The following is a 117200-nucleotide window of genomic DNA, read 5'->3' as shown; positions in this document are numbered from 1 at the left end:
AAGAGATCGAAGCCATTTCTTTTCGTTCGTATAAACGATTACTGATTAATTTTCTATTGATGTTAGAACATATCAATTACTATAAGAAATTTAATAAACTTTGTCAAATATTATGTGAAGAGTGTAGTGATTGTTAATGTCGTCGCCATAGTTGAGGCGGTCGCTTGATCCACGGAGTCAATGCTGTTGTTGTACGTAATTCTCAGGGTGTACAAACTGTATGAAATAGCTGTCACCGAAACAGTCGATCGTCAAAACTTTTTAACTTCATCATAATGTATATAATGTACACTTACATTCTTATTGATATTTCAATGAAGTCTCCATAAATTATCTTGTAAGTAGGCTTTTTGCTACCAATTAACCATAGTCTTGTTTTGATAGGTATTCGAGTCTGTTTTTTTGTTGAAATTGAATAGAAACTGACAAAATTTTAACCTGTGATATTATTTGAGTATACAAATTCAATGCTAAATATTGAGTATGTATGAAGTAAATAATAAACCTTTGTTTTTTTCTGTTGTTTACTAGGCTAATCTCTTGCAATGGCTCAATACTACCAAATAGTTGGACAAGGACATTCATTGACTCTTGAGGATTTGCAAAGATATTGCCCAAATTTAATATGTTCCGATGGCATAATAGTCAATCAAGATGATCAACAATATCCACAACAACAGGTTTGTTAAATGTCTTTGTTACAGAAATTAAGTAAAAATATTTATAGGTGTATAATAGTTTAAATGATTGGATATTGAATTATTTCAAACATTTTAAAGGTGGTAGTACAACAAGCAGAGCAACCGAATGATATAATTGTTAGTGACACTGTCCAACCCCAATTACTTGTTGGTGATGGATTACCATATCAGCAACAATATATCATTCGCCATGATCCACCATCCCAAGCCCAACGTGCTGACTTCCAACAACAACAACAACAGCAGCAGCAGCACCAACAACAGCAACAACAACAAGCTTTACATAGACATCAGGTACTGTTTTTAGATTTAGAATGTCAGTGATTAATTTTTTTATTCATTTCAGATAATATGCACATATAAATATTAGAATGAATATCATCATCACATTTGAAAATGATAAAAGTTTAAAAATCATTTTTATTGGTCATAATGTTAAACATCCAATACTGTGATGCATTACTTTTATAAACACTTTATTTATAGGTTTACTACACATCTGATTTACCTATGGATGCACAGGTTGTGTTGCAACAAGCTCAACAGATCATTGATGCATCACAGCGGCCCCAACATGTATGTCTGTAAATTAGATAAATGCTTAGCATTGGTATTAACTTCTAAAATCACATATGCATGTGAGCCTATAGTGTTTACTTTCTAATATTCAAAACTAGGCATGAAAGTATAATTCTTCTGTTAAGATTTTTTTCCTCTTGGTTTTTATTTATAATTTTTATAAATTTCGGAACATATTTATAACATTGTCTTATAAATTGAGTAAATGCTACTTATAGTTTGCAGATAAAGGAGTAATTTTAATTGATAGAATTTTCTTTAGTACTACACTTCTATCCTAAAATTAATATCACTTTTATTTTTCGATAACCTATTTTCATTAATCTGACACTCACCTTAATAATATTTAGTTTGCTTTGCATATTTATGTCATTTTTTAAGTTAATATTATTAATGACTTAATAAGTTCTTGCTTTTCCTGCTCCAATCGGACTCGGCAATTTTTAAGAATGTTGTATATATTTCTCTTAGTAGCATATACACTACCACTGTAATCAAACACCTAAGAAAATATATAAAACAGTCCTCTTGACTATGTATGTATATATATGTATATATTTTAAAACCTTAAATTTTTTTTTATTGATAATATTTTAATTAACAAATCAATGCATTTTGTTCTTTTAAGGTATCCAAAAGTATTGATTAGTAATTAATTTCATTTGTAAAATTAATTTCTAAAATACAATTCATTAAAATATATTTTAATATGTTGAATTATTCAGTTAAAATGTACTTGTTTGAGTTTTTAATACACAGTAAATAAAATTTATTACTCAGCATTTGACTCGTGTTTTTCAGAATAAAATCCTTCATTGTTTTTAATTAGCTTATAACACTTACAATCTCAATATTTTTAATTAAAAATTGGTTAACATGCAGTATAAAGAATGCTTACAGATGCAATAATTAGTTTACATATCAATAAGATAAATTATGTGGCAAATTTTTTAAATTGGTTAGTGTGTGTTTAAATTAAATCAAAAGGTGAATTAAGAGTATAAAGGAGACTAGAATGTATGAAAACTCGACAAAATTGTTTGTATTATTTTCTAGTTTCCATCGAACAGTGTGAGATCTTTTTTCCCATTTGTAAGAAGTGCATCTTCTATTGTTAACCGACTTCCAAAAAAGGAGGAGGTTCTCAATTCGACTGTATTTTTTTTTTTTTTTTTTTTATGTATGTTACATCAGAACTTTTGACTGGGTGGAGCGATTTCGACAAATTTTCTTTTAATCGAAAGGTGGTGTGTGCCAATTGGTCCCATTTAAATTTATTTGAGATCTAACAACTACTTTTCGAGCTATATCTAATAATGCGTTTTTACTTGACGCTTTTTTCGTCGACCTACGTTGTATTATACCGCATAACTTTCTACTAGATGTACCGATTTTGATAATTCTTTTTTGTTGGAAAGGAGATATCCCTAGCTTAGTAGTATGATAAGGAAACCAGGATCTGATGATGGAATCCTAGAGATATCGAGGGAAACTCTCTAAAATCCGCAATAACTTTTTACTGGGTGTACCGATTTTGATAATTTTTAATTTAATCGAAAGCTGATATTTATCATGTGGTCACATATAAATTTCATTGAGATCTGATAACTACTTTTTGAGTAATCTTTGATAACGCGCAGTTACTTGAGTATTTTTTCGTCGATCTACGTTGTACTACTCGTCGATGTAATTGAAGTCGGTTTTTTTTTCGTTTGCGAGCAAACACAATTATTATGATATATTATAATGTTTGAAGGTTACAAAAATCTAATTTTATTGTTTTATGTTATTTATATTCTTTATATCAAACTTAGTAAGATTTACAAACAGATAGTAATCCATGGACTTACTAAATTGGCAGGATTTTTATGATAGAATGAATTATGCTTTGTTTTTTTTTTTACAGTATTTTTCATTTAGAACGATCTAAATTACAGACCAGTGCAGATAGCTTTTGAAAACAAAAAACATACCGACTTTTTTATGTGCTATTTTTTATGGTGCTTTTTCGATATTGAGGTCAAAATAAGGTTTAAAAAAATGTTTTTAAAACAAAAAAAAAAAAAAATAGTGTATTTGGCACATAAAAAGTTAAGTTTTCTTCAAAATTCGTAAATTTTTTTTTATTCTTTTAAAAAAATTAAAAAACCAAAAACTGAATTTTTCACATGAATTTTGAAGTTATGTAAAAAGTGTTAATACAAAAGCTGTAGATCTTTTTAGTACCTACAACCTTGCCATTGAACTTTTTTTGATAGAACTTGTAGTTTAGCCGGAAATCGAGATGAACCGTTTTTTATTTGCTTTTATTCAGGAACTAGCCGACTCATGCCCACTTCGTTGGGCGTTAATTATTATTATATTAACCAAATAACATACTTTAAAGAACAAATTTTATAGCACTTAAATAAATAATATGAAGCTCCAACGCCATCTATCAAAAATCGAGAAATCGTCGTCGATAGACTAAAAAAAGACTAAATTAATAACGTCGACAGACTAATAAATCGTTTTCTAATAGCGATAGATGGCGCTAGTTTATTCACCATTTTGATATTATATTTTAAACTTTTTCTTATTTACTGAATTTTTTGTTCAATTACAATAAAATATAGCCTATGTCACTCCTGAATAGTGTAGCTTTCTTTTAGTGAAAGAATTTTCATGATCGGATCAGTATTTGCGAAGATTACCCCCTACATACAAACAAAGTTATAAACTTTACCTCTTTATAATATTAGTATAGATAACTTTTTAAGTTTTAATACATGTATAAGGAATCTATTTAAACTTTCCATCTTGTTAACTATTTCTCTTGTACAACCTTTTACTTCTTACCTAATATTATTATAATAAAAACCTGTCTTGGGATTTACCCTTGCTTTAGCGTGAAGAATAACATCTTGCATTTGGTTGCTGTGTAAACTAGTTGTTATCCATCAAAAATGGCTTTAAAAATCAATTGATTAAAAGCATTTTGAAATATTTGTATTATGTATAAAATATGTGCCTTGTAAGTGTGTGTTGAATTGTCATAAAATTCTTAGTTCTACAAAAATTGTTTTATTAACTTACATACTAACGAAACATACAAGTGTCATAACAGGCTTAAAACATATTGACATACGAGAACTTACCATAAACTGTACATATATGTTAAAAGTTTTTTTTTGTATATACTTTGTTAATAATTCTAAAATTAGTTATTTGTTTTAATAGTTGGTGAGTCCAGCGCATGTATTATCTCAGCCCACTGTCATTCACCCCGCGCAACAACCCCCGCCACAACCACCACCTCAGCCACCAGCTCAACATGGACCACAACAAACTGTTAGTTACTGCACTATCTTATAGCTACTTAAAATCATTTAGGCGCGCATTTTTATGCATGTGTCAATCTTGTATAACAAAGCAGGTTGGTGACAATCATTCCAGTTTTAAAATATTCTATTTAAGATGGTCAGTTTTATTTTCATTGACTATCCACATACCAACTATTATATAAACGTTCTAGGTTACAACACCTAGCCAGGATTGCCAGGGTTTTTCCTGACACACATTTGTTACTTCATTGGTATGGAGTTTTATAGTAAATGTGTGATATAACATGACAATTGTTATTCTTGATAGGGAAATTGTTTGCCCATCCATGATACAGGTGGTGTATTCTTACACCTTTTTATTCAATTATTGAGACTTATTATTATTTATAATAATAAATACTAGCTCTGGCCTGCGGTTAATGTAAAGAAAAAGGTACAAAATATTTTTGAAACATTACTGGGCAACTCAAGTGACTTACAATGGCGCGTAGCGCGACGCGGCGCGGCGGTTCCTATGATTTTACAATATTATTAAATGCTATAAAAAACAACATTTTCTTCATTAAATTGGCTGGCTAGTAAAAATGCAATGAAATCGCTTTTTCATTTTTTGAAAAATCAATTCGTGCAAATTTAATTTAAAACTATGATATCAACAAACACATTAATTGAAATCGAATGATTTCAAGGAAAATTTTGTTTAAAAAGAAAATTTATGATGAATAACGTATTGATTTGGATAAGGATTAATATCATGTGAATAAAACCACCATCGCAAATAATACATTATTTTAGAACAAACTTGATGACCATAAAAAAAAAACGTTCTAAGTGAACTTTAAAAGATAGATATATGCTGTCGCGGACTTTTTTAGAACTTTTAATAGCGATCAATTACAACTTATATAAATTTTGGGTAGCTGTAACTTCTTAATAATGCTCAGGTTCGTATTAATGCTCAGTTTCTATTAGTCGTATCGTAATGTGATATAACTTTAACCTTCTTCGGTAAATGGACTATACAACACCAAAATAATCGATTTGAATTCAAATTCAATTCGAACCAGTAATCTGAGATTAGTGCGTTTAAACAAACAAACACAAAAAAATCCCTTGTTCAACTTAACAATAGTAGTATATATTGTTTTCTGCTGTGTGGTTACAGCAGTAATGAATATAGAACCCTCCTCTCTTCTTGTGGTGTTGTAAGAGGCGACTAAGGGATAACACAGTTCTACTACCACCCTGGAACTTGAAAAACCGACCGATAGCTGATAACAATCTAACTGCTGGCTTTGATATACACAGGCCGAAGACTGACAGCGTCTTCTGTGCTGCTGCAATAGGCTGAAGTGATGATTGTTTTCTAATGTTTACGCGAATTACACTCATTATACTGAAATCACTTTTTTGGATTTTATAGGTAACCTAATAAACCGCGATAAAATCTGAAATTTTTTCTTTAAATTACATTTTCTTGTTGTCTGTCCATAGAATTTTGTACTGAATAGTCATTAGATAAAATATAAAAATTTACATTTTCTTTTGAATTAAAACTTTTTTTTATAGTTCAGAAATGCTAAAATGCTCATGAACAATTATAACTTTTGAATTTGATTATTTCCATTTTACCACGCATTTTAGATATGTAAATAATCATTGGAAGAAGCCAGACCTGATTTAAGGTTGGGGGCACACCCGAGCCATTATATAAAAATTCCAGCTGCCCTTTTTTTTAGGGCAGTAGTTCCATAATTTTGTTTAAAAAAATCGAGGACAATATCCGGAATCTATTTCCGCGGACCTTTTTTATTTTTTAGACCAGCCATTCCATAATTCAATAAAATAATCGAGTCAAGGCAAAATAATGGGTAAATGTTTCGACATAAGGTTGTGGGCATCCGCCCTTATTTTACATAATAAGAGTGTTTCCAAATTGTGTCATTTCATTCTCTAGTTGAAAACAAAGAGTAATCAAATACATATAATAAAAATGTTACTGATCGCTGTCTGTACATGAAAGATATATTGACCACCCAAAACAATGATTGTTACAATTTTTGTCTGTTTGTCTGTGCGTTTGTGCATGCTAAACTCAGAAACAGTTATCCGATTTAGACGTGGTTTTTACAAATGTTGTGGTAAGCTTCTCTTAACATTTAGTGTTTGTTTCATCTCAATCGGTTCATAAATAAAAAAAAAAATTGTCAATTCCAACTTCCATGCGGACGAAGTCGTGGGCAGCTAGTATGAAAATATATTCGAAGATAATTCTTTGATATTATGGTAATAAAATAATACCTTTAATAAGTCCGTTAATTTTGACATAAATTTTCAATAATTTGCAATTTTTATTTATTTTTAATCTAGCTGTCTGCTTTGGTTTCGTGTAGGTAGGATATAAATGTAGGTATCTTACAATTAGCGACAACTAAAGTTCGGCGCGGAGGTGGTCACATCAATCGGTGTGAGTTCCTTGGTTGAATATTACGCGCTCATTTTTTTTTTTTTTTCATTTCGCTATAACTCTTAAGATATTCATTTAAATTATATGGTGTAAATGATTCTCATCATGTGCATAAAATAGCTAAGGTAAGCTATTTAAGTTGATAATGATTAATACTGTATTCGTTTAAATAGCATTTTAATCAACGTATTGTACGTGGGCATTTTTTAAATACGTATACAATAATAAATTTTTAACACGCGTTGATCACGAAATTTATTATAATTTAAAGCTACGAGTACCAATGAAATGTTTAATAAGCTATGTAAGGAAAAAGATTTCGAATTTACATTACTGCCATTACCTATTTTCATTGCGAAAACATAAACTAATTCTGTCTGTTTTATGAATATAATTTATGTATACATTTTAAATTTATATATTAATAACTATTTTGTTTTTTGTTTTTTTTTTTTTTTTTGTAATTCGTTTACTCATTTCCCTAAGGTGATTTAAAATAGTGTGAAAAAATTGTCTGTTTTATCCCAACTTAGCACTTAAAGTTTTGCGTAATACTATGGACGTAATATATCACGAAATATGAATGAATTATTTTTTAAGATTATCAAGTTATTTATTGACAAATCTATACTAAGCTGAAAAGTTTGTTTGTTTGTTTGAACGCGCTATTCTCAGCAACTACTAGTTCGAATTGAATTATTTTTGAGCTAGATAGTTCATTTACCAAGGAAGACCTATATAATATTTTAGAACATTTTTTTTCCTCAAATTGACGCGGATGAAACCGCGGGGCACAGATAGTTATTTTATATGATTTTTTTAACGTTTCAGCCGCCACAACAACTCATGCAGCATTTACAACAACAGCACCAACAACAGATCCATTTACAACAGCTTCAACAACAGCAGCAACAGCAACAACAACTGCAGCATCAATTGCAACAACAACAACACCAGCAGCACTTGCAGTCTCAACAAATACAGCCTCAACCAATACAGCATCAGATTGTGATGCATGCAGCTTATGTCAATCAACCAGTAAGATATATAAATTATAAAAATATACTAAATATTTTTATATTCATTGTCATTATTTATATTTTATAGTCTATAGTAGTCTTATAGTCTTTAAATAACTATGTTTATACTATTTTATTATTTATTGTTTATAACACATAAACAAGTAAATCAAAATTATTGTTAATTTAATCCATATAAAAATAATTGATAAAAGAATCTAATATTATAACCCTAGATGTCTTGTGCTTACCAGATCTGCATCCGATAATGGATCTTTAACATTATTCTAAAGAGTTTAGAATACCCAGCAAAGAAATTAAAGAAAGCCCTGACAGTTTCATCCTCATTCTATATATGTTGTATAAACTCTCTGTAAAATTGTTGATAGTTACTAACAGCAATTAATTATTGCCTTTATTGTGGACGTGTATCAAAGAGAAATAAAAGTAAAGTGATGTTAGTGATGAAAGTGATGTTAGATTGTCGACTTAAGCTTTAATAAAAAAGCGTTAATACTCTCCACCTCTTGCAATTCTTTAAGCAACCTAAAAAGTTGCAAATTGTAATAAAATAAATCTTTTTTATCTTTCAGGGAACACCCACAAGACCAGCTCAACCCCGATTGCTCAATCAAGCTCTGAATACGCCGACGGGAGTGACATTAGTACGGACGGCGGGTCGTGCTGTGCGTCCTAGACGGCCAACAATGCGTTCACCTATGGTTACTCCACCTTTACAAGTACCGCCTCGACTACTTAATTCTCAACATCAGCAGGTACGTGTTTAATAAAAAAAAAGTATTTATTACTATGTACACAATGTCATTACAGCCTATACAGTCCACTGCTGGACATAGGCCTCCACAAGTTCACGCCAAAAACAACGTGAACTCATGTGTTTTGCCCATAGTCACCACGCTGGGCAGGCGGGTTGGTGAGCGGTGAGCGGCAGGGCTGGCTTTGTCGCACCGAAGACGCTGCTGCCCGTCTTCGGCCTATGTATTTCAAAGCCAGCAGTTGGATGGTTATCCCGCCACCGGTCGACTTTTTAAGTTCCAAGGTGGTAGCGGAACTGTGTTATCCCTTAGTCGCCTCTTACGACACCCACGGGAAGAGAGGGGGTGGCTATATTCTTTAGTACCGTAGCCACACAGTACACAATGTAACAACTATATAATATCAATTTGATATTAATCTTCCCATCGATATATTTTCCATTTATATTATTAATTTTTACCTAAATATTTTTGGTTTTTAGATAGGACATCATATATGGGCAAACTAATAAGTTACATTAAAAAAGCGGTTCTGCGATATAAACGTCTATACATCTTTTCATTTGTTATTGACATTTACACATACAAATTACAAACATATATATGACTCAGTTGCTATATTCAGGAAGTTCGTTTAATTTATGAACCATAACAATACAAAATTTTATATAGTATGTTGGCTTCCTATATAAATATATAAATTGCAGCCGACGCTAAACGCGGGTCCGGGCGCCGGGCGGGGGCTGGGCGCGGGCGCGGCGCCGGTGCGAGGCGCGCGGCCGGCGCGGCCCGGCTCGCCGCGCGTGCTGAACCCGCACGCGCAGCACGCGCAGCACCGCCCCGCGCGCCCGCGCACGCCGCTGCTGCAGGTGAGCCTCGATGTACGCCGTGAGAACTACTTTCATAAATAAATAATAAATAAACAAGAAAAAAACGACTGCAATTTACTTTGACAAGTATATTACTAATTGGCAATACACAATATTGCATTGTGTTGAGTAACTCAAAACGCTTTTGTCAAATCTAGTTCAAATTTAAATGAGACTACACGACAAGCGCCAGCTTTCGAATAAAAGAAGAATCACAAAATCGGTATATCGGCAACATATTTATTGCTTCTTAAATGTGTACAAACATCCCAAAATTTAACAAATTTAAAGTTATGGGATCTGTGGAAAAAGAATAAAACACTGCTATATTGTATACATTTTGCCCATACGAAAATAAGAAAAATCTGAGGGTGTGGTATGTAGGACAATTATGTATAACGAAGTCAGAATTAGATGATTGTCTCTTTCCAAATATCAATGTGCAATATTTATCGCCGAGCTATACTTTGGCGCTCTGTTATTCGTTAGATCATTTTTTTATATCATATACCAATGTTTTTAACCGACTTCCAAAAAAGGAGGAGGTTCTCAATTCGACTGTTTTTTTTATGAATGTTACTTCAGAACTTTTGACTGGGTGGAGCGATTTCGACAAATTTTCTTTTAATCGAAAGGTGGTTTGAGATCTAAGAATAACTTTTCGAGTTATATCTAATAATGCGTTTTTTACTTGACGCTTTTTTCGTCGATCTTCGTTGTATTATACCGCATAAGTTTCTACTGGATGCACCGATTTTGATAATTCTTTTTTTGTTGGAAAGCGGATATCCCTAGTTTGGTAGCATGATAAGGAAACCAGGATCTGATGATGGGATCCCAGAGAAATCGTGGGAAACTCGAAAATCCGCAATAACTTTTTACTGGGTGTACCGATTTTGATAATTTTTTATTTAAGCTAAAGTTGATGTTTATCATGTGGTCACATATAAATTTTATCGAGATCTGATAACTACTTTTTGAGTAATCTTTGATAAAGCGTAGTTACTTGACTATTTTTTTGTCGATCTACGTTGTTACTCGTCGATGTAATTAATAGAAGTCGTTTTTTTTTTTCGTTTGCAAGCAAACACAATTATTAAAGGTCAAATCAAAGTTATCTTTTTGGGTACCATCGAATGTTAAACATTTATTAATAATCAACTCAAACTCAATAATAAATAAGAAAATGGATAGAGTATGACCAATGTTTCGTTTATATTCGTAAAATTCGATTAAATGGCAATCGTGGCAGTTACAGCATGTACTATTGTACTGGAGTGTTCAAACTGTAAGCATGGCTAGGATTGTAGGTGTTGTAGCCATATCTGCGTCGTGGTCTGGGCGTTTATAATAGTATTGTGTTTCTTGACCCACATAGACACAGAAGTAAATCTAGGTACATGAAATTCTCAGAGGATTTCATCATCATCATACATAAATGCATGATAGTTTCAGACCTTATATTCAGTATATAAAAAAATATATATATTATAATACTTATGACATTACTCATTTGAGTTATATTAGTATTAAGTTATATTGTCTATTTATTTATTCATTTTAAATTTTATGTAATGGCTAGCAATCACAACAGCAGCAGCAGCAACAACAGCAACACCAACAACATCAGCTCGCCCAACATATCATCAACCATCCTCAGCAAGTTCAGCAACTTAATCAACTGAAACTCACGACCCAACAGGTTTATATATATTTTTAATTAATTTTATATTTTTAGAGAATGCAATCTCAATAATTTTTTACTCTTTCTTTTATTTTCATTTTAAATTACATGATGTTACAGTTTTTAGTGATTATGTAAATATAAAAAATATAGGAAATATTTAAAGTAATGTATTGAAAGATATAGTTCGCGTCATGTAAAAAGAACGCTGGCCTTGAAGCTGTGCAGAAGCGATTTATCGGTCTATTTGGTGGTATGGGGTAGGGGACGGGAGTGTTTATCACGTGTCGCATGCTTGCCGGTGTGCTATTGGTGGGACAATTCGACGTCGACTCAAAATACTATTGCGCACAAAAGTTTTAAATTACGAAATAGTTTTACATAGAGAAGTGACAAAAATTATTTATAATATATAATTCGCGCCATTTAAAAAGAACGCTGGTTGTCAAAATGCTCAAAGGCGATTTGCAGTGTTGCCAACGCTGGAAAAAACTTTTTCGTACTGTCCATTTTTTGGAACAGTCTTATTTGGTAAACAAACCACTGTCAATCGTAATTCACGTTTTTCCGCATTTATCACTCACTTTCACAACACATTAGCATACGGACACTTGTAAAACTCCATTTACTATTTATTTCACTAAAAAACAAATATCAATTTATCATTTTAAACACATAAAAACTATTAAGATACGAATATCGAGAGTACAGATAATTAATATTTTTGAATACGACATTTCAATAACTAAAAAATTTGTTATTGCTTTTGTTTAAAAAAAAAAATGTAATTTTGTAAAGTGATAATTATTGTACTTATTTAGTCCGAATTATTCGCACTTGTATTTCTAGTATTTTTTAATGTACCTACCAATAACCATTATACGGAGCCGCGAGTGAAAGCCTAATTAAAAAATAAAACAGTAGTACTTTTGTGCGCGAGTATACCCATGCGCAAACGCACCCCCTCCAGTTTCTTTCAGCGTTCTTTTTACATGACGTGAACTATACCCAATACACACAATAACAACCGCTCTGGTGTAGTGCTGCATGTGCCATATAAACGTTAAAATACCCGCGTTTTGCGGATTCGATTCTTGTTTTCTTTTTTTGTGAGTTCTTGTGGGTCTCACCACTGTGTCTCGAAGAGCATGTTAAGCCATCGGTTCCAATTGATATCATAAATACCTGATAGCGATTGTTACTCAGTTAGTAAGGAATATATGGGTTAAGCTCCTATCCTTAGCCTACATGAAGAAAAAGGCCTATGCCAAACAGTGGGACAGGCTGAATCGTCAAAAGATAATTCAAATGTAATTTATCGATACAAAAATGATAATTGTTATTCTTTATACCCTCAAACTGAATTTGTGTCATATCAGTCATAAATTAAAGTATTAAATAATAAGATTCCTGTAGTAATTAGTAGTTCTGTTTTAAAAACAGAAATTAGTTACATATTTTTATGTACATAATTATAACTTACAATATTAATTAATCTTTAAAATTACAAATTTTATTTAACATGATTGAGGTTGCAATCACTTTAATACTGTAATTTTTTGCTAAAAGCCAATTTAGATTGTTTTAAAATACTATTTGTATTTTTTCAGCAACAGATTTTACTAACACAACAAAATCAATCGCACGTTCAACAAGCCGCACGTGTAATAACTCCCCAAGGTACCATAGTGACACAAACACCACAAACTACGATGTCTCAACATCACACCGTACAGACAAACCTCAACAATGGACCTCTAACTCTACCTCAACAAAACAATTTAAATACGACGCCACATCGCGCTTCACCGCATCCGCAGCAAGTTCAACAAGTTAAAAAGGTCGCCGTTCAACCAAACAACGCTAGTGATATGGATGATCTCGAGGAAAGTATAACAGCAGCGATAGTTCAGAAGAATCCAGTAACAGAAAATCTCAATCCACCACAACAGTTTCAGTCTCCATCTCCCCTAAGACAGGTTCATTCTGGAGGTCTTACTCCAGGCCCCCACGCTGCTGGGGTTTCCCAACAACATCAAGTTAACTTTAGTCCCCAACATAGTTTTCAACAACAGCAGACAACCTTTGAAAATTCACATATACAACAGCAACCACCACAAACAATAAGTCAATTGTTAATGGAACCAGATAACCCTGAAGAGGAGCGGCAGTTTATAACTTTGACAAATGGTCAAAGAATGTCAGTAGCAGAATATAGACGAATGCATTCATCACGTGTCTTATCACAACAACAGCAGCAACAACAACAACAGCAGCAGCAGCAAACAAGGTAAGTCTTATCTATACATATAATAAAATGGTAGGAAAGTCAAAACTGTACATTGAATATTTTTTTAAAAGAATACTTGGGGTGTGATCTACAATCGATACCGAAGCCAAAAATATAGTTTTTAGAATTTTTTTCCTTTTTGTCTGTTTGTATGTCTGGGATAAACTCGAAAAGTACTGCATGGATTTACTTCAAAGTCGGGTATTACTAAGAAGTCGGGTCATCATGTAGACTACATATTATCATGCTATCACCTACCGGGAACGTGCAGTGAACCTTTATTTCCTCAACGCATTCTGTAACAACGTGTAATCTAACGACGCATATTTGAATATTGTTGTTATTATGTTAATAACTATGCTATATAAGCTAGCTTCACACTATAAAAAATCACGCAATATAAGTAACTAAACCGATAAATATAATTAAATGAATATAAGTATATTCTATTTTTTTTTTTTTTTGGAATAGTCTTAAATAGTAAACAAATATGGCGTACTTCCGACCACAGACAATAGAGTAATATTGTAAGTATAGTAAAGTGACACAAAGAGCAAATGAATGAACAATATTAATAAGCCATAGACAAATATAAAATTCATTTTATGTTCAAATATTTAAGATACCATATTGCTAAAATGATTTCAAAACCTGATAATATACTGAAAATTTTTGCTAAGAATTAGTAGAGGTACAGAATTACGAAAAAAAAAAATGAATCGAGTATCTTTATAAAAGACAACACAATAGGGCGGCCTGTGTCCAGAATAAAATAAGTCGACCCTATTAGTATTATTGTCACATTATTTGTATTTACTATGTATAAAAAACCTTGCGCCGGCGACACACTCTAACATCTTGTTGTTGTATTGTTTCCCAAATAAATAAATAAAAAAAACTAAACAAAAGGACTAATAACATTGTTCTCCACGAAGCTCTCATTGAGTAATCCTAAGTCTTCTAAAGTCTCAAAATATTTTCCAGTGAACTACAGTAAACTTTTATGCCATTGCTATATGGTATACTTTAATATTATATGGGAGTGTTAAAAATGTTCAGGGTGAAATTGATATTCAGAAATATTCATAATATAAAATAAAACCTTTACAATGAACACTTTACTATAAAAGATTGACATTTGCAATATTTTGTAAGGATTTTTTTTTGCGCTCAACATAAAAAAAGAAAAAAAAAACAGTAACAAAAAACAAATTAATAACAAATCGCTTAATGGTAACATTATTTAACAAATTATAATTCGTGAAAATTTAATATATAGGTTAAGAAAATGGCCTATTTTATCGCTCATGTTGTTCATTCGCTTATACTCATTCCCCTCTAAAAATATTATGACCACATCCCTATTTGCGTCATAAAAAAAGATATTGAAATGTCATATTCAAAAATTTTAGTTATCTGTACTCTCGGACTTTGTATTTTAGTAGTTTTTATGTGTTTAAAATGATAAATTGATATTTGTTTTTAGTAAAATAAATAGTAAATGGAGTTTTACAAATGTCTGTAAGCTAATGTGTTGTGAAAGTGAGTGATAAATGCGGAAAAAACGTGAATTACGATTGACAGGGGTTTGTTTACCAAATAAGACTCTTCCAAAAAAACGGAATATAGACAAGACAATTTTAAAGCAGCGCCATCTATGAGATTTTTCTGTAGATATGAAATGTAAAGAAGAAACGGGTAAATGAATGCTATTTTAAAAGGTATAATCGTAGGTATTTTTGGTGCTGTATAGCGTTCACGCAGACGACGTCGCGGGCAGCAGCTAGTCTTATATATAGAATTCTTGTGTCAAAATGTTAGTTGCATTACTCCTTCTAAACGGTGGAACTGATTTTTATGAAATTTTGTGTGCATATCGGGTAGGTCTGAGAATCCGCCAACATCTAATTTTCATACCCAAGTATAAGGGGGTTAAGCTATAGGGGGGGGGGGGTGTTAAGTGGGTAGGTAATTAAGTCTTCCAATAGTGAAGCAATTATTGAAATTTGTAAAATACATTTCAATGTTACAAATACAATTGATAGATCAATAAACTTGCTGACACATCTTCCCTATTTTTATTCCATATTAGAAAGACATAGGATTATTTTTCTAATTATTGTATTTGTTATAGGGATAGTGGACGTCAAACTTTAGTAAGAAGTAAAGAACAACAAAGACCAGTGCAAAGAGTGCCTCCAATGCAAACACAGCAACAACAAAACCATCTCACAGGTAAATGTTTTTGTATTTTGAAGGATTTTAAACATTTTTGTTGCACTTAGCCAATACAATTACCAATTTAAAGTAAAATTAACATGAACTTATTAAACTGAACTGAAACAGTCTGTAACCGTCCAGTAATTCAACAAAGACTTTATCTTTATAAAGAAGGTTAGTTATATTTAGGTAGGGCACAATTGGAAATAACCTGCTCAAAATCTGGAGCAGCATGTCTGATAAAGTACCTCAAACTTACAGAAGATCATAGCTGAATAACATTGCTCTCAAGCAGCGTTGTGGTGAGTAAGGTAGCCTAGTAGAGCTGCTAGAGAAGGTCGGTGGGTATGGTTGACCGCGCTTTCGATGCTTCTGGTGTTGCAGGTGGTGGTTTGGGTTGGCAGATAATTTCCTTACTCTAACTAACAATTATTATCTTTGATAACAACCTGGACCGACAGTTTTTTGTACTTTCCAATGTAATATATATACACAGTGTACTGAACATTTACAGTATGGAAATTTCCCTTGAATGAGTACCATAGATATAAAGTAGTCAATAAACTCAATATTATTTAAATTACAGAAAGCAGCGAGTCAGGAAGTGGACCGTCAGAACAAACGTTTGAAACTCAATCGGCGAAAATGTTAATATTCTTACAAAATGGGGAGCAAAGACTTATCACCTTCACATTACCTAAAGAAAGTTGTACTCTTCAAGAAGTTTTAGAACAGGTAAGATAATTATAAAATTTTCGAATTTTTGTGCATATTTATTTTAAAAAAAAATTGCAGTCTTTTTTTTTTTGTTTCAGGTCAATGTACCTTTTACTGAAGATACGAATATACAATGTATGCAAAATACTAGTAGTGAAATAGATTACTTCGTATCTGTAGGTTCAACAACGAGGATTGAAGAAATGTTAGAAAATCACCCAGTATGTATACTTTAATAATACTTCTATTAAATATTTTGAATATTTGTATTAATACTTCTTATTACATACATTAATAATTTTCGTTGTAGATGTTAGTTGGAGACATTAGTAGTAGAAGTTCACCAACTGCTCTATCACAACCTCACAGTAGTGAAATGTCTACGCCTGAAAAAGGACCGTGTCCTGAAAATGGTAAGCTAAATAAAGATATACTCTTTTAATCTCATAATATGATGTAGTAAAACTGTTAATAGCATATTTTTAGGGAAAAAGTAAACATTCTACAGGTCTTTAATATATATATTTCACCATAATATTTTAATCAATTTGCAATACAACAATTGCAAACTGTAGATGCCTTTGTTAGTTTTCGAATTTTTGTAACATTCTATTCATGTGTATTGTTGGATTTTGCTTAAAAGTTCTAAGGATATTTTTTCTAAACTTGATGGGAACTATATTGATCATCTAAATTTTTTATAATAAATGTTTTTCAACCGTGTTTGTAAATATCTTACATATTCTTAATGCAAATGAGTAACATTTAGAATATACCACATAGAAATTTCAACATTAACTAACTCACGCTGGTAATACTAATATGAGGTTTTTGACAGAAAGACACAGTGCAGTTTTGTCATTGCAATTAAATAGGAAAATATAATTAAAAACAAATTCAAAATTTAATGTTTATGAACTTTAGTTCTGACCTCTCATATAAGCAATGTTTTAAAAATATGAATATTATATCATTATACCAAACTACATCATGATTGAATTAGTCCTTTCCTGTTCATACTAACAAAAGGATATAACAAATGTCATATTAAATGCCTAGTCAAGATATTGCCACAATAATAATTTATTTAATTTTTTTAAATTCTTTACAGTAAATAATAGTCCTGAATCTCCAGAACAACGGTCCCCCCCACCGCGCTATGTTGATGGAATGTTAGCACTGTGTAAATCTTGTGGTTACACAGGATTTGATTTTAGTCGATGTCAGAGGTTTGTAAACATTATATTACGCTTGTAAAAACTTTTCTGTCATGCTTAAAGATACACTTTTATTACCTATAAGTGTATTTTATTTTTTTATCTACATTTTTGTATAATCAGAAAGTAAAGCAATTGGTCCAATAATGTATTCATTTCTACATATTATTAAATACTAAAACCATTAATAAATTAAATATAATTACAATGAAAATAAGACTTTAATAATAGCAACAAATTGTTTGTCTTTGTTGTAGATGTAAAAGAGTATTTACAGGAGAACCTAAAAGTGTACCAATAGCAAGCAAGAAAGTGGAGCAAAAGAAAAAAGAACCTGAAAAGTCATTATTAGATAAACAAATGTAAGTAAAAGTCCTATATCCTTAAGTTATTACTAATTATTTATATATTAAATAAATCAAAATCGTATTTTAAAGTATTCTGGAGTGTGTGGATTGTGTGGTTGATTTACATAATTTACAAATATTTATATTTAATGTACAAATTAGCAATTTTAATTGCTACTTTCTATGAACATATTATTTTTTGAGATTACGAAACAAATTTATTACATTTAGAAAACAAAAAAAAATTTAAGATACCTTTTTTTACAGTGCTTCAGGAGAAGGTATCAAATTGAATTTATTGAAGGCAACAGTTACTAAAACAATAAACAATAAAACTGTAAGTATATAAAATACATTAATAACTGTAAAATTATTTTTCTTAATATAGTTTACTTAATAATTTCATTAATAAAGGTGCAAGAGAAAAAACCAGCAAGGGTACGGAAACCGAGAGGCAAACAACCTGACCCTGAACTAGTAATATTAACACTAAGTTCAGATGAAGATGAGATAAATAGTTCTGTGGCAAATAACCAGGTAAGATAATAATTAATGTAGGAACATTTCTGTGTCTCCTGTGACAATTGTGATACAAGTCGAAAATCATCATTTTACACGAGAGCAAAAACAAGACTAAAAAATTCTTCTTCATGAACGAAGTTGGTTTGGTTCAACTAGACTAGATATCTTTTTTTGTATATTAAAACATTCTCTTTCAATAAACATTATAGTTTTGGGGAAATTTTTCATTTTGAAGGCAATTTACAAAAAAAATTGAGATACCTTTTTTCACATTTGCTATGTGCTAAAATTGTGATAAATGATACTTAAAGTTTAATTACTATTACTTATATTTATAACCTATAACTTGTCTATAAAAAATGAAGACTCACTTCAGCCTAATACAGTTCACTGCTGGACATAGGCCTCCACAATTTCGTGCCAAAAATGGCCTGAACTCATGTGTGCTTCCCATAGTCACCACACTGGGCAGGTGGGTTGGTGACCGCAGGGCTGGCAAGTCCCAAGGTGGTAGTGGAACTGTGTTATCCCTTAGTCGCCTCTTACGGCACCCACGGGAAACGGGGTGGCTATATTCTTACTGCCGTAACCACACAGCTAAAGTGAAGAATATAGAATAAATGATCCTAGCACACGTTTTTTAAACAAAAGAAAAAGATAACCCTTTAGATTTATTATTTTTTGTTATCAACTTGTCTATTTACATAATTTACCTGCATTTTACTAGTTTACGAACGTAGTATTCACGAAAAAAGTATTCAATATAATATATCATTCTTGATATAGGTCTACCAGGATCTGATGGCAAAAAGGGGAAAAAAATTGACGCTAGCAATACTGGGGAAATTGGAATAAAACGTTTTGATACTTTTTTTTTCCTTATTTATAATTTATTGATAAGGATAATTTTTTGAAATCTTACTGTGGCGAATGTGGGGTACTAAATTTAGATGAAAACTCCAATTACTCTGTTTATGAGTTTATTAATTAATTATTACATTTTATTTTATTTTTATTGGGAACAAACAAAATCAATAGTACATTCATACACAACATACCACTAACACATTTTTCAAACAAGTTTTCATAAATAATTATAACAATAATACCTACATATTGTTTTCTAATGTTTACGCGAATTTTACTCATTTAATGAAACAACTTTTTTCGGATTTTATCGCGGTTTATTATTATCTTTTGATGCCCGACGTTTCGGATACTTTACAGCAACCATGGTCACGGGGGGACTAAGGTGTCAGACGTCCCAACGTTACAAAGTTATTCGAAACTACCCGACATACATCAATATCTTATACAGTCCTATCTACGCAGAATGTGCTAATTGAGTCTTTAATCTGTGGTGAATTATGCTTGGTTTTTGATTTAATTATATTAATAATGGGGTCCCAAGCAGGTGGTAATTGCCAGCCATCTTCTCTATTGAAATTTGGATGTTTTTTAATTTCAATAGCCTCACGGATCATCCTTGGTTGGAATCGGTGTTCTTTTGCGAGGATCTGTGGTTTATCGAATCTAATATAATGGCTAGCTGTGTCTAGACTGTGTTCACAGATTGCGGACTTAGTATAGCGACGATGTTTTAAGTCAGCTATATGTTCTTTAACGCGAGTTTTAATCGATCGTTTTGTTTGTCCTATATAAGAGAGACCACAGTCACAATCAAGCTTGTATACTCCTGCATCTTGTAAGGGTATATGACACTTGACAGATGGTAAAAATTGACTTATCGTTTTTGGCGGCTTGAAAAAAGTTTTTATAGAAGCTCGCTTTAAGATGAAGCCAATCTTGTCAGTGACCCCTTTCATAAAAGGTAGCACAGCAGGTACTCGTTCGACGGTGGCTGGTTTCACACGTTCACTGCGATGAGGACGCGGTACCCGAAGCTTGTTGTCTCGCAGTACTTGCTTGACATGTTGAAGTTCGGTCTCCAGGTGTCGCTCATCGCAGATCCCTCGTGCTCTCTGAAACAAAGATTTACCCACGGTAGCTAACTGTGTTGGATGATGGTGTGATTCACCGTTTAAGTACCTATCCGTATGGTATCGTATCAAAAGATAATAATAAACCGCGATAAAATCCGAAAAAAGTTGTTTCATTAAATGAATAATACCTACATTTAGCAAAATAATTTTGAGAGAAATAACAAAATTTTTAAGGTATTTTAAAAATATAAAAGAATCAAAACAAATACACTATAATATTAATAATTTCGATTAGCCAATTCAAAATTTACAAAAAAAGGCTAGCATGTATATAAAAAAAAAACAGAAAAAAATTATAATATTTCCATCAGCTGCTGTCGTACACTCCTCTTATAAATACTTATTGAGCAGCCAAAAGGGTCAATGTTTTGTAAGTGTTGATTATACAAGTTGCATGAACTATGTATGAAGGTGTGTTTTTTGTAAGAGGAGTATAAAACAAGTTTCTGTGGCGCGAATGTACTCGGGGGCAGCTAAAATTAATGTGACGAAGTAAAAATGGGCTGTCTATTTGGCCGTTAAGAATCTTATATAGAAATATTAATATGTACGATTTTTATTTTTGTGTTACCCACAATTAGGAATTCTAAACATTTCACTATAGACGGCGCCACGGTTCGCTTAAACCGAAAGTAAAAATCATCATATCAAAAGTTTCGCTCTAGCGAGTATATCGTTCCATAGCTTAATTGGCTAGAGCGTCGACACGGTATGTCGAAGACGCGGGTTCGAATCCCGCTGGAGCGGTCAATTTTTGATATGATATTCAAAAATGTTTAGAAATATTAATATTATATAAAATTCCTAACGGCCAAATAGACAACCCATTTCTACTTGGTCACATTAATCAATCAAACAATATCCCTTACGACGATAATTGGCGTACATGTAGAAACAGTGAAAAATTATAAGTCAAAAATTGTTATTTCAATGGAGGAAGAGAATCAATGATAATGTGGGAGCCTCAAGACTTCGTGGCCGTGTGATTTTAAAATTTCATCTATCTGATATTTAGGTTCAGACATAATTTTTCACTGCTTCCAGTAATTTACATTTACGCCAATTATCGTCGTAAGGGATATTGTTTGATTGGAGCCATTCTTTTATAACAGCAATACGGTCGGCTTGTGTAGGTGGTTTGTTTAGTTGTACAGAATGGTACTTGGCGTTGTCCATGACAATTAGAGAAGGTTTTGTAAGATTAGGAATCAACTTCTCCGTAACCCATTTTGTAAAATTATCTTTATTCATATCATGGTGATAATCAGCAGATGTACTCTTCGATCTATACACCAAACAACAGTTTGGCACAAAACCATTTTCTCCTCCAGCATGTACAATGATCCATCTAGGCCCTGCCGAAATACTTTTAGATGGGCCTGCAACATCTTTATTTTGCCAGCATTTGTTCATTTAACATGAACCGTGTATGTAGGTTTCATCTAAATAAACCACATCTAGCTTATCGTCGGCTTCTCGATTCTTTTGCATACGCTCCAAATACTTGAATCTGTGTATCTTTATGTCATGTCGCTCCATTAAAATAGTCCTTTTTGTGTCTTTCAATGTCTTTCAGTCAATGTCATAAGTCTGAAGACAAAATAAAATTGTTTTTTTAGATTACTATGTTTTTGGATTATATTCAAACTCAGAGAAAATGAAGTTCATTTTTGTTACCTTAATGATTCTCTTCCTCCATTGAAATCGATTTCCTCCCGAAGAATTTGTAGCAATTTCATGACAGTGGGTATTTCTTTTCGTACAAGTGTAAAACTCATTTATCTTGTTTCTAATCAATTCTAAATCAAAACTATCCAAGTTTATTTTTTTTTGCCACCTTTCCTCTTTTTACCGGGCGTACTAAATACGCCTTTGTTAGATCTGCCTTCAGCAACAATTCGTCTTATGGTAGTATTAGAAACCCCTGAAATAAACCAAAGTTTAGTATACATATATAATACACACGAAAAATGCAATAAACCAAAGTATCGAGAGTGTCATTCCTACTAACCAGTCAACGCTTGCACACGGCTCAATATCGATGATTGTGTTTGTTCTGCACCTTGTTCATCAAGTATTCTTTGATAAACATTGAAAACTTCTTCATTGAATTCTTGCTTGCGATCGAAGGGGTTTTTTCGACATTTTCACCACTTTTTAAAGGAAATTTGAGGCCAAACGAAAAATAATTCCTCGAAATTTCAGTTGACAGATGACATTTTGTTTGTTGCCATATGAAAATCGCAATATTTTTTTTTTAATTTTCCATCAGATCCTGGTAGACCTATAGATATCAGTATTGACGAATTTTTAACAAAAAGTTATATCACTGTACAAAAATTATATCCGTAACTATAGCAGATAGAATAAAAGTAAGTTTGGCCAAAAAATCATTTATTTTCTGATAATAACCATAATCATATCACCAAAACAATATGGACTCGGCTTAATCCACTTATCATAGGGGGCACAGATTTAATATTGTGTGAAGTATCAAAATAATATAATTCTAAAGTTTATGTTGAAGTAATAACCCTACTGATGTATAAATTTAAAAAATGAAATATTTCAATAATTAAAATGTTTATATTTTAATCAACAAATCTGTTGCTCAAATTATTATTAATTATTTGAATTGTGGATAATCTTTTTGAATTTGTAGTATAATATATAATCGCTCGCTTCAGCTGTAATATCCCACTGCTGGGCATAGGCTTTTTTCCCCATGTAAGGCAGGATCAGAGCTTAATCCACCACGCTGCTCCAACCCGTATGGCAGATATATTCCCTACTATGAGTAACAATCACTATCAGGTGTATATGATAACAACCGTGACCGACGGCTTAACGAGCTCTCCGAGGCACAGTGGGGTGATCCACAAGGACTGCACAAACACCCAGACCACAGCAAACATCTGGCCAATACAAATGTTTGTCATGTGCGAGGATCGAATCTGCAACCGCCAACGCAATAGCAACAAACGTTGCGCCAACGCGTCGTAATATATAAAGCAGAAGAACAATTAAATACTGACTTACTACTTTTTTCAATAGCATGAACAGTCAATAAATACGAAAGAACCCTCATTGAGTGAGATTGAAGGTGGCACCCCTGACAGTGGAATCAGTGATTACATGGAAGGTAAGTGCTAATATTAATTCAACCCCGGGGTTATTGGTTTAATCCCTGCCCCAAGTCTGGGTATAATATAATTATTTGTTTAGATACATGTTTATCAGAATAAAATTAGGAACTATATCAGAAGGCTGTTACTTTTAACACAAGCATTGCTGATCTTGGAAACAGACAACTATTTTTTATTTAGTTATTAATACTTTATTGCACAATACATTAAAGAATTGTACAAAAAGCGGGCTAATGCTAAAAGTATTTTCTACCAGCCAACCTTAGGACGTACAAGAGCAGATGTTTGTAATGAAATGAAATGAAAACATTTATTTCGTCATAAGTTGATGTACACACTTAACGAAAGTCAAAATAATGTCATTTATAGAAAAAAATAATACAAATAAATTAAAAAAAAAAACGACAATAATAAAAGAAAGTTAAGGCAGCAAAAAAATCAGACAAAATAAAAATTTATATCCTAATATTGGGTACATTACAAACTTACGTGTAACCCAGTGTTATGTGCAACCTTAACTTAGTCGAAATAATCAAAATAGTAAGTTAATTTAAATTTCTAATGTCTCGGTAGACATTACCTTCCTATTATGTCCTCGGCTTTATTAAATATTACAATAAATAAGATAAACTAATGTCCCTAGTGTAGGGCGAGAGAAAAAAACCCGGAGGAAAAAACTCTCGGTACTCTTTTAAAAATTTAAAGTCATGTACAAGACAAAAAGTAACAGTATGACCATAAAATGATCAGGACAAACACGAGACAGCCAATCGTGTGCGTCGAAACCACCACATGTCACCTGCTCACAAAATTTTAACTATATCTATTTACAGATTGAGATCAAAGACATAGCCTGGTCAAGCTTTATTCAATCCCATGCCTTTAATACATAAATATATAATAGGCTTTACTACATAAAGTTCGCTTAGTAATTTTTTTAAACTTCAGTAAAGGCAGAGATTGAAGCGCAGCCGGAATCTTATTGATAAGATAGACATTCCTTTAAAGGAACTACTTTTTTTCCTGAGGCGGCATTTAGGAAATATTAATTTGTGGTCGTTCCTGAGTGTTACATCATATGAGGCATGTTGATCACTACGACTAACAAATAAATGCCTATTTTTCCGTATGTACATTATATTTTCATAAATATACTGCGATTGCAAAGATCACGATGTTGATCTCTTTCAGAGATTCTTTACGTCCCATTTTGTAAATATAACGGATAGCCCTTTTCTGCAGAATAAAAATAACATTAATATCAGCCGCATTTCCCCATAGGAAATGCCATAGGTCATTATACTATGGAAGTAGCTGAAGTAAACTAATCTAGCTGTATCGACATCTGTTAATAACCTTATCCTTTTAACCGCGTACGCTGCAGTACTCAGTCTATCTGTCAATTGACAGATATGGGGTCCCCACTGCAACTTAGAATCAATGGTGATTCCTTGAAAAACGGTTGAGTTAACTAAGTTAAATTTATCACCATTGAGTTTTGGATGCGTATCAATTTGTTTTACATTTGGACCAGAAAATTTGATACAATTAGTTTTTTTACTATTGAGAAGTAAATTATTCACGCTAAACCAGTGCACCAGTTCAGAGAGAGCATTCTTTACATCGTCATAGTTGGTTTCTTGTCAACGTAATTTAAATATTAATGAAGTATCATCAGCAAACAATACAATCTCATGCTCTACTAAATACGGTAGGTCGTTTATGTATATTAAGAACAAAAATAGACCAAAAATTGAGCCTTGTGGGACCCCCATCTGTATTTGAGACCCAGACGACTTCGTACCATTTACCTCAACCCTCGGAGTTCTATCACTAAGATAAGAACTCAGAAGTTTGAGTGCGGTATTTTTAATGCCATAGTGACTGAGTTTCCTGATTAATATGTAATGATGAACACAGTCAAATGCCATAGATAAATCACAAAATACACATTGACTATGAGCATTGACTATCGAAGTAAAAAGCTCGACACCAGCATCAGTTGTTGAGCGTTCTTTAGTGAAACCGAACTGCTTGTTATGTAAAAGATTATTTGTTGTGAAATGGTTTAAAAGCTGACCAAGAATCACTTTTTCAAATATTTTACTACAGGCAGGTAGATTAGAAATGGGCCTGTAATTTGTTGGATCTGTATGACAACCGGACTTGAACAAAGGTATAACTTTACTATGCTTTATAAGATCAGGAAACTCGCCACTTATAATACATTCATTAAATATAATCACTAAGTGGGGTGCTATGATATCAACAATTGTACCAAGTCCCATCTGTAAAAATGTTATCAATGCATGTGGCTGTAGAGTTAGTTATTCAAGTAGGTTCCAGGAAGAGGTTGGTAAGATCACAACATTTGAACAACGATAAAAATCTTTTACTGAGTAAAGTATCAACCAATAAATTGATATTAAGTCACCACACACTATAATATCTTTGTTACGTTTAACAGTTAGCTTTGTTAACAATTATTCTAATACTGCTTCAAATTGTTCGTAACATGCACTGGGTGGTCTATAGATACTGACTATTATACATTGCGCTAGCTCGATACAGGCTATCTCTATAGTTTGTTCAATGGAAAGGCTTACAATATCTCTACGTACCTTAAATTTTAGGTTTTTATTTACTGTGATTAATAAGCCACCATATATGGCTGTCTTCCTACAGAACGAACTGGCAACTTGGTGCTTATCAAAGTTAAAAAGAACCTGGTATTCTTTAAGCCAGTCTTCAGGAATACAAATTATATTAATATTATATTTATTTAAGAAAAGTTCTAATTCAAGTTCCTTATCCAAAAGGCCCTGTATGTTTTGATGCACCAAATTTAAACAATACTTGTTACATAAATATTGATCGCTTAGTATATGACTATTTACATTCAATTGATAGCAAGAGATTTTTGCCTCTGTTGTCTGCTTATTTAATTTAAATTATTATTACTAAAAAAAGTACTAAACGTACTACTAGAATATGTCAATGTGTTTGACTGCTCAATAGAAGCAGCTGGTTAATTAATATTAATGTCACAAAGTAAATGATATGATAGCAAACATGCTATCTGTTTATAAAAATAATTAGAGTAAATCTATCCTGTTTCATCCAAAAGGAGTCATTTTTGAATACTGAATTAATGTGAATTAATTTAAAATTCTTTTGAATATTACTATTCAATGTCACATTATGATTTCCAATATTATTATATAACAAAAGATTTAATTTATGTCTGATTTTATTTTCAATGCAGTTACCCTTAATATAGGGGAATGTAAAAAAAATAATCTTTGTTACGTTAAGTCTATATAATTTATCTAAGTAAAAGGATAACTGCTGTTGTTTTAAGTTCCCTCTTCTACCGAATAGTAATATTAAGGTAGTGGAGGGTTCAAACGTACAGTTTAGTACCTTATCCATTATTTCACCTGCTGTGGCACCTGGCATACAAAAAGTGCTAATTGCACTTACTATTTACATGGTTCAACCTTCAACCTTATACCCATATTTTTACCTAGTTCATTGCTATACATCAATACTTTAGGGTACAGGCGTAGTAACTACGGAGCTGACATCATTTCCTTTTCTTATTTCACACGAAGGCTCTGTATGAACTGTGTTTGAGCATTGATATTCATGCTTTACTAGAGAATTGAAGCGATCTTCATTATATTTAGATAGTTGTATGAGTTCATCCAAAGCCGATTCATGTTCACTAATCTCCCTTCTAGCAGAGATGTATTTTTCAGTCATTTCGCTATGGTTCTTCTTCTTCTTCTTTTATTTTTGGCATACGATCGCCATTAGCGACATTCTGCCAGTGTCAAGTTTAAATTATTATAAAAATAAAAAACGCACTTGAAATTTTAATTTTGAATTATTTTGTTATCCGGAAAATACATAAGGCGGGAAAACATATAAAAAATGCACATATTTGTGGTGTTAGAACAACTAAGGAGTATAATAATATACATAAACTTCTAATTCACGAAGACATTATATATGATTTAAATTGCTAATTTTTAAATTTAATGCATTGATGTCAGATTCATAGGTTTGCCTAGATTTTTCACATTCATTAATAAATAATTTATGTTTTTTACTTAAGTGTAAATGAGTTTTTACAATATTGTGGTTTTTTACTAATTTTTTGGTCTATGAATCTAATTATCTAATGAATTTATTCAACTATAGATATTTTTTAATTTTATTCTTGCTACCGAGGTTGACTCTCGACGGCGTACCACATACTGTTGATTCATCACCTGTTAAGTCAATGGTGACGGGCTGAGATGACGCAGAAAGAGTACCGGATACATTTAGTAACTAGGAGAAAAAATTTGCGTACATTGCGATCTGGCCTGAAAGGCCTCTTGTTCTAAATGTTCTACACGCTCCAGGGCACTCGCGAGTTGTGAACGGAGCAGGGCTATAGTTTTTAAATTATTGCCGTACTCATCATAGCACTTGTCGAATTCCCTGGATTACCGTTTAAGGCGGTCACGTTCCTCACGAATCTCCCGGAGCTGCGCTACATTCTACCGTTTCATTTTTGATAGAACTGTTTTTCTTGACTATTTCTATAATTTCTAATTCACTATCCTCTCTCTCTCTTTCACCAATTGCTCACACTGCTTTTTGTACACGTTCAGCTGTTGGAGTGCGACCTGGAGTTGGCTTTCAAGCTGGCGGGCCATTGTGTTGCATTTTTAAAATTTACTAAGTTGTTAATGAACAAAGATTACCAAAATTCAAAATCAGAGAGGCAACGGTGTAACTATTGAAATAATGGATAAGGGTCAAATCTTAAAGAAAGAACAAAAGACTAAAGTAAAGAAAAAAAATTTTTTTAATGTTTAATTCGTTCCCCTATCAATCCACTTATGTTTCTTTTACTTTATTACTATTAAATAAATACGTAATTTCCTTACAAAAGCCTAAAACTTAAAATAATCTCAGTATTAATAGTTTTATAAATAAAAAAAAATAGTAATAAAATTTTTAATAGAACCAAGAATAAATGTCAAAAAAATAAAAATAAAAAAAAAAAACAAAAAGAAAAGAAAAATATAAATAAAATATACAAAAAGAAAACAAAATTATAATCAAAAACAAAGATATATTCAACGGAGGTTAGAACCTCCTACACTATACACTCAAATATAATAGGTAATTTCACCCTGTCAATCCGCTACACCGTTCGATCTATTAGAACGTCTGCGCAAAACCCTATATTATGTTCAACTTCAAACTATAGTACGGACGCGGAGCACGAAGAATTGCATACAATGACCTTTTTGCCTACTGCCAGTGGCTCTCAACATTTTTATATAAAGAAACCAATAAACACATTCGCATTTAATATATTTTTTTTTTTATTTAACACCAACAAGATAGTACTGACAATAGACAGTTATAATCATAAACAAAAGATCTTAATGGCTAAGCGTTATCTTAATTATAGGTGTTACATTCATTCTATTAATTTATTATATTTCCGTGAATATCTAAAAACCTATAAGCCCTATTGACGTGAACTTTTTGTAAAATAGTTTTGAGTCAAGACCTTTCTTTTAAGACTAATTTCAAAATAATATCCCTATAAACAAAAATTTACATTTTCAAGTTACGTAATTATTTACAAGAATTTTACAATGTTTTTGTGTCTCTCACTCGTTTGCAAAATGTAAGAGAGTAAACTTATTAAAGCGGCTAATCACTTTCCTTACATTACTTGAATTGTCCTGACATGTCCTTTACTCGTTCAGACATGCATCGACTAGACTCGGGATCTCGTCTCCGACAAAAACTAAACACGAGCGCATCCCAACAGTTCAATTTGGATGACAATGCATGTAACTATGTCTAACCCATGTCACTTTATGACGTCATTCTAAATCCAACATAGATTTTGACTATTAAAATTTTTGAACTAAGGTAATACGAGTACTCAAATCGCGCCACAAGTTTTTATATCACATAAATTATGTAATGATTTTATAAGTAGGTAATAAAAGTTTTAAAGTAAAAATTATTTTTTTCCTTTTATTGCATTCAAATTAAACCTTTTTTAAATTTACTTTTTACTTTTAACTTGTGATGTCTATGAACAAAAGATTGACAATCTGTGAGCACGGCGGTCACTGCACCTGTGTGAGCGCAACGGCATGTGCTTATACGCGAGCGACAAAGACAAAAGATGAGGGGTCGGTGTATGAAATTCTTCGTATTCAGCGGCCGGACTACAACCAATTCAATTTTTAAGCAATAGATTAACGAAGAAGAGGAAGTTACCAAATATCTAAAGACTTGATACTTCCCAGGTCACGATCTCATAAGTTTTGTACTCTGTCGTCGTCGACCGTATATGTTGGTTGAGAAATATACTATAAATTTCATGTGTGGTTTTTCCTATTATGTATTGTGATTATTCTCTATACTTTAAGTGTATTAGATCACTATAGCTAAATAATACTTTTCAAGCAGTGTTATGTTCCTGTAGTGAGTAAGGTGACAAGAGCTCGTAGGGATAGGAGTTATATTAACTGAATTCAAAGGAATTGATTTTCAGTTGACCAAAAAAAGGTCGTTGCTCCAAATTCATAATTTGTAGAGAAATCGTTGCGTTTTAGTATTTCGGTAGGACAGACAGAATTATCGTACAAATCGCGTACGATCCTAGGGTACGGACCGTACATCGTACGTAGGCTTGAACTATCGTACATGTACAATAATTATCATACGTTTGGGATCACTGCACTATATATATTACTAGCTATGATACCCGGCTTCGCTCGGGAGTTGATATGAGATTACGTGGTAGTTGAAAGAAAAAAATAAACTATGACGTAAAAAGTAGAAATAAAAATATTGAAAACATTTTCTCATTATTTACACTACTTGTTTATAAACACCATTTATCATTTTATTGTCCGGGGTATAAAAATTTATATATATATATATTTATATATAAATTTTTCAAATTTGGAATTTTAAATTTCGCGCCATTACTACACATACTGCAATTGCTCGCAGTGCCTTTCAAAATGCAACCCAAATAATCGTTGTTCTGTATGAAGTTCAAATACTCGACAACAGATAGCGCCACTACACTGAATTTCCAAGTTAAAGGGTTGGAAAAGCCCTTATGTCTTTAAAAACACCTTTTAGGTTAAGACGGGAACTTTCTTGTTCGAGGGGGGATAAAGGGCTATAACACTATATAAGTCCCTTTATCGTGCCGGGACTCCTTTTTAAGTTTTATCGGCACGCACATTTTATCAATTTAGTTGTTAATAATGATAATGATAATATTTATTTGTATTCGATATACGAGTATCCTATTATTATAAGTAAAATTTTTAAACAAATAAATTTAAGATTTTAAAGTATTATTTAAACTATAAACTAAAATAGAGTTGCTTTGAAGTGAAATTAAAAATTGAATGATGAAAAGTTATCACTCGAATAAAAATCGATACGACTCACTACTTGAATTGTATACATCACTATCCGCCATTTGTAGTCGCCATTCTCGGTAGCTGTCATGGTCAAATTTAATGTACGGTGCGCTTCGTAATTGTTTTGTAATAAATGTTTAAAAATGTCTCTAAACAATAGTATTTCGACTATAAAAGGTAAAAGTATTGTTTTTACAACTATAATTAGATGTCGTGTGGCTTCTTTTAACGTTGTTTAAGTGATAAGTGCTTCTACCAATTTCAAAGCTCAATCAATAAACACTATGACGACTTAAGTTGGCTAAAAATTTCTCCACAAAATAATACATTCTGAAATTTATATATCGAGGCAAATGGTATAATAATAATTATAAAATTAATAAGGTTATCTTAGTTACTTTATAGTTTATTTTCGTTATTCTATTATACTTTAATATTTTCAATTCCAAAGAAACCAGGACAATTTTTATGAGAAACTTTAACATACTGTTTAATTTAATCAACAATATTTAGGATTAAATAAATAGATTACTTAATTATGAATATATGTACTTTTACCATAACCTCACTTCCTACTTATTACATCCTATTTCTTAGCGTTTTACTCAAATTTCTCAGGATCTTCCTTTATTAATATATCACCAGCATGGACAAATATAAAACAACTTATTAGTTTTTAATAGTTCTAGTGTTCTTTGCAAAATTCATACAAATAATGTAGTGTAAACTTTATGTTTAAAATCTAGAAGTTATAGCTGTTTTGATAAAAAGAGGCCAATTAATGTGATTTAGTATTTTGTTCATGTTTTGAGTGTTTGCTTAATATTGTTTTCTATCTTAAATTTTATATTTTGATTTCTATACATAATGATGATGATATAATTATAGTGGTTTCTTTATAAATATATTTAATTGAGATTTGTCTTTTAGATGAAAGCAGAGAAGAATTTTTACAGAGCTTAGGTGTTGAGGCCTTGCTTAATTGTCGAACAATTAGGATAGGTTCCTATAGATACACCCCTAAAGAAAAGGTATGTTAAGTAGTAAAACAACAATAATGTCTTGATATTTAAGCTATTCAGAATACTTAATTTCGTTTTTATATTTAAGGTTCACATATCAGCAAAAGGTATTAAAATTGTTGCTCCTTCATTAAAATATGAGTCAAGAGATGTTGCGCTGCAGATACCATTGAAAGAAGTTGTAAGAATTTTAGTACACTTTGGAAAGGGGCTTCCTGTTATTTTTTTATATACAATGCAAAAGACTGGCATGTTTATAAGCAGAGCATTGGATATGGAAGAAGCATCAGGTACTTTTTGTACAAGATTAATTTTAATGGCTTATTGTCTAAGTTCCTATATAAATTAACGGTCTTACTTTAAACGTTTCTTAATATTTAATCAATTGCTTAACAATGGATTAGCAAAAACCTCACTTATAAACACTATTTAGCGTTAAAAAGTTGTCACTGCCAAGACATAGTTTAACTCTCGCTAAGCGGCAAGATGGCGGATTTCACATACATCAGCTGTTCTATTGTGACGTCTGATCTACTTAATTGCGTTTGTTTGTTAGAAAAAAATATTATATTTGTGCTTAAATCATGGATGGATTGGAAGATCTTCGTAATTTCCAAAATGACGTAGCTGATTTAAGCAAGATAGATAGTAGCTGATTTTGAGGAGAAGAAAATTATAAAAAATGTTATTTTGGTATATGTACCGTGTATGCATACATATGAATAAAAAAGCGGTTATTTTAATATTACAAACAGCCACACCAATTTTATTTAGTTGTATAGATGACAATTTAATTAGAATACAATAATCACAATAAAACTCTGTTCGTTTCTTAAATAAGTAACAGTTAATCAACGTTTATAAGTAAACAAAAGTTAAACATGGATTAATAGTTTAAGAGCGGTTTAACTAAGCAGTGGCTAAGTATTGCTTAGCGAGATTTTTATAAGTAAGACCGTAAGTGTTTAATGTAATTAGAGATGTGCTGATTATGACTTTAGCTGTCTAGCTAATTACTTACTTGTAAAGAGTAGTGGGCAATGCCAATCATGATTTTGGTTTTGTTTATTAAAATTCTAATTTTGTTTCATAAATGTCATAGATATATTTTCTTCATCAGTAGGTAATTTTAAAATTTTATTACCAAAGGAAAGCTGCTTTGCAAACAATTAAGGTTCTTACTTAATTTAATTTCCCCTATATGCATGTTATTGAATAGCATGTACAAAGTAAGAAGCTGGATAGTTCAAGCTCTGGCAAATAGTCGTCAACTAGTGTTAACTGAAATGTATTATTATGTTAAAGAAAATATAATTGCTAGGCCTAAGTGCCTGTAAGAACAAGTTCTTTAAGTATTTGTAAATTTCCAGGGGTTTACTACAACCCAATGGCTAAAGATGATCCATATAAAAGAATAACACTATTACCTGAAGGAATATCAGATGATGCAAAAAATGCTTTAAAAGCCCTATTTGGTAAAGTTATTGATGAGTTAAGCTTAAGAGAAGCCAATGACATTTTAGTGAGAACGTGTCCTACAGAAACTAAAAATGTTCCAAAATCAACTACTAGATCAATAAGCGCTTCCATTTCTTCAGGAACTAAAAGGTAAAAAAGAATATTGTGTATTTTAACTATAAAAAATTTGTGTGATACATATTACAATAAACATTTTCTTCTTTTTTTTTAGTTCTAATCCAACAGAAATACGCCAAATTCTAATTTATCCGCCCGGTAAAGGTGGAATTCCAATAAACACTGAAGATTATATGTGCCTAGCTCAAGATCAATTCCTAAACGACGTCATCATAGATTTTTATTTGAAGTACCTAGTTCATGATATTCTAACCCATAGTCAGAGAGAAAAGACTCATATTTTTAGTACATTTTTTTATAAAAGGCTTACAACTAAGCCTAGTAAAGTAAATAAGAGTTCAAATCCTCACGAATGGGATACCAGTTTGACACCAGCCCAAAAACGTCATGCAAGGGTGAAAACATGGACAAAGAATGTTAACATATTTGAGAAAGACTTTATTGTAGTTCCTATTAATGAAAATTGCCATTGGTTTGTGGCTATTATTTGTTTTCCAAGTTTAGATGGTTGCAGAAGTATGCTTGACAATAGAACTGTTACTCCACAGGAGATTAAAAGAAAAGGTAATATAACATTTCTATACATATTAATGAAGTATCCGTTAAAATTTTGTGCAGATAAACAATGATGTATATTTCAGAACGCAGATCGTCAATGCAGATTGGCAGCACAACAATCACACCACTAACAAAGCAGGAACAACTGACATTAAACTGTGATTCTGACAATCTTAGTGAACGTGATGAAGCAGAAGCAGAGGTATTTTCTTTTAATTTTTTTATGCCCTTTTCTATCTGCAATCAGCGGATCATTTTTTTTTTTTTATTAACCTTCGGTCAGTCGCGCATTTTTTGTTTACGCGGTTAGTCGCGTGGGGTCTCTGAAGACCAGCCTAAAAAACAACTATCCAATTAAATTTTCTTAACTATATTAGCAAATTATTGGTAATTAACTTAATTACAATATAACTACAACAAGTTACGTAAAAATATTCTTTTATTTCTGCCTTCAACTTACAATCTAAAAGTAGGAACCTAAATTTCTCTTCTTGAGATCACAATCACAAAAAAAAAATGTTTTAATGTAACTAAATGCAGAAACTTCTCCTTTTAATAAATCTATATACAATAACACTAAAATAATAAAGACAGTTACGTAAAATTTGGAAAACACCAACAAAAAAAAAAACAAACTTTTACCAATTGAAGTTAGTCATTTTTTTACCGATCATCTTTTTGGAGAATCGGTGTATACCGTTTTAATACGTGTTGCGCATATGTTACCCTTACAATAATGGCAAACAGATTTGAATTTCCGATCTGTTGATCTTGGATAATGAATGCAAAGGTGTCTTCCTCAATTTGCAAGCTATTTTTAACCGACTTCCAAAAAAGGAGGAGGTTCTCAATTCGACTGTATTTTTTTTTTTTTTTATGTATGTTACATCAGAACTTTTGACCGGGTAGACCGATTTCGACAAATTTTGTTTTAATCGAAAGGTGGTGTGTGCCAATTGGTCCCATTTAAATTTATTTGAGATCTAACAACTAATTTTCGAGTTATATCTAATAATGCGTTTTTACTTGACGCTTTCTTCGTCGACCTACGTTGTATTATACCGCATAACTTTCTACTGGATGTACCGATTTTGATAATTCTTTTTTTGTTGGAAAGGGGATATCCCTAGTTTGGTACCGTGACAAGGAAACCAGGATATGATGATGGGATCTCAGAGAAATCGAGGACAACTCTCGAAAATCCGTAATAACTTTTTACTGGGTGTACCGATTTTGATAATTTTTAATTTAATCGAAAGCTGATATTTGTAATGTGGTCACATATAAATTTTACCGAGATCTTATTACTACTTTTTGAGTAATCTTTGATAACGCGTAGTTGCTTGACTATTTTTTCGTCGATCTACGTTGTATTACTTGTCGATGTAATTGAAGTCGGTTTTTTTTTTCGTTTGCGAGCAAACACAATTATGTAAGTCCCATTTCTCTCCCTCTTTTTGACGATGAAAAAGTTTTGTGACAATATATTTATCAATGGCTCTTCATCATCATCTCTATAAGACTTTTCAAATCTATGTGTTGTTTATTCGATTCCAAAACCACATGCTGTTCGTCCTACGATTCCAGAACCTGATGATGCTCACGCAATTCACCAAATTCTCAAGCAGGTAGTCCCGATATACCTCATGTTATTCTATAGATTCATCTTCACATTTCTGCTCGGAATCAGTGTTATGCTTACTCCTTTTATCCGGATATATACCGCCTTCACCATCTTCATCATTACTACCACCGTAAACATCGTTATTTTCATCATCTAACCAGCTTGATATACGACGTTGTTGTTCTTCGTCCATTTTACCAGTTAATAAAATTTAAAATAACAAAAAAAAAAAACATAAAAATATGTTACAAATGGAATCTAAACTAAAAAAATTAATTAAATTTTACTTACGCGGTTAGTCGCGTGGGGTCTTTCAAAGCCCGTACGCACAAAACACGTTTGTATCTCACGGCACTTATGCGCGAACTGAAGGTAATGGGTATACGCAGCAAGTATAATCCAAATTAGGAGGGTACCCAAAATATTGATCGCTGAGATGGTTTTAAATGTTAACATTTTACATTTCTGTAACACCTGGGCTTTCAAAGATCCCACGCGACCAACGGAGGGTAAATGTTAGGAAAAAAAAATCAATCTTTTCTGACCTTGAACCTTAAAATAACTGTACAAATTATTATAATTGTTTGCTGACAAACGAAAAAAAAAAATGTCGAATAACATCTACAAGTAATACAACCTAGGTAAACAAAAAATAGTCAAGTAAATACGCATTATCAAAGATTACTCCAAAAGTTGTAATCAGATCTCGATGAAATTTAAATGTAACCAACCACACGATAAACATCGGCTTTTGATTAACTTAAAAATCATTAAAATCGGTACACCCAGTAAAAAGTTATTAAGGATTTTCGAGGCTTTCCATCGATTTCTCTAGGATCCCATCATCAGATCCTGGTTTCTTTATCCTGGTTTCTTTACCACTTATGATATCTCTTTTTCCAACAAAAAAAAAATATATCAAAATCGGTTCGTAAACGTCGAAGTTATCCATAAAAAAATATATATATATATATATAATAAAAAATATATATTTTCGTCGGAGCTCGATGGCACTCGTATATTAGCCCTGATGTCATAATGTCGCTCTGCAGGGCTTGCAGAACCGATCTACTATCGGACAGTATACGGATTGGAAAACCCTGTACCTCTGGAGTTGATCGCTGTTGTTGCCATTATGATTCCCATGCATTCCGCCTGGAAGACAGTATTATGGATTCCCGATGGCGATGAGATGTGGATATTCAGGTCTTCTGAGTAAACCCCAGAACAACCTGTTGATGTTTTCGATTCATCTGTGAAGATTCTTAACTCTGAGGTTGAGGCCTTCCCCTGGGTCTTTATGTAATTGTATTCTGTATTTTTTATCGAATACGTACTGTTTGGGTATCCTGTCGGTGACCGCTTCGATGAACGGTTCCCTGTTTGCCAGTTTGCCAAGTATTCCTGTGTACGTTCCGCCATAGGTTTAGCTTCCTGAGTCTTACCGCAGCCGCTCCCGCCTCCTGTTGGATAAACAGATGCAGCGGCGGCAAGTTCAGTAGGGCTTCTAGGGCCGCAGTTGGAGTGGTCCGCATGCAGCCCGTAGTCGCCATGCAAGCCAGCCTTTGAAGTCGTTGCAACTTTGCTTCACCGGTGATTAGTTTGGTTCTCGGCCACCAAACCACTGCACAATAGCTGATAATGGTCCCGATGATGGACTGGTACAGCCACAGTGATTTTTGGGGATAGACCACATCTTTTACCTATCATTCTGCGGCACTGCCAGAAGGCTATTGTAGCCTTGTCAATCTTGCTGTTGAGACGGTTACTCCAGTTCAGTTTGCTATCCAGAATGATTCCTAGATACTTTACCTCCGAGCATAACTGTAGTTCCGTACCAAACAGTCTAGGGGGGGGGGGTGTAGTTCCCCAGTAGTCGTTTGTTAGTGAACATTACCTATTCCGTCTTTCTAGGATTGATGGTCAATTCGTTCTTCTATGTGTGTGTTCTGTGTTCGTCTATGCACCATCTCTCCACAATTTGTAGCGCCTGCTGCGTGACATTGCACACGGTACTGCTGACTCTGCCGCTAATTAAAATGGCGATATCATCAGCATACCCGATCGTGAAGTAGTTGTGCTAGTTCAGTCTGGTGATGAGGTCATTTACCACTATATTCCACAGTAGTGGGGACAGCACCCCTCTTTTGTGGGCATCCTATGGCTACCAGTGCATATTGTGTCTCATGATGTGAGTTTGATGACTCTTTTACTGAGCATGTTACCTATCCAGTCAATCGTTTTCGGATGCACTCCGTGCTTAACCAAGGCCGACGAGATGCTAGTGAAGTTGGTCTTGTCAAACGCTCCTTCTATGTCAATGAAGGTGCCAAGACACATTGCCTTGTTTTCAATGGCCTCTTCTATTTTGCTGACCACTGCATGTAGAGCTGCCTCTGTTGATTTACCTTGGCTATGTTATTGTTTCTATAAATTTAATAAAAAAAGGAAATAAAAATAGTATCTATGACTCCAAGATTGATTATTTGCCACAATTTAAGTCGAAATCTTGAAATTTAATAATATTATAATGCGTGGTTAATAGTGTAAATCAAATTTATATCAAAAGTTATATACTTGGATAAATCACATACCTACATCATCATCATCTTCCTGCCCTTATCCCACTTATGTAGGATCGGTACAACATGTTTTCCTCTTCCATTCCTCTCTATTATTCGTCGCTTTTGCGCTTACTCCTCCTTACATACACACACTCACTCACTTAATTCATCCATCTATCCATCGCTTTTTTGGTCTTTTCGTCCTTCGACATTCATCTCTAACATTCTTTTACCAACATAGCGTTCATCCCTCCTCATTACATGCCCATACCACGCTAACCTATTGCTCCTCATTTTCTCCGTCACGGGTGCTACTTCCAAACTTCCCCTTATATACTAATTTCTAATCCGATCTTTCCTCGTCACTCCACACATCCATCTTAGCATTCTCATCTTGGCTGCGTGCACTCTTCTTTCATTCGTCACTTTCGTTGCCCAACATTCTGATCCATACATTACGACATCTTATACGGTCATCTACGGTCTTATGATCGTTTTATAGATTTTCCCCTTAAGTTTCACATACCTACCTACTTATTTATCTAACAAACTGGCTACAAATGAAACAAGTAAAATTATGAAATAAAGTAACAAAATAACTAAAAAACAAATCTATACTTCTATACTAATATTATAAAGAGGTAAAGTTTATAACTTTGTTTATATGTGGGGATAATCTTCGCAAATACTGATCCGATCTGATGAAAATTCTTTCACTAACAGAAAGCTAAACTATTTAGGAGTGACATAGGCTATATTTTATTGTAATTGAACAAAAAATTCAGTAAATAAGAAAAAGATTAAAATATAATATCAAAATGGTAAATAAACTAGCGCCATCTATCGCCACTTAGAAAACAATTTATTAGTATTTCGACGTTATTAATTTAATCTTATTTTAGTTTATCAACGACGTTTTCTCGATTTTTGATAGATGGCGTTGCAGCAACATATTATTTATTTAAGTGCTATAAAAATTGTTCTTTAAAGTATGTTATTTCGTTCTGTAATTTAAAATAATAAATACACGGGAGCAACATATTATTTATTTAAGCGCTATAAAATTTGTTCTTTAAAATATGTTATTTGGTTAATATAATAATATTAACGCCCAACGAAGTGGGCACGGGTCGGCTAGTAATTAATATTTTTAAACTAAAAACATTTCATTAAAGCAATTTAAAATTTTTCTTAAATAAAATCGATTATTATTTCAGATCGAATTGATAATGTGTGAGGGAGTCACTAATTTCAAATTTTCTTGAATTGTCAAAAAGAAAATAAACGAATCGACAAAGTATAGTTATGTCATAAATCTTAATTTACAGGAAAGTGATTTAGACATGCAGTGCGATTCAGATGAGGAAGAGGTAGAAAAAGTTGAAAAGAAGCCTGAAGTACCAGTTATTAGAAAAAATGATCCAATTAAGCAGTAAGTTATTATAACTGAGTCCACATTAATTGTAATTCTGCCTTATATTTTTAGTCAAAGACCATTTTCAGTTGCTTTTTATTATTATTTTCATATAATCCATTTATAAAAATCCATCCATATTCATGTGTCATACCTATATTATTAAAATTATATAAATTTATATTTCTAAGTCTACAAATTAATCTATACCATTAAAAGCTTTATATTTAAATGTGGATAGTAATTAATGTTTTAATGTTTGATTAATGTAATGTATTAAGCATTCTTTATTTATTTCAGACCCTGTATTCTCATATTTGACTCATTAGCTGGTGCTTCTCGATCGAGGGTTGTAGCAACGTTGCGTGATTACTTGACTTGTGAATATCAGGCAAAGGTAAAAAATTAAATTACATGATACTGCGTATACATAATATGTATATTTATGCATAAATTGTCCATAAATACTGTTACAATAAAAAAATATTACATTTTTCTGCAAACGTTTTTTTTTGCCATATATGTTATTAATCCCCCCCTTATTACTTAGGGGTATGAAAAATAGATGTTGGGCGATTCTCAGACCTACCCGGTATGCACATAAAATTTCATAAAAATCAGTCCAGCCGTTTCACAGGGGTATTGTAACTAACATTGTGACACAAGAATTTTATTTATGTGGAATGTATATATGTAACAATGTTTTGTTTTAATTTTGAATACCCACTAGAAAATCAGTTGAAATACATACCTACTTTAAAAAATTCCAGTTTTTTTTAATAATGTAGTTTTAGCTAAAATAAATATTTATTATACACTTGGTAATATTAAATTATGTGTATTAATATTTTGTTTTACAGATCTCAAAAAATAAAGTTTTTAATAAGGATAATATAAAGGGAAGCTGTCCAAAAATACCACAACAAAATAACTTTACCGACTGTGGCCTGTATTTGTTACAATATGTTGAACAATTTTTTAAGGTTCTTATTTATACATTGTATTTCGTTTGTTCTTTGTATTATACTGTTTTTTGGTAGTAGTTAACTTTGTTTTTTATTTATAGGATCCTGTCCTGGATTACACACTGCCAATTAAACAATTAGCTAACTGGTTTGATGAAATTACAGTAACACGGAAAAGAGAGGATATTTCGAATTTATTAAAAAACTTAATGCACAAATATAATCCAGATTCGCATTTAACTTTGCCAGACATTACATTCCCTACATTAAATGGTATGTCTAAAACATATGTTAAATGAGTTTGTTTGTTGAGTTTGTTGAGTTTATTAAATATAATTTATTTCTAGGTAAATTAATTGAAACAGAAGAGCCACAAGATGAAAGTACTGATGGTGAAAAAGGGACATCCAACCTAAAAGTTCAAAAATGTGAAATGAAAGAATCTGAAGGCCCTACGATAACATTTCTAAAACAAACCTCAACCGGTGAAATATTAGTAAAGCGAAATTTTGTTGACACATCAGACACAATACACGTGCGAAAGACTATACGACTCTCTAGTGATAATGAAAATAGATCTGTGATGCAAATAAAACCAGAATTGGTAAAGAAGAGTGACAATGAAAATCAAATTCTTATACCTATTAAATTGCACACTAGTGATTTGGTTAAAGACATTCAAAACACTTTAATTGTAAATAAAAGTAAGAACTTTAGTGATAAAAAATATGGTGTACATAATCAAAATGTATCCAGTGTGAACTGTATTCGACAAAACGTTAGTGAAAGTGATGGTAATTCATTTCTCAAAATGAGAAGATTAAATAAAATGGAAGACGTGGTGACTGAGTCAAACAAAAAGTTTAAAAGAAATGAATGTTAACAATGTTGCCTGTCCATTTATCCAATATATTAAATTATTATTAATATAATAAAAATGTATAGTTGTTTCATCGATTTGTAAATATTAGTTTATACTATTACTACATGTATTTAATACTGTATCTGTTTTATAAAGATGATGTAAAGTTTTAAATTTAATGTAATATAGCTTCCATAAATACAAAACGATAGTAAGTTAATAGCTATGTGATTTTTTTTGTCACTATTAAAATTTTCTATTTAGATATAAGATCCTACATAAATAAAATAAAATCAATAATTACCTGTCATTTTTAAATATCCCATAATCATGTAAAAGCTTACCTTACATTTAGGGAATGCAATCCAGCACCTAAAAGACAATCTTGCCAATCCGCAAGATTTGCAGCATTGTACAATATTAAAATATTGTGAATTATCTGTCCACAAAATTATTTTCTAAGTCAGTAAATGAAACAATAGAATTTTACTTAGAAGAAACAAATAGTATATTTTGATCGGAAATAATGCCTAAAATCTACATTATTTGAATTTAAGTGTGAAAAAAATATTAGATTCGGACACTTGCTTCTGAAATTGGTTTCATAGTATACCTACATAAATTATTTAAGGTTATCTATCTTTTACATTTAATCGTATTTTGCTGCACATGTCAGACAGACAGCTGTAAATGGTAGTGGCTCGTAGCTGGAAGTTGCGGTAATCGAAAATGTATTGATTTGTATAATAAATAACAACCAGGGATATTCCGGTATGGGTTATTTACCTTTATAAAACGGTACTTATCGAATCAAAATAACGGTAAGAGAATCATTCGGTAACCGAATCATATCGGTAATACAGTATCGAAATAAACCGGTAGTAGGCATAACATTCGCGTCGTAAGTTTAAGCGGGCAATTCCCGTTCTTGTAGCTGCGCTGCGCTAGCTCGGATTGCGGTCCGAACGTACATCATATCTCTATCTCATTCGCTCCCGTGTGTTGCGTGATTTTACTTAAAACTTATTTATTCGTGATAGACGACAGGCCCCAGGCGTGGCGCGAGCAAGTTTTCATCTCTTTTTCGTTAATGTTTACATTGCATATAACGAATAATTCAAAACAAAAAACTTAATTACTTTCATAGTTAAAGAAGCCAGTCTTATGAAAAACCAAGCATTATCAATAAAAGCAAAGGAACATTGCAGATTCTTCATTTCAAACGATGGCTCACAGATTTTGTCACCCTCTGTTACTTCTTCGAATCATTTAAAACCGAAATACATAACGTTATATTTCGGTATTACAGTTTAATCGGTAACCGTTTTATTACGGTTTTGGAACCGAAATAAAACGGTAACCTTTTCAATCGGTAACCGATTCATACGGTAACCGTTTCAAACGGTTACCTTTATGAATCGGTTTGGCGAACCCTGATAACAACTGACGGCGTAGTATCCTTGCTTTACGATACTACATATTATACTACAAGTCATGAAATAATGGTACAAATAGTATAATTATACTACGAAATCCAACACTGTTCGTGCTGTACATATTGTTATGCGAATTCAGGCTGGAAAATTGCGGAACCGCGGGATTGCATTCTCTACTTAGGTACATTACAATAACATTCTTTACAGAAAAGTTTATAATAAAATCCATTACACAGAATTTATAGTTATACTAGCTGACCCCGCAAACGTTTTTTACTATATATTTTATTAACCTTGTAAATCCCCCCCCCCCTACTTATAACTTGAGAAATGAAAAATAGATGTTGACTGATTTTCAAACCTACCCGATACGCACACAAAATTTCATAATATTCTATTAACCCTCTTAACCCCCCCTTATAACTTAGGGGTATGAAAAATAGATGTTCGATTCTCACACCTACCCGATATGCACACAAAATTTCATAAGAATTGGTAAAGCCGTTTCGGAGGAGTTTAACTACAAACACCGCGACACGAGAATTTTATATATTAGATTACTAGCTGCCCGTAACTTCGTCTGCGTGGAATTTAACAGAAAGTTAGTTCAATTCGCAGAGTTATAAAATAAATTTATTTCTAAAATAAAAATGGCCTAAGTTACTCCTTACTACATCAGCTACCTGCCAGTGAAAGTCCAGTCAAAATCGGTCCAACCCTCAGAGATTAGCCGGAACAAACAGACAGACACACAAATTGTAAAAAATGTTATTGTGCATATGCATTTAATAAAAAACGGTTATTTTAATATTACGAACAGACACTAATTTTATTGGCTGTGTGGTTACGGCAATGAAGAATATAACCACAGAAGATAACACAGTTCCACTACCACCTTGGAACTTGTAAAGCCGGCCGAAGGCGGGATAGCCATCCAACTGCTGGCTTTGAAATACACAGGCCGAAGACGGGCAGCAGCGTCTTCGGTGCGACAAAGCCAGCCCTGCGGTCACCGACCCGTAGGGATGCCAACTTTTTTTGACAAAAAAAAAAACGTATAAAATGGTTTGGATAGGAAAAAAAAATATTTGGATGAAAAAAAACTATTTTTCAAATTTTATGTTTTTATTGCTTTAAAAACGTATTTTTGTGTGCCATAAGCACATGCTAACATTTTTTGTTATGTTTACATGTTTCAAACTCGTTTAACAATCAACATTTAAATTTATATAAATAAACAATTCGTTTCTAGTTAAATTTATTGACGCTCTATTTCTCTCTTCTCGCCACTAGATTCATTACTTAAAAAAACCCTTTCAGTGAAAGCTGAAGTGGTGGGAACAGAGAGTAACTAAGAAATATTTTTTTTATGTATTTGGTAAGCTTTTTTAAGTAAATATTGCCATTTTCAACTGTACTTTTCACTGAAAATTCTTTATCATCATTAGTGATTTTTTTTTGGATCTCTAAGTTTTATACATTTGGTAAGTATATATATCGTGCATCTTAATATTTGATCTGTCTAGTAATTTAGTTTTTATAATTATCATTTCAAAATGTTCAAATTTAACCACATTTTTTAAGGACACGTTAGGAAGTATTAAAAGCCAGTTATCTTCGCTAAGGTCAAAGCATTTTTCCAACCATTGATTCCATAACTACGTTTAAACAAAGCCAACGGTCAATTTTTCTACAATATCGTTGATATGTTGTTTTAAAATTTATCCCCAATAGGGAAAGGCAAAGGACTATAATCCATACAGCCTACAATCATAAATCAATTAAAAAGAATAGATAACGCACTTAGAACAAAAAAGTGAAGCCACTTTTTTAAATATGTGTGAGTGAGTGAAGTGTTGACACTTTTTAAAAAAAGTCCCTGAAAATTTTATTAAATGGGATTAAACACAATTAATTTAATATAGGTAAAATGAGTATGCGAAAATAAAAATCTGTTTATAGTTTTAAATATATTTACTCCTTTTTTGCTTCAAATTGTTAAATAAATCTATTGCAGCCATGTTTTGATTTAATGAATTATATAAATCTGTGTCTGTGTAGAGGGGGTTTGAGCAATAGACTGATGAGCCAGTTTATCATAACCAGGAGAGGGAGAAGAAATAGGATTAAGAAGATTTAAAGACTGTTTTTTTGTAGGATACAGTGGAAGATGGAGGCACTTTTTGACGGGAATTAGAGTGACGGGTGAGTAGATATTGTAGCATTCATAAATGATCTACGGACCTTAGGGAATCTGGCTGAAGCTTCTAGGTAGGAGATATTCTCCTGAGACATAACAATTTTTATTTCTTTCTGTCTAGCAGCTTCAGGGCACTAAGGATCATTCGCTGGATTGGACCCGGAACAATGGAGACAGGTGGGACTCTGGGAAACACAAGAATCACCTTCATGTGATTGAGAGCATTTGAAGCATCTTGGAGATGATCTACAAACAGTCTTGATGTGGCAAAACCTACAGCATCTGTTACATTGAATTGTGGGGAGGATGTACGTTACAACCGGAAGAGAAGTGTAGAAAGCGTATACATAAGGAGGGAGTTTTTGACCAGAAAAAGTTATGTCTATGGTTTATGTAGGGATCCACACAGTCATTTTGGATTCAGAGACTGATTTACGGTTCAATCTACGAGCGCGAACAACCTCACCAAAACCCATTGGAACTTTTAAATTCTGAACTAATTCCTCCAGTGACCATTCCACTGGAACATTCCTAACTAAGCCCATGCGAGATACGCTGTAAGACGGCATGCGGAGAATCCTGCCTTTAAGAGGACAGAAGAGTCAATGAAAGAATTAGCATCAGCTGCTGTCTTAAACTCTACTGACACTTGGTTACGGCCAATCTTTTTTACGCCATCCATTGACACATTTTCAACACATTTTTGACAAATTATTTTTAAAGAGAAAGCGACCAAACTCTGTTGGATGGAGAGTGGTGCCAGACCGAGGTTCCGGTTCAGGTTTTGAGACGTGTACAATATAAGGGGCTCGAGCATCAGTGTTGTATTTAAGTTTTTTATTTTCAAATTCTGGTCTTAAGTTATTTAGTTGTGCGGAAGAAGCCGGGTTATGTAAGCTATTTGTTTTTTTAGCAGTATTAAATGAATCAGGACATACCGTATTTGGGCTTTTAAGACGATTATTTGAGTTCTCATTTACACTTAAGGTCAAATGTGGAGGAGTAACATAACCTCCGCTGGGGTCCGGCGGATCAGTATCCATTTTAAAAACAAAGACTACATACAGTTACAATATGACGTGCACAATATATAATATAAAACAAACAACTAAGGTAAAGGTAACTATACAAAAGACAAGACAACACTACACTACAACACAACACAAAAGACACTAAGGTAACTATACAAAACACAACAACAATAACGAAAACACTTAGTTATTACAAGGTTACTATCAAATCCTTGCAACTAGCACTCAGCCTTAAGCGGAAGTCCGACAAGTTACTTACAGCCGTGGTCGTAACAACTATCAATACGCATTATCGATAAATTCAAGTTATTAGGTTAGGGAAATTAGGTTTTTAAATAAAGTTGGACTTTATTTATTATGTACTCCAATAACAAATTACTGTGTCAAAAATAAACTAAATGTTTATATCATTTTAAAAACTAGGACGCCGCGTTGGCGCAACGGTTACAGCCATGGATTGTGCCTGTTGCGTTGGCGATTGCGGGTTCGATCCCCGCTCATGACAAACATTTGTATTGGCCATACAGGTGTTTGCCGTGGTCTTGGTGTTTGTGCAGTCCTTGTGGGTCTCCCCACCGTGCCTCGGAGGGCACGTTAAGCCGTCGGTCCCGGTTGTTATCACGTACACCTGATAGCGATCGTTACTCATAGTAGGGAATATATGCGCCAACCCGCATTGGAGCAGCGTGGTGGATTAAGCTCTAATCCTTCTCCTATATATGGAAAGAGGCCTATGCCCAGTAGTGGGATAATACAGGCTGAAGCGTAAAAACTAGTGACAGTTGTTTCTATTACTGGTTTTTAAAATTGATTAGTTTTCTATAAATATTTCAAATACATTTTTGTGGGTTTTCTTTTTTCATTAAGAAAGAAATGCACTATTGCACTTTTTGTAGTGGGCATCCAGGTTAGTCTGTTATTACAAAAAAAAAATCCATGTACGCCTCTTACTTTCGGATCTTTAGGAAACCTGCAAAAATTAATATGAACATTATGGTCGAAATTCACACTAAGTAATTCTAGTAAAATATGTTAATACTCGTAAGTATTGTATTATATTAAATTTAATGCAATTTTATTGTAAAACTGTATATTTTAAATTAAGCTCGCAATATTATATTATAAATAAATCAGAATCTCACATGTCTGTCTCTTCCTCTTTGCCTTTGCCGTTTTTATCGATAACTATTTATAAACAAACTGATAACAACACTATTGCTCGACGACAGCAACTTCTCGGAAATAGACTCGGATCAGTCGCTCCACCGATCTGCATATTGTATGAGGGCGAGAGGCCTGTGTTGGTAAACCAATCCGCAACTAGATTTAGTCTAGTGATCAGTGCGGCTGCAACTAGTTATAATGTACGCGTAGGACCAATTGGACTTACACCTTGACAGAGGGTAACGCCTGTGCATGGCTACTCCCCTCTGTGTTACTCTATGGACGTACTTCAAGAAAAATCCAATATTTATATTCTAATTCTATCACAAAAAAAAATCTATGAATCAACAAAAAAATTCGTATCTTGATAATACCTAGATTATTAAACACAAAAAAAAATCTGTAATGAGAACAAAATAATTGTCGTTTATAATAAAAATTGACTATAATATAATATTAGACTTCAGTCCAAAGAGTAAAATACTTCAGTCGGTGTCAGAATCACAGAATGAAATGTCTAAATAGCGGTGTGAACTTGTGAAGTTTGTTTATATAATCACAAAGTTTATTGTATGAAACATCAGACATGTATTAATGGACTAATGTGATTGTAATTGCTAAACAATGGCTGATGAAGAACGACTTCAACGAATAAAAGTTATGTGATGCTTATTTTGGTCAAATTTTTAACCTTTGCATTTGTACATTTACTTACTACAGCCTTTGTTAGATTTGGCTTAAATTAACTTTTATAATATTTTAGAAAATATTTCTTGTTTGGGGGTGCAGACCATGGTGTGAGGAAAAGGGAGAATCCTCTGGCCAGACGGAAGCTGTGTCTGGTGGGCTACTGCCCCGACGGTTGTTGTCGGGTTCTTGTCTTGGTAAAGCTTTAGATTAGGTAAAACCGAATTTCGGGACCGTGGGGGGAAGGGGGGGGGGGAACGCTACCTCTGGTACCACTGTCACACCTCAGAACCCCATGGTCATGGAGATATCCATGGTTAAAGTTTTGAGGTTAGAAGAAGAATATCGAAAGTTAGAGGAACGCTTGGCTCCGGCGCTGCGGGAAGTGCAGCCCTTCCGCCTTTGCGTGCGAAAGCACGCTCACTCATGCTCCGTTCCGCAGCCGCTCCTCTACGCATTCGTTCGCGCGCTTTCGCACGGCGGGCGAGGGCTGCCCTCCCTCCGCGCCTCCGCGGCACAAAAAAAACACTAGGGGTAGGACAGACCAAGACCACGTGGACAGTGGGGTGCTCCGATTCGGTTTTGGGTATTTTTCGAATTTCTAAACCTATATTCTAGCACGCAATGTTACTAATTTTATTAGAATATTATGTCTGACGCGTTATTTTGTTTAAAAGTGTCGATTTGTCACACAATGCAAACAGTACGAGCTCAAAGGTATTATAATAGCTTTAAATTCTTCTTCTAACCTCAAAACTTTAACCATGGATATCTCCATAACCATGGGATTTTGAGATGTGACAGTGTTACCTTGTATAGATTCCCCTACACCCTCCACCCTGGGACCCAAAAACCCCATAATTCGGTTTTTTCTAATTCGGTTTTACCTAGTCTAGATCTTAGCCCTTGTCTTGACTCAATCACTTTGATAACTTTTATAGCGCGATGTAGGATACGTCAGTTTTTGTCTAGTTTCCATGTCGCGCGATAGATGTCACACAACACCCGTCTGGTCGGAGGACTGGCCCGGCGGTTTTTGTCGGGTTCTTGTATATATACTCAATCACTTTGATAACTTTTATAGCGTGATGTAGGATACGTCAGTTTTTCTCTAGTTTGCATGTCGCGCTATAGATGTCGCTACACTTGTTTTAATTATATTCTTAGTAATTAAAAATATATATTTATTTACATAATAATTAAATTATTGTAAGAATGATTTAATAATGTTATTGTATTACATTGCAGCGGGTACATTTCTAGCTACTATTGCAGGAATATCAGCTTTTGTTGGCTTTAGTGCAACCTTATCAGCAGCCAAGAAAACAGACCCTAAATATTTTAATAAAGGTATTCGAGCATTTTAGTATGTTTAATTTAAACAGTACAATACACAGCATAATTAATATTACTTTATTTTAAAACAAAGTATTTTTACGTTTAAGGTTTACATGGAAGTGTTGAGTTAGCAGATGCAGGTGCCATGCTTGCTCTGAGAGCTCTTGGATGGGGTACATTATATGCCATTGGTGGTACAACTTGTTTATGTTACGGTATATGGAAATTATCAGGTGCTAAAGATGTATGTTACTTTGTAATTATATATTTTAGATTTTTTTTTAAGAATATTTATTTGATACTCCATGGTACTATAAAAGATCACTATTTTTTTTTTCTCAATATTTTAAATGCAGTCTTAACAACATGTAAAATTCAAAAAAGGAGTAGGTTACTCAATTCTACCATATATATTTTTTTTATGTATGTTCAGGGATAACTTTGTCGTTTATGAACCGATTTTAATAATTATTTTTTTGTTGGAAAGGAGATATCCTAAGTGTGGTACCATGATAAGGAAACCAGGATCTGAGATCCCAGAGAAATCGAGGGAAACCCTCGAAAATTCGCATAACTTTTGGATGGATTGGATGTACCAATTTTGATGATTTTTAATTTAATCGAAAGCCAATTTTTATCATGTGGTCACATTTAAATTTCATCGAGATCTGATTACAACCTTTGGAGTAATCTTTGATAATGTGTGTTTACTTAACTATTATTTCATCTACCTACGTTGTATTACTTGTTAATGTGATTGAAGTTAGTTTTATTTCCTTTGTCAGCAAACACAATTTTTATAATTTTTTTCAGCTCAAAGATTTTAGAATAAAAATGGGTAACATTTTACCTATTCTACCAAAAAATAATCCACCACAATCAAGGACAGAATTTAGCGGATTAAACGATTTATTGTTATATATATCGGAAGATTATGGGAAGAAGAAAAAACAAGATGATAGTGGTAGTTAAATATGAATAACAGTTTATTAAATTGTTCATTTTGTTAAATCTTGTTTTATTAAATACTCTTCTTTATATGCAGGTCCAGTGTCACAGCTTGCTTTACATGTGTATACTGCTAGCACACCCCAATCAATACTATTGACTTCTATACCAACATTGAGGTAGTTTAATAATTGTGGCATAACCTAAAAGATAATAACTTTTTTATTATATTAGACTAAGAATGACAAAGTATTAAAGTTGGATATTTTCTATTTTAGTAAGTCTTTTAAATAAGGTGTATATATAAAAGTGAACAACTTTATGTATTACTTTTACTGTGGTAATATTATTGTAACTAGCAGGAGCAAAACACTTTTAACCAACTTCAAAAAAGGAGGTTCTCAATTTGACCAGTTTTTTTACATAAAAATACAGTCAGTATATGTCTCATAACTTTTTACTGTAACAACTTTGATGATACTTTTTTAATTGAAAGTGGTGCTTGTCATGTGTCATTCAAATTTGTATGAGATCTGAGAAGTAATTTATATGTTATTTATTATAATTCATATTTACTTCAACTATTTTTACATAGACATTGTATAACTTGTAGATGGAATTGTTTTTTTTTTTTTTTTTTTCAGAGGAAACAATTATAGTGATCTATCTACAATGAAACGTGCATGAGACTTACTTGAAATTCAAATTGTCTCTCTCCATCACAGTACTGGCAGTTAGGTACATAACTGATACTATTTTCTGTGTGTCCAGTAATCCACAGAGGCATCCCTCCTCTATCATACCTTAGAACCTGGTCTGGATGCCTAGCTACTCTTTTAGTAAATTTGTTAAAAACTTTATCTTCTGGTAATGTGCCTGCATATTGTTCTAGTTCAGTATCACTTACATTGCTCATAGTACCAGCTTTTTTCTCTTGAATTAATTTTTTAAATTTTTCCATTTCTTTATTTGGATCTACATGTTCAGCTTCTTCCTAAAACATTATCTATATATCATATTATATTCTTTATTAAGTATTAATTTATTTTAAAAGTGAATTTCTTTTATATATAAATATAGACCCCTTTCGGTGGTTACGTAATACTTGAATGATATACGTAATACTTCCACTAAACCAGACCCTAGAAAATTGACAATATACCTACATAGTGTACGGAGAACACACTATTTGACTAGCCCCTTGGCGAAGTTTGTAGTGACCCTGCTTTCTGCTGCGGGGGTTGTGGGTTCGATTCCCACGCAGAGACTAGGTGTAATATATTTATATATATATGTATTATTTATGTGTTTATCAAAAAAAAAAAAATAGCTATACCAGTTGGCTGTTATCTATAAAACAAGCATTGCTTACTTTACAGCTTACTTTTTTTGCAGTTGCTTACTTTAGGAACAGATGACTGTGTGTGTATATTGTAAATATTTATTATAATTATTATTACAATACCTCATCTTCTTCATCTACAATTAGCTCCCATTCTTTAAACAATATTGATTTTCCTGCCTCTGTGACAATGAAATGATCTGAACAGATTCTGAATTCATTAGTCTGAAAATATAGAAAACTTAATAGTTGATATTTTAAAACCATAGATAAACTGTATTAAATTTATTATTGTGTTTTTGGTTAACTCTAATCAAATATATAAAATTATATTAGAAAATACTTTTTGTAAATCACTGCAAGCTTCTTTATGTCCTTTTTGCCAGTCTATAATTTGGTGTTTACGACTGCAATAAAATACTTTTTTACATTTTGAACAATGAGATGGTCCTTTAAGACCACAGAGAGAACACAATTTTGGCCATTTGTTCATTGGAAAATTCTGAAAAAGAATAGATATGTTTAAAGAGTTTTAATAATTAAATCAACTTCTTACATAAATATATATTATTTTATTTACTAGAAAAAAAAATATAAATACGATTGGGGAGAAAAATCCACACTCCCTCTCCACAACCCCATAAATTTCTTGCCGGCGATGTACATAATTACAAAATATTCATAAGATTTAAGAAAATACAAAATATTTTAAGGAATTTTGTGGCAATCCTAGTGTTTCAACTAATAAATTCATTTCAAATAAATTGGTATGTTAACTTCTTTAAAATAAAAACAATATTTTTTCAGGATTGGCATTTAACGTAACATACCTCTTGTTCGTTTTCTTCGTACGGTTCAAATGAGTAGTAATCATTTTTACGGGGAAGCTGACAACGTAATATTATGAAGTTATCAGAAGAATTTACTTGACAACATGAGCCATTTCTACAAATAAATATAAATATTGTGCGATGAAAACAACTGTCGCTCTCTTCGAAGGGTGCATAAACCTGAAAGGTGTTTTTTAAATACAAATAGAATTTCCAAAACCTTATTTTTAAAACTATAAAATACATACTTGACATAAAAATATTAGCGGATCACTGCATTTTTTACAAGTTAATTGTGAAGGATTTGGAATATTTTTTAAATCTAACCAAGCTGGTTTTCCTCCTACTTTACTGGGAAAAAATCTTGAATGCAAAAGCCAGTTTGATTTTTCCTCCAAAAATCCTATGTCTATACATCGAGTGCTCATTTTAATAATATTACTTTTTTTTAACGAAAAATGTCGAGACAGAAAGTTTAGATAAGGTTTATTTGAAGAATTTATAACCTCAAACCAGTGTTGCCGTTAGGACAATCTAGATTGTGGCTACATCAAAGAAAAAAGTTGCCAGTTTTGTAAATAAATCAATTTCGAAATTCGGCTAGAATCTAGAAATGGCTAAAGTGTGCGTTTTACAATTACAGAGCATAATATGACTCAGTGGAGCACAACGTTAAATTGTGCTGATGCTTAATTGGAACTTGAATTATTTTTCAAATACACCTAAAATAACTACGACGACTTTACTTGACTTTGAATTACTAACTTTAATATACTAGCTGTGCCCCGCGGTTTCACGCTTAGTTAAAAAAAAATGCGTATTGCGTACGCGTAAACAATAACAACATTGCGCTCCGTTTGACATTTTGACACGAGTAGTATTGACGTTATGCAAAACAAACTAGGCTCAACAGCAATAGCAATACGGTCCATTTTCATTTGATCTAACCTAAATTACGTTAAAGATAAACATTCATTCGGGAATCCCCCTGCCATAATGCGGACATTATTGGTGCTGCCTAAAATTAATTATGTATTTTAGTTTGGTAGTATTGGTACCGTATGGTGGTATGTATTAGTCGGTAGACTTTTTATAGTAATAAAAATATGTATGTATTAACAATCTAAAAAGCAGCTAGAAGTAGCTAGATTTATTTTGGTGGCTAAAATGGATTGTTTTTTGGCTAAAACCATTGAAAATCCGCTAGATCTAGCCACAAAATGGCTAAAACGGCAACACTGCCTCAAACCAAATTAGTTTACTCTTTGCTAGTAGTGGGTAGGACCAAAGAGTATATAAGTAGGTAGGACTGTTGATAAAATATCGATATATCCAAATATCGATATTATTATTTCGAAATATTGATATTTATTACTAATACTTTTTGAAACGATATATCGATAGTTCGATATTGATATTTAAATATCGACACTCGATATTTTAACCTTCCTATACTCGCGCATTGGTCTGTGAGACCGACGAAACACATATTCGTAATTATTTTTATGCACAAATGTCCTAAGAAGTCGAGTTCCTTGCTAGCTGCCGGATTTGTTTCTAGCTTTATTTTAGTGCACGCCACGCGTTCGTGCGAAGGTCACATGTTGTAGCATTTGGCGCCAATTGGTCCGAGAGACCGACGCGAGTATAGATGCAATTTTTTGTGTAAGTATTAATGTAATATATTTAGTGCATTTATATATTTTTTTACAAACTTTGAATACTTCATGACGTATATATACTAAAATATATGTATGTTTGTTGCTTTGTATTATAATTCGACCATTTTTTATTCTTTTTAGATTATAATTTATATCAAAATGGACGATGATCGAATCAAATTGCTACTGGATGAATTGAGTTCTGATTAAAACCAAACTTCACAAGAGAGATACTGTACCGATAGAGACAACATTGAAATGGAAGCTTTTTTAGACATTTTAGTTACTGTTTGCTGGAGTCAAAAAAAAAACAGTCGTCTAAATGCTAAAGTTTTTTTTAAAACAGATGTGTCGTATAGATGGCCAATGGTGGTATTTTATAGTTTAATGAATGTAGCGGGTATAAGTACGTTTACAATATACCTAAATAACAACCCTACCAAGAAAATTAGCCGTAAGATCTTTCTTGACGGCTTAGCATACGATCTGATCAATCCGAAACTTAGACGTCGAGCTCTCACTGCATCCTTGCCGTGAACCATAAGGCCCAGGCTCGCCGTAATATGTAAATTAGGTGGAACTGAGTCTTCAGCAACATCTAACAATAATAAAATTGGTAGTTGTGGATACTGCTCATCCAAAACAAAACGCAAGACACGATAAAACTACGCCACTTGCAAAAAATACTTTTGTTTGGAACATGCTCTAACTGTATGCCAAGATTGTTATGGTGAGGGTCAAAACTAAGTCAAACATAAATATATATGTCCTCTGATATGTTGTTTACTACTATTTAGATGTTTATTTTTTTTTTTTAAAAGAAGTACAGATTTTATTTTTGTTTTCCTAGTACTTAAGAAAAATATCTCAAATTCGAAGACTGATTAAGATAAACTGAAAGTCAGTAAAATAATGAATAAATTAAGTATTATTTATACTATTTTGTTTCATTATATCCTAAACTTTGAAATATGAATAGTACTTTTTTAGCTCCATAATAAAAAAAAAATATGTTGTAGCGTAGAACTATCGGTCTGTGACACCGTGCGCGAGTATAGGTGTTACAAAAATTGGCGCGAGTATAGGAAGGTTAAAGTAAAACTTCTTTACGCGCGCTTGTCTGGGGAGTAAGCTGGTGAATAAATATGAGAGTGTTAAAAAAAGTGTGATCGGGCGAGGCGAACGAAAGTTGACACATAAGTTAGTAAAAGTAGAAAGAGAGAGAGACTTATGTTTCGTAACGCTTCAGTCATGTAGTGTAAAGCTTACTCGTTTTTTTAAGTAACTTTGTTTTTTTTATTTTTCTCGTTAATTATTTGAACTAGAACATCATACTCACACTTAATCTACTGAACTTTATTTACGCTACATCGTTTTTTCCTCTTTTTAGTTTATTTAATTACATACTAGATTTTACCCGCGGCTTCGCTCGCACTGAAGCCATTAAATAAGTAGAGATTTTATCTTTTGTAAAATATATATTTTCTTAATAAAAAGTATCCTATGTTACTTCTAATACCTCCAAGAATATATGTACAAAGTTTCATGATGATCAGTTAAGTAGTTAGTGTTAGAAATATCAATATATATTTGTTCGATATATCGCAAAGTATATACAGACTGCGACAGTAGGATAACCTCACCAAATGTTTGTATATTTATGCAATAAAATAAAGTAAATCAATAATGACTGTTAAGCAGAATTATTCATATTAAACAAAAAAAAAAAAAAAAAAACAAACGCTCCAATAGATTAATTTTGTTTATTACATAATTATTATATGGGATATACATTAATACTGTTTTGTGAGTATGACAATAGGATAACCTCACGTACAAAATTACCAAGAAAAGCAATAAAGTAGAACATATTTATTCAACAGTCTTATAATTAATATTTAGTGTAACCACCCTTTTTCAGTATTATGTTAAATATTCTTTCTGGCATTGATTTATAAAGATTTGAAATTAAACTTAAGGGATTTTTTTTCCAACAGGTTAAAATGGCATTTTTAAGTTCAGTCCTATTTTGAAATTGTCTCCCGTTAGCATACACTTCTCTAGCAAGATAACACCACAAGTTTTCTATGATATTTAAATCCGGGGAAACAGCCGGCCACTGCAAAACTTGGATGTTATGAGCTTGAAACCACGACATTACGAGTCTCGCTGTATGAACTGGTGAATTATCTTGCTGAAAAATCCAGTTGGTCCCTTTCATTACTTGTTGTATCACAAGTATTTGTTTATTTAAAACATTTATATACTTTTCGGCATTTAGTTTTCCTTCCAAAAATACAATATCTACAACTCCTTTGCTAGTCATTGCTCCCCAAATCATAACACTTCCGACGGAAGTCTGTCTTCGTGACAAAATCATCTCATTTTTTCTTAAATCGTGAAAATAATATTGATAGCCGTCGGGACCATCCAAATTAAAATTTTTTTCGTCAGTGAAAACAACATTTTTAACCGACTTCCAAAAAAGGAGGAGGCTCTCAATTCGACTGTTTTTTTTTTTTATGTATGTTACATCAGAACTTTTGACTGGGTGGAGGGATTTCGACAAATTTTCTTTTAATCGAAGGGTGGTGTGTGCCAATTAGTCCCATTTAAATTTATTTGAGATCTAACAACTACTTTTCGAGCTATATCTAATAATGCGTTTTTACTTGACGCTTTTTTCGTCGACCTACGTTGTATACCACATAACTTTCTACTGGATGTACCGATTTTGATAATTATTTTTTGTTGGAAAGGAGATATCCCTAGTTTAGTACCATGATAAGGAAACCAGGATCTGATGATGGGATCCCAGAGAAATCGAGGGAAACTCTTGAAAATCCGCAATAACTTTTTACGGGGTGTACCGATTTTGATAATTCTTTTTTTGTTGGAAAGGGGATATCCCTAGTTTAGTACCATAATAAGGAAACCAAAGCTGATGTTTGTCATGTGGTCACATATAAATTTTATTGAGATCTGATAACTACTTTTTGAGTAATCTTTGATAACGCGCAGTTACTTGAGTATTTTTTCGTCGATCTACGTTGTACTACTCGTCGATGTAATTGAAGTCGGTTTTTTTTCGTTTGCGAGCAAACACAATTAGTTATAAACTAAGATCACGAATTGCTCCGCTTTCGCCACTCACAGAAGCAGTTCATGAATAAATTTAAAATATTTTTACAAAGCGTTGTCAAGTATCGTGTGTACAGTACAGTATCGAATATTTTTCTCATTTATAACGATAAAAAATATACCAATACTACTCAAATCTGCGTGTTTTAACTGAGTTCGTACAATTTACTAAAATAAAAAGTAGAAATTAGTGTATAAAAAGTTTTTACCAAAAGTTAGTTACGGCTTGGTGTTGTTAACCGCCTTCCAAAAAAGGAGGAGGCTCTCAATTCGACTGTTTTTTTAAATGTATGTTACTTCTGAACTTTTCACTGGATGGATCGATTTCGACAAAAAAAATTTAATCCAAAAGTGGTGTGAGTTATTTGGTCCCACTTAAATTTATTTAAGATCTAACAACTACTTTTCGACTTATATCGAATAATGCATTTTCACTTGATTACTTTTTCGTCGACCAACGTTGTATTTATTATACCGCATAACTTTTTACTGGGTGTACCGATTTTAATGATTGTGAATTTAATCGAAAGCTGATGTTTACCATGTGGTCATACTTATATTTCATCGAGATTTGATAACAACTTTTTGAGTAATCTTTGATAACGCGTATTGTTGTTTACTTGACTATTTTTTTATCTACCTACATTGTATTGTGTGTCGATGTAACTGAAGTCGGTTTTTTTTTCGTTTGCGAGCAAATACAATTATCCCAATCATTTGTCCATCCCATATGAGCATGTGCAAACGCAAGTCGCGCATCACGATGATTTAAGCCAAGAACAGGTTTTCTTTTCAGTTTCTTGCGTTGAATATGGTGTGAAGATTTTATAACTCGTTGGACAGTGCGAATACTTGCCGAAACTCCCACACTTGCTTTAATGTCTTGCTGTACCTACTCGCTGAATTTGAAGCTTCTCTCAATATAGCACGTCTCTCTCTCTCTGTTGTTGCCGTCCGACCTTTTTGATTTTTTCCATAATTTTCCGGATCTTTGAAATAATTGTTGATCACCCTAGGGCTTCGTTTTAGTTTTATTGCAATTTGACGGTTGGAATAATTTTCTTTTTTTAACACAATAATTTGGGCTATTTCTTCACTACTTAGTACTTTTCCACGGAGCATTTCGCTGCAATCAAATAAACGGCAACGTACAATGTCTTCCTAAATTGCGTACAATGGATTTTATAAAAAAAACAGACGTCCGCTTCCCTTCCAAGTCGAAATGAAACTAGTGAGGCTATCCTAGAGACGCAGTTGTATGCACTATTCGCGCGTAAAAACAACTACGCAAATACTTACAGTTTATCAGATTTGATACTTATAAACCTCTCTCTGATTAAAGTATTCCTACATATCAGTGATAGTATTTTTGGTTAAAAAACATATATAACACGCGAAAATCAGGTAAGGTTATCCTACTGTCGCAGTCTGTATATAACACAACGATATATTATATCGAAAAAAATATCGATATTTCTTTACATGAATATCCCTACTCTTTGCCTCAAGTCCTCAATAATTTTGATATTGATATCTAAGCCAGTGTGACCAGATTTCATTTAACGAATCTACTGCGTATGGAAGTTAAAAACTAATTCTACGGAAAGAGAACGAGAAAATACTAAAAATCAAATAAATAAAATAATTACATTTAACTAGTGTATACTAGGGTAACTAGTGTATACTGGGGTAGTACCTTGACCTTACAGAAGATCACAGCAAAATAATACTGTTTTCAAGCAGTATTGTGTTCCTGTTGGTGAGTAAGGTGACCAGAGCTCCTGGGGGGATTGGGGATTGGGTCGGTAACGCGCTTGCGATGCTTCTGGTGTTGCAGGCGTCTATAAGCTACGGTAATCGCTTACCATCAGGTGAGCCGTACGCTTGTTTGCCGACCTAGTGACATAAAAAAAAAAATTAAACAATAATACTATAAACTACTACTAACAATAATAATAATTACATTTTTTCGCTTTTTATTGAAATTTTGTGTTTCACTCGGAATCGTTAACTGTGGGAAGTTACATTCCAAGGATAATATATAAATATAAATATGCTATCGTTAGCACCTATGAAATACAGCTTAGACTGTATATCGATTATATAGTTTAAAAATATCCATATATACTGAATAAAAAAATTCGATATTTCGATATCTCAATATTTTTGTGCAAATTGCAATAACCTGAAAGAATTGTTAAAATATTTGAACGGGAAAAAATTAATACATATTTGGCAAGTATATTAATTTTATTACATATTATTACAATGAAGACTTAAGTATTATGATAACAATGAAGAATATATATATATTATTGTATATATGAATTACATATTATTACTAGCTGCTGTGCCCGCGACTTCGTCCGCGTGGAATTTAACAAAAAAGTTATTGTTCAGTTCGTAGTTATAAAAAAAAATCTGAAATAAAAGTAGCCTAAGTTACACCTTATTACCCCAGCTATCTGCTAGTGAAAGTCCCGTCAAAATCGGTCCAGCTTAATGAACATTTACGCACAAGACGCTCAATACAGTCAAACCCAATGCTATTTTTTGGTGTTTGAATAATGTAGGAGCCATTTATAAAAACTGACGAATTTAGGCAAGGACAAAGAGAACACAAGTGAACACGACAACGTATGCCGCGTAAATGATTTGCAGTGCTTTGTGGAGCAACATCCTCTGCGGCAGTAACTGCAAGCAGGCCCTGCAGGTAGTGCTTTGAGTAGGCACCTTAAGGCCCCTTTGAGTACTTGCCGCGTTGGTGCAACGGTTACAGCCATGGATTGTACCTGTTGCGTTGGCGATTGCAGGTTCGATCCCCGCTCGTGACAAACATTTGTATTGGCCATACAGGTGTTTGCCGTGGTCTTGGTGTTTGTGCAGTCCTTGTGGGTCTCCCCACCGTGCCTCGGAGGTCACATTAAGCCGTCGGTCCCGGTTGTTATCACGTACACCTGATAGCGATCGTTACTCATAGTAGGGAATATATCCGCCAACCCGCATTGGAGCAGAGAGGTGGATTAAGCTCTGATCCTTCTCCTACATGGGGAAAGAGGCCTATGCCCAGTAGTGGGATATTAAAGGCTGAAGCGTAAGAACTATTGACAGTTGTATCTATTACTGGTTTTTAAAATGGATTACTTTTCTATAAATATTTCAAATACATTTTTGTGGGTTTTCTTTTTTCATTAAGAAAGAAATGCACTATTGCACTTTTTGTAGTGGGCATCCAGGTTAGTCTGTTATTACAAAAAAAAAAATCCATGTACGCCTCTTACTTTCGGATCTTTAGGAAACCTGCAAAAATTAATATGAACATTATGGTCGAAATTCACACTAAGTAATTCTAGTAAAATATGTTAATACTCGCAAGTATTGTATTATATTAAATTTAATGCAATTTTATTGTAAAACTGTATATTTTAAGTTAAGCTCGCAATATTTATTTATTTTATTTATTATAAATATATTATATTATAAATAAACCAGAATCTCACATGTCTGTCTCCTCCTCTTTGCCTTTGCCGTTTTTATCGATAACTATTTATAAACAAACCGGTAACAACACTATTGCTCGACGACAGCAACTTCTCGGAAATAGACTCGGATCAGTCGCTCAACCGATCTGCATATTGTATGAGGGCGAGAGGCCTGTGTTGGTAAACCAATCTGCAACTAGATTTAGTCTAGTGATCAGTGCGGTTGCAACTAGTTTTATTGTACGCGTAGGACCACTTGGACTTACACCTTGACAGAGGGTAACGCCTGTGCATGGCTACTCCCCTCCGTGTTACTCTATGGACGTACTTCAAGAAAAATCCAATATTTATATTCTAATTCTATCACAAAAAAAAATCGATGAATCAACAAAAAAAAAATTCGTATCTTGATAATACCTAGATTATTAAAAACAAAAAAAATCTGTAATGAGAACAAAATAATTGTCGTTTATAATAAAAATTGACTATAATATAATATTAGACTTCAGTCCAAAGAGTAAAATAACTTCCTTGCTTCAGTCAGTGTCAGAATCACAGAATCAAAGAGTAAAATAACTTGCTTATACAACACAGAATATGGATGGGCAAATGAAAAAAATATATCGATATATATCGTATCGATATTTTTAAAAAGTATTGATATATACTGAATAAAAAATATCGATATTTCGATATATCGATATTTTTACTACAAATTGAAAAATTTGGCAGGTATATTAATTTTATTACATATTATTACAATGAAGACTTAAGTATTATGATAACAATGAAGAATATATATATTATTGTATATATGAATTACATATTATTACTAGCTGCTGTGCCCGCGACTTCGTCCGCGTGGAATTTAACAAAAAAGTTATTGTTCAGTTCGCAGTTATAAATAAAAAAATGTAAAATAAAAGTAGCCTAAGTTACACCTTATTACACCAGCTATCTGCTAGTGAAAGTCCCGTCAAAATCAGTCCAGCTTAAAGAACATGTACGCACACGTTACACCATAGATTAGCATTAGATTCACACTTTGGTATTTGATCACACTTAAATTAAGTCTAAAGAAACTACCCATAGACATGTTTTTTGGTTGCGTTCACAAACTACAGAGGGATTTAGACAGCACTAATACTAAAACTCGCGCGCTCTGTTTTATATTCATTTACAGATAAAACGGACCATATGTTGCAATAAAAGTAGAATACATAATTCATTTAAAATATAATATAGTTTAAAAAAAATATCGACTTCGATATTCAAAAATAAATATCGATTATCGATATTTTGAAATTTATTTATTATATTAATTAAAAATATCGCCGATATTTATCGATATTTTTTTGAAAAAATATCGATATTTCGATATATCGATATTTGATGCCCTTCCCTATAACAACACTCACGTGGATCTATCATTTAAGTTGTTTTCCTGAAAGCTTTTGAAAATTTTATACTTTTATGTAATTATTATAAAACTATTCATACTTTCAATTATAAATTGTGAACGTTAAGGTTGCTCACTGTATAATTTTTTTTATGTCATATACATATATAATAGATAGTTTGAATATTTACTTATAAAACGTTAAGAATAATTTATGTAATACAATGAAAATAAAAACAAATATAAATGAATTATTTGAAAACGCAAAGCGTAACAGTACTTACGTTAAAGTGTGTGCTCCTATGGTCAGATACAGTAAAGTACAATTTAGAACTTTAGTGAAAAAGTAAGTCGTATTACAATTTTATTTTCAGTTTTGCCAGTATACTTAAATTACCAATATATTTTAATGTACATAATTTATTTTCAATTCTTACAGTTTCGGTGTCGATTTATGTTTCACTCCTATGATCTTAGCGGACTCTTTTTGTCAGAATGAAAAAGCAAGGTCAAATGAATTTATGACAACTATGAATGATTCTCCTTTGATTGTCCAGTTTGCGGCCAATAATGCTGAAGATTTTTTAGACGCGTCTAAATTAATATACTCTTATGCTGATGGAGTTGATTTAAACTGTGGATGTCCTCAGAGATGGGCAATGAAAGATGGATATGGATGCGCTTTATTATCTCAACCAGAACTTATTCATGATTTGCTTAGAACTATAAAAAATAATTTTCCATCAAACTTTAGTGTATCAGTTAAAATAAGAATTTTACAAGAGATAAAGAAGACTATAACTTTGTGTCAGCAACTAGAAAAATGTGGAATAGATTTTATAACAGTTCATGGACGGACACCGACACAAAAAAGTGGGGATGATATCAATATAGATAGCTTAAAAGAAGTATGTGAGATAGTAAGAATACCAGTGATTGGAAACGGTGGTATTAAGACCTTAGATGATGCAGATATGCTATATAAAAAAATAAATTGTAGGGGAGTAATGGTTGCCAATGGAATATTAAGTAATCCTGCTCTCTTCAGTGGAACTAATAAGACTCCACTCAGTTGCGTAAGATTATGGATGGATATAAAAAATGAGAGTAAAGATAAAATAACATTCCAATGCTATCATCATCACTTAGTCTTTATGCTTGATAAGATCTTGTCCAAAAAGCAGAAGCAAGAATTTAATATTCTTAGCACCTTTCAGAGTGTAGATTCATATTTAAAAACCAATGTATTAAATGGTTATGATTATGATATTTCACATAATATTAAATGTAAAATTGATGATTTCTTAACATGTTATTTTGATGATGAGATTACAATAAAACATTCAAGTAAATGCAGAGGTTGTAGTAAAAGTGTTTGTTACTGTATTTGTAATAAATACGATGCTAATTCCGGTAATGGAAAATATTTTTCGTCTTTTGTAATAGATAATGATGGTATTGATTATATGGAAAGTAATATGTTTGATGAATCTATATGATTATGAATAAATGAATTTCACCCATTAAGTCTTTGTATATGTATATAATTTTTTTAGGACAACAATTGCTTAATAAAAGGTTCAATAGTATTTTTATAACTAAAATGAAAACTTGCACTAATATAAACGTAATGCTATGAGTTTTCAAGATAAGTTTTTGGTTAAAAAACATGTTTTATAATATTAAGGAAAGCCACCGACTATTCATTTGTTAAAAATATATAACATATTTTAATGTTTTAACATGTAGATATATTTATTGTTATCTAATCTTTTCTATGGTATACATCATATACAATTCTACGTTATATTAGCTCCTAGCAAAATTTGAAAGTAATTATTGTCAAATACACTCGCGTGAAATTGTATCGACTCAAACCTTATATAGGCATAAAAGATTGATTTTTCGGAAAATGGCTTATCCGATTTTCTTGTTTTTTTTTGTTTGAAACCCATATTTTTTCTCTAAAACATGACACCTTAATGACAAAAAGCGGTGGAGTATTTATTGATAAAATTTAAGGCTATGATGTATATCACAGGTAGATTAATTACCAATTAGTACCTTAATTCCGGTGCTGCGGGAAGTGTACTCATGCTCCGTTTACGCGATTATCACGCGTTATTTTCGAACAAATTTACGTAAAAACGATCTTTACTGCAAGATCAAAATACTATACGAACTGACCTTTAACGACTGACAAATAGACACTTTTAAACCAAATAACGCGTCAGACATAATATTCTAATAAAATTAAAATTGTTAACATTAGTAACATTGTGCTAGAATATAGGTATAGAAATTCGAAAAATACCCAAAACCGAATCGGAGTACCTACTGCCCACGTGGTCTTGGTCTGCCATACCCCTACAGTGTTTTTTTAAGCCGGAGGCGCGGAGGGAGGGCAGCCCTCGCCCGCCGTGCGAAAGCGCGCGAACGAATGCGTAGAGAAGCGGCTGAGGAGCCCCTGCGGAACGGAGCATGAGTGAGTGTGCTTTCGCACGCAAGAGCGGAAGGGTTGCACTTCCCGCAGCGCCCGAGCCAAGCGTTGTTCTAACCTCAAAGGGGGTAGGTTAATTTTTTTCGATTAACTCCTGTAAGATTTCGAGCACCTTTGATGAGAAAACTGCCGACATATATTATTAATGTATTTAATTATGTTCACGATTCAGGCTATAACATCTTAAAGCTGGGTATAGGCCTCTTTCTCCATGGCTGCTTTGGTGAATACTTGTGTCGGACGGCCCAAAGGGAGCCGACGACTGAATGTCACGATTGTGGCGCGGCGGTGGACTCTGCCCAGCACACCCTCGAGGTGTGCCCGAGATGGGCGGCGCTACGTCGCGATCTGACGACAGTCCTCGGAGGGGACTTGTCACTGCCGAGCGTTATCACCGCGATGCTCGGCGACGACGAGTCCTGGAAGGCGATGGTCTCCTTCTGCGAGACAGTAATGTCCCAGAAGGAGAACGACGAGCGGATGAGAGAGGGGGCCGCCGACGAGGCCTCCGTCCGCAGGCGACGAACGGGGGTGCGTAGGAGGCGCTACTTAATGCGTTTCCAGTAACGCCCCTGTGCCCATGTCGGGCCGGGATGGGAACCCGGTCCTGCTAGACATGGCGTCGTCGGGATTGTTCAGAGGTGAGCCGGACAGTCCCATGGAGGAGAAGTCTGGTCTTTTCGCCGAGGCCAGCCTGTCGCTGGAGGGATCCTGTTGCCTGCAGATCCGGGACCCTCCAATTAAAGCGGCTGAAGGCTCCCGCAGGGGTTTTGGTCGGTAGTGCACCCCCAAGTGCTAAGCCGACATACGGTCTAGGAATGCCTACCCGGGTATCCTGGATATCACCCGTAAATGGGTTACCCTGCGATATCAAAAAAAAAAAAAAAAAATAGGCCTCTTTCTCCATATAGGAGAAAGATCGGGCCTTAATCCATCATTTTGGTTCACTGCGGGTTGACGGATAAAGGATGTTTTCCCTAATATAACTAACGACCACTATAAGATGTTGTGATAATAACCGGGAACGACAGCTCAACGTGCTCTCTGAAGCATGGTGGGGAAGCCCAAAAGGACTGCATTCAAACTAGAAATAAATATTTGTACAACTACAACTATGGATCCCGAGGAAATCAAGCCAAACTTAGGCGCTTTCACGGCAAAAGCACCACTACCCCAGTACTGACAGTTGCTGATTGTTATATAATTACTTCGTTACGTTTGAATTAAGTGAATTAATTTGTTAAATAAATTGATGTAAAAGTTTATCAGATATGACAGGTTTTTTTAGACAAATTATTTTCTTCGACATTTACAGTTAGGTTTGTAAACAGGTGAGTGCTAGGCGCATCGTCAAACACCACGGTTCGGCGCTGTAGCCTTAATAATGTACGGCATCTCACCACGGTATCTTACCGAATATTCTGAAATATACCGAATATTGCCGGCAGTTTAGGTGATGATTTGACGAAAGCAATTAAGTTTGTGGATATCTAATATTGTGAACGTTGCTTGTCTTTTTTGCTACGAAAAAGCAGCACAGCAAGGACAAGTTGGGCTACATCAACCATCACCTGGGTTCCTTATGTCGTAGATTTCTTAATTTTAAAATTGTCACAGTAAAAACTAAACTTGCGATAACAATCCAGTATTAAGTATTTAAAAAAGGTAATTAAAAATATTATAAAATTTAAGGAAAGACAACCATCAAATATATTAGAAAAGAAAATTAGACTAAAAGTTGAATACTAAAAAAAATAGAAATGTAAAAATATATTACAGATTTGTAATATATATAGTAATAACAAACCAGAAAAAAAAACAAATTTTAGCAGATACTGTACCGTTAAAACTTGGTTTCATTCGTTAATTCATGGTTCCCAATGGATAAAATCTCATATTTTATGATGTTATGAATATTATTTAATTACATTTTTATTTTTAAGAATCTGTATATTGTCTACTGCACTCTCTTATCCTACTATATAACATTAGTTCTCACTATCACAGGTTGGCTGGAGAAGATCTCTTCTAGAGATAAGTCCACCGATGCTAACTAAATGAGATAACTCCTTATCTTATTGTCTCCACTCGTGACAAGAGGGCTGGTGCATTTTTTGCCCAGAGAATCGGCATAGCGATTCAACGGGGAAATGCTGCCAGCATTCTTGGCACAATTCCACGTAGACATGATTTATACCAAAACTATCTGTAAATATTTAGTTCTTAAGTTATGAATTGTAAATATGTATAATGATTAATAAACTATTGTTGACACTTTTCACTAAATTTGTATATGAATAACTGTACAAAATTTTTAAGTGCCATAAAGAATATATAATTATAGGGCTTTGAACAATCCAACCAATTTTCAGCGTGAGCATGAGTGAACTTATGTAACCCCCCTTATTTTTTGGTCTAATTTGTTTGGACTATAGTCTTCCACAAAGACGAATAAAAAAGAGAAACACAGACAGTTACAGAATACATACCATGGCATATTTTAGCATAAGACGATTCCCTGCACTAAGTCAAATCTTGAAGTTGATGATTATCCTTATAATTAAACAGTGGCGTAGCGTAGTGGGGGCGGGGGGGGGGCGGCCCGCCCCGGGCGGCACTTTATTAGTAAATACTAGCGGCCCGGTACGTGCTTCGCTACGTATAAAGTGAAATAATAAAAAAAAAATTACATCAAATTCATTTATTAATAAAAAAAAAAAAAATTGCTAGGCTATTTTTTAGGCTATTAGTATTTTTTGTTTTTCCATTTTGAGAAGCAATAGTCGAAGACTTTTTCGTAGTCCACAAATGCCATACACAGCGGCTGATTATATTCTTCTGTCTTTTGTATAATCTATTGAACAGTATGAATGTGGTCTACAGTGCTGTAGTCATTTCGAAACCTCGCTGCTCCGGTAGTTGGAATTCGTCGAGTCTTCTGGCGAGACGATTCGTAACAACAATCGAAAACAGCTTATAGATATGGCTCAGAAGTGAGATCAATGTGTAATTCTTTGACAGAGACTTGTCGCCTCTCTTAAAGAACAGCACCAAACACACTACTGGACCACACCTCCGGCGTGGTACCTCGGTGGGTGACGGCGTGAAAGAGTCTCACCAAGACTTTTAGGGTAGGTCACCCTGCGGCTTTAAGTAGCTCAGTCGTAACTAAGTCATCCCTATTCTGCTCAATCAGAGTAGCAATCTCTCTCGTATTTGAGCAGTGGAGGTCTCGGCGTACAAGTTTTCGTATCTTCTTGGAAAGAGCCCTCTGTTCTGGCGAAGCTGCTTGAGCAGTGAGCAACTCGCGCCTCCACCACACTAGATCCAAGGCTTCGGAAGAGAGTTGGACTGCTTTGTTGACTTCGTCAGCTAAAGTGCCTACGATCTAGTGTACACACCGTCTTCACCACGTTGTCGGTCATCTCTTCCACGTTGCCAGTAGTTTCCAGCGAATCGAATCGGTTTTGGCGTTCCCATTGAAACTGCTCGGAGCCACATAGTAATTGGGGCAGCGTACGTCGGAGAGTAGATTTCACTAAGCGGGCCCGCTCTTTTCGGAGGTATATATTTAAAGTGCTCCGCAATAACCGGTGGTTACTGCCAGTGTTAAACCAATTAACCAAGGAGACATCTCTGAATATATGCCTTTTATCCGCTATGATGAATCTATCTCGTTCCTCGTCATAGTGTTGGGGCTTTGCCATGTACACCGCCTTTGGGGCTTCTTCTTAAAAAAAAGAATTCATCAAGAAGAGCCCCTCTGACTCGTAGTAGTTGACGAGCATCTGCCCCCTGCGATTCCTGCGCCCCTACCCGCGTGGTCCGATCCTTGATTCGTCGCGGTCTTGTGTTCCCACTTTAGCGTTGAAGGCTCCCATAACAACGTTGTAGAAGGCCGAAGTAGTCCCATGCATGGCCCTAGTAATATCGTCATACAAGGCTTCGACTTCATTGTCAGATTGTGCTGAGGTCGGCGCATAGAGCTGTATCACTTCTAGGGAGTACCTGTCAGTGAGTTTAAGTACAAGGTACGCTACCCGGGTCGACACACTGCTGACTTCCACAACGTTGTTAGTGAGAGTCTTGTGGACCAGAAAATCGACGCCACCTTGGGAAAGCCCATCACCTTCACGGAAGCAGAACAAGTGCCCGGAGTCCAGGATCATCGTGTCTTCGCCCTCTCTTCAAACTTCAGACAACCCCAGTATGCTTCACTTAAGTTTAAGTTTAAGATTCGGTTTTACTTCCAGTTCGGTAAGGTTGTGGTCCAGCCGTAACATGCCTCCATTATACGTAACCGGTACGTAATACCTGTAGTTTTGAGTGGCAGCCTCCCGTATCCCGGTGATCCTCAGCACCCTCCACCCCACCGTTACCGCGGCCGCTGCTGTAGCCGGGAATAGTGGGGCTACCGAGAACTGAGGGCCTAAAATTCTACCGCGAACTCATGAGGGTTTTTGCCCATAGTTACTACGCTGGGTAGGCGGGTTGGTGACCGCAGGGCTAGCTTTGTTGCACCGAAGACGCTGCTGCTCGTCTTCGGTTGTGTATTTAACAAGCTAGCTGTAGGATGGCTATACCGCCATCGGTCGGCTTCACTAGTTTCACAGTGGTATTGGAACTTTGCTATTTCATATTAATAACTAGCTGACCCGGCAAACGTTGTTTTGCCAATAAACTATCTACTATAATATAAGTGTGCGGGGATTTACTTATAAACAAAAGCGTTGTAGACAATGAAAGTATGCTTTATTTAGTGCATAGAAAAATTAAAATAATACGTATAACAGTTACTGCTACGATCGGTACACAAATAAAACCAAAAAAAAACAATGGCCGAAAACAGTATAGTGAGTAAGACAGGAGACCGGCTTTATTCTCATCCCTACTCCGTGATGTTTGCTGGATGAGAGGTGACAACGTAATGTAGACATCTAGCGGGGATAACTGATCGATTGATAGTTATCGACCGGCGAAGGCAGGAGATCAAATTGAATTGAGAAAAAAAATCACAATTAAAGGAAATTATTAAAAATAATAAAAAATAAAAATTGCGATGGAAAAATAGGGCTTGATCGTAGAAAGGTTGAAAATTAAGAGTAATATATTTTTTTTTAATTCTAAGTCATGACAAAATAAAAATAAAAATCCTGCCAAAAAAATTAAAGTTTATAATTAACAAATAAAATATAGGGGTTGATCGTAGAAGATTGAAAATTTAGGGTTGTATGAATTTTTTAATGTTGTATCATAAAAAAATAAAAATATAAATAATTTATCTAAAAATAAAAAAAAATAGGGGTGGACTACCCTTAACATTTAGGGGGATGAAAAATAGATGTTGTTCGATTCTCAGACCTACCCAATATGCACACAAAATTTCATGAGAATCGGTCTAGCCGTTTCGGAAGAGTTTAACTACAAACACCGCGACACGAGAATTTTATATATTAGATTAATTTATTTATTTTACATTAAATAGTATGTCTTAATAATTATCAATAATCTAATAAAATCTAATAAGTACTATTAATTATTTTGTATTGTTATTTAATTGATTGAAATTTTGATTTGGGCAAATGGATATAAGGATTGATGAATTTTGCATGGATTTAAATAAAGCTTTATCATTATTATTATTATTATTATTGGAACTTTTCTATCCCTTAGTCGCCTCTTACGACACCCACGGGATGAAACGGGGTGGCTAAATTCTATATGTCGTAGCCACTCAGCTAAGTAAGTTTTAGTATACCTAGTTTAAATTGAAATACCTAAACCTACCTACGGGGGCGGCAAAATTTTCTTCCGCCCCGGGCGGCCGACAACCACGCTACGCCACTGTAATTAAAGAATAACAATTATAGTTAAGACATCTTTATTTAATCTGAATCATATATTTAATGCTATCGCTATGTCCGCGACTTCGTGGAATTAAAAAAAAATATTCTTCAGTTCGCAAAGTTACAATGTAAATAATTTTCTAAAATAAAAGTATCCTAAGTTACTTCCTATTACTCCAACTATCTGTCAGTGAAAGTCGCGTTTAAATCGGTCCAGCCGTTTCAAAGATTAGCCGGAAAACAGACAGACAGACAGACAAACAAACAAAAATTGTAAAAAAAGTTATTTTGGGATATGTACCGTGTATACATTCATATTTATTTAGTAAAAAGCGGTTATTTTAATATTACAAACAGACACACTAATTTTATTTATTTGTATGTAGATGTGTAGATGTATAGATATCCATCATTAATAGCAAGCATAAAATTATGTTTTCATTTAGAGTTTTATTAATTTAATTTATTCTAATTGGAGCTATCAGGCAAACTTTTTGGAGTTTACTCTTTAAGAAACAGTTGGTATATGAAGGGTGAAAGCGTGTGAAACAACTTACACTGACGCTTAGTGACGCTTTTTTTCGTAAATGCATAAATATTATATACTGGTATATATATACATACTAGCAGTGCCCGCGGCTTCGCCCGCGTTGATATCAGTGTGTCACAAAGTTTTCCCGGCAATCTTCCAGTGAAACCCTAATTAAAATCGGCATAGCCGTTCCGTAAACCTTCCTCTTGAACCGCATGAAAATCCGTTTAGTAGATTTTGAGGGAATCGATCACATACACTTTTGGGGACTTTGTTTTATAATACACTAACCGTTGCCCGCGGCTACATCCGCGTGGTTATGAAGATATGGATTACTATTAAGATGTTTAACGCATTTTTTTATTTCAGTCACTTGAAATGTTTATTACACGGAGTAACTTTTTAAAAGGCACAATTTAGTATAATTTAATAGTTGTTTTCATAAAACCTCTCACACACCACATTCTTAGTTTTATTTTCAGGCTGCAGTATAAATAACCTATCGACAAACTTATAGCTGCTGTATATGTTTCATACAAACTCTCAACCCCAATTAAACCCCCTTAGCGGTGGAATATTGCAAAATCTCTACTCTACTACTATAATCTACTAACTATAATCTACCTCCCTGCCAAATTTCATCTTTATCACTATTAATTACCTAAAAGAGATTTAATATGTTACTCCCAGCATCACTGCACAGTGTTATTTCACAAGATTTCAGATGCACCTCAAATTGTTTTTTAAGGAGTTAATCCCACAAAGAAATATAGCTTAGCATACCTTAGCTTTACATGCATGTCTAACACTATTCCTTAATGATCTTGTTTTTTATGTCAAGTCAAATTTTCTCATAAACACACGTTATTCGTAATGGTAATTTAAAATTATATAAGTATACCTGATATTAAACACCTTTTTGAACTTTCCAGAAATCTTTAGGATTATCTACCGCTTAAATCTTTAGATAAGCGGTTAAATAATAACAAAAATAAACACTTAAATGTGTAATTTGGCGTATAATAAAGGTGTAATTAAAGGGTTAGATTTTCGAGCTGCAATGTAAATGGTTGACCGTTAGTGTGGTACCGTAGTGAGTAGGAGTTATAATGGTACGTTGTTTGTACGAAGGCATACAGACATATAATATGTTATTGCTTTGAGCACACGCGACTCGCTCAGAACTAAACGATTTTATTTGAGAAACTACGACATGGTATTCGTGTAAAGCTAGAGAATAATTTCTAACAGACAGTAAGTACATTTTACAAGTAATATTTATCTTTTTAAAAGCGTATACAGTGTTTTGAATGTTGTGTTGAATAAATTATTAAAAATACAAAAATTAAAATTTAAGTTGAAATTTAACTTAAATTGTAATTTTATGTAATTCGTTAAATCTCAAGTATGTTAAAAAACTCGAGTACGTTTTGTAACTATCTGTTGTAAATTTTTATATATGACATTTATTGTAAAAAATTAAGAATAATTTTTATTTTAATATTTTCCAGTTGTTAACAAATCCTGGATGTAAAAATACTAAGATTTGACGAAGGACACTTTAATATAAATATACTAGCTGTCGACTTCGTGGTATTAAAAAAAAATAGTTATTGTTTAATTCTCAGAGCTATAAAAAAAAAACTAAAATAAAAGTAGCCTAAGTTACTCCTTATTACATCAGTTATCAGCAAGTGAAAGTCCCATCAAAATCAGAAAGACAGACAAAAAACGACAGACAGACAGACAAAATTGTGACAAAATGTTATTTAGATTTATGTACCGTGTATACATCCATATACATTTAGTAATAAGAGCTTATTTTAATATAACAAACAGACACTCCAATTTTATTTATTGGTATAGATAAACATTTTGTCTTTTTCGTACTCAATTTATGTTTAGTATGAATACATAAAGCAGCCCGACTGGGGTAGTATTTTTTTTTACGTGGGGAAAATCCTTCATGGATACTCTCCAGCGCGGGGGCGCCAGAGGGTTATGTCAGACTCCTAAGAACTAAAGACTAAAGACTGACTACAAAACCACCACGTGTGAGCAGTCGTCCGCCTGGGTAGGGCGAGATGGGGTCGCGCTAGCATTCGCCACCTCGCCCCGGGACTGTGGTAGTACCTCGACCTTACAGAAGATCACAGCAAAATAATATTGTTTTCAAGCAGTATTGTGTTCCTGTTGGTGAGTAAGGTGACCAGAGCTCCTGGGGGGATCGGGGATTGAGTCGGCAACGCGCTTGCGATGCTTCTGGTGTTGCAGGTGTCTATAAGCTACGGTAATCGCTTACCATCAGGTGAGTCGTACGCTTGTTTGCCGACCTAGTGACATAAAAAAAATGTGTTTTTATTACTTTTGTTTGATTACATTTTTATTATATTATATTGTATTTATATTTAATACACATAATATACTTAATATAAAACAAAGAAGAAGAACTTTAAGAATAATTTAGTTTTGTCGAAAGTATTATTGACGGCAACAACATAAAATATTGGGCATTTATGTCAACTCAGTTTTTCGTCTATTTGCTCTTACTTATTTGCCTCTTGGCTTTCACGAGCGCTAATTAAAAACGGTGTAAAGATATATGTACATATTTTTAAAAGGTGTAGGTAATTTGGACTTCTTTTTATTTGTGTCAGCACGCGAATCTACCAGGCCAGTACACACAGATATAGTAACTATACCATTAAAAAAAATCGTATTTATGTGACAAGTTTTTTTAACTTTAATTGGTTTTTTAATCGGGATAAAGACGATGTTTATAGCAGTTTAAGTTAATACCTTATTGTACAAAAGGTTGAAAATAAATTTGGAAGTAAATCAATATAGGAAGAGAAATAAAAGTTAACGTAGGAGTTACAGGTGGGACGTCTCGGTCATAATAAGTGGACAAAAACGAGTGATTTGCTCTTTATTATCGTTTGAAATATGTTTAAACCGTAAAAATATATAAACAAAAAACAGATAGCTGATGTAATAAGGAGTAACTTAGGCTATTTTTAATTTAGAAATTTATTTATTTGATGACTCTGCAAACTAAACAATACGTCGCGAGCACAGCTGGTTACTAATAAAATTATTAATGTTTACACATTACGTGATTGAAATAAAAGCGAGTGTCAAAAATTAAAAAAAAATTATTAGTTCAGATATTAATTACTAAATAAGTTAAAAAAATCACAGATATGCAGGAAAAAGATAAAACATTGTGTTCGACTATATCAATTAATGAGAAGGAATTCAAAAGTAACACTAAAAAATCTCACATTAGAGTTAAAATACTTAATGAGGTGTTGCAAAGTCCTTGGAAGCCAATATTAACTCACACTTTTAAGCCCCTACCAAGAAAAGATGAGATGGCTAGGCGACCGTCACAGGCTGTTACCATGGTAAGTGTCGTAGCTGTATTTAGTTTGTGACTGTAATTCTAACATCCTATTCTAACAGCCTCTTATCATCTACGAAGCATTGAAGCTTAGTTTTTAAAAACATCCAAAATATGCACCTTTTCTTTGAACATTTTTTTGCATTGGCGTGCACGTGCTACAATCAAATAAACGACTTGAAAGCTCAGCGGTACAAGCAAAGCTACGTACATATGTATCATGTACGCGACCAGCGTGTCAGTTGCGTCTTTTATGAACTTCAGAAAAAGGCGTAGGTTCATAAATTGTATTTTTTACTAACCAAGTTGTAGTTATTTGAACATTAAAAGACCTCTAAAAACAGTAACGAGTTCAAAATTAATATGATGTAAAGGTAAAATACAAGATATGAAGAACGCAAATTAAATAGTTTTCACCACTTGATTGATTGATTCAACCTCCAACCTTCCATGGCTAATAAGATAAAAAGACGAAGTAAAAAATAAGGAGAAATGCGTACGAAAAATTTAACATTAATTTGTTGTGAAAAATTATTCATGAAAATCTTTATTAATAAGTTACAATTCCTAAAAATGATCGAAAATTGTTACTAGATTAAAAACTCTCGGGAGCCCTTGTAAAACTGCGCTTTTTGCTAGTACTTAAAATTACACCAGTTTTCGTTTAATAATTATAAATTATGTAATTAACAAGGTTTAATATTTCCAGTTATCTTGTGTTGGTGTATTATACTAGCAACTTTAACGATTTTTTTAATCAATATCTTTTGATTAATAGGTGCTCAGAAATAAAGACGAATGTAGTACACATGCACGAAGACATTTGTATACTTGTGAGGAATGTCACAAGTCATTTTCTCAATTACGTAACTTTAAATATCACGTGTCTATTCATCGTGGTACTAAGGAGTTTGCTGCAACATGCCCTGTCTGCGGGAAACATTTCAATGACAGAGGATATTTGAGTAGTCACATGAAAATACACAGGTATGCAGCTAAGATATTTTGAAAGTAATTTAAAGATATGTTTGCTTCTAATGTGCAATATTCTATCTTGAACATACTTAACGTGAAGTAACAATCCGTAACAATTAGGGATTGCAATCCCGCAGCTCTTTTAATTGCGGGATCTGCGGGATTTCGCTTCTACAAAACGCGGATCCACAGATCCCGCAGGTTTAAAAATTGTTGGTACATCTTTTGACTAATACGCAAAGAGATTAAAAAATATATATTATGGTAACAGCCACTGTAGTTGGAGACAACTATGTGTATAAAACGTTTATGATAATACACTTTTAGCTGGAACATTTGCAACTGATATAGATACTGCTATCACGTTAAATAAAGAATGATAACAAGAAAAATAAATTAAAAAAAGTCTTAACTCCCAAACAACCGACAGGACTATTTGAAAATTATTAAAAAGTTTTGCAATAACCCCATAGTAATTATCCTTTAAATGGGTAAAGACCTCTATCTAATTAAGTATAAGAGCTTAATCAGCGGTCCTGATACATTATTAGTAGATGCAGATTTCTTCACAATATTTTCCATGAAATGAATTTGAAAGAAATTAAGCATATAAAAACTCAGTTCTAACCTGTATTGAAGTCGTGACTATTCGTTGCAATTTAATCTATCCGTTAGCTCTTTTCGACTTTCTTCTTAAATTTGTTTCACAATTTTAATGCAAAATCCTGTATAATATTTATATAGTCAAAGACCATGTTTCTATTTGTAGTAATTATAAATATTAATTGTAAACTTTTAGGAATCGTAAAGAATATAAATGCTCCATATGTCCCAAATCATTCAATCAACGAGTTGCATTTAACATGCATGTACGTATTCACACTGGTAAGTAAAAAAAAATTATTCATTTGAAATAAATATGTAGCTATTAAAACTTACAAACTATACATACATAATTATTATTATGTAACAATTGTACTTCGATCTATGATCGTGCCTTGTCATAAAAATTTATATGTTTTATATAGAAAACTAGTGGTCGCCCAGAGGTCGAAATTCGACCATAACTAAAAATTTAAATTAAAGAAAACTAAAAAATTATGAAAATAAAAAACTTTTTTTGGAACGAAGTTCCTTACGGCAGGCTTGACATTTGGCTGGGCGAGCAAACTGAAAAAAATGTGATACTAAAACCGTAAGAAAAATATATAACGGAAGTGTCGTAATATCAGTCACACGACTGTATAATATGATGTTTGTAAAACTAAAATATTACTAGTAAACTTATTTTAAAATTATTTATATAATTTTATACTGTCGACAAAAATAAGTAATGCCATACGTTTTTTTATTTCACTGAATAGTTTGAATTATTATTATTATTTTTTTGATTTATTTTATTTTACGATATTTGTTATTTTCTAAAGTACTAAATTTCCTAAATACTTTTATGTTCTTAATTAAAAACCAATCAACAAAATTAAAAAAAATCAAGAACTAGAAAATATATATAAAATTCAATTTTTTTTTAAATTGTGTTGCTTCTATACTATCCAAAGTAACTTCGTTTCTACCTGGTGTCCCATGACAATCAACAATAGAGTATAATATGCGTGTGTGTGTCAAACACAGTCATGGTAGTGTGTGTAATGTTTTTTTTATTTAATATATTTTTATGCATAATTTTAAAAAAATATTAGTATTCTGCACTCCTTCTATAGATAAACTATAAGTGTGCGAAATTTTATACACCTCAGTCCATGCAATTTTCGTAAAAAGGAGTACAAATTTTTTGCTTTACGTATTAATATATAGATTAAACAGTTATTTTTAACAAATTATGCACACCGAAAATCGTTATTAGGAAGATTTGCATGTCTATATGGCTATTAACAATAATAAGGCGTGCAATAGTTAAACTCTGTAGGAACCTGTTGTCTTAAATGGTCAATAAAAACATTACATTGTTAATATTTCTGCTTCTTTTTTCAATTATAAAACGTTTAGTTTATAATATTTAAAAATAACATTATTATATAATTTGAAATATTCTTATAACACATTGACACTTTTTTAATGTTGTGATTGTGTTTGGTTGCAATCGAAAAAATACTGACTTCAATTACATCGACAAATAATACAACGTACGGTAAACGAAAACATAGCAAAGTTAATTGTATTATCAGAGATAACTCAATTGTGTGATTCCATTATATTTGATCAATATATCAAATATAATGGAATCACACAATGTGCTGTGTGGCTACGGCACTAAAGAATTTAGCCACCCCCTCTCTTCCCGTGGGTGTCGTAAGAGGCGACAAAGGGATAACAAGGTTCCACAACCACCTTGGAACTTAGAAGCCGACCGATGGCGGGATAACCATCCAACTGCTGGGTTTGAAAGACACAGGCCGAAGACGGGCAGCAGCGTCTTCGGTGCGACAAAGCCAGTACTGCGGTCACCAACCCGCCTGCCCAGCGTGGTGACTATGGGCAAAACACATGAGTTCACGTTATTTTTGGCGTAAACTTGTGGAGGCCTATGTTCAGCAGTGGACTGTATAGGCTGTAATGATTGAATGGAATCACATGACAAACATCAGTTTTCGATAGAAAAATGATCATCAAAATCGGTAAAGCCAGTCAAAATTGTGAAGTAACGCAAATTAAAAAAAAAATAGTTGGATTGAGAATCTCCTCCTTTTTTAAGTCAGTTGAAAAGGATTACAAAGCATAAAAAGGTTGTGAGTGTAATTTTGTTAAGTTATAATTTTCAAGTAAAATTTTAAGTGTTATTTCATTTAATTATTCATACTAATTTTATTATATTAAGGTGTTAAGCCGCACGTGTGTGATGATTGTGGAAAAGCTTTTTCTCGTAAAATGTTGTTAAATCAACATAAACGCACACACAGCGGGGAACGCCCCCACGTCTGCACGTATTGTGACAAGAGGTTCGCGGACCGATCCAACATGACTTTACATTTGAAACTTCACACAGGTATATTTATATATTAACTAGCTGACCCGGCGAACTTCGTATCGCCTAACATAAACTTTATCGTATGGTATTAAAGTTCAAATCGACTTTTAAGTATTATCACAAATCTTTTGTATGGGAGTATAGAAACATGTTGTTTTTAGACTTTTTCGGGAAATTTAAATTTTTTTTTGAATTTTTCTCTCCGTAAGAACCATCCTCGTACTTCAAGGAATATTTAAAAAAAAGAATTAGCGAAATCGGTCCAACCGTTCTCGAGTTTTGCGCTTAGCAACACATTCAGCGATTCATTTTTATATATATATTAATACAATATAATAATAAGTTAAATTAATAAGAATAATAAAAGAATATAGAAAAAGATTACATCTTGAGTTAGGTGTATTTGATGAGACTATAGTGGTCGAATTCTATCAAAGCACATGATAATAGTATAATTATATATAAACCATACAGATGGTTGTTATAGTCTGGGCGCTTGTATTCGTTTTGTGCATTTTTCTGGACCTCCGAAACCGGATTCTTATCTAACTTGGATAACAAACCAATTGAATCTATTATTTTGAGAGCCATTGAGTATTAAGTTGATTATTCATTGTTTAACACATATGCAAGTTTTAAGTAAGCCTCTCTTTTCAGGAATAAAGCCATTCAATTGTTATTTATGCTCCAAGGCGTTTACAAAGAAACATCACCTTAAGTCACATCTCAACTTTCACAATGGAGACAAGCCGTATTCATGTCCGCGATGCAAACTTTCTTTTACACAGTCCTCTAATATGAGGACTCACTATAAAAAGTGTAATGTAGAGCCAGGGAACAAAGACGTTTAATAATATACTTTGAAACAATTTATTTTGTGTTCTTCAGTTTAAATGAGATTGTTATTTTAAAAGAAAAAAAAATCTACTTTGTTTTTCTTTTGAAAACATGCAATCGCAATGTTAATTACCATGGTCCTTCGAAACGGCTGGACTGATTTTTATGAAATATTGTGTGCATATCGGGTAGGTCTGAGAATTGGCCAACATCTATTTTTCATACCATTAAGTCAAAAAGGAGTTTTAAGTGTGGACGGGGTTTAAAACATATATGGCAAAACAACGTTTGCGGGGTCAGCTAGTTTTTATATATAATAAAGGTGTCAAAAAAGCGTGCGGTCCAAATGATGGTAAGCGGATACCATAGCCTAGGGACGCTTGCAAAACTTGAAGCATTGCAAGCATGTTGCTGACCCTAGCTCTTACCTTCACAGAGAATACTACTTGAAAGCAGTAGTTATTTAGCTGTTACATATGAGGTTGAGTTATTTCTCCTGTCGGGCTGCTCCAAATTTAGAGTTAGATAGATCCTGCTATGCCTTACAATAGATATCAATATGATATTGTCTTGTTTTACGAAATCTAAATATGATAAAACTACTTATATCTATGTTACGATGTAAGTTTTATTTTTTAAATTATGATTTACTGACAGTTTTTATAAATTATTGTTTAATTAAAATAAATTTAATTTCATGAGATTGACTTTTATTTTCATCCAAGGCATCGAGGTTTTTTACCCTGAAAATATAAATGTTTTATATGTATATTTTAAAACCAGTCCAGCCCTTGCAAATCCACAGATGAATTATAATTAACTACATCGACAATGTATGTATAGCTTTATTATTAAATGTGCAATATAATATATAGGAGGTTAGATGTCGAAATTTTTTGTAATAATAACTCCAAAATTTTTTTCATATGAAATAGTTATTTTTTTCTTTATTTAAAAAATATCATAAAACAAGCAAGGAAATGACAATAAAACCACATTCACATTTTAACTCCTGTTTTAATTTGTTTGGTGTTTTAAAATAACTGTTCTTCGAGGTGTATAAAATTACAGGCATTTACATTGAGTATTGATTTTTCTGGCAGTTAAATTATTACATCATTGTTGCAAGACGTACAAGTCTTTTGTTTTATAAATACAGTAGCTGAAATTATCGAATATAACGATATTAGGTATTTACGCTTACTTTGTAATACCATATGTTGGGTATTGTACTTATATAATGTAAGAATGATCTATTTTTTCTTAGGTTTTAGATATAGTTTTTATACAAAGTTTTGTAATTATTTTTTGTTACAATAACTGATTAATTAGAATAAAAATTCTATGTAACTGATTGTTGAAAAAAATTAGAGTTTTTTTTTAAATATTTACACCAATTTAAACTGAAGGCATCTAGTACGTTTAGATTAATCGATTTTATTTAGTTTGTTTTATTGCTTATCATTTTAACAGAAGGATAGTTATAAAAGCAATTTTTTTTCATGTTTGTTGACATACAAAATATTTGTGCGATTAAGCTTTTATACAAATATCCTTCTGTTGACATAGAAATATATTTTTTACAATTTTATTACTTAAACTGAAATACAAAGTACAAAAATACATAAGTTTCTATAAAATCCAAGAAAACACGAACAATATGAGGAATGGTGTGAAGTTAACAAGATTATGCAATAGCAAATATTTTAGTTAATAATATTTAAAGTGTTACATTTTACCTTTTAATGAACTCGTATCTATAGGAAGTGCCGTACTTTACTCTAGATGATTTCGACGTTAATGAATCATAAAATAGATTTACTTAAGATGAGATGTTTTCTTTAAAGTATAAACAATTATTTAACAGCGAAAGCTAATTATATATATATAAAAAAACATCGTAACGAACGTAATGAACACAAACTTTATTAATTTTAATTTGATTTAATATTGAAAGACACTGAAAAAGTAATAGTCAACTGTTCATATTTACAAAATGACACAGGCAACAATATTTAATATTTTAACACAAGTAACACTTTGAGAATTTGTTTAACGTCGAAATCATTATAATTTCATTTTAATGAATAATAATTGTCTACAATCTTAATAATTTGACAAATTATTCCTAAACGGCATGCGTTACAAAATTTTTAGCTCTGTAGGTAAATGCTTGGTATAAAATATACAGATAATTTTATGATTTCGTGTAAAAATCTTAAGGTACGACAATAGAAATATACAAAAAGCTATCGCTCGGTTTTACATCACGTTTAAGTTAATCCATATTAAATTATTGTGATACGACGGATAGGTACTTACACATAATGTAAACCAGAATTATAATTACATTCGCCAATCGTCATATTACACATTTATCTCAGCCTTTTCGAATAGGAGAATCATAATTATTGAAATTTGGAATATAAAATAGTTACTAGTAAACTCGGTGATTAATAATTACATGTAGTAAATCTCGGTCAGCTCATAGGCGATTGACTCGAGCGACTACTACTCTACGATGTGAAGCACCATTTGTTCTAGCGTAGGGATAATGTACAAAGTTCATCCATTCTATTCTAAATAACGTTAGAATTAAGTTGATTCATAAACGAGCGTACTTTTCAATAATTCATTAGGAACAACGTTTTGAAAATACTATAAGAATAGTTTACAATGTTAACTTAAAATTTATTGAATTATAATACATAATCGCGGTTTTGGCACTTACCACTAATTTGAGATAAAATTTATAAAAAAGACGGATTGTGAATAAAATCCGTTTCAAAATCTAATAAATAATTGCAAAATTATTTGTGTATCTTATAGTTTCATCGGTGTCATATCAAATCGATGAAGATAAACTCAATGTTTATAAACAGCTGTTAAGACCTTCTTTGGTGAATTTTTAGCAATTCCCGTTACTCACGATGTATTGCATTTAGAAGTTAAAAGTGTCGCATAATTATAAAGTTTCTGCTTTCATAATACCGTGTCATACTGATATATTGCCATAATTACGTATATATGTACAAGATATTTACACAATAAAATCATAATTTATTTAAAATCGATGTATGAACATCGTATTTATAATAGAGTTGATCAAAAACAAATTGAGCATTAACGTAAAAAAAGAGGTTGTAGACCTTAACAAAATTACAACAGTATCTACTTACGAAAATACATTTATTAGCTAAACTGGATGTATGCTATGTAAGTACTTAGTACTCATTAATACAAATCACTAAGATTAATTATTTATATATGTTTACAACTTAACGTTCGTATCGTAATCTCATAGCCACTGAATAAGACCATTTTAAGTGTCTCAAACACACGTGTCTTAACACATTTAACAAATACTTTCATTTGATCACAAAACTGGAATCACATAATGCGGCGGGGAAACACGCGTCCGATAAGAGTATACGACATTGTTGGCGGTTGATTTTACAGGGCTCAGGTGCACTCTATGATGAGCGGCTGGCTTGATTCTATGACACTCGGCCGTGTTTCACTAGCCGAAGAACTATAATGTTGTTGTTCATGATCTGATACTGTAGGTAATAATGTCCGATACTGCTGCCCACCCGGGCCGGGTGAAAGTTGTCCATTTCCTATGGCTAGATGAGGCGTGGTGGAGTGTGCTTGCCCCCCCATGAGACCTTCACCATGCGACATAGCCAGACGCGCCCCACCGGTAGCCATCAGCCCTCCCTGCGATGCTGAGTGTACTTCATATGTCTCGTGCCCCTCTCTTTCGTGACAGTCTTTGTCGACAGTACCTGCAAAGTGCACGCGAAAATGAAATCGGTCGCGTTCAGCGAGAGCGCAAGTGAAAGTCGCGGTTCACCTACTAAGAGAAAGTGCATCGCGTTCAGTCGCTTTCGCGGATACGGACAGTGATATACAGTTTTTGGTAATAAATTATAGCAAAAACTTATTACTTATTATTTATAGAAATAGAAACAAAAAATAAATAAGTAATGAAAAGCTTTTTGTTGTCTAACATTTAAAATGTGTGTAGTGGAACTAAAATAAAATGAAAAGTGATCTTACCTATACATTCAGTGTTCGCAGCATTTGTGATTGCTAAAACTTCTTCTATATTATTTGGTTTGCAACTAGTGGTTTTCCAGTGAGTGCGTAGACCTGAAGCGCTGATGTATTTTTTATCACATCCTTGGCAAACATATGGCCGATCATTCGTATGTAGTCGTTTATGTAGTTTTAAATGTACAAATTGAGTAAACTTCTGCATACATAGGTCACATGCGTAAGGTTTTTGGCCCGAGTGAAGACGTAAATGAGTTTTCAAGTTTGATGTGGATGAAAATCTTTTCTTGCAAATATCACATTGGTGAGGTTTTTCTCCCGTGTGTACAAGGTGATGTTTTTGTAGATGCGCAAGTTGTGTAAACGATTTATTGCAAACGTTACATTTAAACGGTCGCTCTCCTGAATGGGTTCTTAAATGAACTTTTAGATTAGATAATTGACCAAACGTTTTACAACATACGTTGCATTCATAGTGCATTTTCCCGTCTTTCTTTTTTAATGGGTAAGGTAAACTTCTGTAGCCACGAGAAGATTGAGAGTTTGGACTCATTGGTGCAACCATTAGGCTGCACGTACCATCTGGGCTCATACTACTATGTTGTGGTATCAATTGAGCGTTAACATTAGAATTTTGAATCAAGCTTAATTGGGAACAATTTTTAAGTGTTATAACACTAGTTGAAGAAGGAAAATGACTTTGATTATTTTGTGCTCTGTCGTATGTGTGGGTAGAGGAAACTGGTGAGTAAGTGCTCGGAGGAGAACCAAGCTGCGTTATTATTGTAGAGTTAGGTGGAGAATATAAACTGTATGAATAATTGGGATAGTGACTTTCATATCTCGTTTCTCTGATTTCTCTTATCTCTCTTATTTCACGTATTTCCGTGGTATGAGGAATCGTATGAGGAGGTGATGAAGAATAAACTGATACTGAATTTGGCGGTGGTAATTGTTGCGGTAACGGCAGTAAAGATGGCAAGGGAGTTAAATTTGAACTAGAATCTGGACTGCAGGCATTGCCATACCTTTGGCTTTTTTTGTATGAATATGCCATTTCAGTTGGTGATGAAGGTGGTGGAGTAGCATTTGGTTGTCTTCTATTAGGGTCATTATTATTTGTATCAATTCTGTTTCCTGTGAGAATAGTTTCAAGAATACGTGTATCAGGTGGAGTGTATCTCATATAAGCAGGTTGAGATGACGGTGATACAGCACCATCTTCGTAATATGGTTTATTTATTGGTACCACAGTATTTTGAGATGATTCTAAAACAATAACAGTTGACGTTGCTGGATCGCGTCGAGGTGGTGATAAATTTTGCGTCGAAGTATTCATAACTTCTTCCGCAATAATTAGTTCTTTCTCACTTTCACAGTCCGTATCCTTATGGTTTTGATATTGATATGCTCTTGGCATCTTAATTTTGACCTTTCTGTATTCATTCCGATGCATATCTTGATCTATTTTTTGAACAATTACCGTTTCCTTAGGCTCGTTTGTTTTATTAGAACAATCTAGGACATAATTTTCTGTATCAGAATCACTTGAATCTTCAGGTGGAGTAAATTCGTCATGATAACCATTGCTATAGTAGCCTTCGTCCGATCTTACTGAACCGTCATTAGGTGTAAGTTGATGTTCATATTGTGTTGGTGCACAGTGGGTAAAATTAGGAGACTTACTACCAATTTTTTCTTGATTACTTTGTGCCATAGGTGAAGCCCCACGCAATTCTCGCATTGATACATTTTGAGCCGGTGACCTGTTACCATAAAGTCTTGGATTTTCGAGTTGGTGTATAACAAGATGCGACGTGCTCTCCTTATGTTGATGAATAATTAGTGTTTGGTTATCTCTGTGGTGAATTTTAACTGGAGAAGGAGGTTGCATCAGACCGTTAGGTGATAATGATGAGGGTTCGTTCACAACCGATTCATTTTTATGAGGAATGTTCGTTGATGCGTCATTTCTTACAAGACATCTCTCATGTTTTATCATATTCCTAGAATCATCTCGCTGTTGTATATTTGAATTTTCAAGTATAGTTTTGTCACTTGCTTCTCTTTTTCTACGCTTATTGGGAATTTCAGCTTCTAAAAGTTCTTTTGCATTAGTTAATCCAAGAACGTATTTCATATGATTAAAAGCTATTTCAGGATGTACTGGTGCAGGTGGTAAGCCATAAGCTTTTTTTATAGTTTCTTCTTTACCTGCAATAAGAAAAAAAATATTTGTGTTCAAACAATTGTTTACATTTATAATTTAACAACGTGTATAATACTATATATTAACTTACAAATAGAATATGTAGCTCTTTCTGGATCGATGTCATAGCCCAGTCTTGTAGCAAAATCTTTACAGTACCATACCATAAGTTCTTCGTTTGGCATAATATCTCTGCAATAAAAATGTTTAAAATAATAATTAACATTAAAAAATCTCATCCACTTTTATTTAATTTAGTGGCATATAATAAATTTAACAATACCTGATAGTGTAAAAGTATATGTGTTCTTGGTGTTGACACGCAACGAGGTTCATTACGGACAAAGAATAAGCTGAAGCCACATATCGCATCCAGTTTGCAACACTTGTATCAGAGCCATCAAGGTAATAATAATCACTCTCTTTGAATATCTGTAATTATAAGTATGAAACAGTTAACACCATTAATTTTTGTCTTCAATGAGAAATGTAACTGGGACTATTGTTTAAGTCTTTATACCTACTCGTGTAATACAGAGCATATGGCACGTGTTTAATATTTACATTACGCGTGCAGCTGATAGCAACATGCTTACAATTATTATGAAGGGAAGTCAAGGACGAAATATGATATCATTGTTATATAGAACTTTATAGATAATATGTTAGAAGTTTCGTTATCTTTTCTAGTTTCACAATTAAAAAATTAAGAATATTAATTGAACTAAAGCTTTTAGTAAAGACCAACACCATAATAAAAGTTATAAGCCCAATCTCACCTTTATATTTCCATAAGTATGGTGTCTGACAGTTTCTTGTACCTGGCTCAAAATAGAGAGGAATAGGTTAGTTAGAAATTGAGAAGGGTATGCTTTGAACAAAATAGCTGTATATGCTTAAAACTATTTACAAAGGTTGGAAATCAGTGCCAGATATTAATAGGCAGTGTAAGGCTGTTTTAGCTTTTGGAAAGGAAATATATATTAAGCCGCAACCACAGTATCGACGCTAGATTTTCTCTTTAAATAAAAAAGCAAAGTTAGATATTTATATTTAAGTATCTACAATGTTTGCGTACTCACCCTCCAGTAATATCTCCAAGACACTTTGTCGTTTGGTTTATTTGGTGTACGCGTCCCTTCAAATGGTCCAAATCGCGTACCACGAGGAATAACTCCAATACTCCATACGCCCTCCGTCTAAAATATTGGATAAAATGTGTTATTATTGAATCTTAATACGTAAAAAAATATTAGGTAAATATTTTACTTTATAAATGTTTGAATTTTAATTACCGGTGTGTTGGGTGTTGATAATACTGCTGATGGCCTGAGGGCTAAACTGCGAGGAAGCGTTCTCTCAGCTCTGTTAGGAACACCGCGCTCACACGGAACATCTGGCACTATGTACACCGTAAGCCTCTCGAACTCTTCTTCTCGCATGCGAGTCACATCATACGCATCTGATCCACCCACTGCATTTACAGCGCTCGCGACGGGGCTCGCAGTGCGACCGACTGTCGTCGAAGGGATTTCTTCACTTGTTGACTAAAACCAATAAATTATAAATTAAGCATTTGTGCAAAACTTCTTAAATTAAAGCGGGGACGTTTAAAATGGAAATGAAGAAGATGAATTATTGAAGAATATGATTAGTTGAATAGTTTTTGATCTAGCCGACATAAGTTTCAAATAAAAAAAAGACTAATAAATATTTTCATAAAGTATAATTAGCACGTTTGCAAATTCTGTACTATCAGTCATTTGCAAAAATGCAAACGAAATGCATTCCACCCTTTTCACCCGGCTGCTCATCCAGACAAGCCAACTTATTTTCAATCTTATCGTGCGAGTTTAAAGTTTATTTTAGACAAGTGAGGAGTCGACGACAACGGCGCTGTTCAATAAAGGGGCGGTGCAACTACTGACCCAGTTTTATTACAAGTGCGCACTTTTCACTGCGCACTGACACTTCCTATTTGCTTATTTATATTTTCCACAAATTTAATTTATCTTACACTTATAGAAAATATGGATTGTTATCTAACTACAAAATTGACTATTTTAAACAAAGTATATAAATAAATTAATCAATTTTTACCAGTCTCATTTTGATGATTAGATTTGTTGTCTATATCTTCACAAATTGTGTACCTGAAACAATAAAAATTATATAAAATATGCATAAATTATACTAATAATATAAAAATACTCAAAAAAAGTAGATTGATAAATATCTATCATTTCACATGCTAAACAGTTTCGAAAATTTTACATGCGTTAGAAAACGTAACTACAGTCGGTATACATATGTGTACATAGTATAAATGATCTATATTAACTGCTAAATATATATGGTGATTCGTAGAAAATAAATGATAATTATAACAAAATCCATAAAATTGCTAATAAATTACGCAAACTTGATGTTAATATATTAATAATAAAGTTATGGTATTACTGAAGTTAATCGATTTTTCCGCGTGCATCATATATAAATGGTATTCTTTTTTAGATGAAACATGGTTAACACTTTCATGGACAGTACGTCTATTTGCGTAATTTAGTGAATAGGTACATGATTCGACTTAACGCCTATTAACGTGCATTTCTTTATCGATTCTTTGCCACCACGTAGATAGGCGCCTTTTTTCCTATGCAGGTATATTACAATATGTTCCTACTGCCACATAAGCCATTGCCAAATAAACGACGTTACGATTTATTTGTGTGGCTATATTGTGGCACGTACATAGACGTACTGTTACCCATGTAAATCGAATTTGTCGCTATGTTGCACGAAGTCTATACGTGGTGATAAATTGTATGAACAATTTTAGTGCAAAATTGGGAATTCTAATCAGTACTGTGTCCGTGAAAGTGTTAAAAGAATACAAGTTAATATTTATAAATCTATAAAGCGGAAGAGTTTGTTTGTTTGTTTGAACGCGCTAATTTCAGGAACTATTGGTCCAATTTGAAAAATTCTTTCAGTGTTAGATAGCCCATTTATCAAGGAAGGCTATAGGTTATTTTTTTCAAATTAACGCGTGTGAAACCGAGACGCACAGCTAGTAATTAAATACGTGTAAGAAAGCTGTTACATCTCATCTCAAAGTGCAACTAGAGGAAACGACGATATTAATAGACAAAAAAAGGATTTAGTTATATCAGCCGGCTGTTACCGATAACACAAGCAATAAGTTGCTTACCATAGGAACAGACCGTGTGTATGTTATATATATATCGTATATAGCATATACGATATATATATAACATACACACGGTCATATCTTATATACACGGTGTATATCTTATATATATCGTACATAACATATACGATAATATATAAGATAATAGACACATGTATTACAAAAAACATGTATTATAAGTGTTTTAAATGCATAACGTGCAATTTATTCCAAATTATTTGAATATTGTTATTTAAATAATAATTTCCTTTATTTTAAGATAATTTAAAAATATATTTAACTCCTAATAAAAATCTCTATACGAGCAAGAGGGTACACGTGACAGAGCACGGGTCCCACCAAGCTTTTACACAAAGTCAAATTGCACGCGACTCACTCATATGCTTCTTATCTTTGTTCTTGACACTATCGTCTCAGAAATAATAATATAAAACGGTTTTATTATGTACTATACCAAATACATCAATACTTAGAACAGAAAGACTAGACAGTAGGTCAATAGCTAGAACTGGTTTTTTTTTAATTTTAATAACCATTAAAGAAGTTCATAAAACATTCATTCAACCATGTTCATAGAACGCTATTGTAATCATAGAAGTAAGTAGTAATGTATTATTTACTAAGATAATTGTAATACTAAAAAATTAATTGCCATATCCAATAACAGTATTTATTTTTTTGTTTCGTTGAAATCTGTTTCGTATAACTTTGTAATTTAATTAATTGAAAATAAAGTTAGATTAAAATACGAGTCATATTTATACTAGCTTTTAACGATAAATAGTTATGATTGATCATATTTATGTTATATTTTTTAGAATAAATCACAGAACTAAATTACATTTTTAATTTAATTGTTATTAAATATCCAACACTACTGTTATTAACAGAAATAAGTTTACAAAAATACTCATGATCTTAGGAATGATTGAAGTATTAACTTTGTCATGATTTTATTTTATTTTATTTCTAGTCATAAATAACCTATATAAATGAATTTTATTTGTCAGTACAGTTGCGAGTACTATACACGTATTTTATCAAATGCATTGCATAACAACATGCACATAACAGCTGTGAGTAAAGAATAGAACGCGTTTCGCGGTGCATCGGCGCTCGCGCAGTAGGAAGCAACCTTGGCGCATCGCACTTGAACTTGCCCTTTAGTGCTGCTCACAGTGTGTATGCTCCGTATTATCTCTAACTACTATAATTAAATGATAATTACCCTATATCCCAATGTAAGTAATAAATGAACGACTTATTTTAAATTACTTAATATTAAATTTGACATTAAGTTTAATCTATCAAAAAAAAAACATTGTTTAAATTAAGATAGCAGGAATTTTTAAGGAAATTTTTCTTCTAATGAATAATTTCATTAAATTTGAGGATATAAATATGGCCGTGATATTGTAAACATATTATTACGTATGCGAATGCAACCTTGCAGTCTAATAATAGTTTTATACGTAGACACATCTACTGCAAATATAAGTATACATACGCAATTTGATTTTAAATAATTATCACTGGTTTCGTATTTACACTTGATTCGTATTGAATTTGAACATATATGTTTTTTAATTATTGATGCTATAATTATAAATTATCTAACAACTAATTATACTCAACTATCGAATCGCGAATAATTTGAAATTTGAAATTTATAGTTAAAATATTTAAAATATATTAAAAATTGTATTTAAAATTCTCGTGACACAATGTTACTTACAATACTCCTCTGAAAGAGCTGGACCGATTTTTATGAAATTTTGTGTGCATATCGGGTAGGTCTGAGAATCGACCAACATCTATTTTTCATACGTTATGTATATAAGGGGGGGGAGGGATTATGGGGATTAATAACATCGGCAAAACAACGTTTGCGGGGTTAGCTAGTATATTAAAATATCTAAAATAATATAACCAGTTTTACGACGTCTCTTGTTGCGTTGGTGGTCATAAATAAAAAAAGTTATCGTAAATCTCATTTCACATTAGTTAATTTGAGTAAATCATATGTATAGAATATAGACAGTTTAGTCCATAGACATGATCTATCAATATCAATGGAACTGAAGTTTACGTATTGTTCTGTCTGTCAATACGGAAGTGATCTTTAAAAATTATCAAATCACTCAACAACATGGTGATTTTTTATTAGGTAAATAAGTAGCAGTACTACTAGCATATTATATATATATACTCATATCATCACTCTCTTATAGACACAACAAACACTTTCATTTTTGATTTTTTTTTAGCAAACACTAGTTTTCCTTAAAAATGCAGCTTTAAAGTAAGTTTAAGTTTCTTTTACAAAAAGTTAAAAATAAAATTAATCAAGTTTTTAGTGTAAGTAAATTAAAATAAAAAAAGCGAATTAACAATATAAATACGACTGTTAATACTTACAATAACCATCGTTCAGTGTTTTCTTCTATCAACTACTCATATAACTCATTATTGTTATGAATATTCCGTGAATAAATCAAAGTTAACTAACTGTCTTTGGCGAAAATGACTAAGTATAAATAGACCTATTGGTCTAGGATGCGGGGGTGATATCGAGTGACTTGAGATACTCCAGCAGTATGCGGAGCGTCAGCAAGGGAACAAGAGGAGGGAGCCAGCGCACCGCTCTCATGTCGGCTCGCGCTCTCCGCGAGGGCCTGTTGACGGCGTTCGGATGCTGCGGCAGCTATGCGCGAGCGGCCCCTCGCGGGCGGCGTGCTCGTTGGCAACGCTCCGAGCGCATTATGCAACGCAGCACTCCGACCTGCCCCACGTCTAGCAGCGGAGCGCGTCGCACTAAGCCGACGCCGCGCTATGCCGACCGACCTAAATGCACTTTTACAACGTTGAGAATGCAATCGACACACATATTCGCGTCTCGTTCCGATAAACGCATCGACGACGAAAGCGGCCCGTGATGGAGAATGCGGACGAATTTGACAGCCAGTGCAGTGAGTACGTCACGTTCACGCCTAGCGTTCTCCAATTAGACGAGAGAGGGACGGCGCGGTGCAGTGCGATCGAGCGCTGCATTCAAGTTCATTACTTCCGTAGTGTGGCGACTGGTAGCCGCTGCGCGCCCTGACCGTGCTCCCGATCCTCGCTTGCACTTTATTGATGATGCCATGCAAATCTCGAAACTAATAACATTCCTTCATTACACAAATCACATAAGTGTTCATTTTTTCAGAAAAAAAGATAGGCACCTTTTTTAACGTTAAACGTATTTATTTATTATTGAAAACAAGCGTAAATTAAAGTAAAGCTTCATTCGAGTAGTTTGCATATAATGCATAAGTTTATAATTTTTTTTTGTAATATAGGCTTTTAAAAAAGCAACATTTAAAATATTAGGTTGAGAACGGTAGCGAAAGCCACGGTAGGGCGGGCGGGCGCGCTCGCCTTCTCCTCCCCGGAAAAAGCTTTCACTCTCGCGGGTCGATGACACAGACTTTATAGGCCCTTACCTTAGATTCTCGAATTTGTCCTTATAACTCGAAAGTTTCCTCCTTCTCTAAAACTATATATGTGGAAAGAGACAGTATCATCCATTTAATTCGTTGTCGAACTTTCACGTTTAGTAGGGGTGATCCGCTTATTTCCTCTGTCGGCATCACCACACTGCACTCGGCTACCTTCCGCTATCCAATATTGATTTCACTATTTATGGCCTTTACTCCTTAACAACCTTAAACTCAATTTTTCTGAGTATAAATAACTAAACGTAGTGGAAAATGACTATTAGTAGATTTAAAATACATAAATAATTAAAACTACATAAAAAAATGATAAAGCAATGTTTTATTGTATGAAAAAAGGTGGATCTGTAATCTATTATGTTTATTAAAGCTACCAATAATAAAATCAAGTATTTTGTTTTCTAATGTTTACTCGAATTTCACTCATTATAATGAAATAACTTTTTTGGATTTTATCGCGGTTTATTAAGTTTTTTAAATGCCCGACGTTTCGGATATATTTACAGCGACCATGGTCACGGGAAGACTATATTACATATGTAGTATTTTAGTCGCGTACTTAAAAATTATTATCGGCCTTTTAAAAGTAATTATAATTTCAATTTAAATATTTAAAGGTATAACAATATTGTATTAATTATAAAAAAATTATGGAATAATAAATAATTTAAGCCATCCCTTGTTATTTAATCAGGAACCCATTTTATTCCCATTATAGCGATCATGACCTATCCCTACGTCGGACTCCTTGCAGACACGTCTGAAACCCTGTTGCCGTCACCCATTATCGATTTTACCAGTTTTTAACAAAGTACTAGTAACTTAAATCATAAGATAGACCAATTTTTACGTAACAAATATCATAAAGGCATGGAATGTATTAGTGTAATTAGGATGATGGCAGTATTTATTTTTATTGTTGTGCTCTTGTTATCTGATGAACAACGTAGAATACATCAGATAAAAAGAAAAGGTAGATTATTATAAATTAATGAGTAATTTATGTTATTTTTATCGATAATGCGTTTTAATTTTATTAAATTAATACAATAACATTACAAACGTTAATTTATAATTTTCTATAGCATACACATGTGCTGCTACTGAAATTGACTGTTACGTTACAGTTTTATAAAAATATGGTATTAATTAAGGCTTACATTGCTTAAGAGCTTCGATTTTATTAGCGATTCTTGGTTACAAAAACAATGTTTAAAAAAGTATACGTACTATATCTATAAATGCAAAGTACAGAATCGTGTAATAGACAGTCAATTAGAGCGTGAAAAGTGAAGCGCATTAAAGAAAATGCAGTTTTCATCGCTAGCGGAGGCTTGAGCGGTATCAAAACACTGAATCTTCCGGGGTGAACGGCCTGAGCTGCGTCGTCCCACTGCGCTAACCCCGTCTCCCGACCGACGCCGCGCGGCGTCTCGCTCGTCCGTTTGCACGCGGCCGCTCGACACGCGAATAAATCGCACGACGCTCGTATGTGCAGCAAAATGCGTTTACTGTATGAGTATTGGGAACAGCGGTCGTTGACATCACACAAATTTTATTTAGGCTTATAGTTTGATGTTTTGAAGGCTACTTTTCTTTTTTTATATGTTTGTAATAAGTATTTTCTTACAGCTATTGTGTTATCTTTTCTACAAAATAATATAGATATTTGTTTAAATAATTACAGACCAAATTGCTCTAAAGCATTTAATTTTATAGTTTAGCTAATTGCATAAATTAAATAAAGTGAAATAAATTAAGCTAAATACTCTTAAGGAGTTTTTAATTCCTCGTGAACACAATTAGAATCTTTTTCAATAAAAAGTGCAGAGTGCGTGCATTATGGTCAATGAAGGAAAGGTTTTATTGATCTTCTAGTGCTGTATAGTGTACGTATTGTCTATAACTGTAGATGTCCTCAGCCCACAGTGCAAACTCGATTTCCCCCTTCTTGGGGTAGGCTTCAATACTCATTCATGCCTTTTTCCTGCTCTAGCCAAGTGCAGGCGCATAGTTCGCTCCCTCTCGTAACGCTTCTGTGTTGACGACAGTATATACGCGCATGCACTAGACCTAGCCCAATGCAGTGAATTTTGCGTAGGGTCGATGTCCTCGCCTGCCTATATCCGCACCAAACTTAAGTACTAGTTATTATGAGATCGTCCACGAAACTAGCAAAAGGAAATCAACAGAAAAAAATTTTTTTTGGTGGCTTTCAGAGTTTTATTATTATTGAACTTCGTAATAAAACACGCAGATTTCACTGTTCATTGTAAAAAGATACAAAAGCTTAAGACAAAGTCTTAATTTGTTTATAGCTAATGCTAAAAAACGAATAACACCGCTTGTGCAAATTACATAATATACATACTGTATAAATAATAATAGTTCTTCACAATGACGTAACAAAAAAAAAACGTCTTTAAAAAGTGGACAATGTGTTCTTAAAAAGTTTCTGACAAAAAGATCATTGTTTTTTGGCAAGCTCTAAAAAAAATTGCGCAAGGTTTTTTTAAACTGGGAATGCAATAAATTAATCGCTGTTATATTGAGGGCTTTTAATCTTTTTTGCAAGGGTAGCTTATTTGGGAAAAAAATCTTTTTATCTAAAAAAAAAACAAATACAATGAAGTAATGAAAATAACCGTAACTATAATGGTTTTTACCGAGTATCAGATTTGAAAATACTCTAAAAAATTAGGTATATTACTACAGTATTCAGTACTTAGGTGATAAATCGAGTGTACAGAGGTGCGAAAACCTAGTCTAGAATGTAGTTAGGGTCAAAAGCCGCGCAGTATGTCAGCGCTTAGTATTCCGTGAGCCCGGGCCCGGCCGGCTAACGGGACCCGTCTACACCGGCCTTTACTTTCATCGATCCAACAGACCACGGTTTACTTTCCTTTGTTATTTGCCTCTAAGTAGACTTTGATTTATTTATTACTTTATTCACAAAAACGAATCGTTATTGAAAATTGTAAGAATAAATGTGAAATTTCTAAAAATGTATGAAAAATTTGTTACTTTAAATAATTCAAAGTAAATTGACTACATGCATTGTTAGTTTAATAGACATTCTTGAAATAGTCAACTTAAATTTTACTTTAAATGTGACATAGTAGATTTCTATCAATATCAAGCAAAAATATGTGAAAAAATATTTAAGGCAAGTGTTTGTTGAGAGCGCAGGTAGAGGATTAAAGGCGGAAAATATGAACGACGCTTTTGTTAAGAATGTACCGTTACCATCATTTGAGAAGATTCGACTCAACAAAGAAATATGATCAGCTGTATTTAATAATACGTACGGTATTTCATATTTTATTTTTGAAGTTTTAGATATTACGGATTGTATGAGTTAGACTATTAAAATGTATGCAGTATTCATTAAAATAATATATAATACAAGAAACATATGTAAAAGTACATATTACTTGTAAGAAAGTTATATGAACTAACTGTATACTTTATAGCCTTCCCTGAACGTTGAGTAATACATCCGTTCAATTAGGTTTATAGTCTAAGACAGGCATGATTGTAATACGTAATTATATTGTAATATACTATATAAACTATGACTGTTTTTATCACTTTACATTATCTGTACCTCATACATGAAATCGCAATATTTAGGCTTGTGTTGACAAAATATTTACTTTTTTACAAAATGTCATTGGTAAATCTAGTATTCTAACAACGCGTAAACAGGAATGCGTTTATTTTAATATTAGTAGGTATTAATTACCCTTTGACTTTATGTCTATGGACATTAAACCGATAAATTTTAAGCGGGAATCTACTCAAAAATGTTTAATACGGTACCCATAAGACCGGACTACCGTTAGGCCGAGTCGATAAAAAATAAAATAAGAGGGTGAAATTAAAACTCAGCGTGCATCAACTTCGGTAGAGTATTAATATATATACGTCTACGAATTCAGACGTGATTGTGAACAAAAATTAAAAACGAAGAACTCCAAAATGTGTATATATAGCACGGTCGTACTTAATAGGGCGGTAAAACCTTAAAATAAAGTTTGACACGTATAGTCATTCATCGATTTAATGTCAACCCAAGTCAACGAACGGGCATGACACGGTTCGAACGAAGGCTTCGCGTGTAGGAGACCTCTTAAGTATTTCCCTATTGCATAACGTGTTAATAATCTGTATGATATTCAATAGAGTCGGGTGACAATTGAATCAACGGTACTTTATGCGTGGATTCTATGGTGCGGTAACCGCTAGTACTGCCGCCGGAAACCACGTTCCATGCAAGTTTTGTATGAGTTTTAAGTATGTGGGTCGGTTTATTATAATATGAAACACTTTCTGTTGTGTTTAACTATACGATATTTCATTAATAAAATTTTAATTATCGAGTTCATATTATCTACACTGAATCATCATCTCACTACCATGATTTTGACACACACGCATATATACTTTCTTGTTTATTATTTATAGAAGTATAGTCTTTGACAAAAGAACCTTAATACTTTTCAAACTTATTGTTTAAATTAATTATGTCAATGACTACTCATTATATATTCTTTATCATATATCAGAAAAAAATAAGAGAAATTACAAAACAAGAAAAAAACATAAGGCATCTTATCGCATTAAGCAATTTTTAGAATTTTTCATCTTTTGTAAATGAAAATGAAACTTGTTATTTATTTATTATAAAATAAAAGATAAAAGACGAAACTTATTGGATAGTAAAAAGTTAGTTAAAAAGGTTTGTTATATAATAGGTGCGTGCGCTGAGGGCATACCGTAGGTACCGTTGCTCGAACAGGTTCTACGCACTTCCCGCGCGTCCCTTCTTCCCGCGATGTTTACCAAGCATTTACTTTCTACCCATCAAGGACCTTCGTGGCACTCCCACGTAAGCGTAAGTGAACTCGCTGGGTGACTAGATTTTTAGATTTTATACGTAGGCCCCTCGACATATTTTAAGCATATGGGCGTTAAGTTTTGATTATATAACAGGCTAGTAGTGACGCAATGACGTATTATATATTTTTATAGTATAAAAACACAATCTACGTCATTCGATTTTAGTTTAAAAGTAGCCAACTAATATATCTATACTAATATTATAAAGCTGAAAAGGTTGTTTGTTTATACGTTTGTTTGCTTGAACGCGCTAATCTCAGGAACTACTTGTCCGATTTTAAAAATTATTTCAGTGTTACCTAACACATACATAGGTATCCTATTTATTGAGGAAGGCTATGACTATATATCATCACGCAAAGACCAATAGGAATGGAAAACCAATGAAGAATTTTTCAAAATCAGGGGTTTTTTGTACTTTTGAGAGCTTGCTCCGCTAGCCCAATGTAACTATTCCACGCGGACGAAGTCGCGGGCCGAAGCTAGTAATGAAATAATTTCAGTTTATTTTAGGGAATTGAAGAGTAGGGATACAGTGGAGTCTCGATTATCCGGCTCTTAGTTATAAGGGTTCATGATTATCTACCAAATATTTTAAACAAATTAAATTAGTATACATACATTTATATATTATTTCATGATTGAAGGCACATTTTAATGAGTTTTTAAACGACGTAGATTTTTGTTAATTTGTTTAATTTATTTTGTTATATTTAATACTTATGCTATTATTATATGTTCAAAACTACTTTAGAGCTTAAAATCACTAAAAAGCTTTACCTGTTAATGACGATACTTTTGCATGGAAACAAATCACAAAGGTCAGTCAACTTCATGGTAGTACGCTTATTGATATCTGATACCTAATCAACAAATTTTTATACTTATTTTAAGTAAAAAGTTATATATTTAGTAATTATTGCTGACGTTATAAATCAATATTGTACGTACTACTGTACTTAAAAAAGTTTGTATGTGTTGTATTGCTAAGCATTATTATGAGGTATATCTATCATTAAATTTCGAATAGTCCGGTGGCGCAGTTTGTAGTGGGCCCGCTTTCTGTTCCGCAGATTGCAGGTTCGATTCTCGCCTGAGTCTGGGTGTAATATTTGTATTTACATGTCTATTATTTCCATGTATATTTATTTAAAAAAATAGTTATGACAATCAACTACGTGTAACACAAGCATTAATTTACTTACCATGGGAAGAGACGACCGTGTGTATAATGTCAAAAGATATTTATTTATTCACTAGCTGACTCGGCGAACTTCGTATCGCCTAACACAAACTTTATCGTATGGTATTAAAGTTCAAATTGACTTTTAAGTATTATCACAAATCTTTTGTATGGGAGTATAGAAAAGTGTTGTTTTTAGACTTTTTCAGGAAATTTTAATTTTTTTTTTTTTAGAATTTTTCTCTCCGTAAGAACCATCCTCGTACTTCAAGGAACATTTTAAAAAAAGAATTAGCGAAATCGGTCCAACCGTTCTCGAGTTTTGCGCTTAGCAACACATTTTGCGATTCATTTTTATATATAAAGAGAAGATGTAGTGAGATTTTAGGGATACGACAAAAAAATATTTTACCCTACTTTTTCAGAATCAATTTATTTATGGTAAACTATATCATAATTCTGATATCTTTCTTGACGTAACTGAAAAAAAATTGTAACCCTAAAAATATATTACAGCTTGCTCTAACACTCCTAACAGAAGGGTGTGTGAATGTGTGGTTGTTTTAAGTTGGTTGTCTTGTTGGTGACTGAAAGCATTGGTTTTTAATGGCGTTTGTAATAAATAAGTTAAATATTTGTTTTTTTTGAGAAATAAATAAAAAATAATCGGCCAAGTATAAGTCGGACTAACGCACGAAGGGTTTCGTACCATTGACTAAACTAAATATAAATAAATGTTCTGTAACATCTTTTTATTGGTAAATAGAACTAAATATTTTGTGAACAAACGTTTGCCTAGTGCTGATTTTAATATCGGGCTAAAGCGGCAAAAAATCAGTTTTGTTGTATTTTAATATTTTTTTATTATAATTTTATTATTTATTAGTGGACCCGGCAGACGTTGTCCTGCCCGGAAAACAGCTACCAAATTTGATAGCTTACATACCGATAGCAGCGCCACCTACCGGGTCCAATTGAGATAAAAACTGTCATATCTTCCAAGTTAGACCAAATTACAGATGCTTACAAAACTTGATAAAAATTGGTTTAGTAGTTTCGGAGTTACATACCGATAGCAGCGCCACCTATCGGATCCAATTGAGGTAAAAACTACCATATCTTCCAAGTTAGACCACATTACAGATGCTTACAAAACTTGATAAAAATTGGTTCAGTAGTTTCGGAGTTACATACCGATAGCAGCGCCACCTACCAGGTCCGATCTAGATAAAAAATAACCCTATCTCCCAAGTTGGACCAAATTATAGATGCGTACAAAATTTGATAAAAATTGGTTCAGTAGTTTCGGAGTTACGTACCAATAGCAGCACCACCTATCGGCTCAAATTGAGATAAAAACTATCACATCTTCCAAGCTAAACCAAATTACAGATGCTTAAAAAAATTGATAAAAATTGGTTCAGTAGTTACATACATTTAAAATTTTCATTGTTAACGCCCACCCCCTTAATCCTTATTGGGGATGAATTATCCTAAAATCCGCTCATTGATAATTTCTATGTCACATATATAGGAGATTCGTACCAAATTTGGAGTCGATAGGAGCTATAGTTTAAAAACGGGAATTTTCCATTGTTAACGCCTCCGCAAGAATTTAATAAGTAATGTGAAATAGCTAGTTAATACCATTTTTACTGTATGTAAATTAAATTAAAATGCGGTCTACTATTAAGATCAATTTAATCATTAAAAACTTACGTAAAATGCGCCCTAATATATTATTTAACACGAATTTTATTGAATAGCAATAAAGTTCAAATTGACTCTACATTTTAGTTAGAAAACGTTTGTATGGGAAAAAGAAAAGGGCTGTTTTTAGGGTTTTCCCGGAAATTATTCGAATTTTTCTCACCTTTTGAACCTTCCCTAGACCTCCACGAACATTTCAAGACTAAGATAAGATAAATTCGTTCAGCCGTTCTCGAGTTTTAGCGAGACTAACGAACATATACGAGTATAGATTATTATTACATTTGTGAATATTTCAAGTGCTTACCTGGTGCCATTTATTGATATCGAGCATAAATAGGCAAAAAATCACATTTGTTGTATGGGAGCCCCCATTAATTTTTAATTTTATTTTATTTGTATTATTTGTTGTTATAACAGCAACAGAAATACATAATTTGTGAAAATTTCAACTGTCTAGCTATCGCGGTTCTTGAGGTACGACCTGGTGATAGACAGACAGACGGACGGACGGACGGACAGCGAAGTCTTAAGCAGTGAAGTAACAGGGTCCCGTTTTTACCCTTTGGGTACGGAAGCCTAAAAAGATTGGAAATTAGATTACGTAGTATTAATTTTATCAATATGTATTTGGAACAGCCTAAACATGTAAATATAAACATAATGTTTTTGTCATTTATTAAATAAAGAATAGAAAGGTGATACATAATTTTATATTTGACTTTGCTATTCTTTTGTTTTAGTTATTATTATATCTATACACACACATACATATACAAGGGGTATTTCTGAATATTACTATGACTCATGATGATGAATATGGTATATCATGAACTTTTTTCTTTTTTGTTTTATATTTAAATGTAGAGTTACGAGTAATATAATGAACATTAAGCTGTCTTAATATAAGGAGATGAAGTAATATGGAAAGCCAACTTTATGGTTAGCGATGTAAACACAAAATCGCGCAAGCGAAAGCAGTCGAGCTGGACGCGGCAGCCGGCAGCTCGCGGTTCAATGACCGAGTTTTCACGGGTTTGTCAGCCTGCTGTTATATCATCGGCCGAAGTCAGTGTCATTGCCAAATCTGCGCGCAGCATGTATTCAAAATTATATCCTTTCTCTTTCGTCATTAAGTTTACATTTGCTTAAAAATATAGACGTTTTTTGGCTATATCGGCTATATTCGCGCACCATCTATGTATTATTCTCGTAACTTTTGTATATACGCCACGAAGATGGTTGTGTCATGCATATAAATTTACAACATCACGTTAATGTCGTAACTTCGTCAATTATTTTTACATAATAGATGTAAATGTTAGTTACATTTCTAACTTTTTTTTTGTATTTCCATACCATATAAATGTATATTTAAAATATAATGTAATGTAACTTATTAACGTAATTATTATTTATTTACAAAAATCAATTTCTTATATTTCTAACTTTTGATACTTGATATAGTTTTGATACTACGTTTGTAGAATACAAAGAAAAATACAAAATCAAGACAAAATACAAAAAAAAAAAATACGTACCGAGCGTAGGATATTTTTCACAAAATACATAAAACGATATGTTACAAACACACACAGACACACACAAAGTAAATAAAGTGTAATTGTGGTTTGTTTACAGTCGCACGCACATGTTATTAAGCGCGAGTGGGGTGAGTTACGTAAGCTCTCCTCACGTGCGAAATCGCCTTGAAATTGAACTCGCGAAGTTCAAGGCTCATTTTTTTGCAACTGACAACATTGTGTGTGCTTGTGAGCCATAGGTGCTTATGATAATTATAGCCCAAATCCCACCCATGATGTTTCATTATATAAACATATGTTGTATGTCAAATTAGTAATAATAGTAGTAATAGTAGTATTAAATATATTATACAATATTACTACTGCAGTCCGTAAATTATTAATTTAAAGTCAATTATTTATTATTTATTTTATAGATATTTTGTCAGTTATTTCATCCTTGATAAATAATCATATAATTATAATGGTAGTCTCGATTTGTTATTAATATAGAAAATATATTTTTTTATTCCGCACATTATTAATTACTTAATAGAATTAAACTAGTACAAATATAATCTGAAAAATCGTTTACTACTATAATAATGATTTAAAAAAATTCAATTATTTTAATATTTATATAACATAAAATTTACCATAAATTTAAGTTTAAAAATATTTAAAATATAAACTTTTTTGTTTGCAAAAAAAAAAGCTCTAAAAAGCCAATGTTCTAATGATAGACACGCGTTGATGTCTTTTAAACCTGACATCGCATAAGACAAATATATTAATAACAAACAAAATACTGAAAAACAAATGTATGTCCGATCACTCACCGATTGTGTCATAATAATCCAGTGTTAAACTCCACGAGATAATATCCAGATTGATAATAATCCGTAGCAATAATTCACTAAACTTAAAACTACACTTCACGCCACTTAAAAATATTATTAAAAATATAAGTCTTATATGAGATCTACGTTGCTTTCAGTCTGAAACACGTTAAAGGGTCATGGTGGAGCGGAGGCGGGTTAGCGCACCGATAGCTCCGGTTAACTGATAAAGTGTGGCTCGGTTCATGGTCGGAGACGTCCTTCTCGCCGCTGCCTACAGCCCGTACCGCCGGATCGCCGCCTGCGCTTCTTCCGCACTCGCTCACAGCTCGGGTGAATGAACTGCTGTGTGGGAGCGAGATAGCAGTCAATGCCATGGTCGCACAACTATTTCTATCTCGGCAAGGCAATCTAGTACAAGTGTCAAATGATATTCATTCTATGTATTTCCTATTTCTAAGACATACATATTATTTTATTAATTTGATATAATATTTTATAAATTAAATTTAAATATTCATTTATTATAATCAATTTTATTTCTTCTTTTAATAATACGTTTCATTTTCTTTCAATAGATAAAGACAGATGATTGAATTCAAAATTCGAAGTACTGCTTACCTCGAATCTACGATCGAAAATATTATGCTACTATTTAATTTTTTTAATACACTATCAACGCTATTTAATTAATTTTCTATTAAAAGTTTCATACTCTTACGTTGAACACTACACAATTGAAAAAATACAATTACAATTACATACAAACATTGACAAATATTTTATTATTTGACAGCATGGGTTCGTTGTTATACTTCGATTTAAATGTTAATTAAAAACAAATTTGTATTTCAAGAGTAATTCTACTTTACTGTAAATGACTACAACATTCTGTACTACTTGACAAAAGCCTCCTTTTCTATGTGGGATACGGATCTAGGATTTGTATTTGTATAACTACTAGTTAGTACGCCTAAATCTATTTTTAAGTAATTTTACTAAATTTTAAGTGGGAAAAGACAATGAAAATTATTTTTTTCATTTAATCATCTTTGTTTCAACCTATTGCAGTAAACTGATAGACATAGGTCTCCTCAAGTTCACATCAGACATTCTAGTGATACGCAATGCTCATCCAGCCTCCACCGGCACAGTCTTACGACTTTTAATTAAAGCTGAGAATCTTAAAAATATAAATGTCAATAATCATATAGATACATATTTTTGTATAAAATACTAGCTGACCCCGCAAACGTTGTTTTGCCATATATGTTATTAACCCCCCTTAATCCCCCCCCTTATAACTTAGCTGTATGAAAAATAGATGTTGGGCGATTCTTAGATCTACCCGATATGCACATAAAATTTCATAAAAATCAGTCCAGCCGTTTCGGAGGATATTGTGACACGAGAATTTTATATATAAGATTTTTAACTGAATTTTTTGTTCAATCACAATAAATTATAGCCTATGTCAATGTAATTTTCGTGATCAGATGAGTATTTGCGAAGATTATTCCCTACAAACAAACAAAGTTAGAAACTTTACTTCTTTATAATATTAGTAAAGATTATAATATTAGTATAGATTAGTTGAAAATGCATATTCAAGAAAACCACACGATAAAAACATTTTATGATAAAATAAAATTTAACATAATTTTAAGTTCATAATGGAGAACGCCATCTGGCTCTTAGCCGACTGGCATACGATTGTCACGTGACGTTTCATTACAATCGTTTAGCAATCAAGCTGCATAAAATATAAAATGAATTGATGTGAAAGATATTCTGTAAGAATAAAGGTTTACAGTTAAGCGATAACATAAATGTGTTACGCGTAAACGTAACAAGAGAACATTATATAACATTGATCGCAACCTTAATCGCAGCCTGTGATCAGATTTGCTTACCTGGGATCCCTTGGGTTTTTTTCTTGCTTTTAAAGGGTGGCCATTATAAAATTGTTCTGTAAAAAATATAACGGTTCTTCATCCAAACTAACACACATTGCCATGACAAAAACAACGATATTGAAACTATTGCGTTTCCAGTCACATACGTAGAATTGTTTGAGGATTGGATGTAAATAACAGTTATTTTTTGTTCATCATTTAAGTCTTTGTTTCAATTGTCATACGCGTAATTATGTACCTATAACAATTTATTTTTAGAGAATATATACGTATAATAAATAATAATATAGGTTATATTTGTTGACTGCTTAATATACATATAAAATGACTTGACTCTTAAAAAGGAACTGTATTTTTGTTTTTTATTTAACTATTTTGAAGTAGGTAAAATACTCTACTTTCTCGTAGTGCTAATAGTTCTGAATCAGTTAATAGGGAAGCCCACATTTTTTGTAATGTTGCAAATTTATGCCACTAATAAATTACAAAGACTTATTGGACGGTAGCCCATTGTTGGTGAAAAGGGTTTCATCCTCCACAAAGGTTACTTTTATTGTCCTATTGTCTCGAAAAAAGTATACAATCGATTATCAACAATTTTTTACGAACTGTTTCTGTAAAAAAAATCTAAAAAAAATGTTTGAAAGTTGTTTTTTAGAAACAATTGTTTTTTAGTAGATACTGTGTATATTATTCTAAGTAAATATTAGGAAAGGTCTAATATGATCTAGTATTTTCTTAAAATCAAATCCCAGGCAGGAGCCAACAAAGTTAGAATAGCGTGGGTTGGTGGGCCACAAATAAATGAAGTTAATAAAAAATGTAGCGCCCAAACTCGGATCGGGCAGGACGCGATCAGCGATTCGGGTGCAACGTCCTCGGCCTTGAGACTAGATGAACTTACGTAACCGGCCATCAAGCCTCCACCGAAATATTCCTTGATTTTTTGCAACTCCCACCACCATAATTAATGTTTTGCCTTGCTATGTATATAGAAGTTATATATTTGAGTGTGCAAAAAGTTGTTGCTGGTAAAAAGTTTACTTTTTTCATTTTATTATTAAAAGTAAGGACATAGAATACAAATTACAGTATTTTTGTCATATATTTGTCTCAAGTTTATTTAGTTTTTATTTTCCAAAATGACGTAAAAAGATATGGGCTTTAGAAAGTGACAATATTTTGTAATTACATTATTTACGTTAAGGAACTTATATACATCGTGTTATGTGTAAAAAATATAAAATTTTTGTAAAATATTTTCATTTGTACCAGCTTTTAGATGAAGACAAAATCTTTGTGTATAGCAGTCTTAATATTACCAAAGTATATAGAATTTATGATACTAACTTATAGGTGATGTCATAACCAAAAGCGAAGCTTCACAAAAAGCCCCATTGTGTATGTAAGTCGTGAGGCTAGTTGTAGACGTGCGTTGAACTCTTTTGAGTGCTACAGCTATTAGCCAATTATAAGACGCTAACGAAGTCAATGTTGAAAAATAATAACTTTAACTATTACTTCATTACTGCCATTATTCTATTTAAAAAAGTTAGATAGGCTGTATGACATATTTTTTATTTATTATTCATAGTTGTAGCTAAACGAGGGCACAATTTAACGATTCTTGTTATTTTTTTATTGCAAGTTTGCTAAAGTGATAAATATATATATTTTTGATATCACATGCATATTAAAAACCAAAAAAAGTAACAAAATTAAATAACGGTTTATTATTCATTGTTCATAATAAGTATTGTCTAATTATATTTTGTAGTTAAATTTGCTTTTTCTACGATTGACTTGAAACTTTTCGTAAGACTTCACTTGAAAGTTTTCGTATAAATTTATGAACACTTTGTAAATTATAGTAAAAGCGGATTGCTTTTATAATGAAATGTCCCCAAAAGCTGACTAAAATAGGACGCATTTCTCGCCATAAGAGCACCTTTGTACCTCTTTCTTTGTTTGTTACAATTATTGTTCTTTGCTCAATGAATTGAAATTCATTATTTAAACGATTTTGCTAGATCGTTTGTTTGTATTATACTTAATTATCCTATAACAAATTATTATTGTTACTTGCGTTGTCTATTGTTGTTTTTAGTAGTAAAGTATTTTAAAAGTTTGCTGTCGTTAACACTTCAGTTTGTTCGCAGATAATAACTGGGCGCCCGCATAAAAGCGAGGTGTTTGACATTTGCTGTGACGCAATTGTAAAAATTAATTTTGAAAACATCTACTGGCTGTCGTGTTTATATTACGGTTATTATAAAACTATATTTTTATACATTTTATTCGGTTCAGCCTGTAATATCCTACTGCTGGACATAGGCCTCTTTTCCCATGTAGGAGAAGGATCAGAGCTTAATCCACCACGCTGCTCCAATGCGGGTACGTTTACGATACGTTTTGTTAATTTACTTTTATAATTGTCACTGTTAAGAAACTACTAACAATAAAATTAATGTTATGTTTTAGTAAACATAGGAAACTATACTATTAGTTTTATTTTTAAATAAAATCAACTGTCACTTCTGTCAAGAAGTATTTTTTTAATAATTTTGGTGGCTACGTTATTATTGTATAGCAAAATTAATATAAGCCTATTTTTACCCGACTGCCAAGGAAGGGTTATGTTTTTCGCGCGTATCTTGTATGTATGTATATTTGTATGTAATATTCTTTACTACCTCATATTTCCAGAACCACTGAACGGATTTACATAATTGAGGTATCGTTAGGTTCGTCTTAGCTGCCCAAGTGTTCTTAGATAGGTGACATTAAAAAAAATCAAACATGGCGGCTGCGCGAAGCCATTGCTGTTAATGAAAAAATTTTTTTTCTCGAATACTACAATATGGGTATCAAATTGCAGGGCACAATACAAGGATTTTAAAAAGGTATATCATGATTATTATTGAATTTAATAACAAGTTATGTATGATCGCAGCAACATTAACATACTATTACCATTGCCAGTAATTTCTTAACAATTACATTTCTATTTACACTAATTTTTGTAGCCCTTAGCAAATGAATCGATTGGAAAAGACCGTGCCTTAAGACAGTCGTTATTAAAAGCAGGAAGAAATGTTGCTACTAAACCGAAATGGGGATTTTTCGGCACAATATTCAACCTTATTCTAGAGGTAACTATGAAGTAATAGGCATTAGTGTTGATTTGCGTGTATATATATATACATAAACTTTATGTACTTAATTTTTTTTTTCAGCAAATTAGCGACACAAAAAGTGCATATGGACAAATATCAGATTTAGTAAACAACCAATTCATAGATGAAAAAGTAAGTTGATTTTGGTTAAATATTGTTGTTACTATGTAACACCTTCATGATACCTTTATTGTTAAAAAGCATTTTATTAATTTTTAATAACTAATGTAACTTATTATTTGAGGCAAAAGTGACATGGTAAGAACTCGAAAAACTATAAATATTGTTCGTTGTCGCTTTAAATGTAACTAAAGAATTACCAGCAGCAAATTTCCTGTTAAAAATATGGAGAAGCCCGTCTGGGGTAGTACCTCGACCTTACAGAAGATAAACAGCTAAATAATACTGTTTTCAAGCAGTGTTGTAGTCCTGTTGGTGAGTAAGGTGACCAGAGCTCCCGGGGGGATTTGGGGATGGGGTCGGCAACGCGCTTGCGATGGTTTTGATGTTGCAGGCGTCTATAAGCTACGGCAATCGCTTACTATCACGTGAGTCGTACGCTTTTTTGTCGGTCTAGTCATATAAATATATAAATATATATCAATATTTTGTTGAAAATAGAATGATTTGTCACTATTTATTAGTTATTTTTTTATTTGTACAAAACTAACGACAATTTGGTGCCACAAAGCCAGCCCTGCGGTCACCAACCCGCCTGCCCAGCGTGGTGACTATGTGCAAAACACATGAGTTCACGTCATTTTTGGCACAAACTTTTGGTAGCCTATTTCCGGCAGTGGACTGTATTAGGCTGAAGTGATAGTGATAGTGTGAACGACAATTTATACTGGAAAATATCACTATAGTTTCAATAATTATATAATATAAAAAATGAAAAGAAGATCTTGTCAAATTAATATATTTCTTCTTAATTATTTTGTAAGTATAAAAATTGGTAATTTACGACGGTTTTCGTATAAGCTTACACTTAAATTTCTAAGATTCTATTTCTAAGCTTGTTTCGCAATAAGCGTTGGCAATAGCTCCTCTAGTGTGCAGGCAGAGTTCGATCACCTGTAGATCAATACAAAAAACTTGTTTGATTTGTGTATACTAGCGTTCGCTAGTTGACAGTCAAAGTTACATCTTTTAGTGTTTGAATAATAGCTGCTTGTTAAATGGTTTATTTTTATTTTTTTCTCTTACTGTAAAGAATATTTTTTCTATACTTAAATCTGTAGACTTTCACTTTAATTACTTCTTATTTTAAAAATCCTGATAAATAATCTTAAAACTTAAAATAAGGCTTTTACAATTTTTTACTAAAGATAACTTAAAACATAGTATACTAAAACAAATTGGTGGTATATTTATTGTAACAGTATAGTAAAAAACTTATCTAGCGCTAGGGGTCGAGGTACGATCGCTGCAAATGACAAATATTTGTATAGGCCAGAGATATATTTTTTGTTTGTCTTGGTCTGTACGCTTGTGATTGTATTGTGTTTCTGGACCCTGGCACAGAATTAATATTCTTCTAGGGGCTGTTTAGTTTGAAGCGGTTATTTATTTATTTGTTTTATATTACTAATATTAAATATATTTACGATTCTTTTATTTTCTTTATTAGAAGTAAAAAATTCTAAATCCTGTGTAAAAATTACCAATAAGCAATGATACAAAATAAATATAGATTATACAGATTGTTCATTTTAAACATATTTTTATGATAAAAGGAATATGAAGCCAAATATCACCAAAGCTAATTTACCAATAAAGCCAGTAGGTAGCATCAAAGTTTACCGATTTTGATGGAACCACGTGATAAGCTCACGCTTACCCATTAAGAAATAGTCAACAAAATTGGTACACCTAGTAAGAAGTTATGAGGTAATACACAAAACAAAACAGTCGATTTAAGAATCTCCTCGTTTTTTGATATCGGTTAGTAATATAACAAAAATTATATATTATTACACCCGGTACCGAACCACCGGTACCGAATCTACAATCTACAGGGCAGAAAACGGTGAACTGCAAAGGGCGCCAGTCATACAATGAATCATTGCGGCATTCTTTTGTATCAAAGATTTACCGTACAAAAAGCAAAGAAGAGATAAGGACGATTGACGAAAGGCGCACGAGTGGCAGTTTTACATGGATTGTAACTGACCAATCATAGCATGACAATATGTTTACCTCGCCTCTGTGCCTTACCCCGTACCGTCAACGAGACCCAAAAGCGTTTTTTACTACATTTAGCAGTGAGAACGGATCGTATTATTATCAAATTTTATCCAATAGCAAAAGTCGATTCCTTGGCTATTTCTTTTTTATGGATTACTAATAACCTGATTGCACTGAATCGTTATTAGATTGGAAGAGAAAGAATTAGAATAAACAAGTTACACTTAATGCTCCCCACCACTATTTGCTCCTCTGTCGGAGGTTCGGAAGTACACACAATAGACAAGCATAACACCCACACTACGGGAAACATCTGTATGACATGTAATACAAATGTATGTCACTTGTAGGGACCAAATCCGAAACCACCGGCGAGACAGCCATAAACCAGTGCTGTGATCGTTGCTCTAAGGCGTCGTCATAAAATAGAATATGAACAAGAGTGAATTTAGATATAAATATTCAATAAATTTTATTACCAATTCGAAGACAGTGCTCTATTTACTACACCATGGAAGACCTACATTTAGCTAATAAAAATTTGTAATGTAACAATTTTTCGTTTATAAATTCAAAGACTTTGAGATAGATAAAAATCCAAGAGACAAAATAAAAACCTACTCCTTTTTTGAAATCAGTTAAAAATAAAAAAAATCTAGTATACAATTTATCGCGTGTGGTTTTTGTACTATTCTAAATACGTTGAAGAATGTATCTAGTAATTAGAAATTAATTTGGCAACGATTTCAGAATAAATAATAATGTATGGATTAATTTAAGCCTACAGCCATTTAAACAAAAGATTGAGCCCCAATAATACACTCAAATGTTTTGTATTTCTATGTTAAGTAAGTTCAGTTAAGTCAGAGTTACTTGAGAAGATAGGAAGAAGGGCGAAGGCTGGTAACGAAGGTGAAGGCTGCAAGGAAAGCTATGAGGCAATATATACGTATATGTTTATCTATTTGTAACAATTTTATTATTTACGACTAACAGGATCAGAGAAAAAGATTAGTGGGACTTACTTCACTACATAGTATAAAACAAAGTCGCTTTCTCTGTCCCTATGTCCCTATGTATGCTTAAATCTTTAAAAATACGCAACGGATTTTGATGCGGTTTTTTTAATAGATAGAGTGATTAAAGAGAAAGGATTATATGTATACTAACGTCCATTAAATAGTGGAGAAATACTGTTATTTTTGAGGTTTCTAATGTGATGTCGTAAATAATTACATTTTTTTCGCTTACATTGCAAACGCAGCCCGAACCCTACGAGATTTATCAAAATAATGTACTAAGTATTGTACACATTGAAAAGGTCTACAGAAAACTTTGCTATGATATATGTCTATCTCTTATGGATATCCCACAATAACATTATTTTGTCATTTACTTTTTACGACAAATAATGGCTAATTTTCAAAGCGATTTTAACCAATACAGCATTAATCCTTATCTAATAAAATACCTTAAATACATTTTTGATTTAATATAGATCTATATGGCCCTTTACAGCATATGATTTAAATTAATATTTTCGAAGATATTACAGATTTAAAAATTGGGGTACGTAGCGTTTGCGGCGGTTCCGGCCGGCTTTTACTCTAAAGTTAACGCGTGCGGGCCACGGGCAGTAATAAATAAATCAAAACTACTGGATTAATTTTAATAATTTTTTCAGTGAATGAAATAGGCTATAATTATATTTTGTACCCGTGCGAAGCCGGAGCGGGTCGATAGTATTATACGAATAACATACATATGTCTCGTAATCAAAAAGTTAACAAGTACATTTAGATTATCTTAGTGAAATTCATATGTTCTTAAAAAGTATCGTTTTATATATGTAGGTAGAATTCGGTCGTTGCTGACGTTCGTCTTCAGTAAAAGTAACATGAAAATGAGACTGACAAAGTCGTTGACACCGGCTTAGTTAGAGTTAGAGTAGGAAACTTCATATCATCCAAAAACAACCTACGTAATAATTTTGCATTTGCATAAAAATAATTAAGAGAAATTGCTAGGGTGTTGCTAGTTTTCTATGCTATGTTAGAGCGCACGACGGCGCCGAGTGCGTTGAGTCAAGGTAAGTGTGCCGACGGCCGGGTGTGACCTAGTGTAGCTCCCCCTCCTTATGTTGCGTTCTGCACTCGCAAAAGTTCATCGAACCTCTAGCAGAATTCTTACAGGCATACTCGACTGTTACATTACCGGAAAGCTGCTGCAATCATCTACATACGCCATAGTGACCGACGCGATGACGTTCGCTGGCGATTCAGTGTCTTGTATTATTGTTCTATAGCTCTTTTTATTCAAATGGACCACTTATAATAACAAGTTTTTCTAGATTTTTTTACAATAATTTCAACAACAAACACTTCAGACTATCGCAGTCCACTGCTGGACATAGGCCTCCCGAAGTTCACGCCAGACATTACAATAATTTGTATCTAATTTATTGGAAAACCCAACTTTATTACATTTCGAAAATGTTACTTTAAAATTTTTTAATTAGCATGTTAGTTAAGCTAAACAGAAATGTAGGTAGGTATTCAATACGCACGAAATATAAAATACCGTTTGTTGGCGGTATGTTTCTCGGATTTGCCGATGACTTGCATAGTAAGGAGTATGAGTAAGAAGATAGGGAAATGTGATTTTCAGACTAACGAAGAAATATGTGTATTTTGATTATTATGTCACAGAACGGTCGAAGTTTTGTGAATCATGGCCGCCTTCTTGCGTTTGCGCATACGTATTTGGTTAAACCGTTATTACTTTCTACGAAGACGAGTTGGGTTTTTATATCACCGACTTTAAATGTATAATATTTATCAGATAGTAAAGAAAATCGAATTTGATATAAATTTAGGAACAAGAACATTTTTTATATTAATTATAATTAAAATGGAAACTTGACGAGAGACTACAAGAAAGAAAATAAGACTTGAACGAAATGATATACAATTATATGACATTACTGTCCTATGACATTACCAAGGTACCATAAAGTAACATTAGTTCAATTATACCTCTGAAACTTTAAGTAAATATTAAATTTCAGTTACTTAACGTGATAATGAGAAATAAGATAAATTTAAAACAATCTTTAAGAATGTAAACATTAATTAGTAGTTGTCCGCATGAACTCCAAAAACGGAAAATGAAAGGCTCTACGGATATTAGGTTAACGACCTCTTGAAAAATTGTCAAACATTTTAAGCGTCGTAATCAAACGTTACTTAATATTCCTTTTAAATTTCAACAATTGAGTGAATTCCGAATTTTTAGAAGATCTACATTTGTGTCAATAGTTCCACACTAGAATTCATTTTTGTAATAACTGACAACGATTAGTTTAGTTATGCGTATAAAAAGTATGAATAAATTTGTCTTACAATAATTTCCTGGTAATTTTATGCATGAGCATTTCACGCTGTTCTCATATTTTATCTGTTCTACAAAGAAAAAAAAAAATAAGCAGTTAGTACTAATTTTTCACTTGTTGTTGTTATTGAATATGTGTAAGTTGTAACAATTATGGTTTTAATTAAATATTCATCTATCAATCATATTCTATATCTATTTCCTGCTGTCTCAACCTTCTGGAAATGTGATTATTATATCAGTGGATAGTGTGACGATCAGCGAGAGCGGCGTTCGGCGTAACGGCGCAATCGGGGCCGTTGAACGCGGGTGGCCTTATTGCCGCGAACTATCGCAAGCGAGAAACGCGTCGTACTTTCATTGTCATCTCACGATGCACTAACAAACATGAGGTACACTCGTTACTATCCTTCAAAGAGTTCTAATTAGCCAAAAGTTTCCTACTCTTATCCATAGAAAACAATTTTATTTACTTAGAGGATAAGGCCGCTTTTTTCATAATTTACATAAAGTTTGTATTAACAAAGACTTTTAGTATAGTGAATCATTACGAAACTGTAAATTTTTTAGGAAAATACAAGGAAACATTTAAAATGAATGTATGAGATCTTGCGCCAGTGTGGTATTGCCATGTTTTTGTTTTCAACTGAGGTAGGGCACAGCAGGATTTCCCTGCACAAAATATGGAGCAGCCCGACTGGGCAAGTACCTCGACCTTACAGAAGATCACAGCTAAATAATACTGTTTTCAAACAGTATTGTGTTCCTGTTGGTGAGTAAGGTGACCAGAGCTCTTGGGGGAATTGGGGATAAGGTCGACAACGCGTTTGCGATGCCTCTGGTGTTACAGAGATCTATAAGCTACGGTAATCGCTTATCACAAGGTAAGCCGTACGCTTGTTCGCCGAACTAGATATATAAAAAAAAATTATAGAAGTTAATACAACAGTTCACATTTAATAGTTACAACTAATGAAATTAATAAATCTAGAGTTATAATAGAACGGATACAAGAAATTATCACCAATTCTTTCTTTGAAACCTGAAAATATAATATTAGGGGGTCAGCTACGAGAGTGACGACGGCGACAACGATGCAGTGCTACGCGGCTACGCTGTCATTGACCTCGCGCTGTGTCAAGTGCACTACGCGCTTGTATTACCTTGCATTCTATCGTTTATTAGATAATATGAACGAGTTAAAAAATTGCTTTGTGTAACTTTGTTGAATAACTGTTTCTTTGATTTTCTATGTCATCTTTTTTGTTATTTGACTTATTTTAGATTTATCATTATTGTTCTTATATAATTATATACGGTGTTCTTTGTTGCAACAGTAGTTTTTTTAACATTTTTGGATGTCATTGCGAGTGTTAAATAAATAAACTTATTTATAAATAACATATTATACTTTTCCTTTTATCATACTGCTAATAGTTACATTGTTCCCAGCGCACACACAGTTTTTAAAGTCAGTTTTAATAACATATTTATTTTAATATACAATTCTATTAATCTTTACGGTCCCTACAAGGATTTATTACTGCGTTAGGGGTGCAGAAACACAAACAATATCTAAGCGCAAACGCCCTTATTACTATATATGTATCTGTATGGCTAAAACAAATGTTTGTCATGAGCGAGGATCGAATCTTCGGCCGGGGGCGCAAAAATCAGTATTGTGGTCGTTGCGCCAATGCGTTGACAATAGTAAAAATGCTAAGACATATTTATTTCATTAGCATAAATTACAAGTTACTTAACAACTTGTCTTTCACTGCAAAACTACAGCTTTCGTACAAAATCTTGTCTATCTCTAGCTTAAAATTTCATGTGAATTATGAATCAGACAATCACTCAGTAAGGTAACAAGTCAGTCAGTCGAGGTATGCTATTTTATAAGCACGGATAAGTCGCCCAATATAACATTATAACAAGTTAGCAAAAACAAATTAAGTACTCAATTTTGTAAAAATACTATTTTCAAGTTTGTAAGTGAAAACCACATCGTTGTGCGGATTTCATTCTACTTTTCCGCGGCGTCAGTAATGTAATACGCCCACCATAGATTGAGCCGTACATTTCTGACGTAGAGCTCTTAGTGGAAGATATTAGGAGAGATTTAGTGGGTGTGAAAGGTCTAATGAGGGTGGATATTGCGTCCACAGATACGAGTGACGACGCACCACCGATGCATTTTCGCCAGTGCACTGTGCAGTAGGTAAGTATGTCAATGCACTCTAATCCCCCCTCTGTCTTTGCAATCACTTATGACAAGTTCAACCTGTCTAGTTTCTGGAAATAGTATGTGGGCCAAGCTTGTCATGTCTATTTGTGATACACGTCATTCCTATACCGCAACATAATAATTATTTAAGCCTACTAAAATTATAATTTAAATATACTTTACTAAAATTTTGTTAAAAGTTAGTTAGTAGGTAATAAAAGCAGGCTTAAATTCAGAATAATAACTTAAAAAAATAGTTGCTTTATTGTATTTTGTTGAGATGAGACGATCCAAAAATTGAGATCGATCCAAAAATCGTAGATTTTCTTCATTATTTAAAGCATTGTTTAAACACATAACTCACTATGCGAAGTACGTTTTGCCTTATAAATTATTAATTGGATTAGGTAAATGCTGCGTACGAGGCATTGTCTGTTCTGTATCTGATTGAGTTTTAAATGGGAATAACAATACATTGAATATTGTTGGTCAGGATTTATGATTGCAATTGTAAAAAATGTTTCATAACATGAAACGTATTTTTCAAAAATGTATATAAGTTGCAATTATATCTTATCGCCAATCTAAAAGATAACTTGAAATTGTCTAAAATTTTATAAATATACTAGCTGACCCGGCCACGCGTTGCTGTGGCTAAAGTTTTTGTTATATTACATTATAGTAAACAATCTAAGAGGAACAATAAGAGAACATCAGTCATTGAATTATACGGTATTTCGTTCACTACAAAATAAATTTAATTAATTTTATAGCGTCAACAACACGTGGTAATTATGCTGTTAAAATGTAGCTTATATGACACGTTCGTAGATTTACCATAGCAGCGCCATCTATTGATTACTTACTCAACCCAGTCGAAAGGTATCGACATCTGTTAGAATCATTTGGAGTTAACAGATAATTGTGACTGTCAAATAATAACAGACAAATAATTAGCAGTAAATTAAAATTGCGACTATAATTTGAGATTTAAACTATCCTATCTCTCAAGTAGGATCGAACTGCACATGGTGTGCGAATTTTATTATAATCGGTTAAGTGGTTTAAGAGTCCATTGAGGACAAACATTGTGACACGAGATTTATATATATTAAGATTTTGAAAAGAAGTTATTAGATGTATATTAGCATCATCGTAACCTGACGCATCTGCTATTTTTATACCCTTTATTTTATTTATCAAATAATTAATTTTTTTTTATGTATCAAATTATGTTTATGAAATACAATTACACGTGATGTAGACAGTTTATTATCACAGCGTCGGCAGACGAGTTCGATACCCTGTCTCGTTTTCATTAGCGTGCGCTACAGAGCGTGATAACGGCGGAAAAACTTTCTTACATTGCACATTAATGGCGTTAGGAAAAAGTTGAAATTGTTTTACTTACTTTTGGAAAATGGAATAAATAATACAAAAACGAATAAACAACTTGCGCATGCTGTATATATTGTG

At 32.9% G+C, this 117200-nt stretch overlaps 6 protein-coding genes across 7 annotated transcripts; 4 read left to right on the top strand and 2 right to left on the bottom strand.

Annotated features, from left to right (window-relative positions):
- Positions 1 to 545: 545 nt before the first annotated feature.
- Positions 546 to 42179, top strand: LOC123654566. The gene is made up of 27 exons (XM_045590465.1): positions 546 to 680; positions 780 to 995; positions 1188 to 1277; positions 4500 to 4610; positions 7902 to 8108; positions 8683 to 8865; positions 9573 to 9753; positions 12988 to 13708; positions 15843 to 15943; positions 16515 to 16663; positions 16744 to 16866; positions 16956 to 17058; positions 17757 to 17874; positions 18120 to 18224; positions 18477 to 18546; positions 18624 to 18746; positions 23789 to 23876; positions 32283 to 32383; positions 32463 to 32664; positions 33745 to 33982; positions 34065 to 34534; positions 34612 to 34730; positions 40045 to 40148; positions 40431 to 40527; positions 40991 to 41113; positions 41197 to 41368; positions 41443 to 42179. Exons 1-27 carry the CDS (start codon positions 546 to 548, stop codon positions 41976 to 41978), a joined length of 4986 nt encoding a protein of 1661 aa, XP_045446421.1. The 3' UTR covers positions 41979 to 42179.
- A 6059-nt stretch (positions 42180 to 48238) lies between these two features.
- Positions 48239 to 50824, top strand: LOC123654327 (transmembrane protein 242). Of its 2 annotated transcripts, none has more exons than XM_045590239.1 (4): positions 48239 to 48446; positions 49724 to 49825; positions 49921 to 50046; positions 50627 to 50790. In XM_045590239.1, exons 1-4 carry the CDS (start codon positions 48413 to 48415, stop codon positions 50638 to 50640), a joined length of 276 nt encoding a protein of 91 aa, XP_045446195.1. In that variant the 5' UTR covers positions 48239 to 48412; the 3' UTR covers positions 50641 to 50790. The 2 variants fall into 2 exon arrangements, with proteins under 2 accessions (XP_045446195.1, XP_045446194.1); XM_045590238.1 differs by having other exon boundaries at positions 48242 to 48446; positions 49921 to 50057; positions 50627 to 50824.
- LOC123654325 (programmed cell death protein 2) lies at positions 50773 to 54228 on the bottom strand. Its single transcript, XM_045590237.1, has 7 exons — positions 54176 to 54228; positions 53182 to 53439; positions 52934 to 53113; positions 52447 to 52605; positions 52227 to 52328; positions 51456 to 51755; positions 50773 to 50964 (listed from the first exon to the last, which is right to left on the bottom strand). The coding sequence occupies exons 2-7, from the start codon at positions 53359 to 53361 to the stop codon at positions 50812 to 50814; spliced, it is 1074 nt and encodes a 357-aa protein (XP_045446193.1). The 5' UTR covers positions 53362 to 53439; positions 54176 to 54228; the 3' UTR covers positions 50773 to 50811.
- Positions 54229 to 62840: 8612 nt separating this feature from the next.
- LOC123654324 (tRNA-dihydrouridine(20a/20b) synthase [NAD(P)+]-like) lies at positions 62841 to 64137 on the top strand. Its single transcript, XM_045590236.1, has 2 exons — positions 62841 to 62962; positions 63056 to 64137. The coding sequence occupies exons 1-2, from the start codon at positions 62841 to 62843 to the stop codon at positions 64113 to 64115; spliced, it is 1182 nt and encodes a 393-aa protein (XP_045446192.1). The 3' UTR covers positions 64116 to 64137.
- A 10560-nt stretch (positions 64138 to 74697) lies between these two features.
- On the top strand, positions 74698 to 79709 carry LOC123654564 (gastrula zinc finger protein XlCGF8.2DB-like). The gene is made up of 5 exons (XM_045590464.1): positions 74698 to 74901; positions 75676 to 75884; positions 76672 to 76757; positions 78709 to 78876; positions 79516 to 79709. Exons 1-5 carry the CDS (start codon positions 74698 to 74700, stop codon positions 79707 to 79709), a joined length of 861 nt encoding a protein of 286 aa, XP_045446420.1.
- A 3158-nt stretch (positions 79710 to 82867) lies between these two features.
- Positions 82868 to 88137, bottom strand: LOC123654623 (PR domain zinc finger protein 1). Its single transcript, XM_045590518.1, has 8 exons — positions 88064 to 88137; positions 87259 to 87510; positions 87046 to 87162; positions 86743 to 86784; positions 86247 to 86395; positions 86055 to 86155; positions 83758 to 85968; positions 82868 to 83483 (listed from the first exon to the last, which is right to left on the bottom strand). The coding sequence occupies exons 1-8, from the start codon at positions 88070 to 88072 to the stop codon at positions 83158 to 83160; spliced, it is 3207 nt and encodes a 1068-aa protein (XP_045446474.1). The 5' UTR covers positions 88073 to 88137; the 3' UTR covers positions 82868 to 83157.
- Positions 88138 to 117200: the final 29063 nt, after the last annotated feature.

Source organism: Melitaea cinxia, chromosome 6 (assembly GCF_905220565.1).
Source record: "Melitaea cinxia chromosome 6, ilMelCinx1.1, whole genome shotgun sequence".
Classification (NCBI taxonomy): Eukaryota; Metazoa; Arthropoda; class Insecta; order Lepidoptera; family Nymphalidae; genus Melitaea; species Melitaea cinxia.
This window is presented reverse-complemented; position numbering and strand designations above follow the sequence as displayed.

Excerpts from the sequence above, each read along its gene's own strand:
- LOC123654324 (XM_045590236.1), top strand. The coding sequence starts at position 62,841 with ATGAAAATAAAAACAAATATAAATGAATTATTTGAAAACGCAAAGCGT. Across the intron at positions 62,963-63,055 it reads TTTAGAACTTTAGTGAAAAA|TTTCGGTGTCGATTTATGTT; the intron begins GTAAGTCGTATT and ends CAATTCTTACAG.
- LOC123654325 (XM_045590237.1), bottom strand. The coding sequence starts at position 53,361 with ATGAGCACTCGATGTATAGACATAGGATTTTTGGAGGAAAAATCAAAC. Across the intron at positions 52,329-52,446 it reads CTTGCAGTGATTTACAAAAA|ACTAATGAATTCAGAATCTG; the intron begins GTATTTTCTAAT and ends CTATATTTTCAG. Across the intron at positions 50,965-51,455 it reads AGAGACAATTTGAATTTCAA|GTTATGCCACAATTATTAAA; the intron begins GTAAGTCTCATG and ends ATTATCTTTTAG.
- LOC123654566 (XM_045590465.1), top strand. The coding sequence starts at position 546 with ATGGCTCAATACTACCAAATAGTTGGACAAGGACATTCATTGACTCTT. Across the intron at positions 16,867-16,955 it reads AAATGTTAGAAAATCACCCA|ATGTTAGTTGGAGACATTAG; the intron begins GTATGTATACTT and ends TTTTCGTTGTAG. Across the intron at positions 33,983-34,064 it reads ATTTCTTCAGGAACTAAAAG|TTCTAATCCAACAGAAATAC; the intron begins GTAAAAAAGAAT and ends CTTTTTTTTTAG.
- LOC123654564 (XM_045590464.1), top strand. The coding sequence starts at position 74,698 with ATGCAGGAAAAAGATAAAACATTGTGTTCGACTATATCAATTAATGAG. Across the intron at positions 75,885-76,671 it reads AGTCACATGAAAATACACAG|GAATCGTAAAGAATATAAAT; the intron begins GTATGCAGCTAA and ends GTAAACTTTTAG. Across the intron at positions 76,758-78,708 it reads GCATGTACGTATTCACACTG|GTGTTAAGCCGCACGTGTGT; the intron begins GTAAGTAAAAAA and ends TATTATATTAAG.
- LOC123654327 (XM_045590238.1), top strand. The coding sequence starts at position 48,413 with ATGGCTGATGAAGAACGACTTCAACGAATAAAAG. Across the intron at positions 49,826-49,920 it reads CCCTAAATATTTTAATAAAG|GTTTACATGGAAGTGTTGAG; the intron begins GTATTCGAGCAT and ends TTTACGTTTAAG. Across the intron at positions 50,058-50,626 it reads AATTATCAGGTGCTAAAGAT|CTCAAAGATTTTAGAATAAA; the intron begins GTATGTTACTTT and ends AATTTTTTTCAG.
- LOC123654623 (XM_045590518.1), bottom strand. Across the intron at positions 87,163-87,258 it reads TATCAACACCCAACACACCG|ACGGAGGGCGTATGGAGTAT; the intron begins GTAATTAAAATT and ends CCAATATTTTAG. Across the intron at positions 86,396-86,742 it reads ATACTTATGGAAATATAAAG|ATATTCAAAGAGAGTGATTA; the intron begins GTGAGATTGGGC and ends TTATAATTACAG.